The 126,925-nt window shown below is 37.6% G+C and overlaps 11 protein-coding genes and 1 long non-coding RNA gene across 21 annotated transcripts; 9 read left to right on the plus strand and 3 right to left on the minus strand.

Moving 5' to 3' along the window:
• The first annotated feature begins 6,389 nt into the window (after nucleotides 1-6,389).
• Nucleotides 6,390-9,334, plus strand: LOC103429247 (ribose-phosphate pyrophosphokinase 4). The gene is made up of 7 exons (XM_008367395.4): nucleotides 6,390-6,593; nucleotides 7,118-7,433; nucleotides 7,715-7,810; nucleotides 7,952-8,020; nucleotides 8,111-8,239; nucleotides 8,580-8,676; nucleotides 8,767-9,334. The coding sequence occupies exons 1-7, from the start codon at nucleotides 6,478-6,480 to the stop codon at nucleotides 8,898-8,900; spliced, it is 957 nt and encodes a 318-aa protein (XP_008365617.1). The 5' UTR covers nucleotides 6,390-6,477; the 3' UTR covers nucleotides 8,901-9,334.
• A 151-nt stretch (nucleotides 9,335-9,485) lies between these two features.
• Nucleotides 9,486-16,590, minus strand: LOC103429246 (protein MEI2-like 2). Of its 4 annotated transcripts, XM_070804565.1 has the most exons (14): nucleotides 16,129-16,221; nucleotides 16,079-16,097; nucleotides 14,809-14,862; nucleotides 14,580-14,672; nucleotides 14,021-14,490; nucleotides 13,286-13,444; nucleotides 13,074-13,190; nucleotides 12,799-12,950; nucleotides 12,117-12,208; nucleotides 11,048-11,990; nucleotides 10,847-10,931; nucleotides 10,689-10,757; nucleotides 10,340-10,519; nucleotides 9,486-10,198 (listed from the first exon to the last, which is right to left on the minus strand). In XM_070804565.1, the coding sequence occupies exons 3-14, from the start codon at nucleotides 14,849-14,851 to the stop codon at nucleotides 10,082-10,084; spliced, it is 2,520 nt and encodes an 839-aa protein (XP_070660666.1). In that variant the 5' UTR covers nucleotides 14,852-14,862; nucleotides 16,079-16,097; nucleotides 16,129-16,221; the 3' UTR covers nucleotides 9,486-10,081. The 4 variants fall into 4 exon arrangements, with proteins under 4 accessions (XP_070660666.1, XP_028964003.2, XP_028964004.2 ...); XM_029108170.2 differs by having other exon boundaries at nucleotides 16,079-16,590; XM_029108171.2 differs by having other exon boundaries at nucleotides 16,020-16,455.
• A 12,723-nt stretch (nucleotides 16,591-29,313) lies between these two features.
• LOC103411503 (mitogen-activated protein kinase 20) lies at nucleotides 29,314-35,562 on the plus strand. The gene is made up of 10 exons (XM_029108172.2): nucleotides 29,314-30,163; nucleotides 31,277-31,685; nucleotides 31,957-32,084; nucleotides 32,216-32,275; nucleotides 32,597-32,746; nucleotides 33,432-33,587; nucleotides 33,765-33,976; nucleotides 34,081-34,182; nucleotides 34,559-34,725; nucleotides 34,817-35,562. Exons 1-10 carry the CDS (start codon nucleotides 30,140-30,142, stop codon nucleotides 35,263-35,265), a joined length of 1,857 nt encoding a protein of 618 aa, XP_028964005.1. The 5' UTR covers nucleotides 29,314-30,139; the 3' UTR covers nucleotides 35,266-35,562.
• A 7,041-nt stretch (nucleotides 35,563-42,603) lies between these two features.
• Nucleotides 42,604-43,577, plus strand: LOC103411504 (transcription factor PAR2-like). The gene has a single exon (XM_008350137.4). It carries the CDS (start codon nucleotides 42,852-42,854, stop codon nucleotides 43,284-43,286), a length of 435 nt encoding a protein of 144 aa, XP_008348359.2. The 5' UTR covers nucleotides 42,604-42,851; the 3' UTR covers nucleotides 43,287-43,577.
• Nucleotides 43,578-54,411: 10,834 nt separating this feature from the next.
• On the plus strand, nucleotides 54,412-56,106 carry LOC103443192 (peroxisomal and mitochondrial division factor 2). Its single transcript, XM_017334528.3, has 2 exons — nucleotides 54,412-54,604; nucleotides 54,798-56,106. The coding sequence occupies exon 2, from the start codon at nucleotides 54,806-54,808 to the stop codon at nucleotides 55,760-55,762; it is 957 nt and encodes a 318-aa protein (XP_017190017.2). The 5' UTR covers nucleotides 54,412-54,604; nucleotides 54,798-54,805; the 3' UTR covers nucleotides 55,763-56,106.
• Nucleotides 56,107-59,632: 3,526 nt separating this feature from the next.
• LOC103429250 (uncharacterized) lies at nucleotides 59,633-62,461 on the minus strand. Of its 7 annotated transcripts, none has more exons than XM_017330632.3 (4): nucleotides 62,243-62,461; nucleotides 60,976-61,886; nucleotides 60,783-60,884; nucleotides 59,633-59,916 (listed from the first exon to the last, which is right to left on the minus strand). In XM_017330632.3, exons 1-3 carry the CDS (start codon nucleotides 62,376-62,378, stop codon nucleotides 60,789-60,791), a joined length of 1,143 nt encoding a protein of 380 aa, XP_017186121.3. In that variant the 5' UTR covers nucleotides 62,379-62,461; the 3' UTR covers nucleotides 59,633-59,916; nucleotides 60,783-60,788. The 7 variants fall into 7 exon arrangements, with proteins under 7 accessions (XP_017186121.3, XP_008365618.4, XP_070683526.1 ...); XM_008367396.4 differs by having other exon boundaries at nucleotides 60,783-60,887; nucleotides 62,243-62,440; XM_070827425.1 differs by lacking the exon at nucleotides 62,243-62,461 and adding an exon at nucleotides 61,965-62,198.
• Nucleotides 62,462-65,140: 2,679 nt separating this feature from the next.
• LOC103421749 (uncharacterized) lies at nucleotides 65,141-66,929 on the plus strand. Its single transcript, XM_008359792.4, has one exon. The coding sequence runs from the start codon at nucleotides 65,300-65,302 to the stop codon at nucleotides 66,725-66,727; it is 1,428 nt and encodes a 475-aa protein (XP_008358014.3). The 5' UTR covers nucleotides 65,141-65,299; the 3' UTR covers nucleotides 66,728-66,929.
• A 2,361-nt stretch (nucleotides 66,930-69,290) lies between these two features.
• Nucleotides 69,291-71,822, plus strand: LOC103443195 (uncharacterized). Its single transcript, XR_530469.4, has 2 exons — nucleotides 69,291-69,654; nucleotides 71,513-71,822. It is a non-coding gene; the product is annotated as an uncharacterized lncRNA (long non-coding RNA).
• A 3,584-nt stretch (nucleotides 71,823-75,406) lies between these two features.
• LOC103443196 (xyloglucan endotransglucosylase protein 1-like) lies at nucleotides 75,407-77,037 on the minus strand. The gene is made up of 3 exons (XM_008381997.3): nucleotides 76,616-77,037; nucleotides 76,298-76,491; nucleotides 75,407-76,016 (listed from the first exon to the last, which is right to left on the minus strand). The coding sequence occupies exons 1-3, from the start codon at nucleotides 76,892-76,894 to the stop codon at nucleotides 75,611-75,613; spliced, it is 879 nt and encodes a 292-aa protein (XP_008380219.3). The 5' UTR covers nucleotides 76,895-77,037; the 3' UTR covers nucleotides 75,407-75,610.
• A 6,362-nt stretch (nucleotides 77,038-83,399) lies between these two features.
• Nucleotides 83,400-84,494, plus strand: LOC114823329 (uncharacterized mitochondrial protein AtMg00810-like). Its single transcript, XM_029098829.2, has one exon. It carries the CDS (start codon nucleotides 83,400-83,402, stop codon nucleotides 84,492-84,494), a length of 1,095 nt encoding a protein of 364 aa, XP_028954662.2.
• A 2,182-nt stretch (nucleotides 84,495-86,676) lies between these two features.
• Nucleotides 86,677-88,179, plus strand: LOC139188039 (xyloglucan endotransglucosylase protein 7-like). The gene is made up of 3 exons (XM_070805001.1): nucleotides 86,677-87,043; nucleotides 87,244-87,437; nucleotides 87,563-88,179. The coding sequence occupies exons 1-3, from the start codon at nucleotides 86,762-86,764 to the stop codon at nucleotides 87,969-87,971; spliced, it is 885 nt and encodes a 294-aa protein (XP_070661102.1). The 5' UTR covers nucleotides 86,677-86,761; the 3' UTR covers nucleotides 87,972-88,179.
• Nucleotides 88,180-105,078: 16,899 nt separating this feature from the next.
• Nucleotides 105,079-115,216, plus strand: LOC139187771 (uncharacterized). The gene is made up of 2 exons (XM_070804354.1): nucleotides 105,079-105,573; nucleotides 115,199-115,216. Exons 1-2 carry the CDS (start codon nucleotides 105,079-105,081, stop codon nucleotides 115,214-115,216), a joined length of 513 nt encoding a protein of 170 aa, XP_070660455.1.
• The last annotated feature ends 11,709 nt before the right edge of the window (nucleotides 115,217-126,925 follow it).

Raw genomic sequence — 126,925 nt, forward strand, 5'->3', positions numbered from 1 at the left:
TATGAGTCTGAAAACCAAGTAAAGGTAATAACCAAAGAAAATTGGGTTAAAGAAGACAAAACAGTTGTCTCCTCCAGCCACCCTCCACAAGAAACTATTCTTATTAGTACTGCGAATACGCAGGTCTCAGCCTCACCGTTCAAATTTCCAAAGGAAGATGCAGGTGTCAAACCTGTTATTGAACAAAACAATTTTACCAACCAAAGCCTACATATAATAGGAAAACAGTTGGATAAAATTGAAACCAAAGTGGACAACTTGTCCATTAAACCAACTAGTAAAGAAATACCTTTAACTAGTTTTAGAGAGTCACCCTCTTTAAAAACCTCAACATCCATTAAGATAGAACAAATGCTTAATAAGCTAGAAAAGGATAAATCAGTTCGTGTGATTAATAATCCACATGATTCTGAAACACCTTCCTCAATTCCGGATTCAGAAGATGAAAGTATTGATTCCATCCATCAAATGGAACAAGCCTTTCAGAGTCTTGAATTAAAACGTCTTAATGTCAAAAGGACTAATCCTACATCCCTAACCAAAAACTGGTATCCCAGACCAACACCTCCTGATCTTCAATTTGAAGAAATGAATTTTCAATCTCAATTCACTGTTTCATCTGATAAACTCTATGAATGGAATATAGATGGCTTATCAGAACAAGAGTTATTAAACAAACTCCAACATATCTCCATGGTAGCAAATAGCTATATCACCAATCATGACCTTAGTCAAACCCAGATTGTTGATATCCTTGTCTCTGGATTCACGGGAATGCTTCATTCCTGGTGGGAAAAACATCTCACTGATGACTCTAGAAATCTAATAAGAAATGCTGTGAAACAAGATGAAGAAGGAATACCTATCTTCGATGAACATCTAGGACGAGGTGTCCCAGATGCAGTCAATACCTTACTTTATACAATCATACAACATTTCATAGGAATCCCTTCCAACATCACATCTAGAATCCATGACCAACTAAGCAACTTAAGGTGTCCAACCCTAAGTGATTTTAGATGGTATAAAGATGTATTTATGTCAAGAGTTATGCTTAGAGATGATAGTAATCAACCATTTTGGAAAGAAAAATTTATAAATGGATTACCAAACCTTTTTGCCCATAAAATAAGGAATACCTTAATTAACGAAGAAGGAATTATACCATATAATGATCTTACTTATGGACATATCATAAGTACTATCCAAAAAGAAGGTTTGAAAATGTGCATAGATATGAAAATATCTAAACAAGCACAATCTGAAAAGGCTATCGCCAAATATGAATTAGGAACTTTCTGTGAGCAATATGGTTTACCACCTATAGCTCCCTCAAATCTCAAAAAGAAATCGACTGCCTTCCATAGATCAAAGATTTCTAAACCACGGACCAACTACTCCAAATATCATAAAGGCAAGTATGCCAAACCAAACCCATTTTATGATAACCCTAGACAAAAAAGATGGAAAGGAAAGAGAAAATCCTCTGGAAAATTCCATTCTAAAGACAATAGTCATAAGGGAAAATGCTACAAATGTGGCAGAGAAGGGCATTATGCTAATAAGTGTAAAGTCAAGAAAACCATAAGTCAGTTGAAGATTTCTGAGGAAGAAAAGCTTCAACTTATCCAAGCCCTAGAACTCCAAAATACCGACAATAGTCATTCATCTGAAGATGATCTAGGCTCCACCTCATCATCCTCATACCATTCAGCCTCTAGTAAGCACTCTACTCCAAATGTCAAGATCGGATGTCTTGATGCTTGTTGTAAAAATATATCAGTACTAACTAAACAAGAAAAACAAGAAGAATTACTTTTAGAACTAATAAGCAATGTTGAGGATACTGAACTCAAAAGGTTCTACCTCAAAAAGCTTAAAAACTTAGTCTCCCAAGAAGAAGTAGGCACTAGCCAACCTCAAATACAAAAACCCCAAATCTCTCTTAGTTCTACACTAGCAAAGTTTAGTAAGACTAAGAAAGAAATTACGGTCAGTGACCTCCAAAAAGAAATCAATCAGATAAAAGAAGAAATTAAACTTCTAAAATCTGATAATTACGAGATTCATACTCAACTCACTAAAGTTAATAACCCTATAAAAGAAGAACTATTCAGTTCCTCTTCTTCCAGTAGTAACCATGAATCAGATTCTGATACACCTTCAGAACACTTAGTTCTGAATCTTCTTCACAAAATTAGAATCCAAAAATGGTATTCTAAGGTAACAATAATAATTGAAGACTTTCGTTTCGAAACAATTGCATTAATTGATTCAGGAGCAGACTTGAATTGTATTCAAGAAGGCTTAATTCCTACTAGGTATTTCCACAAATCAAAGGAAATCCTTAGTGCTGCTAATGAATCTCCAATGGAAATCAAGTATGAACTTCCTAAGGCGCATGTCTGCCAAAATGAAGTTTGTTTCAAAACACCTTTTGTTCTAATTAAGAACTTATCTGACCCTGTCATACTAGGACTACCCTTCATAGCACTCCTCTATCCTTTTAAGACACATCATAATAGGATTACCTCCAAAGTCTTAGGACAGAGAGTCACTTTTGAGTTCTGCCTGGAAACAGACCTCAAAAAACTTAGGTATCTTCAGAAGGATAGCACTTCGCGATCCTTAAATATAATTTCTAATAAGACTAAACACCTTCAATTCTTGAAAGATGATATTCATCACAAAAGAACTGAAGAACAACTCAAACAAGAGATTATATCTCAAAAAATCCTTAAATTTGAAGAACAACTTATTAAAGAAGTATGTTCTGATATTCCCAATGCCTTTTGGCACCGCAAACAACATATCGTTAAATTACCTTATATCAAGGAATTTAATGAGTCAAAAATCCCTACTAAGGCCAGACCCATTCAAATGAGTCAAGAAGTAATGGATTTCTGTAAGACAGAAATACAAGACCTTCTTAATAAAGGAATTATCCGGAAAAGTAAATCACCTTGGTCGTGTCCTGCATTCTATGTTCAGAAAAGTGCAGAACTTGAAAGGGGATCTCCCCGATTAGTTATTAACTACAAACCTTTAAATGAAGTTTTGGAATGGATTAGATATCCAATTCCCAACAAAAGAGATTTGATCAAAAGGCTTAGTAAAGCAACTATTTTCTCAAAGTTTGATATGAAATCAGGTTTTTGGCAAATTCAAATTCATGAATCTGACAAATACAAAACTGCTTTTGTAACGCCTTTCGGCCACTATGAATGGAATGTTATGCCTTTTGGTTTGAAAAATGCACCATCTGAATTCCAGAATATTATGAATGAGATTTTTAATCAGTATAGTCATTTTACAATTGTTTATATTGATGATGTTCTTGTTTTCTCTAAATCTATAGATGAACATTGGAAACATTTACACTTGTTTGCTAGGATCATTAGATCAAATGGATTGGTCGTGTCAGCCACTAAGATTAAGTTGTTTCAACTTAAGATTAGATTTTTAGGTTATAATATCCATAGGTCTACCATCCAACCAATTGACCGTGTCATCCAATTTGCAGATAAGTTTCCTGATCAGATTACTGAAAAACCCCAGCTTCAAAGATTCTTAGGTTCTTTGAATTATGTTTCTGAATTTTATCCACATTTGCGTCAACAATGTAAACCTTTGTTTGATCGCCTTAAGGAGAATCCTCCTGCCTGGTCTACCATTCATACTTCTATTGTCAAACAAATCAAAAATTATGTTAAGACTTTGCCCTGTCTTGGCATTCCAACTCCCAACTCTTTTAAGATTGTTGAAACTGACGCCTCTGACGTTGGTTATGGAGGTATCCTCAAACAGCAAACTTCCTCCGGATCACCTGAACAAATTGTTCGTTTCCATTCAGGTGTATGGAATCCTGCTCAAACTAATTATAGTACTATTAAAAAAGAAATACTTTCCATAGTTTTATGCATTAGTAAATTTCAAGATGATTTATTAAATCAAAAATTTCTCGTTAGAGTTGATTGCAAATCTGCAAAACATGTTTTACAAAAGGATGTTCAAAATATTGCATCAAAACAGATTTTTGCACGATGGCAAGCCATATTATCAATCTTTGATTTTGAAATCGAATACATTAAAGGCAGCCATAACTGCATTCCAGATTTCCTAACCAGAGAATTTTTGCAGGGGAAGAATGTCTAATAAGAACACAAATTCTCCACAAGGCAGTAGCCAACAAAGGAGGCTTCCCGCCTCACTACCACCACCAAAACAGGAACCTATTCCCGGTTCCTCGGCCTTAGCCATTACCAATAGATTTACTCCATTAGGATCAACTCTAGGAAGTATCCGACCAAATTACCAAACAGCGTTAGTAAACCAGTATGATCCTTTCTCCTCTACTTACAGGCAATCGCCATCTCCCTCAGTAAGTTATACTAAAACATCTCCCTACATTATTAAACCCTCCAAAGAGTATCTCTTCAGTATCCCGTTTAATTTCAAACATCTGAAAACACCTGAGGTCATAACCAAAAAGATGTTTCCAGTCAATTCCCATTTTCAGCCAAGTGAGTTTCACAAAACCCTCAAGTACTATACCACTATTCTCAATGAGACTTCTTCTATCACCATAAAACCTATCTTTGATAAAACCTCTGGCAATCAAAACAGAATCCTGTATCATTCCCTTACCATCAATAAATTCTTATTAGAATCCGAATGGCAAGTACCTCTGTTTCAACCGAAACCTTTCAAAAGCAGTAGCTTTCCCAGCCACTCAAACCACTATACCTATTTTGATTACATTCAAGCTTGGACTAACATCTTTCTGCACCAATCCGAAGATTTTAGTCATTCATGGTTTATAACCTTTGATCGAAGTTTCAGATTGAATTTTCCTGCATGGTTTCCCAGATGGTGGGCAGAACATGGCCTCATCTCTGACCTCATGCCTGACGAATTCAAGCAAGTCTTATCAGGCACTTTCCAGAAGAAGTTCGATAGAACACGTTTTGATGAAGGAATCCCTTTGTTCGCCCTGTTCATGGCAAAATACAAGGTCCCCTGGATCCTTCGTTGGAACTACGAGATTGAATCCAATCAAGTCTTTCGACAGAGAATGATCAAATGGTGGGACAAGTTCAACTACCAGAAGATCATTGAAGTTGTGCTCAAAGACTTCCCCATGGGTTCTAATCCAGTACCTGCAGTAGCAGCTCCTCCAGCTTCAGCCTTACCAGAACCAACCAAGGAAGAAATCGATTCATTATCGGACATTAGTCCTTCTTCCTCTCTCAAGGGCCAAACCAAATCATCCAAGTCTTCGAGCAGTTCGAAGAAAAAGAAATCATCAAAGCTCAAGGCTCTAGCCAAAATCCTCATGAAGGAACTGCAAGAAGAGAATGAAGACAGTTCGGACTCCGACAACTCTTCGGATGCTTCATCACAGTGCGCAGTAGCCACACAAGGAAATATCTTCCCACCTGATTCTCAAGACCCATACGAATTTTAAACTTGTAATAGCATGTATAGGATTTCTAAATTCGTATGTAATCTCAGTAGCATACATTGTATTTAGACTCTGTAGAGTATTCTGTAATAACTGCACCTGAAGACAAAGCCAGCCGCAAGGGAAAACAGCAGTAGCAGACAAGGCACTATTCATGAATAGTAAAATCACTTTTACTATTCATTCACCCTCGTGAAAGCCACAGTCACCGACAGCATCTTCTGCTTTCGGCCTCTTTACAGCAGTAGCTCGTGAAAGCCACAGTCACCGACAGCATCTTCTGCTTTCGGCCTCTTTACAGCGGTAGCACATGCAGAGCGGGAATCCCGCTTCCATCCCTCAATCATTCCGGATCAGCTCTTCCGTCTATAAAAAGACTCTCGAGCCTTCGGGAAAGGGGGAGCCTCTTCTCCGAGGAAAAAACTCTGCGAATTCACATTGAACAGAGTCTACAGCTTCTCAGAAAAAAATATTGTAATATAAATATATTTTAATTTTAAGCAATCAAGGATGCCTGCGAGCTCCCAGATCAGTCTTTAATTTTTCCAAATCGTCAATAGACGAGACTTCTGTAAGTCTTATTTGATTTTCAAATAAACATATTTTCTTTCGAATATCAGCATCATTAATTTAAATCATCATGAATACTAAATCTATTTTAAATTTAGTTTTGTTTATATATGCTCTTGTTATTAATCCTAGAAATTTTATATTGATCTTAATCAAATTCTTTGAATTCCCACATACTTATATCGGATATTTCCGGCTTCATATGTTACCCTACTTCCGCACCCATTTGGTATATATATATATATATGAAAGTGACACGAAAAAAAAGCAAGTGTGGTAAAACTGTGATTTTGGCAAAATCTGGAGACGGTAAAGTGGAAATTACCATTGAGTAGCCAAACAAAGTCTTTGCAACTCTCACAATCTCCCTTAAAACCCTCTGTCTATGTCTCAGTAGAGTTTGTGGGTTCTGTAACTTCTGTTTCTTTTGAAGATAGGCGGCCATGGACAAGTCACAGCAGAAGCAGCTCTACCTCTTCTACTGCGCCGAGTGCGAAGACCTTGCTCGCCAGGTCGCTTCTCAGTCCGACCACATCATCCTCCAGACCATCAAATGGAGGTCCTCTCTCTCTTTCTCTCTAACACGTTTTCTCGTGCTATTTTTTTATTCTGCTTGATAGCTTGCTTGACTACCCATGTTATTAAATCTGATTCATTTTGTTTTTAATGATGAATTTGAGATGGGTACTCGTTATTTCAGCTAATTTAATGAAAACAAAAGTTGGATAATTTTCTTCTGCATCTGTTTAGTTTTCTGAAGGTAGTGGTGGTACAATTAATGTTAACAGAATAAAACCAAAAGAACCAAGCTTTTGTTCTTCTGTAACGCTTCTGCATAGAAGAGTTTGGGAAAGTGGATAACTTGAATGCTGGGTAAATTGGATGGTGAAGGGTATTGAAAATATAGAATCTTTGAAACCAGAATAAGGGGGATAGAGAAAAAATGTGTATCTGGGATGTCGTTTAGTATTTATCAGAAATTGAATTACCCGATTGAGTTATGCTTGTACAGATGGCATGTGTAATACACAAATAAATTGTGTAAGGTGAGTGGGAATACTGATTGTGATCGTATTTATCCAGGAATTTTGATGATGGATTTCCAAACATTTTTATAAACAATGCACAAGATCTTCGAGGCCAACATGTTGCCTTTCTGGCATCCTTCAGCTCCCAAGGAGTTATATTTGAGCAGCTTTCTGTAATATATGCACTGCCCCGGCTGTTTGTTGCGTCCTTCACATTAGTATTGCCTTTCTTTCCTACTGGTTCCTTTGAAAGAATGGAAGAAGAAGGGGACGTAGCAACTGCGTTTACCATGGCGAGAATGTTGTCAAATATTCCCATATCCAGGGGTGGCCCAACCAGTTTAGTCATCTATGACATCCATGCTTTACAGGTTTGTTTGGTTATGCTGGTTGTTTCTTTTTCCCTTGTCCTCATGCACGAGCTTTTTAATTTTTAATATAATTAAACTGGTCACTCTTTTAAAAATTTCTGGCATAAATTCTTCTATCAAGTTACTTTGTACATGTATATTTAATAACTTGTACATATGGTTCAGTCTAATCTCCTTTTCATTAAGGTGTAATGTAGTGAGGTGGAACTGTAAATTATCGCTTGTCATTAATTTTGCGGCTGAATATTTGTGTTAATTACTTCAGTTTAACTGTTATGCAGGAAAGGTTTTATTTTGGTGATCATGTTTTGCCTTTGTTTGAGACTGGAATTCCACTGTTAAAGCAGCGTCTCCACCAGCTTTCTGACTCCGATAAGGTGAGTGTGCTGCATAATCTTCCATGCGTCTCACAACGGTGTCTTGCAGTAACTTTTTTTGGTTTCCATGCGTTGTCTAGGAATGCTGGCTACCTGGCTGTATTTTTTTTTTTTTCCATTTTAATTGTGGTCCCCTTCCAGATAGTTGTTGCATTTCCCGATGATGGAGCATGGAAGCGATTCCACAAGCAGTTGGATCATTTTCCCATGGTTAGTCTGAGCTTTTCTCTGAAGTGAGATTATTTTCTATAATTTTATTTCAAATGTCACCTTTGTGAATCAGATGATGTTTAATTGCAGGTGGTGTGCAATAAGGTTCGTGAAGGTGACAAGAGGATAGTTCGGATAAAAGAGGGAAATCCTGCTGGTTGTCATGTAGTCATCGTCGATGACTTAGTGCAATCTGGCAGCACCCTAATTGAGTGCCAGGTAATTTTTTTCAAGGGGTGACCCCTACTCATAAACATTTTTCTTCCCTGTAGTTTATGTACTTTTGAATATGTTGCTTCCAAATTTTGATAAGTTTAAGTTCTTTCACATTGCAATTCTCAGTTACCAGAATATGGCTAGCTTTACTTTGTCGAGCTTGAACTAGATTGTGTACCTTGCACATTGCTTTGTTATTTCTAAATTATTTGTGATCACATCTTGTACCTTTGTATCTGTTATTGTCATGTAAACATCAGAAACATTTCAAGCGTTTATGTAATGCTTTCGCAACTTCAAATTTGCCTTAATCATTCCCTTTGCGCCTTCTGCATTCTGGCAGAAAGTTTTGGCAGCTCATGGTGCAGCCAAGGTTAGCTCTTATGTAACCCATGGTGTATTTCCTAAACGCTCATGGGAGAGGTTCACTCACAAGGATGGTAAGCACCACCTCCATGCTGTTGTATATGCTGTCTTTGTAATTTCCGCAGTCCTCAATTCCTTATTTGCCATTTTGATTTGATTTTCAGATGGCTTGGAGAAGGCATTTGCGTACTTTTGGATCACGGATTCCTGCCCGCTTACTGTCAAAGCCATAGCTAATAAAGCTCCCTTCGAGGTGTTAAGTCTTGCAGGTTCCATTGCTGATGCTCTACAGACTTGAAGAGAGTAAAATGGTTAGATTACTTGAATAATTTATGACAGCATTGTTCTACCGACCAAGCTCTGCGATATAAGAAGGCGAGTTTACCTTTTATTCTGCTAATGAGTCATGACACATGACCGACATTCAGTGTTTGGTATCTGAGATTTCTGGTATGACATTACAACTTCTCCTGTTGTAATTCTGCCTTAAAATATGTTCACAAACACACCAATTACCTCCCTCTACACGCCCTTGTTTATTTTTGGCCTTCGGATTGAAGCTAGTTAAGTTTGTCTCCCTCGTGTTGGTATGACACAATAAGCATGTCATGTCACACGAATATGATGCATTGTTCGATTTAAATGTATTATTGTGCTCGGGCCACAAAACATGCATTTTCTGCTCCAAATGAATCGTGCTCAGAGTCAGTGCCATGTTTTGTGGCAGTTCAACCTCTTTTACACCTACTTTCACCAGCACTCTCTATGAGAATCACACCCGGCACGGGGTTTCCGGTCAAATATTTAGTCAAGAATCCAACGATCAAGATCTCGATGCATAAAATTAACCGAGTATACCAGAATTTTCGAGCAGGCACATAAATTTGTACAAGCAAATGAGAGATATATAAACATCTGTACAGCCATGAATTTATTTAATCCGATACAAATTTTGTCGGGTACATAACAAGACCAGCACATATGAACAAGATGATTCTGTTTGACCTCCCTCTATACAAATTACACAGCTCCTGAAGCCCTAAACCCAACAAGGCATTTCGCCATATAAACACGTAAATCATATTTGCAAATGGGATTTGAAAGAGTCAGGAGATTACCCCAAAAAAAAAAAAAACAGGGGAAAAACCGAAGGGAGAGATTCTGCACAAACTGGTTGAGTAACGCATGTGGCTGCAGAGCGACTTCACAATTCAGCGATATGCTTCACCTTATTCGACTCCTTGGTTGAATAACAATTTCCACAGCTACAAACTAACAAAATGCTCTCCGCCGCTTTCGCTTCAATAAGTTCCTCAGTAAATTCAGAGGTATCCAGCACTCGAAAGCGGACACTAGCCATAATTTAGTTATCATACGCCCCATAGCTTGACTTCCTTCTCTACACTGTACACTTAACTATGCACAAGTTAGCAGCCCTACCCCCTGCTGCTCAGGCGAGTAAGAAATAACAATAACTGTTTAACTGATCTCTGGCTTCTCATCCAGATCCCCCTTTGGGCTGTCCAATGAGTCGCCTGAGTAAGAGCCATCTGGCTGCCGGATACATATGTTCAAATTTCTGGAAAGGTAATTTTCCTGTAGGATTGACAAACATACAGAAATCATCAGAAAACAATACACGGTATCTGAATGACTTAGCACAGGTCAACGTTAGGGGAGGAAATGGCCAGTAGCATCATAAACGCACGACGGAGACAGATAAATCAAACATATAACCTGGTCAGTAGTCTCTTGGCCCTCTGAGTGGAAGAGAATGGGCCGGCAACGCTTGTCCTCATTCATTAGGCTTGAATTCTGAAAATGAGTCACAAGCGCAGCTTTGCCCTGGATTCGTGCATATGCCAATGAAGCAACTTTTTCACTGTTAAATTTCTCCCACTTCTTCCCATTTAATGCCTGCACCAATTTTAATGGTATAAGTACTCATAAATATTAAATGTGTTCCAAACCGTTTTAACTCTAACTGATGAATTTATAAAGCATTCTTGTATTGCCAGTCAAATATTAGGATAAAGTTCTTGGGATTGACCAGCAACAAACAAACGGATTAAAATGACCAAACTACCTCATAGAAGGCTATAATGTGGGTAGGAGACACCATATTGATGAAGGCATAACCCACATTGCACTTATTCTGCAAAAAGGAGAAGCGTGTTCCATTAGCATTATATCAACTTGCGAAAATTATAGAGAACTCACATCAGCATTTGTGCAAAGAATTACCTTAAAGTCAATTGGCAGGTAGAGAAAGTCGTATGTACCACGGTGGTTTTCATCGATAGCAGCCAGCAGCATTTTGGAAGTGTACCTAATATGAGAAAGACAATATAGAGCAGAATGATAAAGGTATTCAAAACCATAACCCAACAAAAAATAAAAGTTGCACATATCCACTTCCTAGGCTGATTACAATTTTTTTCTTACTTATTCGGGATGTTTTTAATCATTAAAGTAGTCCTAGTATCCTCCCCACTGATAATTTTATCTATATCAAGTTGATACTGCTTTTTACTATCCATCTGATTCCCAGGATTCTCTATTCGCCGACTTCTACCATGATCAGCCAACATCTCACTGATGGTTGCTGCCGGTCCAGTATATGAACCATTCCCAAGGTACACAGGACCATGCTTTGGCATTGACATCATTCTGAAATTAGGTGAGCCATTTTCAGTAACGTTTCCTGGAAGACCAACACCAACACTCAAAGTTGCACGACCACCCATGTTCATCATGTAATTCCCACTGTTGCGACTTAAACCCATGCCCCCAAACACTGGATTCATGAAGGATGTTTCTGGTGACTCTGGGAAAAAGCCAAAATGCCTCTCTAGAGGAACACCACCGGATGGAGCAGATCCCACATGATGGTTGTGTGAACTGAGCAAAGAGCCATGCCGGCTGGTCGATGAAAAGCCTTGCCCCTGTCCACTAGATGAAAATGGATGCCCCGCAGACAAGGTTGGCCAGGCAGAAGAACTAGGATCAGCATAAGGAGATGGAGATGGACTGCCCCAGAGAAACTGAGGACCTGACAATGTTCCAATCCCTGATGAAGTTGAATTTGACTCGCCCAATGAGATGGGACCTGGACTTGCACTTAATTTCTGCTCTGGATAGGAATGAGAATGCTGATACGCTGCTCCTTGTGTTGATGGAGAGTTGCTATACATCGGATTTATATGGTTTGCCCTTCCTTGGTCCTTACCAATAGGTGCAATCTTAGGAGAGTTAGACAAATGAGCTGGGAGAATTGAAGCTAACCCAGGCAAATGGTTGCTGTCTGGACTGAGGCTTCCCAGACCCGGGGATTTACTAAAAGCATACTGGTTATGCTCAATGGGGCTTCCAATATGCGCCCAGGTACCTGTCATGGTAGCCAATGTTTTAGCTCAGAGCAGGATGTTGATTCCCAAAAAGTACCAAACCACCAATACAGGAATCGATGAGCACAAGCACAAGCATAATTGAGTTTCAGATCTGAGAGACCTACCTGGAGGAGAGTTGGTCACAGGTGAACCCACTTGATGTCGGAAACTCCAAGTTTCATCTTGTTCAAGCTCTTGAGTAAGTTGTTGCATCAAGCTTCACAAAAAAAGAAAGTGCAATGAATTAATTATTTACCTAGCTTAACAATTTAACGACAACATCAACATTAAATCTGTAGCATGGATTCAGAAAGGTTAAATGTATAACACGAAGGGAGTCAAAACATATCCAAAGACAAGCCGCATCTAGAGAGTCTACATATAGCACAAGACCTATGTAATAAATAAGCTACATATAGCAAAGGACCTATGTATTGAATAAGTAATCAAAAAGACCTTTGACAGTATATCCCTGGCTATGATTCCCTTAGATGTAAGGAAGTTCTCATAAACACTTCAGATTAAATTTCACCACAAAACTTGTATTCAAAGTGAACCTGATTCCATACAGTAATTGACAGTGCTTGAAGACACGTAAACAGCCATCTACCAAAGAAAACATATATTCCCTTGGATATAATGTTGTCTTTGGAAATAAGAATAGTTAATCACAATTGATCCAAGAAAACCCTTATACCTCACTATTTGCACCTTAGGAAATTACTAAGATGATAAATTCAGGGCAATGCAACTGAGCTCAAATTGTCAAATTGTTGCAGAACCCGCAGTAAGTAAATTCATACTCACTTTCTACGTGCTCCACCAGGGCGGCTGGGTTCGAGCTTTATGCGTTTCCCAGCTATGTCACTCCTATTTAATGCCCTTAAAGCTGCCTCTGCAGCTCTAACATCATAGAACTCTATGAATTTATGGTGTCTCTTGTGTGGGGTTTCCCGGATCTGCATTTTACTCATGGAAATTCAGAATTTATACAACCAATGATGATAGTGAAAAGGTGCACAACTGCACATGCAATTCTAGGACGATAAGAAAAAGTAAACATTTTCACACAAAAGTTTTACCTCTTTGACTTCCCCATAAGCCCCAAATATCTGTCGAAGGTCATCATTTGACACTGATGCATCCAAGTTGAACACCACAAGAGTTCCTTGGTTGATATCCTTTTCTGACGGGTTGTCCTGAATTTCAGCACGGAAAAGGACTGATGCATTATGAATATTATGATTGAATCACTAGTGCCTGAACAAATATAAGAGAAGATATTTATTCAAACCTTGGGAATAGAAAAATGAATGTCGAGTTTCCTCCGTCTCAAGGGCTTGTTCTGTAACGCACGCATTGCAGTGCGAGCGGCTCGGATGTCGTAGTAAGATATCATCACAAAGCCCCTGTGCTTGCATGCAGTGTATAAAGTTCTGATATCCCCAAATTGCTAGGGAAAAAATGAGAGTTCTTTGAATGAGTGAAAAGTTGTATATACATTTACAAGAACTTTTATTTTTAAAGGGCAAAAAAATATCTGAAAAACACTACCAATACCAAATTAGAGACCTTCTGTTTCCCATACACCAAGAGCAAACTCTCCAAAAGAAAAAAGATAAATGATTGCAAGGGCAGGATGACTAGTGTACCAAATTCATAATCTAACAAAAGACTGCAGCGAAGAACTTCCCACCGACAAGAACAATGTTGACACAGGCTTAAAATTATCTCTAATGAATAATGGGAGTACATTACTCCGAATTGTAGCAGAATGAGGTCACTAACATTAACAAGATTGTTGTTAATCACTAAACCCGAAACCTATATTAGTCGGTGAGTTTGTCAGTGCAAGTTACAACAATATAGACTAGACAAAGAGAGCCAAAATGAAACTCCAATGCAACCCGTAACTCAACCACCCAAAAGAAAACTAGTCAATGTTGAACCAACACATAGAAAACCAGGATATAAAACAAAATATACCAGGCAAAGATCCCATAGAAAACTGACTACCACAGTAGCATACCTCAAATAGAGTTCTCAATTCAGAGTCCTCGACGTTACTGTTGATATTTCTAACAAACAAGGTTCTAGATGGATGCTCTCCATACGGGTGCTCCCCAGCCACAGCTCCAACACCATTTGGAAGAGCATAATGACCAATCCCATTTGGAACAACCCCATCAGATATGCCTAGTTTTGACATGCCAATACCGAGGCTATCCTGGGATTCAAAATCCAACTCCATACCACCTCCACTTCCAAACAGATCATACTCTTCCATCTCCTCCAGCTGATTAGGCAATCGACTTAGATCAAAATCATCTGTTATGCCTGCTAAGAGATCATCTTCATCATCAGGAAGCATGACCCCGAATGCCTTTGATTCATCGCTTTCAAGTGAATCCTTAGTCTCATTTTCTTGTTCAACATTGTTTAATTTGGGTAAACTATCATCAACAGACTGAACAAAATGCTCCGAAACAGGAAATTTCACTGCATATTCAGAAAATCAAGACTCAACTCTCAACAGCCATTCTACAGATAGGGATAACATTTTCATCACAAAAATAACTTGCACGTACACTTTCCATGTGGAAGGACAGGTAATGAGCTCAAAAACAAGCTAGTATCACTTGATGCATGGTGATTATTAGCAGATGGAATCTTGAAGGCCCCTACACAATTGGTTATAAATGACTATCAAGAGAAACATCAAACATACATAAGGAAATATATGTAATATGTATATAGCATATGTACGTGGCTATGTGCCTGCACAATGCTTCCATCAGTAAAGAAAAGAGAGGGAACCTTCAGAACGACCAAATAGTATATCCCCTAAATGTTTCTCCATTGAATCGCTTTCTGCAAAACAAGGAGAGTAAATATATAACGTTCAGTTATCAACAAACTGTCAAAATGTATTTTGCTAGTTCAGAAAACATGCGTGTGTACATGCAGATGCATCACATGCATCCAAAAATATTAACAAACAAATAATACATACAGAAGTCCATATGGTGCAAAAAAATAAAAACAAAGAAACCAGTGAAGTTTATCCTGAGTTCAAGTGCGTGGTTAAAATAGTCGTTTGGGTGACTAAAACAAGGTAAAGGTAGTCCTGAATCCCAATCATGTTGCTCCGTATATTTCATTGACGTTCTCTGTATGTTCATTAGGATTTTAACATAATTTATTGCTGACTTCACAACTCCAAAAGCAAAGACTTCAGCTAAGTTCCACAGCGTTTCTCTATTTGTTGAATCAACAGAGCAATCAACATAATGTGACTCAGCACAACAGAAATTGGAAAGCATCAATAATTAATCTTCATTTTAACCAAGAAAAACCAGAAGAACATCAAAATATAAACACATATATGTCAGAACTATCAAACTGGAAGAGGTAAATAATACATTTGCTCTCTTTAGTACACTTACAAATTGATGAATAAAAAATCTACGAAAAAATATACCGACAAATTTAGATACAAGCAGAGAAGAATATAATCAAAGGACTAAGTATCCAGCAGCACTAAAATCAAACATCCACCGGAATTACCGACGATCAGATTGACCGATATAACTACAGATTTCTCCACCAATATCAAAAGGGTCTATCAAAAACCATGCAAGTTTTCGAATTGATGGGGTAAAAATATTACCAGCTTGACAGATTACCCCAAAAACAAAATGATAAGTCAAACATGATCAGATTGTTTGCAAATTAAGACGAAGAAACTGCTGAAGTAGTTCAAAAATCCAACTGGGTAACAAGTAAACGAAGTCCCAAACTCAAATCTAGCATGCAAATTCAACAAATGGACTTAAATGTTGAAATTTTTTCTACACCTACCTACTTCAGAACCCCCAAAATTAGCTTCAAATTAACCAACTATCCCTCAATAGCAAAATTAATTTGACAAAAATAGAAAAACCCACATGCAATATCATCAACCAATCACATCAAAGATCCCAAAACTTCAAAAATCGCAAGAAAAAAAAACCCCAAACTTGAATTACCTCAATCAATTCACGAAACGGTAAAGTAGAGAAATAGAAAGAGCCTAGAGAGAGAGTACCTTATACAGAGAGAGAGAGAGAGAGAGAGAGAGAGAGAGAGAGAGAGAGTAGAGTAGAGACAAAAGCAGCAGTTAGAGAGAGTCCATTGGAGTTGGGTTATCTGGCAATACTGATTTCAGAGCTCTTTGTCATGATCACCATGGAATTCTAGAGAAAGAAAGAGAGTATGTGTGTACGTGCGCGTGAGAGTTTCGTAGAAGCAGAGATATATGTTTCTTCTACTCCTCCACTTCCTCCTCGCTCGCCGAGAAACCAGACAGAAAATGTAAGAAAATTGCCCCTCAGCACAATCGCAAAATTGTAATAACAGGAACTCCAAAATTATAAAAACATTAAAATTGGGGGAAAAAATAGAGTCAAATGATTGGAGGCAAGCACCAGTGGCTTCAGCAGTATTACGAAAAAATATTTTTTTTTATTTTTTCAAACACTCACTCACAAACCTTCACAAAACACGGAAACCTCTCTCATCTCTCTCTCTCTCCATAAATCATTGATATAGCATGAATATACCGTTATCGTAACATTTCGTGTCTATACAACAACCATATTGTACATTTTTGTTAATATTTCGTTGTTTTATTATCATCCACATAGTAATCTACATGTGACATGTAAGTAGTCTTTAAAATTTTTTCAATACAGTCGATAATAAATAAAAATATTAAAAAAATCAAAAAAATTATAGAAATGGGAGGTGAAACTTCACCGCATATCGAAGAAACTCTTATGTTTAGGCTGAAATCGACATGTATCGTCGATATTTCTGACATATCTGTTAGATATCGAATAAACTCTTAAATTTCGTCTAAATCAATGTTTGACAATCCTTAAAGTTTCGATTTAAATTTTCATTATTTTCATCCAAAGCAACATAATTGATATCTATATTCGATATATCTGAATATATTCCATAAATTTACATATCGATACTCTCATCAATACCAATATTTTAATAACTACAAGTAAGTTATCCCCCTCTTTCTCTCTCTTGAGCTAGAAATTCGGCTGCATTTGAATCTCATTTGGCGTCCGTTGACACAAAGCATACGTTTAACACACCACAGTCCAAACTCTATACAAATTTCAGATAATTTCGCGGGGGTCTTTGACCCCAGTGCTTGCAAAATTTACGCAACTGCCATGCTTCCTTCGCTTTCGCTGCTACGTGGGAGCTTCTGATTCGATGAAGCAAGGGATTGGACCAATGGGGTGGGGACTAAAGGGAGGTTCCGTTGGGAGTGGGTGCAGGAGATTATTGTATTACTTTATGGTGGTGGGGCAGCTGACGCGTTGTTGCGTCGATGACAGGGTTGGGTTCCACTACTTTTCTACGATATGACATGAGGAATTTACTGACCCAATAAACAGGGGCCACGTGTTTTTGTAGTTGGGCCGACTTTGACCGAGCCTTTTAGGTTTGGGCCCAATGGGTTGCAGTTAGGGGCTGGACCTTTTCCGGGGTACAAATTGGGGCTGGGCTTTAAGTAGCTTTAGTTCATTTGAGTAATATAAATATATATGCAACAACAAAAAATATGGAAGTGTGTTTATGTTGTTCTTTTTTGTGTTGCATTGCATATATATACTCATTAGACATTTTTCAATTGATTTTTTATATTGGAAGAAATATAAATACTAGACAAACAGATGTACTCGAAGTCTTAAGTTCAATTTTCTTTGCTGATATCGCTTGTATAAAAATTTGATAAACTATGACCTTATTTTTCATAATGATTGAGAAACGAAAGGGTCGAGTGTGCCAAAGTTGTGTCAGCAAAACAAATGATATACAACAAAGTTCGTGTGGGCTAGGATGGTTATGTAGTTATTTGTTTCTTACTATTAAACAAATTAGAGGATTAAAATTTAAAAACTTTTTTTTTTTACCCACGTAATAGCCGAAAGGAACAATCTAACTCTGAACCTTAAGTGCAAAGATAAATGATCTTTAAAACTTTAGCAGGGAAGATAAAAAGCAAGGGGTGTTGGAAACAGGAATGGATACATAGCATATCAGGGTGGGTGATTCAATCCTATCCATCTTCTTTGTCCAAAAGGTGTGGGTATTGGGCAAAGAGTTCAAATAGGAATCAGTTCAAAATTAGCCCACAATAGCTATAAGGAGAAAAGGGGCTTTGCATGAAGGGTAATGCTAGGAAGATTAAGTTTGTATATAAAATTTGCAAACTAAATAATGTGTTACCAATAAGAATGAGCATGTTTATCAATGTTTAGGTAATAATCTGATCATCAACTTTCATGTTATTTAGTTTATTAAATTTTGTTTATAAATTTAGTATCCCTAAGATTATTCTGGCACGAAATATCAAATAAGGAAACGTGTTGACAACTAATCCATGTTTTACTTGGAATCTTCTGAAAATATGTAAGAGAAATGCTAAGAAGAGTATCGTAATGTGTAACTCTTTATGGACTTTCTGTCACCTTACAGTTTAACGTCAATTCTCATGCTAACTTTATAAAACATTATGCAAAAAACATGATATAACAGAAAGTCATAAAAAATCTCATTTTTCAAATAGTGTCCTTAGTATTTCTTAATATGTAATTCATTCACACATGCAAAATGAGTTATGCAAATATTTATTAATTATCAGCTTTCTGTTCCTACTTGTGTTGACTTCAACAACAGTCCGATACACAGGTGTCTGAATTGGTTCAACAGCAAGGTCAAAGCAGTTTATGATCAAGGTTTGACAATGCTTCCTCCCAAACCAACTCGATCGCACCGAGTAGGTCGGTCGTCTTTACAATTCTTAGGCTTCTGTTCGTTACATGTTTACTAGGTGGGATTGTCTTGAGGGAGACAACAGTCTCATGTTTAGTGCAAGTAGGAATAATGAAAATAAGACTAGTTCGGACTAGCTTGGAACTCGAGTCATCACTAGTGAATATCATCATACACGACAACAACTTACAATCAAGATTCAATTCACCCTATTTTACAATTTTTGACTTTATAGCTAGAATACATGGTTGTCCATCTTTTGTGTGTAACTATGGAAATTTTACGAAGGAATATTCTATGTTGTTATTAGTCGTGTGTTGATATAGTCAATTATGCTTATAGGACATAAATCCATGCACACGTGCAAGATGATGATCTTAAGTGTCATGTCCTGATCCCAATATAAGCCAAAGATCGACACGTGACGGCAAAAATAGCTATAAAAATGCATAGAGTAAGTTAGGAATTATATATAATACATATCATATAACCAGCAGAAATGAAATTACAATATAAGTAACCAACTCTACTCTCAAGTGCACTACACACACTAGCTACACTGTAGGAATATGGCGCACCAGTCAATGCAAAAACCTGGATAAGCAATGAAGCTCATTTGAGTTACAGTAATACGACATATACAATATATATACACACACACGTAAGGCAAAAACCTTTTTTTTTTTAAATGGTCTCTTTTTTTTTTAATGGAGATTAGTCGTGGGGCACACACCATATCGAATTTCAATGACCCGAACCGTCTGTTTTTAAGTTGCACCTCAGATCATCCTTGCAAAATATTAGTCAAATTAGAAATATTTGAGATATCTAATTGAGTTCAAAGAAATTGATGAATACTTTGTTCTATAAGAAACAATAAAATTTTGTCGTGATAATTAAATAGGCAAATGATTTCGAATTGAATTGAATTTTTTTAAATGATGATCTATGAATCGAGACTTACAAAATAGATGGTTCGGATCGTTGAAGTTCGATATGGAGTTGGCCTCACAACTAATCCATATTTTTTGTACAATGGAGATCCCTTCCCGTAAAGGGCATGTGTGTGTATATATAATAGATACAATATCTACCTCAAGCATACTCATGGCTGGCAGTAATAATAAAAATAATATTTGTCTCATTTATACTCATGCTTGCAGTAACCAAGGTCTAAAATATCGATATTATCGGCGATATTTTGCCGATAATATCTTTTTTTTAGAGGACGATATTTTCACACTTATCCACTTAATTATCGTCAATATATCAATATTTTTGTCGATATTATCGCGATAATATCAAAAACGATATTTTCAGCATTTTAATGCATTATTTGGGCAATATATCGCGAAATTATCGATAATATCGCAAGATGAAACCCAAAAATACTTGAAAATTGCTGAAAAGTCTCAATCTTGCGCATAGAGGGATTTGAACTCCTCCCTTTGTCAACCACGCACCTGGGGTAGGAAAACTAAAATCAAATAAGTTACTCAATGCAACAACAAATATAGTAAATCTAATTATCCATGAGTTCCAAAAAAACTGAAGCCTATAATAATGTTGAAAACCATACTATCTATTTAATCAGATCACAAACAATCCCATGATATCTCACAATATCATGAGGGCATAAACACATACAATTATCAAGAAGAACACATAACTATTAACCCATTCCTCCACCGCTTAACCCCTTTGATCAGCAAAACCAAACAAAAAATTTCAACCAAAAAGAACTAATTTAACAAAGCAAATACATTATACAAAAACAGATATTCAATTTAGCTTCATTTAGATTACAGGAAGTCCACTCAAACAACCAAAAGGATTTAAATAAAAATATTCAAGAACCAACCTTCTTCAAAGATCACTGGTTCCGGCATTCAAACCCAAAAACTGAAGACGGTTACCTGATTTAAATGAAAATGAAATATAATTAATTTACTCTAAACCATGGTTTTTTTCAAGAATCAGAAAAATCTAAAAATATCCCAAATTTTGGAACTTCTTTAAGCCAACGTACCATGAAATTACAGTCGCTTGAGAAATCTTCTTCAAATCAGGTCGGATCAGGCATCGTAGACTACGTTTCTTGGAAATCACTAAAAAATTGGAATCAGCGCAAAAGCTCTAGGGATTACGGTGGTGGTTCTCAGTTTTACCGAGAGGGAGAAAGAGAGTTGCAGATGGGGTACAGATGGGGTACAGATGGGAGAGGCAGAGAGTAGTGAGGAATGAGAGAGAGTGACAATGTTGAGAGTTGGGGGAGTCTGAGTGGGGGTAGAGAGAAGTGAAGAGAGGGTTGAGTGAATTAGTGAGGGTGTACTGGTGGGAAGAGTCAGATGGATTGGATGTGTGATAGAAACCAAAGGAAAATTCTAAAGATCCAGTTGGAGGGCATGCAAGACCGAAGCAAAAGGAAAGCCGGATAAAGGGTGGGTCAATGTTTGACACGTGGAAATGTTAAGTAAAAACGATGCGGTCGAGGCAGAGAAAGAAACGATGAAAGGCCCGTGTCTGGGAAGAGCAAAATAGACTTTTAACTGTAGAAAACGTAAAACAGTATCTTATCCAAAGAAGAAATTGAGGGCATTTCGGTCAAACCGCTGTTAATGAACAGTGTTTTTATGTTGGGTTTTAGTATATGTATAATTTCTATATTTAAAAAAACACCAAGAATTGGTGTCATAGGGAAAGACTATACTCGTAGAGAAAGAGGCAAGGGGACTTTGTCAAGTCAAGAAGATGACTCGTTATCTATAACTTCAGACTCTGTTGGAGTGGGAAGTAGTAACTATGGTTATATTCATAACCAACCATTTCCCTGCCCTTCATATCTCATTCCTGCTGGGATGGAATCGAGCGACTTATGGAAAGAATCCGAGACTCAATCTTCAAATGATTTTGCTTATGGACAAGGTCAACCAATCTCGGATCCATATGGGTGGCATGTTAACAATTATATGCAAAACTATTTTGGGGATTTATCATTTGATGACTACTCTTCACAATACACTTACTATATGATGAAGATCGTGAAAATTTTGAACCTCATATGAACTCTATATGGTACTAAGTTACTCATGTATCTTACCATGCAATGTATAAACTGTAAAATATTGTACTAATTCATTATATATAAATGATTATTGTGTGTTTAAACTTCTTTCATTAATTACTACATATTTTATACACTCACAATGTTTGCCAGCTCGCTATATAATCAACTTAAATTAGTTAAATCCATCATGCAATGCATTTCCTTCCAATTTTTTTGTGATGAACTAATAGATAATTGACTGAATAAACATCCTGCAAAGTTTCAATAAAAATTTCCAAGTTTTTCTTACAATTTCCGGGGTTTTTATTCAATTTTTATCGATATCGATAATATCCCGATATTTCCATCGAAATTTCCATGTTTTTGGACTACCGATATTTCCGATATCATCGATATTTTAGAACTTGACAGTAATGATAAAAGAATATCTGCCTCATAAATACTCATAATTTAACTCACCCTATTTTGTTGTTCTAATTATACTAATAGTGAAAAAGTTAATATTACTTTTACAATAAACAAAGGGAATTGTTATTGACACTCCAAAAATCTCATTTTGTACTCCAAATTTTCTATAATTAAAAAAATAAAAATACACTTGTAAGGAGTATAGAATTAAATTTTTGAAGTGCTAACAATTTCCTAAACAAAATAGTTTCGATTATTCATCGTGTTTTTACTAATTCAACACTTTCTCTTCCGACTAACACCAGTAATCCCTAAAATCAATAAATGAGCATTATTTGATGGCTATTGCTTTTTCTTCTACTATTTAGTGTACACATACAAAAATCTAATTGAGAGATCAGATTATTCAAGCTTGAAAGACTCATAAATTATGAACCACAAGATAAATTCATGCACGCTTGCAAGAAGAGACGATCACTCACACAAATCTCACAATTGTATCAAAAGCATTTTATAATCGGACACCTAAACCCCAACTCCCCCAACAAAGGAGATCAAATCTTCTGCACTGATTTTTTTCGTAGTTTCTGTGTAATATCTATCATTGGTTGACACATATTAATAAACTTAACTCTTCTTAATTTTGTTGTCATAACTTATCTCGAATTATTTAATGATAAAGACCACAAAAAGACTACATACAAAATAAGTGCAGAAAATTTGATCTTTCGGCAAAATAATTAGAAAGAGTAATGCATATTGCATGCTGAGCTTGTGTCTCTTTTTCTCAAAAGACAGACAAAACTTAGAAGTGAAAACGGAAGTGGAAGGGTCACAAGTGTGGAACTCCAAGCACCCACATATAAGTGCTTTTGGCTTTTCCGGTGCTTGAGTTGGAAGCACTTTGGCATCAAGCATTTGTCCTTGAGCGTTGATCAACAGTAGTTGAACTTGAGGCCCTCATCAACTGTCGTTGTCTGGCTTGATGAACATGTCAATCATGCGCAGCGCTATGCAATTTGCGGACCGACGGTTGTGGGATCCACTCATCACACCACATGAAGAAGGTTGCGGGGTCCACCTACTTTCTCCCAGACGGTCACAGCTTGCTCAGGGAAAGTTCACGTGGCCAGGTGGGGCACTTGCAGGACAACGACACGACAGGATATACTTGCGATGGAGGTTAAGCATATCATTTTCATTTTTCTTTTCCTTCTTCCCCAACTACGTATACAAACAATAAAAATTATACAAATACGTATGTACAGAGATGTATTCTGTACGTATCTGTATGAGTTTTTAATGGTACGTATTTGGTGCACGTCCGTTTTGATTTTTTTTTGGGACTTCGGATCCGTACAAACAAGATTGCTCAGATTACTCAGATTAGGGTTTGGTTTGCTGAGTGTGGGTTGACGTGTTGGATTTTTATTGGTGGGCATTTGCTTTGATATTGGACTTGGCTTGCTGGAAAGGGAATCCAATCATTCTTATCAAACAATCCGGACTCTTGAAATTTGATCCAACAACTAAAAACACGGGCTTACTTTAAAAGTTATAATAATTTTAGCCGTTGGATCAATTTTCAAGGGTCTAGATTATTTGATGAGGAGGATTAGATGTAAGGGATCCAGAGAGGATCCCTTTCCTGGTTTGCTTTGCCTGCATTGTATGAGCAATGCTACACATATATCATTTCTTTAATAAAGGTAGGTCCTGTAAACTCATGAGTCTCATCTCTATTAAAAATATAATCTAAATAATGATACAAAAGGTGGCAAAAATAGTATATGATAGCCAAATTAAAGAGATGGTCTTAATATTGCATTGCATATGGGTTGGATGCCAAGTCCACTTCGTCCATCAAATGTGGCTCATAATTTAAAATTTAGCTAAAACCACTTAAATATATTTATTATAATTTTCATATTATATGATAGCCAAATTGGTGTGATACAAATTAGAAATGCATGCTATATTCAATAGTAAAAGTAACATATTATGGAGATATTATCGACATTATTAATACAAATATTGGCATTATCAATACATAAACCTATTGAGTTAGTAAGTAGTTAAGTTGATGATTAACGTTTTCTGCCTACGTTGGCCTTATCTAAGATCAATAATCTTTTCTATACCTTTGATTTTAGTATGACTGAAGACAAACTATTGTCTATATATTGGATATTTTATTTTATTTTATGTTTTCATTGAACAAGTTTAAAATATGTATAAATATGTAAATATATGAGTTAGAATTTAGGAACAAACGTTTTCACACACATTTTGACATATGTTTTTGTAAGGTTCATTATGTAATGTATTTCAACGATTCAACTATTTATCTTTTATGTCTTATCTCAAAGATCATGTCTACTAAAAAACACCAAAATTCGAAAACCATATGAATGTTTTAATGAGTTTGGATTTGTTTAAGTTTTTGCAAGGATAATCTATTAATGATGTAGAAAAATACAGATGGTTAATTGTCACATCCCCGCTCGGGCCCCCACCACATCCTGGGCTCGATTCCGTCGTAGAACAATATTGTCCGCTTTGGGCCCCGACCACGCCCTCACGGTTTTGTTTCTGGGAACTCACACGAGAACTTCTCAGTGGGTCATCCATCATGAGATTGCTCTCGTGCAAACTCACTTAACTTCGGAGTTCCGATGGAAACCGAAGCTAGTGAGCTTCCAAAAGGCCTCGTGCTAGGTAGATGTGAGAATATACATACAAGGCTTACAAGATCCACACCCCTGGACGATGTGGGATCTTAGAGTTTATATCATTGAACTACATTACAAAATGAACCCCACAAAACATGTCTCAAAAATATGTATTAAAAACGTGTATTTCTAAATTCTAACCCTACATATACAGCTGGGAATGCATCCGACCATGCTGTCCACTAGTCCAGATACGCACAAGTATGACCTATTCTTCGTAAATACATATAAGATTATAAGAGGAAGCTTATCGGCAAATATTGTAATCAACAACCAATTACTAGCTAGCTTTTGTAGGCTTGGACCATAAACAAAATGATTGAATGAAATGGACATTATTTTGGTGAGCAAGATTCGGCCCTCCATCGACTTCCTCTTTTTCATGCGTGATTGTGAAAGCAAAGCAATTAGTAAATCTACTTCCTAATTAATCCTTAATTTAACATTCATGGCAAATCATCTTCATTCTAATCAGTATCCCCTGGAGTTTCAGGGCAAGATATTGGAGAAAGTGATATCTTCTACATATATAATTTTTAGCACATATATCATAATATATGTTTGTCTTTTGCTATGACGCACAGGGTAATATATAATTGAATGTTGATAGGTACAACCAAACACCCGTGAAAAGAAAGGAAAAACAAATATAAAGTGTCTTGTTTATTTTTGTTACGCATCTGTGTGATAGAAAAATGTATTCAGTTGTCTTATTTGTATTTATAAATAAAAATTCTCATAAGTAACGTTCTTTTATATCATATTGATTATTTAAATTTTTTACAGAAGATATAATAATTTCTATTCCTTCATAATAAAAAATTTATTTTCTTTAAAGTGGTTAATATTTTTTTCAAGGAATGATTAGACAAAAAACTTTTCTTTTTCTTTTACAAAGATAAAAAAAGTTTAAATTCGATAATTAATATGATTAGTGGATGCTTACATGTCCCACATCCACACGTTAATAAAAAAGGTATGCAGCTATTGTGCCCCCCAACTTTTGTGGTCGGCCTCCACTTCTCCAAACTTCAAACTTCAAATTTCAAACTGATTCGAAATGATCGAGATCGTTTTGGATCGCGCAGTAGTTCTCCATATATTTTTCTGTGTAAGCTTTTTCTTTGAAAATTTGAGTCTGAGATCACATTTTTGTCCTCTTTTTCTACAATTTTAATCTCTTCTTCTGTGCCTTTTTTTGTACACATGTGGATGATATAACTCTCTCCTCAATTTTAATGCATTTTTATAAAACCGTCATGCAATGTAATGTTATTTTTCCTAACAAACTAAATAAAATACTTATATATGTTATTTTTTATAATATCTTAAAAGTGTGACAAACTATGTCACTCACTTATATTATAACATGTAAAATGCATGATACACTAGGTATTAATGTTTTGTGTACATAAAAAATTTGCTGACTGATTGAATTCTACATAGTTATGTAACAAGCATGTACACTTAAAATCTAGCTAATATGTATGTAACTTGAAATAATGCAATATCTATACTTAAAACCTAGTGTATATTTACATAGATCTGCCCGTAAAATGTCTTATCAATAGACAAGAGATATACGATCAAATTTGATAATTTGAGAGTTAATTTCTTCCTTGAGATACAAGATAAAGTCAAAGGCTTTAAAGAGATATCTATAGTATATAGGAAATCTTAAGTTCAGTTTTGATAAATGGATTATGTTGTTTAGTTTTTTGGTTTTTTAGCCGAAACAGTTTTTTAGATTGACATAACTCTTCCATTTGCTCCCTGACAATGAAAATTCATTGAACTGATCCTAAGTTTGTGCACATGAAAAATCTTATCTCATTAACCATTTTTGCTAAAAAGATTTACTTTTTTTTTTATTTTTAAATTCTTTCTTTTCTCTCCTTTTGGTTTTGTTTTTTCTAATGCTTTCATAAGTGAAAAACAAATGTGGCTCACCAATAAGAAGAAAAACTCAGGATTCAAGTTTTAGTCAGTTCCAAAATCGTTGTCTCTGGTTTAATTTGTTAGCCTGTATATGGGAACACAATATTTTATAACAAGTCAATATACCGATTTTTATATTCATACATGTAATTGTTTATTTATATAAATAAAAATATACAATATCAACCCAAAAAATAAAAAACAATATACTTGAGATTTGGCACTTTTCTTCCAAAGTCTATTGAGGTTGGATAAAACGTCCATGTTGGAAGGTGTGGTGCATCCTTTCAAGTTTCCAAGTTAACCAGAAAACAAAAACAATTCAGTACCAAACGGATAAAATAATATCTCAAGTTCTTGTCTTCTATACGTGTATAATACAATGATGTATTGGACTGTAAGTCAAATTACTTGTCTTTCGATAAATTTCAACCAAATACTTGCATATACATTGTTTCCAGAAGCGGATGCACATTGGAACCTAGATGGTTTTAGGATCACCCGGAGTTCAAAAAATATAGGAATGAAGATCTTCCGAGGACCATCCAATTGTTTTGTATAGGTTCTTTTGTACCTACTAAGTGTTTGATGTGATTCCTTCTAGGTGTATCTTGACAGGTGCGAGACAACACTCGATACTCTCGATATCATTCATCAAGTGTTCGACAAAATGCCTCAGTGAAAAATGAAATTTTTGTGCACGCTCCACATCATGTTCCTATCTAAAAAAACTTAGACATTTTAACAATGAGACCACCCAAAATTCGAATTTGGATCCACCAGTGATTGTATCCAAAGAAAAACAAATATACTTACTTAAAAAAGGTATATATTATATATTATCACATTCGCATGCATATTCTTAAAAATAGTTACATGCATATATATATATGTGTGTATGTATAAAATGAAGGTAACAAATACATGTATGTAAATCTGATGTTGGAATTGAAACAAGTAAACATGATAAATACCACAAGAGCAGTACGAATACCTTAGATTTGGTTGCTTATATATATATGCTACGTACGTATGTATGAGCATGATCAACTCTTTTGTTTTTTAAGACTTAAAAAGTCATTAATCATTTAAGACGAAGAAAATCATAGATAAAGAATACAATTCAACGATCACAAACGTAATTGAAGGAAAATATAAAATTCAGCCACATAATCAAAACCGAGAAGATAACGCTCAACTATTTTTTTGTGGTTGCTTCTATCAAAATACATGAAATTTACTGGTTTAGTATATTTTTCTTCACTTGTAAGTGAAAAGTTTTAAATTCAATTATCGCTAAAATGAATTCGAACCAAATTTACTGTCTAGCTTATTGTGAGGTTTAACTCATTCTCTCACTCCTTAGTGTATTTAAAATCATGTATATTAAAAAATAAATTATATAAAACCTTCGACCATTCATGTATTGCCATGTGAAACTATATTTAATGTTAAGTCACTGATTGATACAGACTAATTCATCAATAAGGTAGATACCTAATTAAAGGTTGAAAACTACCCATCTTTAAAGCATTGCGTCTTGATTAACATGTGTGATGCATGATTAAATTTGTCATGAGGTATCATTATTTGATTGCTAAACTACATATTATGACATGTTCTGATTTGTTTTGAGGTATGTTTGATTTTCAGTTTCCAATTAGTGATCATAGGTTAGCTTTCACTCAGCCGATGTAGTAACAATGTAATGCGACTTGTAGATTAGCTAATTTTGTTGATGAGAAGCAAATTAGCCAAATGTTTTATATCAAATATTTATTAATTATATTGAGTGGTTTCACGTCTATCTAATTTAACTTGGGCAATTTTAATTCATTACAGTCACGTTTTACATATTACAACAATCACATTTAAGTTTTGTACCTTGTTTTATTTTATAAAAAATTTAATATTATTTCTAATATTTGTTTGGGGAGACTAATTTAGTAGGAGACGTTCACGTTAATTGAAGACGAAATATACAAAATCTCTGTATTTGGTTTTCCAAACTTCCTTATGTGGTGGCTTGAAGGTTTTGTTTGACTGTAATGTTGCAGGAATCCCAAGGAGATTCAAGCCGTACTTTATTTCGTTTCATAAAAATAATATTTGTCAAATTTTTGTTCATCAAAAAATCAAATATTTATCAAATCATGATTAGTGGCGTCTCATGATAATTATCATAAACCAAACCACCTCCTCATGTGGCACCCTTTTTTGACCTCCTACCAATTCCCACCAACCTCCCTTTAACCCAATTAAAATTCGCCACGTGTCCAGCACCCCTCGCCACCTAACTCTGTAAGTATGGCTTGTTTACGCGGTGCTCTACGTGTTATATACAAGTGAAAAAAACGATACATTTTTTTTGCGTCTTCTTATTTATTTTACGCTGTCGTTGAGTATTCGCTTGAATACCGACAATTTAGAAATTTTCTTATTACTCACCCTCAAAAACCACATTAGCCGAAACAACCTTTACATTTCCTCGCAGTTGCATATCCACCGCCTGTCTGTACATCTCCATTTATATATCTTTTATTTCCGTATCCATACGTTCTGCATACGATCACGATAGCATACCACATTACCGCCCCATCTACTTGCCCGCCCCCCCCCCCTAGATTTTCTCCTTATATCTCGCTCTGTGAGTCCTCTCACCCCTTTTGTCGGTGTCATCAGATCTTGCAAAATACAAGCTCTGTGGCGCTCCAACTGTTGCTCTTTCTTCATCTTTCTTTCCATTCTCCTTCGAAACCGAGTTAAAATACAAAAGGGTATAATTTATTTTGCGGGTTTTGCATTTGAATTGGAAAATGTTAAAGCTTTATGTGTTTGGTGCTTTATGGTGGTAGTTGGTGGGCTGCCTTGTTGGTATTGTTGTTCAGTGAGTAAGGTTTTGGGAGGATTGCAATCGGAATTGGAGGAGTGCATGAGGGATTTGGTCTTGTGGGTTCTATGCTGGGTGAAGTTGGGATTGAGAATAAGGTGGGATTGTGGGCTTGTGATAAGGAGCAGGGGAAGGTGGGGCAAATGTGGCTGAGTCCTTGTGGGATTTGAGGGCCTGGGTTCTTTCTATTTTTGCTTGATCTCAGCGGGATAAGAGCTTTTTGGCTCACTTTTTCGAGTTTTCGAGATTTCGAGTTCAGGGTTTGACACAGAAATGCAGCAGGATCACACCAAGAAGGTGACTTTCAATTGGTTTCTGTTACTTAATCTCTTAATTTCCAATTCTTTGATTTGTTAAAGTAATTGTGCATCCATAATTGCAATTGTGTTTTAATTATTGAAACTTGATTTGATTCATCATGTTTGTGCTATTTGATGCAATCATATTGTATTTTCTTATTGGTTTATCATGAAAGTTGAGATCTTTGTGCAAATTGAGATTTGAAATGGAGTTTTGTTTCAAATGTCTGCTGATTGAGTGGGACATGTGTTAGCTAAAATTGCAACATAATTATTGGTTTAGATCTTACTGATCTATAATTAACAGCTGTTAGATTTTGTTTTTGTTTTTTAACAGTCATATTGGATAACGGCATTAGTTAATGCGAATAATCTTTGATAAATATGTTTCCATTCTTATTCTGGTACTTTACCAATTCAATTTAATGCTTATGCTTCTCTTTTGAGATCATTATATGCCAATTTCATGGCTCCCTGCCTCTCTTTTTCTGGACTAGATTCCTCTCGAATAAAATTATATTTCTCTCCGCGGGGCATTTTATATATCTCGTCTCGTTTGCCCGCATCAGTTTTTATATCTGTCAATTTTCGTTGCCGCATCCTTTACTTCTAAAACTGCTGGAATAGTTACAGGAGTTTGAGGTATTGGTTGTGCTTCTTTTTGGTTTTTGGCCTTTTTTTTTTAAGTTTGATTGGAGTTGACAGTTAGGACTTTTAGATGTTGTCCATAAAAAGTATGTGATTGGAAAATGTTCAGAAACCACAAGGGGGATTAGTAAGTTCTTTCATCATGGTTACTGTAAATTATCATATAATCTGGAAGTTGGAACACATTAGAAATATTGTAGTGATTGCATGGTATGTTATGATCTTTTTATAACTTTATTATTAAGAATGACGATGTATTATGTAGATATATATGTATGTATATCAATATTTCTGTACTGTTCTTGTACCTTTCTGATGTCTTTGTGCTCAGACTTGTTATATAGTCGTACATAAAACACCTATGCTCATTTTCATTTAGATTTGTATGCTCATTTTCATTTAGATTTCTGTACTATTCTTGTACCTTTCTGTATTCTGATCTGAACTGGATTCAATGCAACAGAATCAAACTGAGATGGACTTTTTCTCGGATTATGGTGATGCCAATCGGTACAAAATTCAGGAAGTTATTGGGAAGGGAAGCTATGGTGTTGTTTGCTCAGCAATAGACACACATACAGGTGAAAAAGTGGCAATAAAAAAAATACACGACATTTTTGAGCATATATCTGATGCCGCTCGTATTCTTCGTGAGATAAAGCTTCTCAGACTTCTACGACATCCCGACATTGTTGAAATTAAGCACATTATGCTGCCACCGTCTCGAAGAGACTTTAAAGATATCTATGTTGTTTTTGAGCTCATGGAATCAGATCTTCATCAAGTTATCAAAGCCAATGATGACCTGACACGAGAACACTATCAGTTCTTTCTTTACCAGCTGCTTCGCGCATTGAAGTATATTCACACAGGTACTTCTTGCTCTTTAATCGATTTGTGCGTGTCTGCACATACTTTCATGTGTTCCATGGTGTTTCTAGTGGTTGATTGTCCTGTTCTGTTTTCAGTTTTGTTTTGATTGCTCTTATGATCGGGATTCTCTTTTATTGTCTTGTTTTCTCTCTCCCTCCCCTCCTCCTTCATGTCCTTTTCCTTTTGGTTGGGGGAGGAGGGTTGGGGGGGGGGGGTGGTGGAGGATGTTGGGATATTGTGGACATATCTGATACTCTAATTTGACTGCAGCAAACGTCTACCATCGAGATTTAAAACCGAAGAACATATTGGCAAATGCGAATTGTAAGCTTAAAATTTGCGATTTTGGGTTAGCGAGAGTTGCATTCAATGATACACCTACGACAATATTTTGGACAGTACGTAATTTTGTGATATGTAGTTTATCAATGCTAGAGTGATTTTCAGAGCATATGATAATGTTTCCAATTCCAACATTATGTTTTAAATATAGCACTAATACTTCATATTTATTGGGGGACATCTGCAGGACTATGTTGCAACGAGATGGTATAGAGCTCCAGAGCTTTGCGGATCCTTTTTCTCTAAGGTAGAGCTTCTCATAGGTTTTCATAAACAGTTTAAATTCAGTACAGTTTAATCAGGCGAGTTTACAAATCGGTTGATCTGAGTTTAGTAACTCAGTGCAGCTTCTATACTGTCGTTTGGCTAAGATAGTGCATCTAAATGCAACACATATATCATTCCCCTCTGTGTATTTCAGCTGCATTCTTATGATCATTATTTCGAACTTAGAGGAGATGTGGCATGCCTGTCGTTCGTGTAAATTATTCTCTACTAAGATTCTAGTTCTTGAGCAGGTACTTTTTTAATTTCCTACCTATTAATTTGTGAAAACATGTGAATGCAGTATACCCCTGCGATTGATATATGGAGTATAGGCTGTATCTTTGCTGAGGTATTAACAGGGAAGCCACTTTTTCCTGGAAAGAATGTTGTTCACCAGCTGGATTTGATGACTGATCTTCTTGGGACACCATCATTAGATACCATATCCCGGGTAACCCGTCTTTTCTGATGCAATGCATTCTGTTACTTATTTATTATTATTATTATTCTTATTATTTATTGAGTAATGTGCCGATTCGGTTCCTAAATTATTACTTGAGTGAAAATTAAGTCCATAGACTATTTTTTCAGAAAAATAAGTCCTTAATAAGACTTGCCAATTCCATTCCTGCTGTAGGATTCAAAGCTATTCTATTGAATCTTCTGTCAATTTAAATCACGCAACTTGCATGTGATACGGTTTGGAGAGTAGATTAGCAGGTTTTAATGAGTTTAACGACTTATTATTATGAAAAAATAGTATATGGAGCTAACTTTGGACGATAAATTGGCAGTTAGATTTGCAACCTATATGCAACGTTAAGGGCTTACGGGTGAGAAAATTATGGGTTTACCTTCTCTAGTTTCATGTGCAAGTCATGTGACTAATCAACAGAAAATTGGATATAAGCTTCGAATCTAATAGTAGGGATGAAATTGGCAATTGCAATGACTTTAACTCCTTTTTTTTTCCAAAAAAAAAAAAAAAAAAAGTTTATAGACTTGATTTTCACTAGGATAATAATTTAGGGACCAAATCGGCAGTTTACTCTTTATGTATTTAAGCTTGTGCCTCTTCCACAATAAGCTTGTGGCTATGCTCGCTTAAAATAATAACCTTGTACGTTTGAATGCAGGTTCGAAATGAAAAGGCAAGGAGATACTTAACCAGTATGAGGAAAAAACAACCCGTGTGCTTTGCACAAAAATTTCCAAATGCTGATCCTTTAGCACTACGACTTCTGGAAAGATTGCTTGCCTTTGATCCCAAGGACCGGCCAACTGCCGAACAGGTTTGTCATATCATATTAGGCCATCTGCTTTCTTTGTATTCCTCTGTGTGTGTGCCAGTGCATATATCCAGCTCTTTTTCTGCAACTAGAACATCGCATCTGAAAAATTTAGCTAGTGCATATGTCCAGCTACTTTATGGAAAATGTGTTAAACTCGGCCTCTTATGTTTTCACCAGGCACTTGCTGATCCTTATTTTAAGGGACTGTCGAGAATTGAGAGGGAACCTTTGTGCCAACCAATTACAAAGATGGAATTTGAATTTGAAAGGCGAAGAGTCACAAAGGAAGACATACGGGAGCTAATTTTTCGGGAGATATTGGAGTACCATCCCCAGTTGCTAAAAGACTACATAAATGGAACTGAGAGAACTAATTTTCTCTATCCAAGGTTCAAACAGCTATAGTTGCTTTCCGTATTCACATATTGTTGCATAGATTGGTCAAGGTCCTTTATGTTATTAGCCATAATTTTTTGTTTGTATGTGTATGCAGTGCTGTGGATCAATTTAGAAAGCAGTTTGCGCACCTTGAGGAGAATGGCGGTAAAAGTGGTCCAGTTATTCCACTTGAACGAAAGCACACGTCGCTTCCTAGGTAAAATGTAATTTCCTTCTGTTTATTTTTTACAAGCTGCTATAGAAATGATGCATGCCAAGTGCTGATGCACTGTCATCACCTTGATAGGACGAGGTTGGATCTACTGTTAGGCAAGTTGGTCATCTTCTAAGTGCTCTACTATGAAATGTCCTGCTACTTCCCGGCCTATGAAGCGGTCCCTTTTTAGGACATTTCCTTGTTATTAGGGCCATTGATCACTCAGTTGAGCCTATTGTTCTATTCCTTTTTATAGTGCTAGGATACCTTCAGCTTATGACCTGCACTGTTCTTCTATTCCTGGCAAAGCTTCGGGTATGATTTTTATCTGATTGTCCATGGTTATGATAATGGTGAATGTGTTAAATATTTACAGGTCCACAATTGTACATTCAAATACGGTCCCTCCCAAAGAGCAACAAAATTATGCATTTTTGAAAGATCAGAAAAATGCCGAAGAGGCATACAGGAATTCAAGGGATTCGGAAGCAATTCACGTAAATCTATCAAGAACCATGCAAACACCACAAAGAATTTCTTTGGGTACTCTCGATAACTTTGTAGAATTTGTAGCATTTCCATTCATTTCTTATTTTTCCATTTAGTTTTAACTGGCTTTTGGGCACTTATCCAGCCAAACCAGGAAGAGTTGTTGGACCTGTTGCACAATACGATAATAGAAACATGATGAAAGATGCCTATGACCGGAGGACACTAGTTGGAGGTTCGGTACTTCTCCCTCAGGCTGCCCCTCCTGCTTATTGTTACCGCAAGCCCAGTGCTGGAAATCAGGAAAGATCTGTGGTGGAAGTTGATAGGGACATGTCCTCACAAGCCAAGCAAGCTGCACATTGTGGCATGGCAGCGAAAGTAGCACCAGATGTAGCTATCACCATTGACTCGAACCCATTTTTTATGACTCGGGTTGGAGTCCCTAAAGTGGAAAGTGATGATCGAATTGCTATCGACACCAACTACCTGCAGACAAAGGCTCCATATGGTGGGATCGGCGCTGCTGCTGCCACTGCGGCAGCCCACCGTAAGGTTGGAACTGTTCAGTTTGGCATGTCAAGGATGTATTAGGTAAGCATAATTACGATACTTGGGTCGTGGAAGTGATGCCGGATGGAGAAAGAAGTTCATACAGAAGAGGAAGACGGAGCAGAGTTCATGCGTGGGAGGAAGGCTCCGTCTTCAAAGGGATCGAATAGAACTCCAAGGGAGGTTGTGAGGAAAGCCACTAAGCGAGGCGGGTGCTTTCCTTAAAAGATCCAGCTTTCTCTGGTTATGTTTAGAGACGAGTACATTTATCTTTCGTTGAAGAAACTATGTCAGCAAAAATTATACAATCAAATTCAAAAACGAAACTTTCTTTGCCCATTTACCTGATGCTGAATGAAACAATTGTACATGTAGTTTTTATTTGACTACTCATGATACATGGGCATGGCTCGTAACGCGCTATGGAGAAACTTACATGCAATTAGGACGTCATGATAGCAGTATGTCGAGTACGCTGCCCCCATCCCTTAGTGTTGCGCCTAAGTTCTTTCTCCAAGTTTTGGGAGCCCTTGTGGAGTGCTGGCGGTAAAGGATGGCCAGTTCTCTTGTACTGGTTGCAGAAAAGCTGCAATAGCACAAAAGGAGTCGAGTAATCAAGTTGTGGGAATCTGTTCACGATTCTCATTTCTCATAGAAGCTATAGTGTTTACGACTACGCAAGATTCTTTCATCATACTTGGGCAATATAAATTCTTGTCCAAGGCTTTTTTGGGTTTAGTCTACCGGATTAACTTGGACTGGACTGTTCCAATAGAGTTGGACAAGAGTCTTGCTCGGTGTTTGGTTGGCCTAAATGCGTTTCGGATTAGGTCACGAATCTTTGACAGAAGCCAAAAACAGGAGAGAGAGAGAGAGAGAGAGACTAACAAGCTTAGACGCGGAGAACGGACATTTCTTGAAATTCAATCCTACCCTAGTCGGCCAGTTTGATACCAAAGCTCACTCTCAAAGTCGTCTAAGACTAAACAAGACTAGTCCCGACCGGTGTTTGAGGGGCCCTAAATGCACTTCGAATTGGAACATGAATCTTAAACCCAACCTTAGAATCTACTCACAACGGAAATTTGTCAACATTTCATCGTATCCTGGTTGACCAATTCGATACCAAAGCTCAACCTCAATGGCATCTAACCCAACCCCCCTCCAAATGAGAGATTGGGCCACAAGAGTTAGGCCCAAATTGAAAGAACAGTCAAAAGTGAGTGGGTATGGTTATTAAATAACTACTATTGTTAAAAAGTGGTTGATCAAACTCGTTTGAAAATGTTTTTAAAATGACTGAAAGTGCTTTTAATAAATTGATTTTGGATTCCAAAAACATTTTAAGAACTTTTTAAAAGAAGCATAAGATATGTACTTTTTGCAAGAAACACTTAAAGTGTTTTTCTATAATCTACTTGAATTTTTACTAATGACTGATTTTAAAAATGCTTTAGTTATTTTAAAAGCATTTCCACACGAAAGTTGGCAGCCATGGCCATCCAGTAACAAACAAGAAGGCATCAGTCAGTTTCTGACTCAGATAACACAATACAAATGCACATATCACATGCATCAAATGATGCATCAAATGCACACCTTCTCTCTCTCCCTACTTTTATGCTGCTGCAGCTGCTGCGCCATATGGATTATGGACCCCCTTTGCACGTATGCCTTGTCCCCATGAGCACCATCACATGGACCCAGCCTTTACCCTTGCACATGCATCCTTCATCCTCCTCCCCTTCTTGCTTACCTACTTATTAGGACTTGTAGGATAAATTGCAAACAACTTTAACGAAAAGTTCTCAATATTATTCATTTTAACGAAAAATCATAATTTTATACTTAAAAATTAATCATGGTATTATTCATTTTACCCTTTATTTTGTCATTTTCATTAAACTCAAAGTTTTCTAGCTCTTTTCATTAGTTTTTTCATTAATTGTGATTTCATTTGAATTCAATCTTAATTCCTCGTGTCATTCAGTGGTACCGATTTTCTGTAAGATTGAATCGTTGTAAAGATTCATTAATTGTTGCACAGAAAAAGAACGAGAAACATGAACTTACATGTGAGAGACATTCGAGTTTAGGTAAGTTTTTCTCTGCAGTAATGAATGAGTCACTGACTCTAACAAGATGATTACCAACCTGATCACCTGAGGAAGTACGTACTTGATTTGAGTACGGAATAAAGAAATGGACGATTCGGATTATGTGATTTGATTCTGATTGTGATCCAAGAAATATTATTTATTTGGGTAGAATAATAAAGTATAATATAATCACAAGAGGATGCAGTGTGGGAATGTGACAGCAACAATCGAAGGAAGTGAGGAAGGGCCATATGCCCAACACTACCAAATCTCTATCACAATCCCAATGAACCAAACCACCCGCTGGTTTCCTCCTCGGAAACACCGCCACTCCTTCGGCATAACACCTTACTCACTCACCAATAAAACCGTCCCGTTTAACGGGTTTGGTTTAGGTGATCTTTAGCTTAACAGATCCAGCCAAAATCAATACTCACTCACCAATAAAATTGTACCGTTTAACGAGTTGGGTTTAGGTGATTATTAGCTTAACGGGTCTAGTCGTAATCAACTCAAATTAGATAAAATCGATGCTTTTATAGGTTTACATAGCACCTTACTCACTTACGATTTTATAAAAAAATATTAGAAATCTTATTTTTTTTCGAAGTATTCTATATTTTTAATTAATAAATTTTGATTTTATATTTTTGGCCAATAGCCAAGTAGCTAAAAAGATACCCATGTATCACCACATAAAATCTCTAGAAGTATTGGATGGTGTTGAAGTACTGTCATGTGATATAATCAACATGTATATTGCAATATAAATGAACGATATTAATAAATGAAAGTTATTGACATTTCTAAAAAGTTATTCTGCACTTTTTACTAATATTATTTTTCTCTTAAATTTCTTCATGAGAAGAGTACACGTGGACTAGCGTGGAGTATCAATAACAACACCCATACTCATATTACAACATCAATATATCAACAACTTATAACAAGTAATCGTAGTCCAGTATCATAGAGCAACTACTTCCAGTTCACCACCTCTGGTCTTTGAACTATTTGGCCGCTGCAAATTCAGTAGCAGCTCCTGCTTTACCTAATTATAAGTAAACACGTGTCTAATTTATGTTTAAAATTTTAATTATTTGAATACATGTCCATCTGTGAGTGAATAGAAGTAGAAGTTGTTGCTAAATTTACAGCAGTCAAATAGTGTTATTATACTAAAGGATAATTAAATTAATTGAAGCTTTAAGATAAGGGATTTTTGTGGGGCTCAAGAGTGGGTCCGGAGAGAAATGCCACTTGGCAACCATGCCAAGCTAGTGATGTAGATTACAGGAGGGAAGGAGAGAGGAGGTGTGGGGAGGAGGTACTGAGGCACATGGGTGGTGTTAGGTTCAAGAACATCATGTGATCACATGTGATATCTTTTTCCTTTGGTTTTGTACAGTGGGACCTCCACCCCCCCTCTACTCTGTGCTACTGTGAACCCATCCGCACCTGATTGCGTGGTAGTTTTCATGAACTCTCCTAATCCTCCCTCCGGCGCGTTTGGGTCTCTAGTCTTCTCTATGTAATTTTTTTTTTTGATGAACTTGATTGCAAGACCTTTTTTTTTGTTCAAGAATGAATTTTCTATTGATGATGCTAATAATAGATCCATAACATGTCGAAATGTTTTGTTATTGACATATCATTAACTAATAGCATCGATACCTTATTGATACTATATCAAACTTTCTAAACAATTGACGTTTTGTTTAAGGAAAGAGCAGTAGCATACCAATTTGGTAACTAAAACATTGTTTGATATCTACGATTGAATTTGAATGGATAAGCTTCTAAATTCAAAGTATATTGAAGGTACAATAGAATAATTGTTCATTTCAACAAAATTAGAGGGACATTAGACATTAAAGTACTTCTTCTTTCAAATTTAAGCATTTTTTAGAGGATTAAAATGGATAAACTTTCAGCTAAAAAATATTTAGGGAATTGTTATTGGCGTTCCAAAAATCTCATGTTGCACTCTAAAGTTTTTATAATTAAAAAAAATACACTTGTGATATTGTAGAATGCGATTTTTTGAGTGCTAGTAATAATTCCTAATATTTATTGTTCATAATTTTCTAGTCATTGAACCTAGCCATTTTATGTATTCCTTTTCTAGCCATTGTACCTAGCCCATTGTATGTTCCTTTGTAGTTTCCAATGAGTCTTTATACGAAGAATATATTGTACTTTTTACACACAAATAAAAGCAAGAAATTTCTTTTCTACATGGTATTAGCTTTCTTAGATCCTAGAGTTTCGGTGTTCTTACATGTGATTGCGTCATTCTTCTTCTTCTTCTTCTTCTTCTTGTTCTGTCTATCTTCTGTTTGTCATGGTCTCTTCCTCCTTGTCCTCCATTCCGAATCTCAGCATTACAAACTTTGTTAAATTATCTTATTCTAACTATATCATATGACTCCGTCAAATTATCTCTTTTCTTTATGAAGATTAGAAGAAATTAGACATTTAAGTAACTTCTTCTTTCTAATTTTACCATTTTTTGAGAGGATTAAAATGGATAAACATTATGTTAAATTATATTTACTGTTCATAATTTTCTAGTCATTGACCCTAGCCATTTTATATATTTCTTTTCTAACCATTGTACCTAGCCCATTGTATATTCATTTGTAGTTTCCAATGAGTCTTTATCCATACAAAGACTATATTGTACTCTTTACACACAAATGAAATCAAGGAAATTCATTTCTACATGGTATCAGCTTTCTTAGATCCTAGAGTTTCAGTTTTCTTACCTGTGATGTGTCATTCTTCTTCTTCTTCTTTTGTCTATCTTCAGTCTCTTCCTCCTTGTCCTCCATTCCGAATCCTAGTATTACAAATTTCGTTAAATTATCTTATTCTAACTATCCCATATGGCTTCGTCAAATTATCTCTTTTCTTCATGAAGATTAGAAGAAATTAGACATTTAAGTAACTTCTTCTTTCTAATTTTACCATTTTTTTTAGGAATAAAATGGATAAACATTATGTTAAATAATATTTGATGCTCATAATTTTCTAGTCATTGAACCTAGCCATTTTATATATTCCTTTTCTAACCATTGTACTTAGTTGTTGACCCTAAAACTACCAAGAATACGTGGCACGCAGGCCGAGCAACGAATAAGCTAACTACGTCATTCGGTTGTGTACGGGGCGTGCCAACTCGTTGACCGAGTTTGGCCGGGGAGTCAAGTATGTTGATGTCACGTTGGGCGCACTGCTGACTTCTTGATCTTCCGATTGCGGCCGAGGAAGGAACACGCCTCGACCTTTGAGTTCTAGAGCTTGAAGACAAAGCTACTAGTTTCTTCGAAGTTCACGAATCGTTGGCGCCGGGTTCGGTCTCGGTAATTATATTCGTGAGAGTATAAGTACGCTGAACTGGTACCAAACTGTATGAACACAAATACTCGAAAGAAATAAATGTCTTGATTGTAAATGTGGTTAGGCCATCGGAATGCCGAACTCTAAAATGTACTTGCAAATATCCAATCATAAAAAAATACTCGACTTTCAATGTGCCGAGCCTAGTAACCTGTAACACCTCACTTCACCAAGAAGGCTGATGAGATGACCTCTACTAACAAAGAATCGAAAATCCTTGTTGACCGAGACTTGGATATATAACCAGTCGGTCTCGAAGCAGATTAGCAATGCTGTTTATCCAAACTAAAGATGCTCCTTAGTTGGCTGATTTTACTGCTCTAATGCTGTTTATTCAAACTGAAGATGTCGTCGGTTGCCTTCACAATGCTGTTTATCCAAACTAAAGATGTGTTGGCGAGAAAAAAGGGGGAGAGAAAAAAATCTCAAGGTTGTTGAGAAGCTTTGTGTAGAACAATTTGTGTGTTGATTTGAAGGGGCATTGAATGATACACTCCCTTCTCTATTTATAACAGCAAACTTCCTTCATGGTCGAACTAGAAATGTACTCGAATTAGAACTCCTCAACCCAATCTGATCAGGTTTCAACCAATCCTAACCCTTATAGGATTTTGAACCAAGCTCCTTAACAAACCAGATTCATCCCCTAATTCTAAGCATCTTCAGCTTTAAGACTCCTTGTTGCACTAGGGTTCGACTACCTCACATTTATCTAAACCAATCCTTCTAGCAACATAATTTGGCCGATTTTGACTAGACAACCCATGACAAGATTCTAGATGAATGTTATTGGGCCGAGAACAACTCTACACTCGGCCCAAAATATTATTTTGGGCCCAAACACTAGCCCATTGTATATTCCTTTGTAGTTTCCAATGAGTCTCTATCCATACGAAAAATATATTGTACTCTTTGCACACAAATGAAATCAAGGGAATTCATTTCTACATGGTATCAGCTTTCTTAGATCCTAGAGTTTCGGTTTTCTTACTTGTGATTGTGTCATTATTCTTCTTCTTCTTTTGCCTATCTTCTGTTTGTCATGGCCTTTTCCTCATTGTCCTCCATTCTGAATCCCAGCATTACAAACTTCGTTAAATTATCTTATTCTAACTATCTCATATGGCTCCGTCAAATTATCTCTTTTCTTCATGAAGATTAGAAGAAATTAGACATTTAAGTAACTTCTTCTTTCTAATTTTACCATTTTTTTAGAGGATTAAAATGGATAAACATTATGTTAAATAATATTAAATGTTCATAAGTTTCTAGTCATTGAACCTAGCCATTGTATATATTCCTTTTCTAACCATTCTACCTAGCCCTATTGTATATTCCTTTGTAGTTTCCAATGAATCTCTATCCATACGAAGAATATATTGTACTCTTTACACACAAATGACATCAAGGAAATTCATTTGTACATACTATTAGCTTTTTTAGACTCTAGGGTTTCGGTTTTCTTACCTGTGATCATGTCATTCTTCTTCATATGTCCATCTTCTGTTTGTCATGGCCTCTTTCTCCTCGTCCTCTATTCCAAATCCCACCATCACAAACTTCGTCAAACTATCTCATTCTAACTATCTCAAATGGCTCCGTCAAATTACCTCTTTTCTTCATGGACATGATTTGTGGTCTCATATTGATGGTCCGTCTTCCCCACCATCCATCCCCACACCCAATGCTAGCCCCACAACCTTCAAGTAAGTAATTTATTCATTTCTTCCTTCAGCTTATCTTGAAAATAGTAATCCATTTCAATCCAATCCATTGTATCAAACATTGCCTAAAAGTCAATAAAAGAGTTAAAAAATTTGACCCTAGTACCATGAACTTATATAAATTACATAGCATTTGTCTTGATACCTTAATAACCAAGCCAACGCGCTCGTTAGAGTCGTGAAGAGTGAAGCACTAGACTCCAATGTCCAAAACAAGAGCTAGGGCTTGGGAAGCCAAAAACTCTGTGGGCCTAAAGCTTCGTTGGCTTTGACATTTCTAGCAGCTCAACAATAATTTAACGCCAACTCCTCCTTCACAAAGTCATCAGTTAAACACACACCCCCCCCCCCCCTCTCTCTCTCTCTCTCTCTCTCTAAAACTCTTCTCTGTGTTTCTTCATCAATGGAGGAAGCTCAAACTCAAACCCGAACACAAACCCAGCCACCCAAATCCACATTCAAGAGGAAACACAGAAAAAACCAGCTAAAACCCCGCATGGGAAATGCGGTGCATGAATCTTTATCCAGCATAAACTTCCTGCAGAGAGCTGTGGAGTCGACTCACGGAAGAAGCAGAAAACAGAGCATGAAGAGTGATATGGTCAACGATGTAAAGACTGCAAGTCGAGAGGAGGAGGACGGTGAGAAGGAGGAGGTGGAGAGGAAGATTGAGGCATTGCAGAGGATTGTTCCCGGCTGTGAGTCGCGCGGGGTGGACGAGCTTTTTGAAGAGACTGCTGGGTACATAATGGCGTTGCAGGGTCAGCTCAAAGCCATGAAAGAACTTGCCAGCTTTGTTGAAGGTTTGGAGAAGGAGAAGAGGAAGTTTGGTGGTTGATTTGATTAATTAGTTTTTAATTAATTAAATTATGGGATCTCTTTGCTGATTGGGAGTTTGGAAGGTTATTAATTTGGTTCCATGACAGACCAATGAAATCCTTTTTTTTCCTTAAAATTTTCGGTTTTATTTGCTGGGTTACTTGGGTAGCTTTTTTTTTTTTTTCTACTTGTTCTTTTTAACCTTTTCTTTCTTCTTTATAATGTTAATTTTTTGATATTTTTGTAATGGATAGGAAAAGATCAAGGTTCTCTAGTACTAAAGAAATGATATATAATGCCCCTTTCTACATGAATGTTGGAATTTTATTTTTGCGGAGCGATCAAGCGCTAACCAGTTGGTAATGCAATATGACTCGATCATACTTTGCAGGAATTTCATGTGTGCTGCAACTGCAGAAACGTGAGTGTATTTGGGAGGGCAAGGAGTTTGTGATTAGATAATGATATAATTTTGTATCTGGTATGCTTGCATGTCCCTTGGTGTCTCATATTTGCTTGGTCTCTTTTGTTTTATTTGGTTTGTTTGTTTACTGAGAAAACTAGTGGCAATTAGTGTCCTAAATATAGTAATTAGAAGATGGTTAGCATGTGGTTAGTGAGCTACTCCAAATGACTAAACTTTAAGGCTACATATGGATTTTGGCATCTCCTCGTATACATATGAAACATTAATAAAATGAGGTCCAAATGGTGTTTTGACTTTAATTAATTTGAACTAATGTTAATCAATTATTGTAACTAGCCTCCTTAAAATATATATCAAGTGCAACGCACAGGACAATGATTTAAGTTTTGAAATTAAAGTAATCTAGGTCATGATAAGTAATCTCTTCATGTTGTATTACCACATGAGTTATAGTAGAAAGTGAGAAAGTGAATATTTTGCAATAAATACATAACTAATTATGGAATGTCATGTATTTTGCAACGAAAGAGTCAAATTAGAGAACAACGATCGACAAGAGTGAATTAATAATGAGATTGTACACCTCATCCGAAAAGAGCCAAATTAGAGAGGAATCTAATGAGAAGAGACAATTTATAATGAGATTGTTACCTTAGTCGAAAAGAGCCAAATTAGAGAAGCGTAAACCTAAATTGTATAGAGAGCCAAGTTATAATGAAGAGCATCAAAAACCTATGCTTGAATGGTATTTCTTGAGGTGACATACAATCATGTTTATATTTATATTATTAGAAATTAAGTCACTATGCAAAACTCTAATATGCGTGCGAGTACAACTAATTTGATTTATTTTTTGGAGCAGTGTCTCCAATTTTACTCATTAATAACATTATCAAGTTAGTGATTTGGATTAATTTTGAGATTTTTCGGTGACAAGATCATGCATGTCACCCACGACGTCGACTAATCTGATTCTTCTTTGAATTAATTTTGAGATTTTTCGGTGATAAGTTAGTGATTTGGATTAATTTTGGATTAATACAACTTGGTGATGTCATTGCTTGTGACTTTGTGCACCTTTCAAGTTTCAAATGTTGACTTTGGACTTCATAAATCTAATTAGACTTGTTGTCAAACCACGTAAGTGGATTTGCCACTTTTTTTACATTCGATTATTGGCAACTTACGATCAAAATTAAACAGTTAGTTCTCATTAGTTTTTTAGTATGTGATTGATATTTGATCGTCCTGGATATTTAATTTTAATCAGTTTAGTAATTAAAAATTTAATATTTGATCATTTTAGTCAATTTTTTAACTAAGCCACTCTATGGAAAGAGAGGTTATAAGCTTGATTATGATATAAGTAATATGTATGGGAAGTTCTACTTATTGTGTATAACTTGGAAATTTTTCCTCACGACGCCACAAGAATCATTTATGAGTATCCTGAACGCACTTTTAAACTATTTTAGAAGTATTATTAAAGAAAGTGAGATAATCACGTACGCGTTGAAATACGAGTCAAATATTGGAGACATATATACAGATCCATTGGACGTAGATCGAACACATCATCTACATATGGTGGCCATGGTTTTCCAATTTCGTATTGCGCCAAACAAGCAAAAGCAAAGTTGAGACTTTGAGACGCAAAACTTTATGGGTGCAGTTGGAAACCGCCATCCATTTGCAAGGGGTGCATGCATGTGTACATGCAGAGTTATGGAGCGTTAGTTTGCTTGCACTAAGAGTGATAAATTAAGAAAGATAAGAAGAAACAAAGGAAAAGTGGTAGTGGAGGTGTTTGTCTTATAAGATATAAGGAAAAACGAAAGAGCTCTCTCTCTCTCTGTCTGCAAATTGCAGGTGGTCCTCTCGTGGAACATTCATGGTTTATTAAACAACCTGCATGCGAAAGGAACAGCCCGCCCAGACATATATGTTGGACTTTGGACAACCTGTATCGATCTCTGTCTGTATCGCTGTAAATTTAACTTGTTTGTTGCCATTATTTTTCTTTAGGTTTACGGCAAACCAAATAAATACTGCAGGCTTTGCCCATTCTCTTGTGTTCGTCTTCTGCCTCCCGTCTCCACGCTCTGTTTGATTCCAAAGTTGCCAACCAACACATGATTGGGCTTGGTTTTGGTGGTTTTGTGTTTCAGCATGAATTACAATGGGCCTCTACGAAATGTAAGCCCTATTTAGATTGTAATGAATAGAGTTGTTTTACACGAAAATGATTTGCATACCCAATTCTCTCATCCCACACACATTTCTTTATTTTCTAGCCGTTAGACTGAACAATGTGCGTTTATGAAATGTTAGCTCTTATTACTCTATTAGAGCATGTCCACCAGTTCAGAGCTGTTCACTAGCTCTCTCACTTCCCCACCCACGTGGCTCGTTGTGAGCCTTTGATTTCAATTTTTTTTTTAATTCAACAACTAAGATTGAGACCTCTAAACATTTAAAAATCATAAAAAAAATACCCAAAAAAAAAACTTACAAAGTTCGCACTTTAAAAATCTTTTAAAGTTCAACAGACTTGCAAATTAAACGTTACAATTACCCGAAAATCTACGATGATAATGATTTGTGAGGATAAGACGAAGAAAACATAAAAAAGAAAAAAGTTTTGTGAATAGTAATCACCTTCGTCCTTCCCCTTGCCCTTCCTCCTTCCAAACTAGTGGACTTGCACAAAGTAATTACTGTTTAAAGTGAAAATTAAGGGCAATTTTATAGCCTTTGCCCTCGAATTGCCATTGCCCTCCACCACTCCACCAGCCCTCCACCAACTGGTGGAGATGCTCTTAGTAGAAACATTGGTAGGTAGGGGATTGCCTTAACATTTCCCCTCCGACTAGCCCGTTGTGCACCTCCACCAAGAAAAAACACATTCCCACAACCACTGTTGACCCATTGCATTGTTAATTTTTACGTATACAAGTCATTTAACACTACGTTTTAGTAATAAAATATTTAGGCCTATTTTTTTGTGTGGTCTCTGTGGTGACACACCACTTTCAATGTCACCTTTATGGTGAAAAAGCTATTAATTAAACTCCCTTGGTGAACCTTGTTAGTAATTGAGGTTCAAATCCAAACTTCTGTTAGTCTTTCGTTAAATAAACTCATGCGACTATCACATGAATCGATCAAATACATCATTTCAATCCCAATTACATCCTATTCCATGGACATCTAGTATGACTTAGGTATACGTTTGTTCTTTCTGGATGAGTTATGACATACACTTGTTTTTCTTGTGAGTTAAAAAGTTGGTATATGATTCCAGTGCACAAAGCAAATTGAAACAAGTGAAAATGAGAGATAATTTACAAGAATAACTTAAAGAATTAAAGACAACGGGTGAACGACATTGCAGTTTATGCATTCAGACGAGTGAAAGGCATTGCAAAATTAAAGAATTAAAGACAATGGGTGAAAGGCAGTGCAGAAAATTCAATTTTCACGTCTGCCCTCTGCATATGAACTTTAAGAGCATAAGAAACTTAAATAATTAAAATTCAAAGAAGATTAAGAAAAAAATTGAAGGGTTGTGTACTGGCCAACTACGACGTGCATCAAACTACACTAGCAATTAAAGACAAAATTGAAAGGCATATATGCATTCTAACTGGTACAAATTGATACAACAACAACAACAACAACAACAACAACAAAGCCTTTTCCCACTAAGTGGGGTCGGCTATATGAATCCTAGAACGCCATTGCGCTCGGTTTTGTGTCATGTCCTCCGTTAGATCCAAGTAATCAAGTCTTTTCTTAGGGTCTCTTCCAAAGTTTTCCTAGGTCTTCCTCTACCCCTTCGGCCCTGAACTTCTGTCCCGTAGTCACATTTTCGAACCGGAGCGTCAGTAGGCCTTCTTTGCACATGTCCAAACCACCGGAACCGATTTTCTCTCATATTTCCTTCAATTTTGGCTACTCCTACTTTACCTTGGATATCCTCATTCCCAATCTTATCCTTTCTCGTGTGCCCATACATCCCACGAAGCATCCTCATCTCCGCTACACCCATTTTGTGTACGTGTTGATGCTTCACCGCCCAACATTCTGTGTCATACAACATCGTTGGCCTTATTGCCGTCCTATAAAATTTTCCCTTGAGCTTCAGTGGCCTACGACGATCACACAACACGCCGGATACACTCTTACACTTCATCCATCCAGCTTGTATTCTATGGTTGAGATCTCCATCTAATTCTCTGTTCTCTTGCAAGATAGATCCTAGGTAGCGAAAACGGTCACTTTTTGTGATCTTCGCTAGATTGCTCCGGTCATTAGTGTGGATAAGTATATAAATGGATAGAGATAGGAAAGCAAACACAAGATGTACGTGATTCACCCAGATTGGCTACGTCCACGGAATAGAGGAGTTCTCATTAATTGTGAAGGGTTTACACAAGTACATAGGTTCAAGCTCTCCTTTAGGGAGTACAAGTGAATGATTTAGTACAAATGACATTAGGAAATATTGTGGGAGAATAATCTCGTAACCACGAAACTTCTAAGTCCCGGAGTGTGGTATCGGCTTGACTTTCCTTATCTGTCTCATAGGTAGAGGTGGAATCTTCTCTGGAAGTACTCTTCCTCCATCCAGGGGTGGTATCTGTAACTGGTGGAGATGCACAAGGTAATGTATCAATGTCACTTGAAGCTTACTTGTAGTTTCAGGCTTGGTCAAGCGCGATACAAACCATGTAGTAGGAGTCCCCCAAGTCGCCGAGCTAGGGGATCTGCTGAAAGAGGTAACAGACAAGGTAAGCAATCAGAGCTCCGGCTGATTGTTCACATTCTCCCTATCTTGCAGGCAGCATGAAGGATAAAGAGAAGAAAAATGAGAAGAGATGATATGGGATACTTTTGCTTTTGAAGAAGTAACTTTCCACAGGCTTATTCTTGAACTGGGCTGGAGGGTTTTCTGGTTTCCTCCAAAGTATAAGGCCGACTGAAGAATTTGAGGGTCAAAACAAGTCCATCAAATCTAGAGTACGTTCGACCCTGCTGATATGGGATACTTTTGCTTTTGACAGAGTAGTGGATGTATCGGCACGTGTGCTGTTACGCTTGTCTCCACATGCTTCCTTGTATCCTTCTCACTTGCCCTATCTGTTCCTCAGGCAGATGCGGTATCTTCCCTGGAAGCATAAGATGTTGAAGATGAGTACTCGAGAGCAATGCCAGGGTAAGGGGTTCCAGGCAGTCAGTTCCTGGCTGGAAGCTTGATTCCAAGTGCTGACTGATTGCTCTCTTTCTCCTTGTCTTGCAGGTAAGAACAAGGCCAAAGGAAAAGACAGGGAAAAAGCATGATATGGGATACTCTTGCTTTTAACCCTAATGATATGAGATATTCTTGCTCTAGTATAGCTTGTTTACAGAGGTATTATCGGGGCGAAAGAAAGCTGAATATTTCGAAAGGCTTCGTTGGGAGTGCCCTCTCAGATAAGAGGAAGGGTTGAGCATTTTTGCAGGTCTGCCTGTCCGTTGGGGATGGAGGTCGACATATATAGGAGTCTCCCTAACATCAAGTAATAATGCTATTCCTTTACCCTGCTTGGTCATAGCACGGTAGTGGGAGCTGCCAGCTTCACAAGTTTTAACTCTGTCAGAGCACTTTGAAAAAGTGGTCTGTGGTATCTGGAAAGCTGATGTTGCGTGTGAAGATTACAGACAAGCTTTATCCAAGGAGATCCGGCTCTTGAAGTTGGGAAAGTGGTGCCTCTTCGGTTTTCGAACAAGCAATCCTGTCGGGGATCTGGCTCTCGAGATTCGGAGAACGATGCCTCTTCGATTTTTGAGAAAGCAATCATGCTGGGGGTCTGGCTCTCGAGATTCGGAGAGCGGTGTCTTCGATTTTTGAGAAAGTAATCATGTTGGGAGTTGGGAGTGTTTTCTCGAATATGAGTAAAGGTTGGGCATGTTTGCTAGTCTACCTTGCCACGAAGCACAGAGGTTGACACACAGGGACTTTCCAATTATCCAGCAGTGGTACTGTTCCTTTACCCTCTCTTCGATTTTTGAGAAAGTAATCATGTTAGGAGTCTGGCTCTCGAGATTCGGAGGGCGGTGCCTCTTCGATTTTGGAGCAAGCAATCTTGTTGGGGGTGTTTTCTCGAATGTGAGTAAAGGTTGGGCATGTTTGCTAGTCTACCTTGCCACGAAGCACAGAGGATGACACACAGGGACTTTCAAACTATCCAGCAGTGGTACTGTTCCTTTACCCTCTCTTCGATTTTTGAGAAAGTAATCATGTTGGAAGTCTGGCTCTCGAGATTCGGAGGGCGATGCCTCTTCGATTTTGGGGCAAGCAATCTTGTTGGGAGTGTTTTCTCGAATGTGAGTAAAGGTTGGGCATGTTTGCTAGTCTACCTTGCCATGAAGCACAGAGGTTGACACACCGGGACTTTCCAATTATCCAGCAGTGGTACTGTTCCTTTACCCTTGTGGGTAATAATATGGTAGCTAGGCCGTCAAAATTTATGTGTCTAAACTTTGTTAGTGTTGTTTCTTTGCTATTCTTTTACCCTTCTTGATCAGAGCGATGTAGTGAGAGTTGCAAGCTTCACGTGTCTCGACTTTGTCAGAGAACTTTGGCAAAGTTATATGTGGTACCCATGAGCTACTGTTGCGTGTGGGAAGTGGGTGATTGAACAGTACGATTCATGTGCTTTCTACTTCGCCAGAAATCTTCGACAGAATGCCCATAATTTCCGCAAAGCTGAGTGTGCGTGTGACAGGTGCTGACAAGGCTGGAAAAGTAGTCTCAACTTTGTCAGAGAACTTTGACAAAGTTATATGTGGTACCCATGAGCTACTGTTGCGTGTGGGAAGTGGGTGATTGAACAGTATGATTCATGTGCTTTCTACTTCGCCAGAAATCTTCGACAGAATGCCCATAATTTCCGCAAAGCTGAGTGTGCGTGTGACAGGTGCTGACAAGGCTGGAAAAGTAGGTGCCTCTTCGATTTCTGAGATCGACCCTCGTGGTCTCTGAACAGCCCAGCTTTTGAGAAAGCAAACCTCTTCGATTTCTGAGATCGGCCCTCGTGGTCTCTGAGCAGCCCAGCTTTTGAGAAAGCAAACCTCTTCGATTTCTGAGATCGGCCCTCGTGGTCTCTGAGCAGTCCAGCTTTTGAGAAAGCAAACCTCTTCGATTTCTGAGATCGGCCATCGTGGTCTTTGAGCAGCCCAGCTTTTGAGAAAGCAAACGCCTCTTCGATTTCTGAGATCGACCCTCGTGGTCTCTGAGCAGCCCAGCTTTTGAGAAAGCAAACGCCTCTTCGATTTCTGAAGCTTCGTCAAGTGCAGATTTTTATAGAGGCTGACATTAAGTTCCAAAGCACACTTGAATATCCACCAGTAGAAGCTCCATTCTTGCACTTCTAAGATCTTGATTTGTCTGACCTCTTCTCTCTTCTACACCTTTGAAAATGTCTGGCCCCTCCGACCGTCGTTTTGACTTGAACCTTGTTGAAGAGGCAGCCCCGCCTTCTCCAGACAACATATGGCGCCCATCCTTCGTCTCCCCTACTGGTCCTCTTACCGTTGGGGATTCCGTGATGAAGAATGATATGACCGCTGCGGTAGTGGCCAGGAACCTTCTCACTCCCAAAGATAACAGACTACTTTCCAAACGGTCTGATGAGTTGGCTGTTAAGGATTCTCTGGCTCTTAGTGTTCAGTGTGCAGGTTCTGTGTCTAATATGGCCCAACGCCTATTTGCTCGAACCCGCCAAGTTGAATCATTGGCGGCTGAAGTGATGAGTCTCAAACAGGAGATTAGAGGGCTCAAGCATGAGAATAAACAGTTGCACCGGCTCGCACATGACTATGCTACAAACATGAAGAGGAAGCTTGACCAGATGAAGGAATCTGATGGTCAGGTTTTACTTGATCATCAGAGATTTGTAGGTTTGTTCCAAAGGCATTTATTGCCTTCGTCTTCTGGGGCTGTACCGCGTAATGAAGCTCCAAATGATCAACCTCTGATGCCTCCTCCTTCTAGGGTTCTGTCCAGTACTGAGGCTCCGAATGATCCCCCTCCGGTGCCTTCTCTTTCTGGGGCTCTACCGACTGCCGAGACTTCTCCTAAGCAACCTTTGTGAAGGCTCCCTCTTATTTGTTTATTTTGACTCAAGTATATGTACATATTTGTAATTTATCGGGGATATCAATAAATAAGCTTTCCTTCATTTCAACGTATTGTGTTAAATCACCAAAGCCTTCTTCGCTAAGTTCTTTGAATTTTCTTTTGTTGAAGCTTGTATGTTGGAGCTTTGTGAGTGGAGCATGTAGGTTGAGGTAGTGTTCCCTTAATTTCCCGAGCGAGGACAACTTCTCGGTTGGAGACTTGGAAAATCCAAGTCACTGAGTGGGATCGGCTATATGAATCTTAGAACGCCATTGTGTTCTGTCCTGTGTCATGTCCTCCGTTAGATCCAAGTACTCTAAGTCTTTTCTTAGGGTCTCTCTCAAAGTTTTCCTGGGTCTTCCTCTACCCCTTCGGCCCTGAACCTCTGTCCCATAGTCGCATCTTCTAATCGGAACGTCAGTAGGCCTTCTTTGCACATGTCCAAACCACTGTAACTGGTACAAATTGATACAAGAATGAAAATTCAAGTAAGATTAAGACTCTAACTCATGATCAAAGAAATGTTGGCATTGAAAAAACAATGGTTTATTAGAAGTATTATGATTTCAATACGAAATTAAATCATACCTAAGAAATTATACATGACTTCACTTTCACCTCTTCTCCTAGCCATTGACTTGGTTTTACAGGTTTAGTTTCACTCTTTACATTCAAGTTTTTTTTTCTGTGAAATCTAATTTATGTTAAACCCTAACTCATACTAGATGTCCATAGAATATGATGTAATTTGAATTGAAATGATGAATTTGACCCTCTATGTGATAGTCATGTGATTTTATTTAACGGAAGACTAACGAAAATTTGGATTTGGACCTTAATTGCTAATAAAGCTCATCACAAGAGTTTAATTAAAAGCCTTTTCACTACAAAAATTGCATTGAAAATGCCGTGTCACCACAAGAATCACGAAAAACATTTAGCCAAACATGTAATATACGTTGCAACTTGCAAGTTAGAAAGTGGAAATTGTGAAGCATCCACAGATTTAAATATCGATATTATCGGCAAAATATCGTCGATAATATCGATTTTTCCGGTCGGCGATATTTTAACTGGTTTCCGTGGGGTTTTCGGCCAAATATCGCGATATTTGGAAATTATCGGCGAAATATCCATGGACGGTGGAATCGGAATCCGAGGCGACGTCGGAGAAGAACGCCGGAGACGGTGGGGCGATTCCCGGGCCGGTTTCGTCCCAAAAACCTTGCAAAAACACGAATCTTAACATTAATTTCACAAATATACATCAGATTTCACAAATATACAAACGATTCAAGGCAGGGTGAAGTCGGAGAGATTAGGGTTTAGGGTTTCATGGAATCTCACCTGACGAAGCGGAATACGAACGATCCTTGCTCCGCGGCGCACCTCTGACTTCGCCTGAGCCACGATCAACGGCGATCTTTGTGTGTGTGTGTGTTTGGGAGAAGAGAGATCAGAGATCTCTCTTTGTATGTGGGTGTTTGGGAGAATAGAGATCGGAGAAGGGAGAAGAGAGATCGGAGAATGGAGATGAGAGATCGAGAGATCTCTGTGTGCATGTGTGTGTTTGGCAGAAGAGAGATCGGAGATCTCTGTGAGTCCGATCTCTGTGTGTGCGTGTGTTGGACTTGGATCCGATGTCAACCTGTGGAGCTCTCTGTGTGAGTGTGTGTGTGGGAGAAGAGAAGGGAGAAGAGAAGGGAGAAGAGAGATGGAGAAGGATGATCGAGAGAGAGAGAGACTGATGAGCTCTCTGTGTGTGTGTGTGTTTGGAAGAAGAGAAGGGAGAAGAGAAAACGAGAAGGATCGAGAGAGAGAGACTGAGGTGTGGTCTGCGTGCGTGCGTTGTGTGTGCGTGCGATGTGTTTTTGACAGTGATGATGTGTGTGGGTTCCTCCTGTCAGGAGGATAAACTCACTCAATATTTTTACAATTATTTAGACAATTTCATGCAGCTTTTACAATTATCAATTGTATTCTTTTCAGACCATGAATGGTGGTCATTTGTGTGTGTGTGTGGGTTCCTCCTGTCAGGAGGACACATGACTCACTCATTCTACACATAGAGATGATGAAGATAGTGACAAATTTGAACCTCATAGGAACTCTATGTGGTTCTAAAGTGTAAAATATTGTACTAATTCATTATATATAAATGATTATGGTGTGTTTAGACTTCTTTCATTAATTACTACATATTTTCTACACTCATAATGTTTATCAGATCGCTATATAATCAACTTGATAATGTTAAATCCATCATGCAATGCATTTCCTTCCAATTTTTTGTGATAAACTAATAGATAATTGACTAAATAAACATCCTACAAAGTTTCAATAAAAATTTCCAAGTTTTTCTTACAATTTCCGTGGTTTCCATGTAATTTTTATCGATATCGATATTTTACCGATATTTCCATCGATATTTCCGTGTTTTCGGACTACCGATATTTCCGATATCACCGATATTTTCTTCCTTGGAAGCATCATATTTTGCCCCCACGCCTTTTAACACGTGCACCGAACCATCGACGACTCTCAGCCGTCCGTTTCGTCATCAGAGATAATTAGATTCGATGCCTAATTAGTTGTACAGAAAAAGAAGTAATGGAAAGTTGTCAGCAGCAGAAGAAGAAACCCTAAAACTCTATCGCCCCCTGTTTACTTGGAACATTCTCATCCCACGCAGACGCGCACGCACGCAGATCACTCAACCGCCATTGCTGATTGCTTTCGGTTTTGGGTTTGTTTTCTCTTCTCTCTCTCTCACTGTCACTCTCGCTTTCGTTTTCTGAGAATATCAAAAACTGCAAGAAAATTGATTGGAGAAACTTGGTTGTGATTTTCTCGGTAGCCAAACAGGTATTCTGAAAGTTTGTAGTTACGATTTCCAGATTGTGATTGGTTTTTGTTGTTTGTTTGTTTGTGTGTTTTAGGGTTAGAAATGGCAGAGAAGACGGTTGAAATCGTGGACGATCAGGCTGAGAATTTCTTCGATGCCGATCAGGCGGCGGAGTTGGGCCGCAAGGTCGAGGGTTTTGAGCGGGAGAAGCTCGAGCTCCAGCGCGAGAACAAGGAGACGAAAGAGAAAATTCAGGAACTGACGGCGGAGATCGAGAAATTAAAGAGCAGCGAGAAGGAGACGAAGGAAAGGCTCAGGGAGATGGAGTTAGAGATTGAACGGACCGAGGAGGGGAAAGATGTGCTGGAATCGGTTGCGAATAGAGCGATGGAGCTTGAGACTGAGGTAGCGAGGCTCCAACACGATCTGATCTCTGCCATGGCAGAAGGGGAGGATGCAAATAACGAAGTGGCGGAGCTGAAGCGTGTGTTGGGCGAGAGGGGGGAGAAAATTGATAGCTTGGAGAAGGAGCTCGAGAGCCTGAAGAAGGCGAAGGCTGATAGTGAGAAGAGGATTAGGGAATTGGAGAGGAAGATTGGGGTTTTGGAAGTGAAGGAGACTGAGGAGAAGAGCAAGAAAATTAGGGTTGAGGAGGAGATGAGAGAGAGACTTGATGAGAAAGAGAGTGAGCTTAGCTTGTTCAAGAAGAAAGTGGAGGATTTGGAGTCGGTGATTGTGAAGAACAATGCTGAATTGGGGAAGAGAGTGAGTGAGAAGCTCAATGTCGAGGCGGCGCTGAGGGAATCAGAGGATAAGTGCAGAGGCATGGAAATGAAGTTGGGAAAATTGCAGAAGGACGTGCTGGATGCTGAAAAGGTTATTAATGGATTGAAGGAGAGGACTGTTGGGGAAATTAATGGGACTGTGAATGAAGTGAAGGAGATTTCTAGAGAGACAGAGTCGAAAGGATTGAGCTTGCCAGTTGTGGCAGGGTCCACTGGAGTCGTTGTTGCCACAGCAGCTGCTGTTGTCTATGTGTTGTATGTAAGGCAGAGGTGATTGGAACGCAATGCGGCATAGAGGAAAAAAATCCAGGCAGGCTTAAAACTAGAGGTTAGGGTTTATTTGGTTAAGAGCATATGTCGCAGTTTTGATAGAATTACTGAATGCTTTTTTGTTGGCTTTTGGTTTTTTGCGAGCCTATCTTGCTAGCTCTATCAGTTTGGGATGCTGTTTTGTTTAGCTTTTGCTTGCTTGGTTGGAAAAAATAAAAAACTCCATATATGTAGTTTCGAAGGATTTATCATACTTTGGCTATAACTATTTTGTATTCGTACCCTGTGTGCTCCAAGCCATATTTAATTGCTGGAATAAACAAATACTGCATGACGGTTTTTTGCTAATTATTTGATGGTTTGTAAGCACATTGTTAATCTGATATCTCGAACACGTAGCACTTTCACTGAATTTGTTCAATTGCCTTGTTGGTGCTTTCCTTAAAGTTCCATTTAGTAGTTTTTGAAGAAAAGCTGTCGTTTAATTAGAGTTGAATTAGTCATAAACCTTGTAGGTTGGGTTGGGTTGTGCTAGGGCTACTGAATTCTACTATTTATGTTTGCATTCAATTTTGGTTAATTGTAGTATACTCTCTTTCGAGGATCAGTAAATAGGCGAACATTCATGAAATCTTGTTTGTTCATGCTCATATTTTTATGCAAATTCGAACCCTTTTTCTGAGAAGTTAGTCTTCTGTTTAGGTATAGACTCAAAGCTGAGCAGTAATTCTTTGATTTTAATCGCTTATCAAGTCGTATCCATCTTAGTGCCTCATATTGTTTTGTTCTTTATGGTGGTTAAATACGAAATGCGCATCTTTGTTAGCCTTTGATGGTTTTCTTGAATATCCACCTCCCCCGTGCAGACTTCTCCCACGAATTTAAATGGTTTCTGTGTACATATATATATATGATCCTCCTTGCCTGTTCCTGGACTTGCTATTGCTATCAAATCGTTGATTCTTCTGTTCTAGTAATCTATGAAATTCTAGACTTTTAGTTAGAGTTTTTGATTGCCATCGTGATTTTGGATACGGTGCATCTGAAACAGCTCTCGATCTTACAGTTATGATCTGGTCCTTTGTAAGATTGGCTTCAGTCCTCTGATCCAAGTTTCTCTCTTCCTTCAGTCCTTCAGTCCTTCAGTCCTTCAGTCCTTCAGTCCTTACTAACCAACTCATAAACTTGTGCAGAAAGCAAGTAGAACTTTATTATCCTTCGTTTTGTGTCGCTTGCAGTTTGTTTCAAGCGTTTCATTCACTTCAATATAGCAAAGGAAACGCGTTTGAACACTCTATTTTTTGCCTCGTTCTAACGGTTTTTTTAAGGCTTATTTTTTTAATGTCCCCTGCAACTCAGACTTCAATTTCATTTTGTCCCTTTAAACAAAAATTTCTCCATTCGCACATAGGAACTCAATATTTGCTTCACTTTGCCATCAATTCGGTTAAATTGGCGTGTCGAATGTGCTGACGTGCAAGGGTAATATAGTAATTACAGCTTAGTTGGCACTGTTGGACCTTTAAATTATCCAGGGCAGCCAATCAGAAACTGATTTGTAGTTTTCTTTCCACGTCATTAATACCCACGCGTCTCTGGGCGACTCTGAAATCCGGCGAAGTGGGGTAAGCTCTTCCTCTCGCCGTTGTTAGTCCTCTTTCGGTGCTCGACCAACCAAACGATCGATTTGGCGATCGGCGCGGATGAAATAAACCCAAATTTCGATGCGGTGAAATGGCGCGGCGGAGCTCAACTCAGGGAGAATATGATGGAGGCGGCGTCCGATAAGTTTGTGGTGGTGGGGATAAGACGTAACTGGTTGCTGGTCTCGGAGGAAGCGGTGCCGTGCTCAAGATCCCATGTCTACAGGCTGCAGCTAAGAAGGCAAGCGGCCCAGTTATCTCCGCTGTCAGACATTCAAACAATCAGGTTTGTAAAATTCTTAACTATTTAAAATTTCGTTTGGATTTGCTTTTAAAATAACTAAAAAACGCTTTTAGTGAAAATATTTTTGAAACCAATTCTTAATAAAAATGTAAGTAAATTATGAAAAAACACTTAAAATTGTTTCATGGAAAAAACACATAATTGGTGCTTCTTGCAAAAAACATATCAAATGCTTTTGAAATCCAAAAACATTTTCTCTAAAAAACCTTTCAATCATTTTAAAAGCACATTCAAACGAGCCCAGTCTTTGTTTCTTAATCTTAATTTCCTTCATTGATGATTGCTTTTGATTTGTTTAATTTGCGTAATGTTTTGATCAGAAGAACATGAAGATCTGAATCCAATCACAAAAACCCTGAATTTCAAATATTTTTGGTGCAGATTCCGGCACCGAAGAGAGGTGCGATTGCTATGGAAAGCCTTCACTTGACAATTTGACCAAATGACCCATTTCTCAAACTGCCACTTGGAGGCCACCTATGCACTTTTCAAGCCACGTCATCAATTTTGACGGAATTGACAGAATTATCCAAAGCGGAGCTAATATTGAGTTTCATGGTGTAGTTGTGAAATTTTAATTTCAAGGAGAAAAGTGAGATTGAAGTTGAGGGCATTACAAATATAAGCCTTTTTATTTATTTATTTATTTTTTTAATCAAGACCTGATGGTGTAACCTTGGGTGATTGAGGGTCGGTTTACATGCACCACCATCCGGCGGACTTTGTGAATCTGTTGTGACTAATCTCGTGATGAGTAAGAAAGTGTACAACCTGTTGCAAGTAAGTTATTGTCGGATCATGGGCATTAACAATTAAAAATTAACACTCAAGCATAAACCTTTCTTTAGCATTAACCATCAATGTATGCAGGGCCGGTCCTGAGATTTTAGAGGCCCTGTGCGAGACTCAAACGGAGGCCCTTACAAGATTTAAATTTTGGTTGCTATATTTTCTTTTATATATATATATATATATTTCTTGTGTATAAATTGATATAAACGCAAAAGAAAATAAATAAAAAAGAAGCATGGTTTGGTGGCTATGTATCTACATTCTTTATGTTTTTGGGTTTGAACTTACTTTTTAAATACAAAAAGCATGGTGTGGTGGATATGTACATATCATATCACCGTACATATATTATAATCAGAACAACTCATGCTCTTTATTATGAACTAGTTAAACAAATCACTGGTTATGATATTTGTAGCATCTTATAATGAGCTGTAAGTTTTTTTAATGCATTTTTCCTCACTCCCTAAAGTGAGGATGATTCTAACCCTCACTCGGTTGATTGTTGTTGGATTAGTTAGAATTTGAGATTCGTGTCTTAAATCAATTAAACCAAATTAATTTAACGGTAATCAATAGGGGGATGAGCATCACCTACTCACCTCCACTTTAGTGTTGTGAGCAAAGTTTTATTATATATGGATGACTAAATGGTCTTCAAATAGGATGAAAATTTGATGATCCTTAAAAGCTGACCAAAAGAATAAACGAACGATATGTATTTGATTAAATGATGTCATATATGAAAATGGGGTTTTAAAGATTATATCTTCAAACTTTTTAAGGATTTTAATTAATTATGATATTCCTAATCATAGATTTATCATCAAAAGTTCTCTTTTATACTGATAGAAATTAAACTACAAATATTAAAGAGAAAAGAAAAAAATTAATGTAGTTCAAAAAAAGCCCAAAATGGTTCTACTGGGAGTCGAACCCGTGCAATCACAAACGCAAGTATCAGCGCTTGATGATTCCCCTAAGGAAACAATGTGAATTGTGTTCACAATTTTTTTTATATGTAGTACATTACAAAGGTTATTAAAATTCAGGGGCCCCTAAAAATCGGGGGCCCTGTGCGGTCGCACGACTGGCACCCCCTCAGGGCCGGCCCTGAATGTATGGATGATATACGTTCGGTAACAAATTCTTTAGTTCTACATTTACCAAATCAAAAATTAAAAAATGAAATCCTTAGTACATACAAGTCACTGAAAGGAATATAAAAGAACCGTTCTTCAGTAAATACGAAAAATACACCACATAATGAAATTCACTACACACAAAATCACGAATAACCAATCTCAAATCATCAGCTGCTAACACAAAGTGAAGCTCTAAATCTGAAAACACTATATAGATTTAGGTATAGCTGTGCGATCTTCATGGCTCAGTTGCACCAGCTGTAATGTTGTGTTTCTGAAGAATAGAGATCGAAAAAGAAGATACAGTTAGCCCAGAGTTTTTTGACAAATGATATAATATTCTAGTCTAAAATCATCTAAATTACGGGAATGAGGATTTAAACTTGGGGTGCAGAAGGAGAGATACATTGTTATAGTCAACTTGACTAAGCTCAGATCCGTAGTCAACCCAGAGTTTAAGAAACATAGAGTTTAGCACGAGAAATGCAATTGGCAATCAAGAAGATGTGTGTGGATGACTATCAGCCGTTGGTGGGTAAAACCGCTTCTATCAACGGCTGACAGTTGCTCCCACGCATGGCCGACTATCTCTAAGACAACTCATGTGTGCGTATGCGTGACCTTCTGATAGACCCATGCATTATAGGCCACCCACTAACTGTAAAGCCATGTTTATGATGCAACATTCCAATATACAAAAGTTTATATGCCAACACATGACAGCATATCCCAAAGCTTTATTAGGTCAGTTCACCTAAAAATACATAAAACACTTTAAAGCAAAAAATAGCAGGAAAATTGATCAATTTCTTGATCCGTATAGATTTTGGTTCCTGCAGATCGAGAAAAATGTACAACCTTGTATAACATATAGCAGCAGGACAAGTTTTGTTTTGTTTTGTTTTGTTTTTTTTTTGGAAGACCAGCAGGACAAGTTTTGACTGAAGAAAAAAAGCAGCAGGCCAACTAACTGGAAACCGAACAGGTAGAACAACAAAGTACAGATAAACCCTAGCGAGTAGTAACTTAGCTACGAAGTATCCTCGGATCGAAACAAAACGAAACAAATCAAGAGCGTAGTTTGAACTTGTAATGCAACAACTAACTATTTTCGGAAGAGTATTATCTTCGATTAATTACCTTAAATTATCTGTCAGATCTTGGGTGCAGAATTTCGAAAAGTCCACAGCAACTCCTCCATGAAGTCGGATGCAGGGGGCGTCCGGCACCGGAGACAGTAAACTGCTAACAGATAAACAAAGAAGTAGTCATTGATTTGAAAAGAATTTTATGTAAGCTACACGAGTTAGAACAACTTAAGCAAATCGGTTACCGGATTTCCTGAGCTTTCGGGGATCACGGCCTTGCCATAATCTTGTCCGGCATCAGCTGATTCGACTACTGGAACCTCTTCCTTGTAAGCAGTACCTGATGACTCCCCAGTTTGCTCTTCGGAAACTGGTTTTTTTATTTCCTCGGTTCCCTTTGACACAACATCTGCAACAGCAGCAGGAACCGGTTTCGACTCCACATATGCTTCTTCAGTTCCTTTCGACTCCACATATGTTATGACTGGAGCACAATCCTCTTTCTTGCCCAACGGCAATGTTGATTCTTCAACCTCCTCTGACACCAAACCGGTTTCGACTGGAGAAAGCCCATTACTCTCTTCCACATATGACAATATTTTTTCCTCAACCTGCTTCGACACCTCCTCCGTGATGGCCGGAGAAGATTCATCAGTCTCATCCAAAGACGCCACCACCTTCTCCTCCTCCACCACCTCCTCCGCTTTGGTTTCCTCAACAACACCACCTTGATCCAAATGATTGGACACAGATTTAACCGTCTCAGCAACCGAGATATCAACTTCTTCGGTCTTCTCCTCTACCACTTTCCCTGAATCATCCGCCACTTGAGCACTTTCCGCCTCTTCATCCGAACTACTACTACTGAAACTCGAACTCGAACCCGAACCATCAGCATCATCTTCACGGGTTTCCTTTGCCTGCTCGGAACCATCATCGATAGCGACATCCCGCACGGATTCAACCACAGGTTTTGAGTCCCCAACATCGCCTGGTTGAACATTTTCATCCCCCTCAAGCTTCCCATTTGCAGAATCCGCCATTTCGTTAAGATTTGCAGAAACTTTTTGCCTCTCCTCCTTCTTCGAATATTGATCACCGGCAGAATGATTTTGACAAGTTGCAGAAGCAGTATGGCAACTCCTTAATTCTTTGTCTACCACAAAATATAGTCAGGTCAGAAACATTTCATATGTATTAGTTTAACAAAGTAGAAAGAGACAGAAAAAATTACAGAGGTGTGAACGGGAAACAATTAGTCAACCTATGTGGAAACCAATAGCCAATTAAACAAATAATGATAAAAGGGTGTGCTATCTAACAACTCATTTTTACTTCTTACACATCTGTTGTTAATTTATATAATTTGATCTTCTTTCTTTCATTAGATCCGATGATAGAAAATTGAGAGAGTGTGTGGGAAATAAAGAAGGGCGTGTAGGTAGCATACCCCATAATAAAATGGAACCAGAGAGAGAGAGAGAGAGAGAGAGAGAGAGAGAGAGAGAGAACCTTGGAGTGGGGGTTGTTGGGGTTGAAGGGTGGGTGGAGATTGACGGATTCTGTTTTTGGTTTTCTTCTTGGCAAGTAGTTTTGGTTTGATTTTCTTAGGACGTGGAGGTTTGATTTTCTTAGGACGTGGAGGCATGGTTTAGTGTTGTTGACTGGTTGCTAAGAATTTAGAAAGAGAGAGAGAGAGAGAGAGAGAGAGAGAGAGAAGATATAGAATGTCGGGTACGTAAGTTAAAGATGGTGGAAGGGTCAAGGAGGGAACTACGACGTTGATGGTGCCCTTCCCTTTGAAACTTTGCTGGCAGAGAATGGGGCCATTGAGATGATATGACCAAGACTCATGCCACCCAGCACCACCGGTGTAACATTACTTTGGCATTAAGAGTGCTTTGTGTAGCTATTTAATATTACAATTTAGTGATATTTTTCTTTACTTGTAAGTGAGAGATCTTAGATTCGATTCTTGTCAAAAATGAATTTGAACCACATTATTATGCCTAGTCCTGTGTGAGGTTTAGATCACTTCCTCATCTTCTTAGTATAAATAATATAGTTTGTTAAAAGAAAAAAGAGAAGAGTGCTTTGTCTTTGTGCAATGTTCGCGTGAGATAAATAAAGTATAAATAATTCTTTGGAATAAATAATTGCTAGCTTTGAGTCAGCGGTTTGCTCCTTTGTGGTGATTTTAATATTATTCTGGATGCTGCTTTTTAATTTAAATGAGGATTGTAATGGGGTTCATGAAGCATCGTTGTTTTGTGGATTTTTTTTACACTGTTTTGAAATATCTGAGATTCTAAGTTTTTAATTATTATTTTGGTCAAAAATTCAAAGACGAGGATTGTAATGGGGTTCATGCAGCATCGTTGTTTTGTGAAATTTTTACGATGTTCTGAAATATCTGATATTATAAGTTTTTAACTATTATTTTGATCAAAAACACAAATATTTAACTATTAAAAAATTGAAAGTATTTTTTATTCCAAAGTAACATAAAATTTGCTATGCATAGGTCATGTTTTAAGTTTGGGGGTATGATATTCACATACTCATTTTTACTTTTTACACACCATTTTAATTTTCGGTCGTCGGATCGGATAAATTGAAGAAGATCAAAGGACAAAAATCAACAAAGAGTGTGTGAGAAGTAAAAATGAGTGTGTGAGAAGTAAAAATAAGTTTATTGTTTTCTTTCTTGGTAACAAAGGAACAATAGCCAAGCGCCGTGTCTCGCTTTGATTGAACGATGACCGAGTAGAATTGCAGTACTGCGGTCCTCACAAAGATGTACAAGATATTTCAAGCGGAGATTTTGAAATAAGGTCTCACTAAATTAAGTTTTTCTGATACATAAGTAATTTTATTTATTTTTTATTTTTATTTTGCAAAAAAAAAAAAAATTAATTGTTTCATATGTCCACGTGGGGCCTCAATGCTACGTTTTTTTGCATAGTTATCGTTCAGTTAAGCGCAACGTCATACTTTAACAGAGCTCTTGACGCCAGTCTAACAGAAGTATGAATCTATGAGCAAAATATAATTTTAGTTATGAAAGTAATACGAAAAAAGTTAAGGGTAGCAAAGTGTGAATTTCATGATACATGAGAGTAGTAAAATGAGAATTAGTGAGCCGGGATCCTGCCACATCATCAGTTAACGGTTAGGCTAACATGAGTATCAAAATGGTAGAAAAATCACACTTTACGTATAAAAGTGAGACAAAAAAGTTTGTGCAATAAAATCAGATTTTGACGAAACTTGAGAGTAGTAAAGTTAGAATTATCCCTTTTTTAATTTATGAAGAGTGAAATTTAAACTTATGTGCGAGGGAGTAAGCACACTATCTTAATCAACTAATCAAACAAGTTTTTCTTTCCTTTTCTAATGGAAACTTGTATTAATTTTATTTTTCTTTTCAAATATTACCGAACGAAAAAGGAGAATTGAATTTGAGAACTCAGTGTGAGTGTTCGATTGACATACAAAGATATTATGAGAGTAATCAACTTGTAAACATTGAGGGGGGTTGGCGGTTATAACTTGTATGTCAAAACAATCGACATTGAGGGGTGGGTTGGTGGTTATAACTTGTATGTCAAAACAATCGACATTGAGGGTGTCAAAACAATCGACATTGAGGGGTCATCTCAAGATAGATACTTGTGTCAATTACGAGGGACCAAGTCCCAAATGTTAATGGAAACCTACCACCTCCAAAGCTTTTTTTTTTTAATTTAATTTTTTTATTTTTATACAATGATATATATGTGATCGAAATGTCACATGTTTGAATTGTGGAAACAATCTCCTTGAAAAAGTAAGAATAAAGCTGCATACGATAGACATTCCTACCGATTCTCGCAAAAGTGGGAGTTTTGTTGGCTTAAGGTTGCCTTTTATACAATGATATATTTACACTAACTCACTAAGGAGTGGAGAAAATAATTATAAACAAATTTGTCACTCCAAACTTAAGATGTCTCCAACTAGTAGAGATGAATATCACTAAACCGTATTATTAAGTGATGCTCCAAAACTGTCTTAGCTTCTTTTACTCCAGAACCCAACAGGATCATCTCCAGATACTCTTTGTGAGGATTTCGTGGATATGTGAATTGTGTTCGTTCATCGTTTATCGTGCAGTCAATTTTCGACAGATACTATTTGTGTTCAATTAAAAAAAAATTAAATAACTTATGACCGCACAATATACGATGAATGGACACGATTCATGCATCAAAGAGAATCCGAATTCGTCCGGAACTATCATGATTGCTTTCTGTGTTGAAGCCAAACAAGGCCTAAACTTAACCACTTATTTTCCCAGTCCAATTACAATGTGAGCCCAAGAATAACAGTCAAAACTAAAACCCTATCGAGCCCAATTTTTGAGCCCAAATCATCACTACAATTCTCAATCCCTCCTCTCTCCAAAAACCCTAAACCCCCAAAAGGTCGTATCTTTCCTGAATTTTGATTCCCTCGCCTTAAAACCCTAGCAAAACATCGTTACTTCCTCTCTTCCTTCTCCTCTGCTCATTCTCTTCCTCCGCCTCCATGGCCGCCACCACTCCAGCGCCTCCACCTTCCACCACAAAACCCACCAAATCGATCACCAAGACGGTGAGGAAAGCCGTAAACGCCCTCATCAAATGGCGGAACGACAAGCTGCAGACCCAGAACCCCGATCTCTTGGAATCCGACGAGTTCGCCTACCTGGTTCTCACCCTCAAGAAAACCCCCCCAAAGGGTCGCGTCAACGCCTACAAAATCCCCCTCCCAAATCCCCTGCATTCCCAACTCTCCGAGCTCTGCCTCATATACGACGACGGACCCAAGTCCAACCTCACGAAGGACTTCATCGAGAAGAAAATCAAGGCCGAAAACATAACCGTGTCGAAAATCTTGAAGCTTTCGAAGCTCAAGAGCGATTACGTGCCCTTTGAGGCCAAGAGGAAACTGATGTATTCGTATGATATGTTTCTGGCTGATAAGCGGATTGTGCCGTTGCTGCCAAAGTTTTTGGGGAAGCATTTCTTTAAGAAGAAGAAGATTCCGGTGCCGGTGGACCTGGAGCACAAGAATTGGAAGGAGCAGGTGGATAAGATTTGTGGGTCGGCTTTGTTGTACTTGAGTACAGGGACGTGTAGCGTGGTGAGGGTAGCGAAGGTTTCGATGAGCGTTGATGAGATTGTGGCGAATGTGGTTGCGGCGATTGATGGGATTGTGGAGATGGTGCCTAAGAACTGGGGAGGTGTGAGGTCTTTTCATTTGAAGTTGTTGGAATCGCTTGCATTGCCAGTTTATCAGGCGGTTCCGGATGTGACATTGAAGATTGAGGAAGAGAAGGTGGTTGAGGAAGGTGCAGAGGAGGTGAAGGAGGTTGTTAAGAATGAGCGCAAGGATTTGAAGAGTGAGAAGAAGAGTAAGAAGAAGGGTAGGATTCATGAAGTGAGGTATTTGGATAGCAATGTCGGCGAGGTGCTTGATGATGATGAATTGGGTATTCTTGGTGATGTGGATATTGGGGAAGGGAAGCAAAGCGAGAATGATGAACCGGGTAGTGGCGAATTGGGGAAGAAGAAGAGGAAGAAGGAAAAGGTTGGTGGTGAGTCTAAGGGTGAGAAAAGGTTGAAGAAGTCGGCTAAGGCGAAAGATGATGCTGAGTTAAATGGGGAAAAGGTTCTTGGTGAGAAAAACAGTGAGAAGAAGTTGAAAGGGTCGGCAAAGGCAGAAGAAGAGGACGGTGCCATTGTCAAGAATGAGAAGGATGGGTTGTCTTCGAAAGAGAAGAAAAAAGATGCTACAAAGAAGAAAGCAGATGATTTGTCGGCCAAAGGCGAAGAGTCTGTTGGAAAGAAGGAGAAGAGGAAGAGTGAAGAGTCTGCTGGAAAGAAGGAGAAGGGGAAGAGTGAAGATGAAAAGTTGAAGGGCACAGAAGCAAAGCTGAAGAAGTCTAAGAGAAGTAAGAAAGCAGCAGAGTAATTCGGGATAGCAAGCTGCAGGCGAATGACAGGCTTTGCGGTGGGATTCAATACATCCAGGAGTATGCCTGTCCATATGGAGTCGTCTAGCAGAATTTTTGCTTGTTTTGTATTTTACTCTGGTATTGAAGTTATGATCATTTTTGTTAGTTTTTGAATTGACATTGCCTATTGAGTTTATATAGAAAATGTTTAGTATTCCATCGTGGTTTTGCTGTATTCGATTAACTCTGAATTTGAACTGAGATTGCGTCACTGAATGCATGACTTAAAACTTGCATCGCCATCTCCGATTATAAATGACCAGCCACCTTGCAACTTCAAGCAGGAGGGAACAGCCACCTTGTCCGGTTTCAGCATTTCAGGGATTCTCTGTCTTGGTTATGGACGCGTTGAACTGACGCTTTCATTTTTGTCAAAAATCAGCACGGATTGTTTTCCATTGAAATGCCTGGATTGAATTCCAAAGAAACTGCATGATGAGTGAGATGTATGCATCTAGATTGAACTATATTCTACAGCTTCCAAAGATCCACATGTTTCCCGAATTGAAGTAATAACTAAGGTTATCTCTAACCGAGGGCTGGCCAGATGGCTCGTTTTAGCCCTCTGGCCCTCCAAGATTCTTCAAGATATTAATATTTTAATGAACAATACAATGCCATATTTGACTCCATCTCCAACCGAGGGCCAAAGGGCCAGAGGGCTCGTTTTAGCCAACCGAGGGCCAAAGGGCCAAACATAATTTATTATTTAAAAACTACAACTAAAATGTTATTTAAGTTTCATGTTGTATAATTTTTATGTTGATTAATGTTATTTAATGTTGTTTCATATTGTTTAATGTTGTTTCATGTTACTTAATTTAATTTAATGTTGTATAATGGCTTAGGAAGTTATAGGAAAAAAATAGAATTTAAAAAAAATATGAAACAAATTTTGTCAAATAAAGTTATAGGAAAAAAAATGGAATTTAAAAAAAAAATGATATAAATTTTGTGAAATAGAAGTTATAGGAAAAAAATGGAATTTAAAAAAAATATGAAATAAATTTTGTGAAATAGAAGTTATAGGAAAAAAAAAATATGTAACAAATTTTGTGAAATAGAAGTTATAGGGAAAAAATGGAATTTAAAAAAAATATGAACCAAATTTTGTGAAATAGAAGTTATAGGAAAAAAATGGAATTTAAAAAAAAATATGAACCAAATTTTGTGAAATAGAAATTATAGGAAAAAATAGAAGTTATATGAAAATTTTTGTAAATAAAAAAAAAATAATGTAAAAAAATAAAAAATAAAATAAAATGCAACGGCTAGTAGCCGTTTCATTTGAATTTTTTTTAAAAAAAATCCTGTCCGTTATAACCCACAGGAATACACCATTATTTAGTATATTAAATAATAGTATGTATTCCTGTCGGTTATAACCGACAGTAATAACAAAACTATAAAAAAAAAAATAGCCAACCCGGAGCTGGCTGGCTGGCAGAAAGCAGCTAGCCCTTTGGCCCTTTCAAATTCCGTGGGGCCCTCCCAGATTCTCGAGCCCTCTGGCCTAGCCCTCGGTTGGAGACGGTTTTAGGGCTATTTTCGGCCCTCTGGCCCTCTGGACCCTTCGGTTGGAGATGGCCTAACACAGATCGTAGGAACCTGCAATTTGATCTCCAATTATGTTCTATCGATGGCAAATACAAAGTTCCAAGACTTAATCGAATGAAAGAGGAGTGCCTCATCCTACGGGGAATTTGGTTATTCTCAGTTTTTGAAGGGAAGGAAATTTCCGTAGAGGTGGAAGACCTTAATAGCTCAGCCAACAAGAAACAGTAAGGATTCTCAGATAACTGAAAGTGGAGTGCCTCATCCAACAGGGACCCAGAAAGTCCGATTCAGATGCATAAACCAAATTTCAAATTGCATATGCTAGGGCATATGGATAGAAAGCATATTAGTGCTCTATTCACTAATCGAACTAGATTTCCATACCCCAAACAAAATAGGTGTCAAATTTCAATTACAAATTCCGGTGGTTCCAGTGCAAGATTCCAATTCCAATGATAGCATAGAACTTCCAACAAACTAACAGAAAATCCAAAGTTCTCTAATAGCTCGAGTGGTTATCAGTCCAAGCACTTGAGTGATCGTCACATAAAACTCCAAAACAGGCAAACAATCCATGTGGCTTAAAAAACTCCAAACCATTGCAAATATCATCCCTAACTTATTCACTTATTATGTGTGGAGTTGTATAGTGAAATTATGCGTCGAATCTTCCATTAAGTTGTATATCATTTTGTTATATTTTCGATATAAAACTCTGTTATCTAACACTCACCGTCAGCCTGATATATAGAGGTCATGCTGACGTCAGTCATATTGCCTCTGGGCTGAAGCTCGTGCAAGATGAGGCTGGGCTCCTGCCTCGGGCCCAATGATCCTCTTTGTAATGTTAGTACAGTTTATTGATGTAAAAATTATTTTAATTTAAAAAAAACAAAAGAAGCGAATGGGTTGGAGTGAAGTAAGTGTAGATTGGACTGGACTAGTCCGAAGACCATCCGACAAGAAAATTTGGCGGGAGGGGGAGGCAGGCAAAGTTAAGAGAGGGAGAGAGGCACAGTTAAAGTTTAGGGTCTCATCGTGATTCGTGCAAATCCTAAAACCCTCCTTAAACCCCCGGAACACACCACTCACATCGCACAAACACAAAACACCTTGGTCCAATAAAAATACTCTCTCTCTCTCTCTCTCTCTCTCTCTCTCAAATACTTTAGAGGGAGAGAGAGGAATCAAATCAAGGGAAAAAAAGACAAAAGGACGCAATGATGGTAGTTGCTGCTGCAGCTCCAACCCAAGCGGCTCCTCATGGCTCTTGTCCCTCGTGCCGGAGGCACATCTCATCGGAGATTCGTTTCCACTCCTTAACGAGGTAAACTGTTTTTTGGGTTTCTGTTTTTTGGGTTTCTGTTTTTGAGTTATTGCATATGTATATATATATGTATGTATGTACGTATATTCCGCCGTTTTGGGTTGCATTGAATCACCCGAGAGGCAAAGTTTCAAACTTTAATTCGGCGACATTGGTGCTGGTGGGTTGAATTGAGTATAGGGTTTTACTATCTGGTCCCAAATGATGATTTGTTTTGTTTCCCTTTTTCTTATCGAATCTTCTCATTTTATGAAAGAAAAGAATGAAAGATTGGATCTTTTGCTATTAGAAATTTTCATTTCAAGAAAGCTTCTCTCTTGTTCCATGTGTTGATTTGGGTGCTTAGGCGGAAAATGATTTCCGCACTCCCTTTTCCTCCCGTTGGATTGAAATCAAATGAAAATTAAGGGACAAAAGCAAGTGCAGAAGGAGAAAACGGGAGTGCGGAGGTTATTTCCAAATCCTTGAATGCTGAGTAAGTGTTGCATTTTCTGAAATTCTTGGTGTTTGATACTTTTATTTGCAGCACCATTCCAAGTATTACAAATCGTTGTTGTATGAGTTGGGGGTTTATTTGGCGTTACGGTTGTTAATTTTCGTTTCATCTCTATTAACGTAAGAGTCGATCCTTCATTGTTGGTCTCTGAATGGTTTGAGAGAGATAAGTTATACAGTTTGTAAGGTACAAAAACATGTATTGTTTAGGGAAGATAGAACCCTTTGCTTTCAATTCAAAACTCTACGACAACTATACTTACGAAGAACTTTAGGAAACAGAGAAACTTTGCCTCTAGTGAGTGTCCGAGTGATTTTCAAACACGGCGGGAAGGAGCAATGGAAATTAGTATTTGCACCGAGGACATTTGATGATACAAATAGTTCTGAAACATTAGGGAAGAGAAAATCACTTGTAAGACTAGAATTAATTGCCTTGGTAAATGCGTCCTTGCAAACAGTCTTGAATTTTATGTGATGGACTGTGGTGTGGTAGATAAATAATTGCAAGAAGTGCTGTTGTTTAGTCTGTTTCCCGGACGCGGTTCTTGGTACTGGGAAAATGGCACAGGATCAGAAATTTAATCTTGGACTAAAAGGTCTGTCAGGGTTCAAGAGAAACAGAAGGTTGTGGCTGGCAATAAAGGATCGTTTCTGTGATGAGGTCTTTGATCAATCTTGACAAAGTTTGTCAGGCTTCAGTAATTGCTTCTCTGTTGGGACTACTATTTTACTATTCCGGATGCCCCAACACAGAAGCAGTTTTGCTCCATTTATGTTTTTGAAGTTATCCATAGGCTGATAGAAATGAAGGAAAGGAAGATGAGGTTAAGTTTACAAGGGCCACACTTGAATTTCGAAAAGTTGGAGTGGGAATTTTAAAGTCTTTGTTCTTTTGCCAGTCTCACTTCCTCTGTTCTCATTGCGTGATTATGTAGTTTGTAGGGGAATGTGAAATGTTAGGCCTTAAGTCACGACTATTGAAACTTACGAAGAATTAAAAACAATGTTCCTCCAAGGTTACTTTTGAATACTGAGTTGTGAGTAAGAAACTAGACCGCCACAAATCTGAGATATGGATGTTTCAAACCTTAGAGTAATTTCGTGAAACATGTGGTAGTTATGTTTTAAGGGAATAGTGCTTTGTGACCCTCTGTGCTTTTGGTTTAGAATTTCAAATTATCTGCAAGGGATCATCGTTCCCCTCTTAAGTCTAGATGAAAAATTGGTTTTAAGGCATTTGCATATTCAACCGTTGAAGGGGCTGCAGATTGTGGTTTTGTTAAATTTGAGTAGTTACTACTATTTTGTTGATGGTAACTGAAATTTTCCTCTTATTGAATCCTTTTGTCTTCAATGGCAGAGGGAGCAGTGATGCTTGCTTGAGGGACTTCGCACTGTTCAAGTTTCACGCAGGAGTGAAATCGCTGTTCTGCACATTGCTGCTGGAGTACATTAACCGTTAAGCAGTGTGTGGAGTAGGGAATGAAGCTGTTGGTCCGTTGAGCATTTAAAAAAAATGTTACAACTTGATATCTCTTGCTCAAGAATTCGCAGATCTTGACATGTATTTTGGATTGTCGTCATTGTACTAGAACTCCATGGTCATTCTTTATGCTGATTCTGCAATTGCATCTGCTACGATTAATCTAATCTTTAATTTAATTTTCTCATTCAGAGTTGTCATTTGCTAAGTTGGAACGTACCAACCTGTTAATTTCAGTGATGGCCAAGAAAGTTTTGCTTTGATTTCGTTTTGCGATGAGATGTCTTGTAAATCATGAAATAGGATTGTTGAACCCGGTTTATTTATTTTTACCGGAAATGAAAAACCTGGGAGATGCCAAATCTAAAGTCGAAGACATGAGAAAGTCTAGCAGATTAAGATGAAACAGATGGGTAGAAGCAGGAGAAAGCAGAAAATATAGACTGGTAACTGGCATTTATGTTAATGCTTATGTAAAGTCTGGTAGTGGAACAGTTAATCCTCTGAATGCAGAAGCAAAAGCACATATATGGTCAAAGGATGACATGTTTTTGTTTTCGTTACATAAATGAGCTTACAGACAGATTGAGTGTAGAAGTTGAAGTTTGGAGCCTTTTTATGCAAAAGCAGAAGCCCCTTGGGAAATTTAGTCGTTGACTGTGCAGGTTTGCTGCTGGTGTATGTGGTCCTCTCTCTGCTGCTTGCACTGGAAACTCGTGAGTTTACTCAGAACTAGCCTGGTTTGGTCCTTAGGTATCAGACTCCCCACAAATAGGTATCGGGTATTGCACTCCTTACAAATATGCATTGCACTCGTGGATCAGTGAGTCGAATCTAAGACCCCCAATCACGTGGATACATCTAACCACATCGTTTGTGGATCATAAATGTCATTGAATGCATGGAAAAGATACTGTGAAGTTTCAATGTCTATTTCTAAATTTTCACTAAAGTTTCAAATAAAGAATAGAAAAACAATGGAGAAGGAAGAAAATAAGAATTAATTTGATGTTAGAGAGATTACATAGTAAGCAAGCTGACATGAATTCATGATTATACCCATTTAGGTATGAAGAAGTTGGCTATTTGTCCAACATCATGCCTGCTTATGTTCGAGTTCGAAGCAGGTTGAATTCTTTTCAAGTGAGAATCTGATGTAAGACAAGATGGGGTAAAATATGGGGGAGAAAATTTAGAAAATAAATAAATAAAGATTTGTTCGTTAACGTTTTGCAAAACAGTTTTTGGTTTTGCAGATACAAAAATGGTGAAAAATAGATTACTGTTTTGTGAAAATAGATTACTATTTGTGAAAATAAACTAATAAAACGAAAAATGTAGAAACCAATATTTAGCTTAAATTCTGTAGAACATTGCCACTGTCACCACCATCGCCACATTCTCCACCCTATAACCCTCACAATCGCCACCGCAACCACCATCATCCCCACCTCCCACCATCCCCACCACCATTTTACAGAGGTAGAATTTTGTGATATACTAGTATGATTACCCAATTTAATATATAGAAATATGTTTAATATAAAAACAATGAACAAAATATATCCAAAACTAGCAACAAAATATAAAAGTTGATAACAAATTACATAATTTGAGTAAATAAATTGGAAGTTTTTTTATTTTTATTCAGAATAAGTTCGGAACACTTGGAAAAAATTTGGATTGAAAATTTGGAACTGCTAAATGCATTCCAATTTCTGTTCAAATTATTCGAAAAATATTTGGAACTATTATTAGCATTTCAAAAATTTCATTTTTACCTCCCTCATGACCACGCCAGCCTTCGCTACATCACCATCGTCTTCCATGTCCATTTCTACGGGACTCCCTCATCAGCGTTTATTATCTATCAAGCCTTCAATCTTTCTCTCAGCAACTACCATCTTCCTCCCTGATCACTTATATACTCATTCCCATATCCAATCCGAACCCTAGGCAGGGGATGTGTTTTGGAGTTTGGGAATTTGCCCACTGTAGAAATTAACTCACCTGTAGCAGATTACGTTGCATGTGCCACCATAACGAATAGGGCCGGCTACAACGATCTAGGTATTGAACTCATCACAATATGTATATATCTTACTTACGTTCTTGTTTGTCTCCACCCATTGGAGACAAACTTGCCACCTCATTTGTGGATAATACTTTTGAAATATCTCACATCGACCGTATCAATAAGAAAAGAAGAGTTTAATATCATAACCCTACTCCAACTAAAACCGAGGCCTTTTGTGATAAAACTCCACACTTGACGGATTTGTAAGTGGTAATTACCAAGTTGATGACAATATAGATGTTGTTGGAAGTGGGCCCTTAGCCCGTCTCTCTGCCAATATTTAGAAGAAGATAAATTTCTTCTGCCATGAAGATGAGAAAAAAGGAGGAAAAAAAGAGATATTTGGTGGTTGGGGCTTTCGAAAAGAGATGTTAGTTTCAGTTGGGCTTTTGAAAAGAGACGTTAGTTTCAGTTGGGCTTTCAAAAAGATTAGCGTTTGTTCCAACTGAATTTTCGAAAAGAGGTGTTGGTTCCAACATATCAAAAGATTTATTTATCGGGCTTTCGAAAAAAGATGTTAGTTCTAATTGGGCTTTCGAGAAGGGGATGTTGGAAAATAGAAAGGAAAGTATTTTAGGATTTGATTTAAGAGTAAATTGTAGCAATGGTCCCTCAACTTTAATCAAATTGGAGCAATGGTCCCTCAACTAAAAATCCATTACCATTGGTTCCTCAACTCATCAAAATGTGTAGCTATGGTCATTTTCGTCAATTTCGTCAGAATTTTGTCAAAATAAGTTATGTTGGAATAACCATTGCTACAATTGGGGTCCCTCAACTAATCAAGACGTTTAGCTATGGTCATTGTCGTCAACTTCATCAAAATGTTGTCAAAATGAGTTATATTGGAAGAACCATTGCTACAATTGGGTTAAAGTTTGAGGGACCATTGCTCCAATTGAACTAAAGTTGAGGGATCATTTCTCCAGTTAGATTAAAGTTGAGAGACCAATGGTAATGGATTTTTAGTTAAGGGACCATAGATGCACGTTTTGATGAGTTGAGGGACCAACGGTAATGGATTTTTAGTTGAGGGACCATTGCTCCAATTGAGTTAAAAGTTAAGAGACCATTGCTACAATTTACTCTTGATTTAATTAGTGATTTTATATGATTTAATTAGGGTTTTGATATGATTTAATTTGTTCTAGGTTTCCTTGTCTTGTAGACAAAGGATTGTTTTGATTTATTTCCTAGTATTGCTCCTTTGTAATCTTATAAATACCTCCTTATGGAGAAGAATAAATCATTGAAGTAGTATTTTGAGAAAAAAATTGGTATTAAAGCCAGGGAGCGGGCTTGTACTGTACTGCCACGTGATGGGTGGGTCCCCTTGGCCCCGCGTGATGATGGTGGGTCCCTTGGTCCCGCGTGTAGGGTGAGTCCCCTTGACTCCACTTGGTTGTCGATGTGTAGATCTCCCACGTATAACCCACTAATTGGGTCCCACGTGAGGAGGCGTGTTGAAATGTCCCACATCGACCGTATCAATGAGAAAAGAAGAGTTTAAATATCTTAATCCCACACTAACACTGAAGCCTTTTGTGATAAAACCCTACACCTGACGGATTGTGCATGTGATAATTATCAAGTTGAGAACAATATCGGTGTTGTTGGAAGTGGGCCTTTGGCCCGTCTCTTTGATAATTCTACAAATACATGTCAATGAATGCATGAGATAGCTATTTTCAAACTTCAAAGGCCAAAGCTTTCTTCATGCAACATTGTTACTGTTTTGTCCTGACTATATTTTTGTAATCCCATGGGAAGAATTAATTAGATGTTAGAGAGTTTTGTTTTTGTGGTCAAGTAGATATATTAGAGAGATTAGATAAGTTGCACAAAGAAAGAAAGAACACGGAATGTGGGATCATTTGGCACTGCTTTCCCTAGAAGCCTTAGATTCTTGAATGCTTGCATTCGCGAGGGAGATCTTTGTTGAACTTAATACGGTCAGTGCAGTAGTCATAGACCATGAACTTGCTCTGCACCCATCGAAGCCTGTTTCGCTCTGCAGCATTGAGCCCTTGGTTCTTCCATGAAGAGCCGACTGCTGATCTTTCCGTAGATGTGGACGCACAAGATGGTCCTTGTGACCCAGGGCAAGCGTTGATGTTGAAGTTTCTGTAAGAGGCAGTGAAAGGAGCTAGGCTCCAGTCAGTCTTCACACGCCCACCTTGTGTTGCCCAGTCATCGGCATTCCAAAAGGTTGCATAAATCCCCATGGATTGGTTTTTAGGGAATGGAAGACCAATTGATTCCAAGTTGTTGAACACTCTAATTGGACTGTCATCTACCAAGAATCTGCATGACAGTTGCATATGAGTTCAAGGTGAGTGCAATAAAATTATGGGTAAAGACCAATAACGAGTACCAACCTACAATACTTGGTAATTAGTCGATATTCGGTTAATATTTTGTATATAACCTCAAGTTTATAAACTATTGTAGACTGGTATTTGGTACCACCAATTAAATTTTTTCTAAATTCTAGTAGAGATGGACTAATTCGGGCCGACCTTTGTTAGAGACGTGGTTTACAAATGTGGTCAGGATTATGATATGTGTCGTTGAGTGGTACTTACATAATGCGCTTGGTGTTCCAAACAATGGAGTAGGTGTGGAAGTCCTGAGTGGGATCGAACCACAGATGGAATTGTTGTTCCTTGAGCCCTTGTCCTTGGGCGTAGACATTAGTATGGATAGTGTAGGGTTCCCCAGTTGAGTTCCCCAGAAACTCAAAGTCAATCTCATCATGATTTGCACCTGAAGAAGATAACTGCATATGCATGCATGCATATGTTTCAACAATTAGCAATGCACAAGCAATATTTATGAAAATACCTATCAAATAAAACTAGGACCAAATTTTTTTTTTAGGGCTAGGGATTGAGAGTTGTTACGTAAAATGTTGTCACGGTACCAGCTGAGTTCCCAGGTTGCAACTTGATTTGCATATCAAACTTTCCAAATAAGTACGCATTCTTTGATTTGAAACCTGCTCCAGAAGATTTGTCAAGTGCGAGTGTGATAATTTGTCCATTTTCGAGAACCTTAGCGTGTTGATCGCCGAACATAACCTCATAGTCTTGATAGAAATTACCGGCTGAGGCAACGACGGCCACCAGAGAAATTGTGATCGAACAAAGAAAAAACAACATCGAGACCTTAGAAGAAGACATTTTTATTTGAAGAATTTTGTATAGGACTCAAAACTCAAATTGACGTTGGTTAGGATAATTTGGAAAAACAAGACTTTGAAAACTACTCAGAAACAGAAATTATCAGAAAATGAGGAAATAATGTTGTTACAAAGTTTCTCTTCAATGGACAACAATTCCCTATCAGAGAAGAAGCAATTTTTAAAGGTAATCTAGATTTTCATTTAAAAAGTAAAACTAAGAATACAATCTAAATTAATCTTCAGATTGTATCTCAGTTCGTAAAAATTGTTTCCGAAACACAAAATGTTGCTTATAAATTGTAGGCAGAGTGGTATGCTGCGTTTGAATAGATCATGCTGTATTTAGAATATTGAGATTGAATGTCCAAATTAACGAGGTTTCCCATTGCAAATTGGGATTGTGGCCATGCGACAAACTAGCTACATATTTTTTGGATGATGCTGTTGTTATTAGTCTATCTGAATGAATGGGATTGTTATATCAAAAACTAAGACTTCCCCTGATCATCATAAATTTTGCCCTTATGACTATATTTAGGATACTAATTAGTAACTGTTGGGATCTTGACGAGATAATGCAAACACTGTTGACCGATTAATCAAAGAGGTCGATATAGAGTCAAGGAGTTCTCGTAAAAAATTGGAATGACATGACACAACTGAATTACAACTCGTAAACCTAACCATGGCACATGATAGGAGGGTTGTTGCATGTGCTTATAAGTAGTTGAGTTATTTCTTATATTGTCAATTGATTTTATAATGGAACCTCAACTTTCATCATGATACAACCTCTCCACACACCATCAACTCTCAACACGTCCCTGCACATGTAGCTGATTTTCCAACCTACACATGGACAACAAGTGGGTGACGCATGGAACACTTGTGGCCTTTTGGGTTTTCACACAAGGGACAACTTGCTATGATATTATGATGAAATTGAGGTTCCATCATAAAATTAATTGATAATATGAAAAGTAGTCCAAGATTATATAAACCCTTAGCTGGAGTTTATAAGGAGTTGAGTTACTACCTCATATTGCCAATAATTCTAGGGTAATGTTAGAGAAATTAAAATTTTTAAACCAAATTTGCAAATCAAATGATGTGGTTGTAGATGATTGAATTATTAACTAAGTGTCAATTAATGTACTTATTTCTTATTGGTGACACATAATTTGGTTTAAAATTTTGGTCCCAACTTTCTTTAGAAAGAATATATATTACATGAATTGGCAATGCAAGCAGTGGCGGATGCATTGAGGGGCAGGGGGTCAGATGACCCCCCAAACTTCGGTGAACATCCATGGATACTTGGGTGTTGACCCTCCGAATTTCGGTAAATGTCCATGGATACCTTGGGTGCTGCCCTTTTGAAGATTAGAGTTGGCTTCATACATGCCCTCCAACTGTTTGATAAAATGTCTAAAAGAAGAGTGAATGAAATGGTGATCTCAGTGAATAACAAAGCATCGTCATTTTTGGACAAACATATTAATGAGATGCAATGATATCAAACATTGTTAGTGTGTTCAAGATAAGTGTGTTTCTTTGTTAAACATTCATATGGGAGCAGCCTTGGAACATATTAGTTACCCTCATAAATGAGGCATTAACAGGTGTGCAGTACGCCATTCCAAATGACTTCAGACCTACCAAGATTCGATGAAATGACGATATACATGCTATTTTTGGTAAAAAAAAAATTGCGCGCTGCGCGTGCTATTCTTATTGACCCTTATAATATTATTTCATGGATCCGCCACTAAATACAAGAAAACGAATTCTCTACATGAGAGCATGGGATATGATCATCGGGGTTCTGGTCTCGCTTTCAAACTAGAACCTTGGTTGCTTGCTTCCAGTTAGTCTTGACAAGGCCGCCTCTTGTTGCCCAGTCATCTGCATTCCCCAAACTGGAGTAAATCCTCAAGGGTTGGTTTTTAGGGAATGGGACTTCAGCTGATTCCAAATTGCGGAACACTCTGATTGGAATCTTGTCCACCAAGAATCTACGTAACATTTGCACAGTTATTAAAAAGTTGTTTATCCATACGTAACTGTCCAACATATTAACCATATAGATTTGGATTAGATTGAGTGTGTTAAATTTGGATTAGATTGAGTTTGTTGAAAAACAGTTAGAGTTAGAGTTTGTTGAAAGGGTAAAAGTGTAAATCTGCTCATTATAGTTTCTATATAAGCCTTGTTTAGAGACTTAGAGCAGTATCATGTAATCATAAAGCTTTCTACTATTCATTGAAAACAGAAACGTCTATCTCTCTCTTTCTTACTACTTGTTCTTCATTTTCTTTAGTCTCAAGATTTCATTGATTCTTTAGAGTTAATATGGTATCATCGCCGGAATTGGCTCACTGTCGTTGTCGATCCTAGGTCTTCCGCTGTTGCAATTCATAATCGAAGAGTCGCTGAGGATTTCGCCGTGAGTGAAGTTCTGGAGATTTGGGGTGTTCTTCATCACAAGCATCAATTCAGGTGATATTGTGTTTGTTTTTCTACTGGGTAATTGGGTTTCAGTCCTGATTAGCTGTTCAAAGATTTCCAAATGTTGTGTGTTTGATTCCGAATTCTTGTGTTTGCTTACTATGGGAGTTTCAGTCTCTCTTGATTCATAAGAAAGTTTCAGTCTTTCTTGATTACTACGGGAGTTTCATTCTCTCTTGATTTCTAAGAAAGTTTCAGTCTTTCTTGATTACTGCGGGAGTTTCAGTCTCTCATTTTCTTTCTTTCTGTAGAACAGTTGGGTGTGTTTGTAGTTTCTTGAACGGTTCTGTTTTGTTGCATTGAGAAGTCATGACTAATTCTAGTGTGAAAGTTGAAAATCTGCTGGGCATGATTACTATCAAATTGAAGGAAGATAATTTTGCAAAGTGGGCATTTCAGTTTAAGTCTGTGTTGAAAGGGTATAAATTGTTTGGGCATTTTGATGGGACTCTTGTGTGTCCACCCAAATTTGTCATTCATCCTGAGAGAGGTGTTACTTCTGCACTTACTGATGCATATGTTGACTGGGAATCCACAGATATGGCATTGTTGAGTCTTTTATTAGCCACTTTGTCTGATGAGGCTATTGAATATGTTCTTGGGTGTGTAACTGCGTGTGAGGCTTGGTCAAATCTTGTGGATCGATTTGCTTCAGTGTCTAAATCTAGAGTTAATCATCTAAAGACTGAATTGCATACAATTCAGAAAGGCGGCGATTCGATTGATAGATATCTGTTAAGGTTGAAAAATATAAGGGAACAGTTAACTGCTGCTGGAGAACTCATTTCTGATAATGATGTGATAATTGCTGGGTTAGCTGGGTTACCAAAAGAATTTGCCATCATTCGAACAGTCATATTAGCCAGAGAGTCTTCTATTTCTTTGAAAGAATTTAGGGCTTTGTTGCTTGGGGCAGAAAAAGAGATTGAAGGTGAATCCAGTGGTGTGTCTAATAATCTTTCTGCATTATATGTTCAAGGGTCTCAATCTACTCCGGGTGATTCATCAGCTTCGGGTTCTAATCCTGCAGGGCATAGCCATTTACCAGTAACAACTGGAGGTGTTCTTACCTCTTGTCCATACCCTTATTCTGCTGATCCTTATATGCACCAATATTCATCCCCATTTGTCATCCCACAACAATTTCCACAGCCATTAATCCCTCAACAGTTTCCTCCTCCAGTTCATTCTTCTATTCCTTATGGTTTTGGTTATATGGGTAATGCTCCAAATTCTGGTCCCAAACCTCCATTTATGCAGAAGCCAAATTATAAGGGTAATTCTGGTTATAAGTCTAACACTGGTTTTAAAGGTAAGGGTTACAATACCAGTTCTTCTTTTGGATATTCTTCTGGTACTTCCAGACAATATGGTTCAAGTGGGTGGCATGGGAATACTGAGAACAGGTCTACTACAGTGATTGAATGTCAGATTTGTAACAAAAGAGGACATACTGCGGTTAATTGTTTTCACAGAAATGGTCAGGGTCCAAGTACTGGGTTTCACATGGAGTGTCAGATTTGTGGAGACGTGGTCACTCGGCACTTGACTGTTATCACAGGGGGAACTATGTTTTCCAAGGTCAACAACCCTCTTCCACTTTAACAGCAATGGCAGCACAGCAAACTGAACAAACTATTCCTCAGGATGCTTGGATTGTGGATACTGGTGCATCTCACCATATCACTGTTGATGTCAACACACTGAGTAAAGTCACACCATTCCAAGGTTCTGATACAATTACAATTGGCAATGGGACAGGTTTATCTATTGCAAATACTGGTGCAACTACAATTAAAACCAACTCTCATAATCTTGTTCTTAACAATGTCTTACATGTGCCAAAAATAGCTCGAAGTTTGCTCTCTGTTCAACAATTATGTGCTGACAATCATAGTTGGTTTATCTGTGATGAGACTCAATTTTTTGTGCAGGACAAGAAGACAAGGGCCATCCTGTACAGAGGAAAGAGTAGAGCCGGCCGATTGTTTCAAATTCCTGTTGTCAAGCATTCAAGAGGAGCACAATCTGTGGTTCAGGAACCTTCTGTTTTTCTTGGGCAATTAGTCAAATCCACCTTGTGGCATCAACGGTTTGGTCATCCGACTAATGAAATAATGTCTATCATGTTAAGACAGTCAAACATACCAGTCGATTTAGATGCAAGTCATAGTATATGTACTCATTGTATTCAAGGAAAGATGTGTATACTTCCTTTTTCTCCTAGCAGTGATCGGTATTGTTTTCCATTTGAAAAGGTGCATTCAGATGTATGGGGTCCTGCTCCAGTCAAAACAGTAGAGGGGTATAGATACTATGTAACTTTTGTTGATCAATATACCAAATATACTTGGATTTTCCCAATGTATAACAAATCAGATGTGTATAGCATTTTTCTGAAATTTTATAATCTTGTTCATACACAGTTTGGTGTTGTCATTAAGTGTCTACAAACTGATAGGGGGGGAGAGTACACAGGTCATTCTTTTAAAGCCTTTCTTGATGCAAAAGGTGTTGAACACTTGATTTCCTGTCCATACACTCCTCAACATAATGGAGTTGTTGAAAGAAAACATAGACATATAGTAGAAACTGCCATAACTCTTCTTGTTCAGGCTGCATTGCCAATTGAGTTTTGGTACTATGCTTGTGCACATGCTGTATTCTTGATTAATAGAATGCCATGTAAAGGGTTGTCTATGGAGTCACCTTATACGAAATTGTTTGCCAAGATTCCAGAGTTAAAAAGTTTGAAAGTGTTTGGGTCAGCAGTATACCCTTGGTTAAGACCTTACTCTGTTCACAAGTTACAACCTCGATCTGCCCAATGTGTGTTCTTAGGATATTCTATCGGCTATAAAGGTGTGATTTGTTATCATGTTCAGACTAAGAAATGTTTCATCTCCAGACATGTTGTTTTTGATGAACGTGTCTTTCCTTATGCATTGTTAAAATCCTCAGTTCAAGAAGATGTTCCAGTTCATTCTCGGTTTAGCAGTGTAGTGGTCTCAATTCCAGTGGTCCAGAGATCTTCAGATCATGGGAATTCAGGTTCTCAACATGGTCAGGAAGCATCTTCTTCATCTTCTACTGCAGTTCATCATGATATACAGACATCCATTTCTTCTTCAAACACAGGTAGTTCTACCACACGGGGATTTGAAACACAGGCATTTCCACAAACTTTTTCCTCATCTCCACATGCAGGTCCCTTGCTTCCTGTCCTTGATCCTGCTCAGCTTCAGGTAATTCTTTCTTTGCCTCCATCACATACACACTCTCAATCACCGTCCCAGGACAATGTTATTCAAACTAGACTTAAGACTGGTGCTATTGTGCGGAGAGATTACACATCATTTCTGGCTTCATTACCTCAACTAGACTCTCTTCAGTTTCTGGATAGTGATACTGGGGAGTCCAATTGCTCTTTATCATGTGGTTTTTCATTCTTGGCTGACATACATGAAGTAGAGGAACCAAGGACTTTTAAAGCTGCATCAACAGTTCCTCAATGGCAAAAGGCTATGCAGGAGGAGTATGATGCCCTCAAGTCTCAGGGTACATGGAACCTTGTTCTCCCTCCAAGTGATAGAACAGTGATAGGGTGTAAGTGGGTCTATAAGGTAAAAAGGAATCCTGATGGGACAGTGTCAAGATACAAAGCTCGATTGGTGGCTCAAGGTTTTAGTCAAGAGCACGGGGTAGATTATTCAGAAACCTTTAGCCCTGTGGTTCGACATTCAACTGTACGACTTATCTTGGCATTGGCAGCACAATTTCACTGGAGTTTAAGACAGTTAGATATTAAAAATACCTTTTTACATGGCGAACTTGAAGAAGAAGTGTATATGAAACAACCCTAAGGGTTTGTGGATCCAAACCATCCAACTCATGTGTGCAGATTAGTAAAGTCTTTATATGGCTTGAAACAAGCTCCAAGAGCTTGGAATTCCAAGTTTACTAGTTTTTTACCTGCTCTCGGGTTTAAAACTTCGATGTCTGATACAAGTTTGTTTGTGAAAGCTGATGGGAGTGATGTTATTTTGCTTCTGTTATATGTTGATGACATCATTCTGACCGGATCCAATCCTGTGAAGATTCAAGCTGTGATTAACAATCTTGCAGATGTGTTTGATTTAAAAGATATGGGTCAGTTGACATATTTTCTGGGTCTTCAAATTCACTATAATGCAGATGGTTCTTTGTTTGTGAATCAGTCAAAGTATACGAAGGAATTAGTGAAAAAGGATGGAATGGAGCATTGTAAGCCAACCTCAACACCTTCAAAACCATATTCTCAATTACTTACAATGGAAGGAATCCCATTGTCTGATCCTACACACTATAGAAGCCTGGTTGGAGCCCTGCAATATCTTACTTTTACTAGGCCTGATATAGCACACTCTGTCAATGTCGTATGCCAATATATGACCAATCCTACTGAGTTACATATGCATCTGGTCAAACGAATCATACGGTATCTGCAGGGTACAGCAACCTGTGGTATCCGATACACTCACTCTTCTGATTTTCAGATAAATGCATACTCTGATTCTGACTGGGCAGCAGATATTAATACAAGACGGTCCATTACAGGCTATGTGGTTTACTTAGGTTCTAATCCGGTTTCATGGCAGTCAAAGAAACAGGCAACGGTCTCTCGAAGTTCCACAGAGGCAGAGTACAAAGCCTTGGCCCATTGTGCTGCTGATGTATTCTGGATTCGTTCTCTTCTTAAGGATGTCCATCAAGTTCTTACACTACCTCCTACTCTACATTGTGATAATCTTTCTGCTCTAGCTTTATGTTCTAATCCAGTGTTTCATTCGAAGATTAAACATCTTGATACGGACTATCACTTTGTCCGAGAGAAAGTTCAAAAAGGAGATCTTGCTGTTCAGTACATATCCACAAATGAGCAGGTCGCCGATGTGTTCACTAAAGGTTTGCATAGTCCAGTGTTCATTCACCACTGTGCCAATCTTCATGTTGGAGTGCCTGAGGATAATCCACAATGTTCTCAAACATTGCAAGTGCCGACAGTAGCAGATCAAGATCCTATCCATATCAACTCCTCCTCATTGTCATGATCATCTATTTCTTTAGTGCTGCAAACACAATTCGGGAGATCCCAATTCTGTTTGAGGGGGGAGTATTAACCATATAGATTTGGATTAGATTGAGTTTGTTAAATTTGGATTAGATTGAGTTTGTTGAAAAACAGTTAGAGTTAGAGTTTGTTGAAAGGGTAAAAGTGTAAATCTGCTCATTATAGTTTCTATATAAGCCTTGTTTAGAGACTTAGAGCAGTATCATGTAATCATAAAGCTTTCTACTATTCATTGAAAACAGAAACGTCTATCTCTCTCTTTCTTACTACTTGTTCTTCATTTTCTTTAGTCTCAAGATTTCATTGATTCTTTAGAGTTAATACAATACCCCCCTTCACGCATGGCATCTGACTTAAAAGAAATTAATTAAAGGTTAGTGCATGTAGTACTAATTACATAATGCGTTGACTGTTCCAGACAATCGAATAGGTGTGGAAGGCTTTTGTGGGATCGAACCAAAGGTGGAACTGGGGAGGTGAGTGACCACCCCTAATGCCAAACAATATGTAATAACATAAACTAGGTATATATACATGAAATTTAAGTAAAGGGATATTCATTTTTTGAAAAAAAAAAGAGGATTAATTGTGGGACTCATTTCACATTAAATTTTAATAATCTGAACCGTCTATTAGGTAAGTCACGATTTATAGATCATCATTGCAAAAATTCAATAAAATATGAAACCCTTTGCTCCTTAAATTATCACGATGAAATTCCAATGCTTCTTAGAATATAGTGTTCATCAATTTCTTTGAACTCAATTAAATGCCTCAAGTATTTCTAATTTGGCTAAATTTTGCGAGGATGATTTATGAAGTGTAACTTGAAAATAGACGGTTTGGATCGTTGAAGTTTGATAGGTTGTGAAATCCCCCTTTTTTTCAATCCCCTTTCTTAAAGAGTAGTATACATATAAATATTGTGGCTAGCTGGAGACAGATTTGGAATTTAATAGAAGCTTAAAAGAGAAGCAGGAAGTAGCATAGGAAGGCAGATACTACGTACTTTAAGTATGGCATATTGTGAAGGAAGAGTTGATCAGCTTGTTAATAATTTGCTGATTTTGGAACTAATACAATTTGGCTGGTGCAGTTGACATGCATTATTATATAATTTAGTTGACATTCAGAGTAAAAACACAATATAAATCTTTACATGCAGTTTCCCTTCTGCTCGCAGAGTGCAACGCGACATGTAGCTATAAAACCTGAACCGTTTTAGCAGGGTTGACCAAAAAACCAAGATTTTGGATGGAGTTTTCTACTGTACATATCTACACGGGTTGCAGTACTCGAAACTGATCCCGAATTACTTAGGAAATGTTTGGTATTGTATTAAAAAAAAAATTTCATAATGAGAGAGAAAGAGGAGAGAGAAAGAGAGATGACATGTGACTAGTCCTTCCGAGTTGATCTCAAACTATGTTCTCCATTCATATGCCATGCATGGGACATGTAGATCATTGCCCTACGTTCTTTATACTTCCTTTATCATTTTTTATTTAAACTTATTCTTTTATATATTCTAGACTACTATTAGCAGTTTAGCAAATATTTATCATATTCACTTATACTTGTATGGGACAATCATATGAAAAGCAAAAAAAAAATGAAAATAATTATCAAAAGTAGCTTTCTATCTTTTCTTTTCAATTTTCAAAAAAACTGAACAGAAACTGCAAATTGAAAAAGAAAAAAAAAATTATCAAACGACCTTAATTAACAAGTAAAAGTATCCATGTTAAGCGCCACAACCAAAATGTACGTGTTGTAGCTCCAAAATCACGACATTGCAAAAACTAATTAAAAATGATTCACAAGCCGATCAACTCTTCCTTCACATGTCATAACCAGCATCTGGCCATGGCTTCTTGTGCTGCTTCCTGCTTCTCTTTTAAGCCTCTATTCTCAAATTGCAAATCTGTCTCCAGCCAGCCAGCGATCTAGTTTGTATTATATTGTACAATATAATACAGTATTGCATCAACTTTGGCAGTGCAAGTAAGTCAAAACCCCAGGCACACCTCCCCCAGTTCTGCAAAGGGAGCTTAAGATTAGGGTTTTAATTTTTTAAATACTGCCAGCTCTATTCAACGCGGCATACTAGTTATATAAAGGGCTTCACAACTCAAATTATAGCATCAAAACCCAAACAGCCTTACCACTCCTCATCATATTTCCCTTCAAAGCAGCTGCTTAAACTTCTCTTGCTACCTCTCTCGGTCTTTTGTTCTACTACTAGAAATGTTTTATTCGTCTAAGGTTTTGATGATACTTTTTCTTTCTTTGTTCATAAATTCTTTGATGGCCATGGCTGCCCAAGCTGGAAATTTCTATCAAGACTTTGACGTTACATTTGGCGATGGACGCGCTAAGATACTCGACGGAGGAAAGCTTCTCACACTCAACCTTGATCAGGTTTCTGGGTCTGGTTTCAAATCTAAGAATGAGTACTTATTTGGAAGAATTGATATGCAAATCAAGTTGGTGCCTGGGAACTCAGCTGGAACTGTCACTACCTACTATGTAAGTACTCTCAATCCTTACTAGTTACTATGAAGATTTTAGAGAGACGGACTAATTGGCCACTGCTAACCAATGCAGATATTGGCCCTAACTTAAACTCTTCCATTATTGATGTAGTCTCAATTTTGTTGTTCCATTTTTGTTATATATGCAATTGCATTGCTAATTTTTGAAACAAAAATGTATATATATATATGCAGTTATCTTCTGAAGGTTTGACTCATGACGAGATTGACTTTGAGTTTTTGGGTAATTCAACTGGTGAACCCTACACTCTCCATACAAATGTGTTCAGCCAAGGAAAAGGGGGCAGAGAACAACAGTTCCATCTTTGGTTTGATCCCACAAAGACCTTCCACACCTACTCAATTGTTTGGAACAGACAAAACATTATGTAAGGGCATACACCCACAACTAACCAGTTTTTTTAGGTCAGATGTCACACGTGAGCGGACGTGTTGACAGTGTCACAAATTATATAATCCACTTTCTAATGCATTCATATGAAATGTTATGCAGATTCTTGGTGGACAGCATTCCAATCAGAGTGTTCAACAATTTGGAATCAGCTGGAGTCCCATTCCCTAAAACCCAGCCCATGAGGGTTTACTCAAGTCTTTGGAATGCCGATGAATGGGCAACAAGAGGTGGCCTTGTCAAGACTAATTGGACTCTAGCTCCTTTCACTGCCACTTACAGAAATTTTAAGGCCGATGCTTGTATTGCTGGATCATCATCCTCATGTGCCTCAACCATACCTACTAATCCATTGACAGAGAAGAGTGCATGGGAAACTCAAGGGATTGATGCCGCAGGTCGAAAAAGACTTCGTTGGGTGCAACAAAAGTTCATGATCTACAACTACTGCTCTGATTTTAAACGCTTCCCTGAAGGCCTTCCAGCTGAATGCAAGCAATCCAGGTTATAATTTGAAAGCGAGACCAGAAAACCAGATGATCATATATCCTCTCTTCTCATGTGCAGCATTCATTTTCTTGTATCACCAATTCCTTTATTATATATATGTATTCTTTTATTCCTTTTTTTATTCCCCCATGGTCTGTGTATTCTTGAACTGAATTGGGTTTTAGAATCAAAGCCTTATGATTATCAAATGATTAGTCCATTTTGTTCAACATTATCAGCACTCCAAATGTTTGAAAACAGCATCAATGTGGAAAACTTGTGCTTGTTTAGCTTTCTGATTCACAGCTAATTTTGATACGACTTGCACTCCAAGATTTTGATATCAATAGACTCTAATGGACACATAAACAACAGCCACAAAGAAAACAATCAAACATAAAGCAAATGAAAGTTTTGATCTGGGTTACAATAAATAAGCAGGAGCAACTCAGAAGATAGCATGTTGAAGAAAATAGAACCCTTGTGTAGTTCTCAGACACTTGCAGGGCTATTGTTGAATTTATATTTAAGTTTATAGGAAGATAAGGTTGGTCTAAATCAGTTGACTAGTCCTTCCTAGTTAATCCTAGGCTGTGTACTTCATCACGGTGTCAAATGACATACGCCGTGTGAAATGTAAAAGAATTGCTGTTCTCCGCATTTTCTCATATTTATTATTTAAAACTCTCCTTATCTTATTCTTGACTACTATTAGCAAGAACAACTTCAAAAATTATTATATTTTAATTCGACCATACATGTACGTAAAAATTTAAATGAAAAAAATATTCGATAGAAAGAAAGGTTTGTTGACTTGTGAGGAAAGATAGCTAATGGTTAGTGTTTAAGTGTTTTAGCTGAAATAAATCAATCCATTTTACTTGTTTTAATTAGAGCCTTTGGATTACATTCCAAATGGATGCTCTAGATTTAAGTGAGAGTTAATGATATAGAGTGACAACTGTAGCTATCTCATAGGATAGATGAAATGAATGGTTGTGACGTATTCTTTCTGTTATGAGAGAGAGTGTGTAATGATGTTTTTGTATGAGTGCTATCGGTAACATTTTCCGATTGAGCAGAGAAGAAAAAATGGAAGTTGTTGTTCACTCATCTCTGTGAATATTCCCAGCAACCTTTCGTTTTCCTTTCCTCCAGAAATCTCAATAAAACACATTGAATCACAGCATAAAATACACAATCTAACATGGCCTCAGAGCCAGGTTGCATCATCTGCAACTGGGCGTGAATCTGTGAAGCTCACAGTGAAAAGCTCGAACTGACCGTTGAGCTTTCTCACTGAAGAAAACTCGGAGAAGAAAGTGTAGTGATCTTAGATCTCGTCTCATATGGCTGGATCGAGTGGAGCTGATCTTCGTGCGCCGGTATTCAATGGTGATAACTTTGATTTCTGGCAGATTCGGATGAAGACAATATTCCGATCACACGAGCTCTGGGATATAGTCGAAAATGGTGTCGAAACTTCGGCGAAAAAGGATGAAGAACTCACTGTAGCTGAAAGCAAGCTATTGAAGGAGAATATAGTCAGAGATGCGAAGGCACTTGGAATCATTCAAGGAGCCGTTTCTGATCTGATCTTTCCGAGAATCGCCATCCAAGAGACTGCAAATGCTGCTTGGAATGTGCTGAAACAAGAATTTGTGGGAGATAAACGGGTAAGGGCTGTGAAACTCCAAGGCTTACGCCGTGATTTTGAATATACTAGAATGGGTGAAAATGAAGCTTTCTCTGCATATCTAGTTAGATTGTTTGATTTGATTAGTTAAATGAGAAGCTATGGTGAGGAGATAAGTAATCAGAGAATCGTTCAAAAGTTGCTGATAAGTTTACCTAGGTCCTATGATAGTATTGCTTATGTGATTGAAAATACTAAGGATCTAGATACTATTGATGTTCAAGATGTGGTAGCTATTCTCAAAGGTTATGAGTAAAGAATTGACACGCATGATGAATCTCACACTGAGAAAGCATTTGTTAGTCTCAGTATTGCTCCAAAACAGAATAAGTACAATGGGAATCAAGGGTTCAAACCACAGAAGAATTGGAAGTCCAAATGGAAGAAAGGAGATAATAGACCTGCAAATCAAACTGGAAAAGTTGCAGGTACTTCTGAAGGAGCTAAGAATCCTTGTATACATTGTGATAAACTGCATTTTGGTGAATGTTGGTTCAAAGATAAACCAAGGTGTCATAGTTGTCATAAGTTGGGGCATATTGCAAGAGATTGCCAAGTCAAGAAGGAGAAGGCTAATCAACATGTGAATTTTGTTAATCAAGTCAATGATACTCCTACCATGTTCTATGTCTGCAATAATGTCACTGTGAAGAAAAGTGAAGATATATGGTATGTAAACAGTGGTTGCAGTAACCATATGACTGGAAGGGAGGATTTGCTAATCGACATTGATAGAAATATAATTGCTAAGGTTGAAATGGGTACTGGACAGCTCATTGAAGTCACAGGGAAAGGAAGTTTAGTAGTTGATACCAAAATGGGAAGGAGATATATCAAGGAAGTGATGTTAATTCCAGGTTTAAAAGAAAATTTGCTCAGTGTAGGGAAAATGATGGAACACGGTTACTTTCTTGTGTTTGGAGGTGCAACTGCAGAAATATATGATGATAGTTCAATCTCTAATCTGATAGCTAGAGTACCAATGAAGGGTAATAGAAGTTTTCCCTTGAGACTTAAACCTGAGATGCAGGTTGCTCTAAAGGCTAGTGTGTATCAGTTTTCTAAAATCTGGCATAAGAGGTTATGACATTTGAATTTGGGCAGTTTGAAGCCAACTCAAAGAGCATGATATGGTGTTGGGTTTGCTTGATCTTGAAATGACAAATGAGATATGTGAAGGGTGTGCTTTTGGGAAGCATTGCAGAGATGCATTTCCAAAGGAGGCATCATGGAGGGCCTCACTACCTCTTGAACTCATTCATTCTGACATTTGTGGACTTGTGCAGATTTCTACAAAGGCTGGAAATAGGTATTTTCTTACCTTTATAGATGACTGCACGCGGATGTGTTGGGTTTACTTCTTAAGGAACAAGTCAGAGGTGTTTAGTATATTCAAGAAATTTAAGCTCACAATTGAATTGCAAAGTGGATGAAGTTGAGAAGTGACAGAGGAGGAGAATATGTATCTGTTGAATTCAGGGAATTTTGTGAAGAAATGGGCATGGAAAGACAACTTACAGTGGGATACACACCTCAGCAGAATGGAGTAGCTGAGAGGAAGAATAGAACCATAGTTGAGATGGCAAAGTGTATGATGATTGAAAAGAGTGTTCCATTTGAATTCTGGGCAGAAGCTGTTAATACATCAGTATATATTTTGAACAGAAGTCCTACCAAGTCTCTTGATAAGAAGACTTCTTTCGAGGCATATAGTGGAAGAAAACCAGGGATCAAACACTTGAAGATTTTTGGTTCTGTGTGTTATGCATACATCCCAAGACAAGTGATAAAAGTGATGTAAATGATGAATTCTTAGCATTTTCATCTGAAACAAATGAGTTAATTGAAAATGGTTCAAGGCTGGTGCAAATGCAGAGTAACACAGGTCCTCAAGACTATGATCATACTCCTTTGAAGTTCAAAAGTTTGACAGAAATATATGCAAAATACAATCTGTGCATTATTGAGCCTGAGAACTTTGAGGAAGCAGCAAAAGATGAATCATGGCAGAAGGCAATGGAAGCAGAAATAGGCATGATAGAGAAGAATTGCACCTGGGAACTTGTTGATAGACCATTTGATAAGCCGGTTGTGGGTGTCAAGTGGATCTATAAAACAAAATTGAACCTAAATGGGTCTATACAGAAGAATAAGGCAAGGTTAATGGCTAAGGGATACTTTCAAAAGCCTGGAATCGATTTCAATGAGACATTTGCTCCTGTGGCAAGGCTTGATACTATTAGAACCTTAATTGGTCTTGCTGCACATAAAGGATGGAAGCTTTTTCAACTTGATGTAAAGTCTGCATTTCTGAATGGAGTTCTAAATGAGGAAGTATATGTAGATCAACCACTTGGTTTTATGATTGAAGGCAAGGAGGACAAGGTTTACAAGCTTAAGAAGGCCTTGTATGGGTTGAAACAGGCACCAAGGGCCTGGTACAAGGAGATTGACTCTCATTTCTGCAGCTCTGGTTTTCACAGAAGTCCAAGTGAAGCAACTCTCTACATCAAAGCAATTGAGGCAGGAATTCTCATTGTTTCTTTGTATGTTGATGACATTATATACACAGGGAGTTTTAGTGCATTAATGAATGAGTTTAAAGCTGAAATGATGGGAAAGTATGAAATGTCTGATTTGGGACTATTGCACCATTTCTTGGGACTTGGTGTCATTCATACAGAAGGTAGTATCTTTCTGCATCAAAAGAAATATGCAAGAACTTTGTTGGAGAAATTTGGATTGAAGGAGTGCAAACCTGTTGCAAATCCACTTGTAACAAATGAAAGATTAATCAAAGAAGATGGAAGTGAATTAGCTGATGAGAGTCTTTACAGGCAGATTGTTGGTAGCTTGTTATATTTAACAGCTACAAGACCTGATATCATGTTTGCTGCAAGTTTACTTGCTCGGTTCATGCATAATCCAACCAGGAAACATATGGGAACTGCAAAGAGAGTGCTAAGGTATATTCAAGGCACACTGGACTATGGAATTGCATATGAAAAGGGCAAAGATGCTGTGCTTATTGGATACTGTGATAATGACTAGGCAGGAAGTGAAGATGACATGAAGAGCACCTCCGGATATGCTTTTAGCTTTGGTTCTAGAGCATTTTCTTGGGCCTCAATCAAACAAAGCAGTGTAGCTTTGTCCACTGCAGAGGCAGAGTATGTTAGTGCTGCAGAAGCAACTGCTCAAGCCATCTGATTAAGGTTTGTCTTATCAGATTTTGGAGAAGAACAAGTGGAACCTACTCAAATTCTATGTGATAACACTTTGGTTATTGCAATTTCTAAGAATCCAGTGGCACATCATAAGACAAGACACATAAACAGAACGTTTCATTTCATCAGAGATGCACTGCAGAATGGTGAAGTTGATCTGATTTACTGCAAAACTAAAGAACAAGTTGCTGATATCTTTACAAAAGCATTGGCAATGGATAAATTTGAGTATTTGAGGAAGGCTTTGGGAGTGATTTCAGCTAAACACTTAGAAGGGAGTGTTAATGTTTAAGTGTTTTAGCTGAAATAAATCAATCCATTTTACTTGTTTTAAGTAGAGCCTTTGGATTACATTCCAAATGGATGCTCTAGATTTAAGTGAGAGTTAATGATATTGAGTGACAACTGTAGCTATCTCATAGGATAGATGAAATGAATGGTTGTGATGTATTCTTTCTGTTATGAGAGAGAGTGTGTAATGATGTTTTTATATGAGTGCTATCGGTAACATTTTCCGATTGAGCAGAGAAGAAAAAATGGAAGTTGTTGTTCACTCATCTCTGTGAATATTCCCAGCAACCTTTCATTTTCTTTTCCTCCAGAAATCTCAATAAAACACATTGAATCACAGCATAAAATACACAATCTAACACTAATAAGCAAACAAACAAGAGTTCGGAGCTCCTAAGTAAGAACTCCAATAAGAAAATGGGACTCTTTCAGAAATCGCTCCCCAGTCATGAGCAGCCTGTGCATGGTTGAAATCCCGCTCGAGTGACTCCTAAAGTGCACGAGCAGACGCGCGATGATAAATTTAGATTCCTTATGCAGAAAGTAAAACGGGTTTTGGATGGTTTTCAAGGTTTTCTTAGGCTATCTCCAACCGAATGAGGGCAAGATGACTCATTTTAGCCCTATAGCTTTCCAAGAAATTAATATTTTAATGAATAGTGCCAGACATATTTCTTACCATCTCCAACCGAGGGGCCAAATGGCCATATAGGCTAGACATAGCCATGTGACAAAAAATCATCTCCAACCGAGGGGGTCAAAGGGCGATAGGCCAAACACAATTTATTATTTTAATTGAATTAATATGGTTACTTAAATTAAACTACCTCAATCATTTTTCGAGATGGAATGCCAATAATTTTTCGAGATGAAATCTCAATAATTTTACGTCTTAGATTTCGAGTACCACGTGTCGATATGTAAGTAACTTTGCAGATTTATTGTTGATAAGGAATCTCAATAATTTTATGTATTAGATTTCGAGTGCCATGTGTCAATATGTGAGTAACTTTGCAGATTTCTTGTCGATATGGAATCTTAATAATTTTTCGGATAGGATTTCGAGTGCCACGTGTTGAGCTGTAATTGGTTGTGGGAATTTTAGATAGGATTCTTATCTGCATGAATAAGGTGTGTAACAACCCAACCTGAAATTTACAGAATGGAAGGGTGTTTTCGTATTTTCACTTTGGTTGGGTTTCATTTGTTTAAAATATTGTTTTTGGTGTTAAATGGTGTGCTCAAGAGGTCCACCCCTGATTTTGGTCCCCTGGTTCTCCCTCCCTTTTTTTTTTGATTTTGTAACTCTCTCTCTCAAACTCTCACCCTCACTCTCGGCCCTCTCATTCCTCTCTAAAAAACCAACCCTCTTAGAGGGTTTTCACTCAAACAACAACACACAACAACCACTTAGACTACACCACAACCATCCCTCATAGTCCCTACAAGTTCTTGAACCATTCGAAAACTCACCCCCGAGCTGCACTATTCAAGGAACTTCTTCGGCGATTTCTCGCCATTTCCAATGAAGGTAAGCCTCAAAATTGGTCCCTATTGTTGTAGGTCATGTCTAGGTTCATGATTAGTAAGTTTTTGGGTGGTTTTGTTGGTGTAGGAACTCTGAAAAACTCAAGGAAAGTCACTGTGCAAATCTGGAAACTTCAAAATTGTGGTCTTTTGGCCATCTTTCAGGCCATTTTACGGCCACCTACGGCCACCACTTGGTCCCCACTTGATATGAATCTTTTCTCCACATTCCTAACTAAATTTTGGTTAAGAAACGAAGAAGTTACGAAGCATTGAAAATTGCCCAAACTTTCGGCCAAAGACAATGAAGTTTTATAGCACCCTTGGGTTTAAACCCATGATCTCTCAACAATTTTTTCAACCACAACAACTTACATACACCATGAGACATACCACGAAACTTAGATTATGCACTTGACTTAGCCACCACTTTTTGTTTCTTGCTTCTCTAAGTAACTAAATTACCACCCACAAATGTTAAGTATCCAGATGTAGATCATTGATCAGTGATAGAACTTGCCCAATCTGCATTTGTATACCATTCGACATTCAAATTACCATTCTTGGAGAAAACCAAGCCTCTTTCAGGAGCCATTTTCAAGTACCTCAAAATACGAGTTACTGCATCCATATGAGCTTCACTAGGTGAGTGCATAAACTGACTTACCACACTAACTGTATAAGCAATGTCAGGACGAGTGTGAGACAAATAAATTAATCTCCCCACAACCCTCTGATATCGTTCCTTATGAGTAGGAACTTGATCTGGAAATAAGCCCAGACGATGATTCAGCTCAATCGGAGTGTCAATAGGTTTGCAATCTAACATACCTATTTCAGCTAACAAATCAAGAACATACTTCCGTTGAGACAGAAAAATACCATGCTTGGATCGTGCAACCTCGATTCCAAGAAAATACTTTAATTCACCCAATTCTTTCATTTCAAATTTAGTAGCTAGATACTTTTGAAGACGTTGTATCTCCTTCTGATCATCACCAGTCACTATCTTACCATCAACATAAATAATCAATGTAGTTAGCTTACCATTTTGTCGTTTTAGAAACAAAGTATAACCTGAATGACTCTGAATATACCCAAACTTCTTCATTGAACTTGTAAACCTCCCAAACCATGCTCTAGGAGATTGTTTCAAACCATACAAAGCCTTTTGTAACCTGCATACAACACCTTTTCCAGGAGATGTTTCGATACCAGGTGGGAGATCCATATAAACTTCCTTCTTAAGATCACCATGAAGGAAAACATTCTTAACATCAAACTGCAACAGAGGCCAATCCTGGTTTACTGCTATGGACAAAAGAACATGCATAGTATTAAGTTTGGCAACAGGAGCAAAAGTCTCCTGATAGTCCACCCCATAGGTTTGAGTATAACCCTTAGCAACTAATTTGGCTTTATACCGGTCAATAGAACCATCTGCTTTGTGCTTAATAGTGAACACCAATCTACATCCAATAACTTTCTTCCCGTTTGGTAAAGGAACCAAATCCCAAGTAGAATTCTTTTCCAAAGCTTCCATCTCAACTTTCATGGCATTAACCTACTTAGGGTCAGACAAAGCATCTTGCAATTTTGTTGGAATTGATTCACTAGATAACTAACATATGTAAGATGCATATGGTTTGGACAAACGATGAGTAGACACATAATTGTTGATAAGATATTTGGCTTTGGCATGCATATCAGGCTCATATTGTACTTTAGGTTTTCCATGATTAGCTCATGGAGGCAACTGATAAGTAGAAGAATTATCAGAATTTACCTCATGTATGCCACCATCTTGTACTAAACTGTTAGAAGAATCATCATTGGACGAACCATCATCAGGCAACTCGTTAGACATACCAACAGCAGGCAACCGATCATCAGAAGGTAATTCGTCAGACATATTAACAGGCAACTCTCTGGGCACATCTGATCTGTCGTCAGTAGAAATAGTTCCGGGAATGATAGGTGACCGATCACTACCTGTAGCCGATTGATCAGTATCACGCAACATAATAGGTTTTGTTCCCAACTCTGCCTGTAACACATCATCCATACCATCTTTTCGAATCTGCACTTCACTCATCCTCTCCCCTTGAAGTGGAGAGTCGGAAGAGGGCTTCACTCATCCATGGTAAAATAAGTTTTTTGAGTTGGAGGATGATAACACTTATAGCCTTTTTTATTGTTAGCATACCCAATAAAGACACATCGGAGAGCACATGCATTAAGTTTACTCCACTGATGAGAGTAGACATGCACATACGCAATACAGCCAAACACTTTCGGAGGAAGCTTTGATACATAAACAAGATAAACATGTTTTTGTAGCACATCAAACGGTGTCTGAAAATTAAGAACCCTACTTAGAACACGATTAATCAAATACACAGCAGCCAAAACAACATGACCCCACAAATGACTAAGAACATATTTATCCAACATCAAGGAGTGAGCAACCTCCATTATTTGACGATTCTTCCGTTCGAACACACCATTTTGTTGGGGTGTAAATGGAGTAGTTGTCTGGTGAATAATACCATGATCATGAAAAAAGCATGCCAAAGTGTGATTCACATATTCTCTTCCGTTATCGGACCTGAAGACCTTAACTTTGGTCTGAAACTGAGTAGACACCATTGTACAAAATTCTTGAAGAAGCAACATAACATCACTCTTATTCTTCATCAAGAACACCTAAGTTAACCGAGTACAATCATTAATAAAAGTAACAAACCAACATAATCTATTAGAATTAACTTTCGCTGGACCCTACACATCAGAATGTATCAAATCAAATGGCAGAGTAGCTTTAGAATCACTTACGGGAAAGGAGGCACAATGACTCTTAGCCATGACACATGTTTCACAATTGAACTCTGAATCACTACAAGTGCGAAACAAAGAAGGAAATAGATGCTTCATGTAACTGAATGATGGATGTCCCAATCGTCGATGCCATGACCAAATTTGATGTCTGTCATCCATTTTAGCACTTAAAACTTGATGATTATTTGAACCGAAAACAACAATATCTTCCATAGTCAAGATGTACAAACCCCCTATTCTTTTACCACGACCAATTATCTTCTGAGTTGGAATGTCTTGAAAATAACAATACGTAGGGTAGAAGTGAACAGAACAATATAATGTATCAAGAAGTTTTCCTACTGATAAAGGATTTCACTTAACATCAGGAACAAGTAAAGCACATACCAGTGATAAGGTCGGAGTAAGAGAGACAGTGCCTTCACCCTTCATAAGGGAATGTGCTCTATTTGCACTAGTAATATACGGATCACAAACATAGTCATATAATTCATCAAACACTCTAGGGTCACCAGTCACATGATCAGTGGCCCCAGTATCAATTATCCATTTATTTGTTCCACCAAGATGCATAACAATACTATGATTATATTGAGCCATTGAACTAAATCACGAACAATAAAGGCACAAAAGATACGCAGCAGAATGAAAACAATTTACTAGAACACTGCAGTAAATCACTGTTCACGACACTATAGCAGCAGAGTATTCACGGACTGTAGCAATCACTGTTACGGCACTGTAGAGGATCACTATTGTTCACAACGCAGACCACTGTTCACGCAATGTAGCAAATCGATGTACTGTAGCGCGACACTATTCATTATTTTTTTTTCAACGAAGGAAATCACGACAAAGGTGGGTACAAAATTAAAGCACACAGGTCACCAAGAGCGAACTGCTCTGATGCCATATCAAACTAAACATGGTAAATACCAAAAATATATATGACAATATTTGAGAATTTCTTATATATTCATTAATCTCGAAAGTGAAGTATCTACAGGAGTTACAATTGGCATTACATATGTACTTCACCAATGTGGGACAATAAACTACTATTTACACTTTAACTAATATATAACTCGCAACAATTTGAAGAATGAGATTTATTTTGTGCGCTCGGGATACTATGTAGCGATGGAGATGATGGAGAATGGTGAGTTTGGTCGTAAAAGGGGGGGAATGTTAACTTCGTCTCGTTTGATGGTGGGGATGTGGAAGATAACGTGGTCTCTTTTGGTGCCAAATAAAATTAGATTTATTTGGAAGGCGTGTCGAAAGGCGTTGCAAGTGAGGCATAATTTGGAGTAACGGCAGACACGGGTTGTGAATAAGTGTGAACTATGTGGTGTACCTGACAAAACTGAGGCTCACCTGTTCTTTGGGTGTGAATTTAGTTGTGCTTTCTGGTTTAGGACGTCTTTGCAAATTGATATGGCGTCTATGGGGGCGAATGATTTTATGGAGGGTTGGTAGAGGTTAGTAGAGCGATTGGATAGAGAGGTGGCCTCAGAGTTGGTACTGCAGCAGGTGGCATTTGGTTTAGGGTGAATTTGGAAGTGTAGGAATGAAGCTATATTCAATGGAAATAGAATCCTACCCCATGTTGCAATTGATTTATGGTAGCAACAGGTTAGCGAATTCAAAGAGGCTATGGTAGTGGCGGTGGGGGAGAGGCAAAAAAGTAGGGACCTAAAGGTGGGTAGTAGTGAGACGGATGGGGTTGGGGGTGATGCATTCACATGGACGATTTGGCACTCTAAAGCTCAACTGTGATGCTGCATGGTGGAAAGCTACAAAGGTGGGTGGTGTGGGTTAGGTGCTTCGGGATTTTGCCCGGATAACAAACCTTGCAGGTGGGGTAGGTGGGGAGCGTTTTGCTACTGCGATTATGGCGAAGGTTGAGACGATTGGGAAAGGGATGGAGATGATTATTGCTAGTGATGTTATAGAGCCTGGGATTAGGTTGGTGGTGGAATCAGACTCAAATGGGTTGATCCAAATGATTAACGAGGAGGTCATGGCTGATGTGGCACTCGGTGTTTATCTCCAAGATATTTGGAGGATGGCGAGCTTGTTCCAATTGGTGAAGTTTTGCTTTACCCCTCGGTAATGCAATCGTGCAGTTCACTTGGTGGCGGCACACGTAGTTAAGCATGACGGGAGATTTGGCTGGGATGAGTTAGGTCCGGAGTTTCTTTTTAATATTTTAGCAGAATATGCAAATGTAACCATTCGTATTAAGTTCAATAAATTTCTATCTTTCGACAAAAAAAAAAAATTTACTCTATGTAATTTGATCAATTTAATTCAAGTAGAGAAGAAACGCACCTAATTCAGTTTGGGTACGAAAAAGAAAATTGTTCATATATTAATGACACTAGATTTTTTTTTATTTTTTATGAAGAGACTGCAAAATGTAAAGAGGGAAGCCAATGAAGTGGCGCATCGACTCACACAGTATGGGTTAATATCAATCTCTAATTTTTGGTGTGTAGTTCTCGTTTTCGTCGAATGAAAAGCCTTGATAAGATTTTCATGAGGCCATATTTTTTACACCCTACCCTCTGTCGACATATTCTTCTAACCATTAATGAATATACTGCTCAAGAAAAAAATAACAAAGAGAAGACGGTCATGTTGCAGTCTAAGATAGAACCTTAAAGAATCAAACATACATCATGTTTACTGTTTGTACCGTACTTGACCAATCCCGAAACTACTGAGCACCGGTCAACGTTATACCGTCAAAGACCCAGAAGAGTTTCCCTCCAACCAGGAGGCCAATCACAGCACGACACGTGACATTAGAAGCCAATCATAGCACGACACATGTCAACATCAGAAGCCAATCACAACAGGACATGTGTCAATGTCAGAATGAAACTAGAAACTTTCTTCTATAAATAGAGATCATTCTCTCACAATATTTCCTAATGTCATTTGTACTAAATCATTCACTAGTACTCATTAAAGGAGAGCTTGAACCTATGTACTTGTGTAAACCTTTCACAATTAATAAGAATTCCTCTACTCCGTGGACGTAGCCAATCTGGGTGAACCATGTACATCTTGTGTTTGCTTCCCTGTCCCTATCTATTTACATACTTATTCACACTAGTGATTGGAACAATCTAGTGAAGGTCACAAACTTAACATTTTCTGTTGTACCAAAGTCCCCGCTGATTTTGTGCATCAACATTTGGCGCCGTCTGTGGGAACGACACATATTCCCACTCTCTTCAGCTTTGTCAAGCTGGTTTCTACCATTCGTACACTCTTTTTTGACCAGGCATCCCTCTCCAACATGGGGAGCGAAGGAAGCCACATCACACAGAATGACACCCCTCTTGCACCTAGTGCGAAGCAACGAAAGAAGGAAGAAAAAAGGGTTGCTCTTTAAGCTAAAGTCGATGAGCTAGAAGCTCTGAACAACAAGATAGCAATGAAGAATGAGGTCTTCCAAGAGTAGTATGAGAAGCTATTTGAGACGCTGCACGAAACTAGGCATACTCAAACACGCGAGCTCGTTGCCCTTGTGGACATCAACCATTATTTGGGTGCCCTCTAACATGGAGGGTCACCTTCCTTTGACATGGGTATCCCTGATGAAGAGCGAGCTAATCATCAAAACATTGATCAACATGAGACATCTCTCAACCCAGCTGCTTCGACCTGAAGTAGGAGAAGTGGAGGAAGACACTTTCTTGCAGAAGGGTTAAAAGGATCGAAAATCGTTTATTGTGATTACCGAGACTTCCTAAAGCAACGTCGAGAGAATCCTTTCCACATATGCTCGAAGATCAATGACCCAAGGGTTTCTGAAAGACTCGGTCCCCTCCCATAGCCCAGGCGAGCTGCTAATCTGGGGAAGGAATGACAGGTCCCAGAGGAACATGAAGGTACATGGGACTCTGAGGTATTCCGACAGACTCGTCCTAGAAGTCAGTACGGCGAGTCTAAGGAAAAATCACACGCATTTGCTCAAACTTTCCTACTTCCAAGAGGCGATGGAGACTTACGAAAGAAAATCCCAGTGGTACATGACTCCACTCAAAACCCTCTTGTCCTACAGCTTCTTGAGGAAGTAAACAAGTTGAAGGCCGAACGTCAGGTCGAGATACCTGACTGGAACCAATCCAGGCCTGGCTCTCTCATAAGGAGGATCCTTGACACCCCCTTCAAGCGAAGACAAAACAAAAGCTTGGTTTACAACTCTATACTGGAAGGGAGGACTCAATTGAACACCTTAACCTCTTTGAGTCCACCATGGCATATCAGATGCACACTGACGAAGAACGATGTCTTCTCTTCCCCTCTACCCTCTTTGGCGGAGCTCTAAACTGGTATTGCCGTCTTCCACCTGAGACAGTAGACTCATTTGAGGAACTGAGGAAACTGTTTGTCTCTCAACACATCTTCCAGACCGATCGCTTGCATTCTGCAGATGACTTGTACACTATTCGCCAGAAGCCGAACGAGTCACTACGAGAGTATGCTGGTTGTTTCAGCCATGAGTATTCTCGCTGTGCTGAGGCAGATGACAAGACCGCCCTCAAAGCCTTCACGGCATGCATACGTGATTGTTTCTTCAAGCACATGATCAATGCCAACACTTGCAAGACTTGCTCTGAGGTGATGGCACATGCTTACAACTATGCCTCCGCCGAGGCAACGACATATCAAGGGAAACCCCCCACAACCACACCTTATCAGCAAGTAGGGAGTGGAAGCCAAATCCAACCAAATGAGAAGACCTCGACTTTCCAAACGTGCCTCCCCTGCCTTACTTAATACTTTGCCAAGTTAACAGACATATCAATCTCAAGACAAAAGGAAAGATTTCTATCCTCACCAGTCTCATTTTAGTAAAAGGAGTAAGGGACACTACCGCGATAACCAAGGGTATCGCCATGATAATCCCCGACCCCAGACAATCAACATAGTGGGTCAAACACATGTCAGGACAGCCCCTATCCCGAGGTATGAGGCATACATACCTTTGAACGCCACATGCGTGGCAATTTACCCCAGCATAGCACATTTGATACCGAAGCCAAAGCCGAGGCACCCGGATTACAAGCCCACGAAGAACACAGACACGTTTTGCTGCTACCACGAACATAACGGTTATGACGGCGAGAAGTGTATCACTCTCGTGATCATATTGAAGCTTTGGCACGTGAAGGAAAAATTGATCAATTCCTTATTCACCCTTCAAGGGGTAACCATAACCAACGCCAGGTAAATGTGATATATTCCATAAGTGGTGGCACACCCATATCTAAATCTTCCAACAGGGCCATGAAAAATAGTGAACGAGCTTTAAGGTCTGGCCACCAAGTGTTTCACGTGGAAGACATCAGGGGAGGTAAGTATCAAAAGCCTAACTGGGATCCAATATGTTTCTACCCTGAGGAAGAAAGAGGTGTCATCTACCCTGACAACGACCCACTGATTGTGGAAGCTCACATAGCTAACTTTGAAGTACCACGAATCCTGGTAGACACGGGGGCTTCGGTCAATATCATGTTTGTTGAAGCTTCCAGGGCACTTAATGTAGTTGAACACTTGCTCGACCGCTCGATTTCCCCTCTAATAAGCTTCTCCGGTGATATCGTGCAACCTTTGGGGAGCATACACTTACCTTTCACCATTGGTACATACCCTTACACAGTTACCATTACCACTAACTTCCTGGTGGTTGAGTGCCCAACGGCATACAATGTCATCTTCGGACGCACAGGCATCAATGATCTCAAGGCCATGGTATCTACACATATGTTGTTGATGTATTTCCAACCCCTATGGCAATGGTTACATCAGAGGAGATCAACTTAGTGCACGATCATGTTACAACACTTCGGTCAAGCAACAACACCTGCCTGTGCCCAAGGAAACCCTTTCTATACATGACCAAGTCATAAAGACCAGCCCAGACAAAGCCAACTTGGATTTTCACGGTGGCACTAGTCAACCCGACGATCCTCGAGATGACTCTTTCACCCAGCAAGCACAACCCGTTGAAGAGTTGGAGAAGGTTTCTATCTCAAAAGATTATCCGGATCGCATGGTGAAGATTGGCACCACTTTGTCACACCGCCCATTCGGTTGGCATTGATCTCTTTTTTGCAAGAGAACACTGAGGTCTTCGCTTGGTCATACGGGGACATGCCAGGCATCTCTCCCGATATCATCTGTTATCGCTTAAGTATTGACCCCAAGACCAAGCCAGTGAGACAGAAGCGAAGATCTTATGACGCTGAACGGTACGAGGCAATGAAGGCAGAAGTTGAAAAACTCAAAGGCATAGGCTTCGTCCGCGAAGTCAATTATCTAACGTGGGTAGCAAATGTTGTCCTTGTTAAGAAGAATCCGACCAAGGAAAGTCTCCTGCTCTAAAAGGTCTTGTAGAGAATGTGTGTCGATTACACCGACCTAAACAAAGGATGCCTGAAAGATAGCTTTCCTCTTCCTCTCATAGATAGACTTATAGACTTTACGACAGGGTGTGAACTCCTGAGCTTTATGAATGCTTACTCAGGATACAACCAAATCCTCATGAACCCTCCGGACCAAGAACACACAACCTTCACTACTGACAGGGGACTATATTGCTATAAAGTCATGCTCTTCGGCCTAAAGAATGTAGGAGCGACTTATCAGAGACTGGTCAATTCAATATTCGCCGAACAGATTGGAAAGAGCATGGAAGTTTACGTTGATGATATGCTAGTCAAGAGCAAACATGCTGACCAACACATCACCAACCTATTTGAAACTTTCACCATTTTGAAGAGGTATCGAATGAGGTTGAACCCCAACAAATATGCCTTCGGCGTAGGCTCTGGCAAATTCTTAGGCTTCATGATAAGCCAACGAGGCATTGAGGCTAATCCCGAGAAGATCAAAGCAATCCTCGACATGAAGGAACTAGTAACTTCAAAAGACATCTAGAGCCTTATTGGCAAGGTGGCAGCCTTAACTAGGTTCATCTCTAAGGCCACAGACAGATGTGCTTTTTTCTTTAAAGCACTTAAGGGAAGTAAGAAGTACATTACATGGACTGATGAATGTGTTGAGGCATTCAAGAACCTCAAATACTACATGAGTAAAGCCCATTTGCTCTCCAAACCTGAGGTTGGTGACACTCTCATTATCTATCTTCGGTATCGGCTTCAGCAGTAAGTTCCATTCTCATTCCAAAGGATGGTAATGTCGAACGGCCTATCTACTACGCTAGTAAGGCCTTACAAGATGCGGAGACACGATACTCCAACATTGAGAAATTGGCTTTAGCATTGGTCATGTCTGCTCGAAAACTTCGCCATTACTTCCAAGCACACTCCATCATCGTGCTTACCAATCATCATCTTCGACAGATCCTCCAAAGTCTTGACACTTCTGGGTGAATGATCAAATGGGCAATAGCATTGGGTGAGTTTGACATCTTCTACCAACCAAAGCCAGCTGAGAAGGGCTAAGCAGTAGCAGACTTTATCGCCGACTTCATATATCCTGTTGACATTGTTTCTACGCCTAAAGAAATGGTTTCATTACCCTTAGAAGCTCAGAAAATAGAACCAACAACCCCAGTATGGAGTCTATATGTTGATGACTCGTCCAACCAACAGGGTTGTGGAGCAGGACTAGTCTTTACGACGCCTGACAAAGTGGCAATGGAGTATGCTTTTCGTTTCAAATTCAAGGCATCGAACAATGAGGCCGAATATGAAGCCCTCATAGTAGGCTTACGTTTGGCTAAAAATATTGGGGTTAAACTAATTGATATCTTCAGTGACTCCCAATTGGTGGTTAACCAGGTCACCAACAACTTTGACGTTAAGGATAGCTCCATAGCAACATATCTGGCACAAACACAATTGTTGCTCAAGCATTTCCACTATCAGATCACCCAAATTCCTCTAGCGGTGAAAAGTCATGCAGATGCTTTGGTTCACCTAGCCTCAGCGATGGAAGACAAGATTGGGAGAAAAATTCAGGTCGGATTGTTGGCAGCACCAAGCACCATGGCTGCGGAAGTGTGTAACTTACAACAAGGGGATAGTTGGATTACCCCGATTTATAGATTCCTTGCTCATGGCACCTTTCCAAATGACAAAGTCCAAGCTAAGCAGATTCGATACAAGGCTACCCGTTACTTGATCATTAATGACTAACTCTACAAGAGGGGTTTTAACCTACCATACCTAAGACACCTTACGCCCGCAGAGGCGGAAACTGTCCTTCAGGAAATACATGAAGGAGTCTGCGGAGATCATGCTGGATCTCGATCCCTAGCACATAAGGCTTTTCGCCAAGGATATTACTGGCTAACACTCCACCAAGATGCCATGAGAATATCCCGCTCATGTGATAAGAGTCAATGCTACGTAACTATTCCTCACTCCCCTCCTGAGCCGCTTGCTCCTATGATCAGCCCTTGGCCCTTGGCCCAATGAGGACTTGATTTGATCGGCCCAATGCCTGCAGGGAAGGGCAAGGTTCGCTATGCAATCGTTGTAGTTGACTACTTCACAAAGTGGTCCGAAGTAGAACCCTTGGCAACCATTACTGAGGCAAAAATAGAAGACTTCATATGAAAGAACATCCTTTGTAGATTTGGCATTCTCAATGCGATAGTCACTGACAACGGGCGACAGTTCGACAACAATAAGTTCAGGATGTTCTGCTCTAAGTTCAACATCAACTTATGTTTTTCCTCCCCAGCTCATCTCCAGTCTAATGGACAAGTTGAAGCCATCAACAAAATAATCAAGCGAACTTTGAAAACTAGCTTGGACAAGGCTAAAGGTTGTTGGCCAGAATTTGTACCCCAAGTTCTTTGGTCATACCGCACTTCGTATCGGACATCAATAGGAGAAACCCCAATCTCACTTGCCTTTGGTACAGAGGCAGTTGTCCCAGTTGAGCTTGAGCAAGCAATGTTCCGATTTTAGAACTACGTGCAAAGCGAAAATGACAAACAACTTACCCTTAACTTAGATCTATTCGAGAAACACAGAAACCATGCTCACTTGAGGAATGTCGCCTATAAGCAGCGCATCTCCAACTACTATGACTCAAAGGTCAAATCTCGTTCTTTCAAAGTAGGGGACTGGGTATTGAAGAAAAGATTACTCTGCGACAGAGTCCTAAGTGAAGGAACACTTAGTCCAAACTGGGATGGACCGTTTGAAGTTGTTGGCATCAGTTGCCCTGGCTCCTACAAGCTTAGAAGCTCCGATGGCAAGACCCTTGGCCATCCATGGAACGCTGATCACTTGAAGTACTATTACAAGTAAACTCACATTGTACAAGTGTTAGGCTTCAGCCGTTCGGCATCCTATGTGACGAAGACTATTTGGCATGAATTCAATAAAGAGGTGATTTACACAACTCAGTCCTAATCCTCTTACATTCCTAGCAATGAAACACTCGGGTTCAAAGCTTCAACATGAATGCTTCCAACATGAAACAAAGTCTAAGTATATGTCAACAAGACTATACAAATAAACGAACAGTTTCACAGTATATTCGTTTAATCATACATTCCAACACATTCATACATAAGTCAACTGTGCTTTGAAAAGGTTCAACATACTTTGTGTCATTCGACACTTGCTACAATGTGCCTAAACACCTTGCCCTTATTCTCACCAACCAGGTGATAAAATGTACAACCCGTACTCTCCTTCATGCCACCAACCAGGTGATGAAATGTACAACCCGTACTCTAATATCATTTGGCAACTTGCCATTCATGCCACCAACCAGGTGATGAAATGTAAAACCTGTACTCTCCTTCATGCCAACAACCAGGTGACTAATATCATTTGGCAACTTGCCATTCATGCCACTAACCAGGAGGAGAAGGAACTCACATTCGTACCACAAACCAAGTGATGAAAGCAACTCACCATTCATTCCACCTACCAGAAGACGAGTAGTACAACTTATATATGTGAACTCCTAGCATTCACAAATAATCAAAAACCCTTAAGCTTGACAACTCAACTAGGGGAGCACTTATGCCCAACAAGAGTTATAGTCACCAACAAAGTCTTATTACAAGCCAACAACAACTTCAGTGCATGGCATACGAAGATCAAGCTATTTAGCCCTCTTGCATATGCTTCAAACATTTCCCCTCTGTAACAATGTAAACACTACAACTCGTAAAAAGCTTCACACACTCTTGATCAAGACAGTGTGAAGCAAAACCAATTTATGGTGCCAACAAGAGCTTCATCAATGAAGGGCAACCACAATTCTCAAAAGCTTCACACACTCTTGATCAAGACAGTGTGAAGCAAAACCAATTTATGGTGCCAACAAGAGCTTCATCAAAGGAGTTCAACCACAATTCTCAAAAGCTTCACACACTTTTGATCAAGACAGTGTGAAGCAAAACCAATTAATGGTGCCAACAAGAGCTTCATCAATAGAGGGCAACCACAATTCTCAAAAGCTTCACACACTCTTGATCAAGATAGTGTGAAGCAAAACCAATTTATGGTGCCAACAAGAGCTTCATCAAAGGAGTTCAACCACAATTCTCAAAAGCTTCACACACTCTTGATCAAGACAGTGTGAAGCAAAACCAATTTATGGTTCCAACAAGAGCTTCATCAATAGAGGGCAACCACGATCCTCAAAAGCTTCACACACTCTTGATCAAGACAGTGTGAAGCAAAACCAATTTATGGTTCCAACAAGAGCTTCATCAATAGAGGGCAACCACAATCCTCAAAAGCTTCACACACTCTTGATCAAGACAGTGTGAAGCAAAACCAATTTATGGTGCCAATAAGAGCTTCATCAATGGAAGGCAACCACAATTCTCAAAAGCTTCACACACTCTTGATCAAGACAATGTAAAGCAAAACCAATTTATGGTGCAACATGAGCTTCATTAAAGGAGTTCAACCACAATTCTCAAAAGCTTCATATACTCTTGATCAAGATAGTGTGAAGCAAAACCAATTTATGGTGCCAACAAAAGCTTCATCAATGGAGGACAACTACAATTCTCATACCTTCGAAGCAAATTCAATTTATATGGTTCATCCAAACCTTCGACTACTACAAGGTATGGCTTGCATCACAATCTCTTGCTCAACAGTGTGGAAGAAAAATTTGTATATGTTGTTTCTCCCACATTTTCAAATTTCTAGTTTCCTAAAAAAAAAAAAAATTGGGAAATTCAACAAAGCTTCATCAATGGAGGACAACTACAAATTCTCAAAAGCTTCACACTATCTTGATCAAAATAGTGTGAAGCAAAATCAATTCATGGTACCCAACAAAAGCTTCAACTCCAAAGCTTCACCTACAAAGCTTCAACACAAAAGCTTCATCAATGGAGGACAACTACAAATTCTCAAAAGCTTCACACTATCTTGATCAAGATAGTGTGAAGCAAATCAATTCATGGTACCCAACAAAAGCTTCACACTACATTAATTACCAATTTCTATATATTTCCAGCTGCAAACTAAAGGTCATAGGACAACAGAACATATCTTATGATGTTTATCTTCTACCACAGAATTTCATTACTTTGTTGCTTGATCATACAAAATATTTAAGTTCCTTCCATTTCTGAAAAAAAATACACACATCATCGGGTGGATGAAACAAGAAACCCATAAATTGGTAACATGTTTTAAGAAATTTCATGGATCCTCATTCAGAAAATGTGGTATGTATGGGTATATTTGTTGCACTGTTTAGAAGTAGTGAGCTCAATCAACAGTTACTCGTAAAATTTTAAAATCTCAAGCGCAGGAACCAGTTAAATTTTGATGAATGAAGAAAAAAGATTGTGCGTTATAATCACATCATATTTACAAAATAGTTAGTAAAGAACTATATAGTAAATTTGTACATAATGGTAATGTGTTGAAGATCATTATCTCTTGTGTTTCAGAAGAATTATTCTAATTTAAGACCAGCTCACCTGACAATCATTTTATATGAGTTCGATGATGAAGCATACATCCTCACGCCTGCTTGTTATCCAATGGCAGATATTTAACAATTTTTTGTATTCGTCGTTTCAACGCAGACAGAGCACAACAAGTGAGCAATGACACAAAGGGTAAATGTGTTGGACAAGGCCAATTGATCCTGGGAAAAAATTAAGATAACTAGAGAACAATGGGGATTATCAAATAGGATTCAAAGATATGGAATACATAATGAAAATCTTAAGAACCAGCTAGCTCTTTTGTACACACACCAATCCGAAAAATAATAACATTTGATTTGCAAATTGTTCAAATTGCTTTAAACCAGTTACTCGTATACATGTTCAAATATGGCATTACTTGGTCACCAACAATAACCTAGTTCTTGTCTAGAGTTATCTCTCTTTTGGCGACTTAGTTACTTCAATACGAGATCGAGTTGACATATAAACATTGTCAATAAGAATCAACAAGTTCTTAGTTTGGAGTCATTGCTCTTCCAAAAATATCGCTGGTTCAGAAACAATGAAACTCAATAGTTTTTCGCTACATGTGTTGTATTGAATTCAATATTTGCCAAATTCATGTAATAGTCATTGATGCGGGTAAAAAAAAAAAGAAAGTTGAACTTGACTGTATTTAGAAACAATTATGAATTAAATAGTTATGAATAAAAGGATTTTTACGATTACATCATACTAATCTCACAATGAGATTAGATAACGAACAATATATATATAGTGTGTGTGTATATATATATATATATATATATAAGAATGGACACCCAGCCTGTTCAGTTGAACATGGTAGACTTTTGGTAATGGCTTGAAGTTTCATCAATCTCTTGTGGTTGTGAAGATTTATTTTAATTTACGACCACCTCGGCACCTCTCCTCCGTCTCACAACTTCTACCATAAGGACTAGATGGTGGTGGCAGACAACGTGATTCTCTACAATGAATCGGCTGGTCATGCCTTATGACTGGATAACCAATGGATTTTGCACTCACTGTTTCGATGCACACCGAGCACACCAAGGCAACAACGATGCAAAGTGTAAACGTCTTGGACATGGCCATTTCTTCAGAACAAATTTTAAATGTTTCAACTTGGTATATATAGAGACTAGTCAGATAATGATGATTATGGGAGATCAGATAGGATTTGGAGGAGGTGATGATGGCATGGATTTGAGAAGTTCCCCATTTAATGTGATGGCATTTGGCAATTTTAGGCAACATTTGTTGTAATTTTGTTATTTATTGTTGGTTTAATGTATTTGTGACATCTTGTTTTGTAACTCAAAATTTCTATATATGGTTTTCAACAACAAACAACAGGATAGCTCTGGATTGAAGGGTGAAGCTAGAAATTTGTTTCGCTTTTGAACCGGGGTCTTGATTTTGTAGAAAATATACAGTTGTCGAAATGTTTTTTTATTTGTTTTTTTTAAATTGAAAAAAATTTAAAACAAAAATAAACAAATGGGCAACCAAAGTGAAATTAAAGAAATATTAAAGAAACAACGTTTCCATGACACTACATTAATTACCAACTTTCCATATCTTTGCAGCTGCAAAATGAAGGTCATAGTACACCAGAATATATCTTATGATGTTTATCTTCTACCACAGAATTTCATTACTTCGTAACTTGATCATAAAAAATATTTAAGCTAGTATTAGTGAAGCCCAATTAAGGGTTAGGAAAATCCACTATGTTCAATGCTTCCTCCGTTATCACTATCCTTCCATTTCTGAAAAAAAAAAATACACACATAAATACACACATCATCAGGTCGATGAAACAAGAAACCCGCAAATTGGTAACATATTTTAAGAAATGTCATGGATCCTCATTTAGAAAATGTGGTATGTATGGGTATATTTGTTGCACTGTTTAGAAGTAGTGATCTCAATCAACAGGTACTCGTAAAATTTTAAAATCTCAAGCACGGGAATTAAATTTTGATTAATGAAGAAAAAAGATTGTACGTTATAATCACATCATATTTACAAAATAGTTAGCAAAGAACTATATAGTAAATTTGTAAATAATGGTAATGTCTTGAAGATCATTATCTCTTGTGTTTTAGAAGAATTATTCTAATTTAAGACCAGCTCACCTAACAATTATTGTATATGAGTTCGATGATGAAGCATGCGTCTTCACCCCTTGCAACGAAACGCCTGCTCGTTATCCAAGGGCAGATATTTAACAATTTTTTGTATTCGTCATTTCAATGCAGACAGAACATAACAAGTGAGCAGTGACATAAAGGGTAAATGTGTTGGACAAGGCCAATTGATCTTGGGAACAATTAAGATAACTAGAGGACAATGGGGATTATCAAACAGGATTCGAAGATATGGAATACTTATATTCGGATTAAAAAATGATAAATGAAATGAAAATCTTAAGAACTTGCTACCTCTTTTGTACACACACCAATCCGAAAAATAATAACATTTGATTTGCAAATTATTCAAATTGCTCTAAACCAGTTACTTGTATACATGGTCAAATATGGCGTTACTTGGTCACCAACAATAACCTAGTTCTTGTCTAGAGTTATCTCTCTTCTGGCGACCTAGTTACTTCAATACGTGATCGAGTTGACATATAAACTTTGTTAATAAGAATCAACTTGTTCTTAGTCTGGAGTCATTGCTCTTCCAAATATATCGCCTGTTGAGAAACGACGAAACTCAATAGTTTTTCGCTATACGTGTTGTATTGAATTCAATATTTGCTAGATTCGTGTAATAGTCATTGATGCAGATAATAAAAAAAAAGAGCTAAACTTGATTGTATTTAGAAACAATTATGAATTAAATAGTTATGAATAAGAGGATTTTCACGATTACATCATACTAATCTCACAATGAGATTAGATAAAGAACAATATATATAGTATATATATATATATAAAAGAATGGACACTCGGCCTGTTCAGCTGAAAATGGTATACTTTTTGGTAATGGCTTGAAGTTTCATCAATCTCTTGTGGTTATGAAGATTCATTTTAATTTACGACCACCTCGGCACCTCTCATTCGTCTCACAACCTCCGCTATAAGGACTAGATGGTGGTGGCAGACAACATGACTCCCTACAATGAATCGGCTGGTCGTGCCTTAAAACTGGATAACCAATGGATTTTGCACTCGTTGTTTCGATGCAAACTGAGCACTCCAAGACAACAACAATGCAAAGTGTAAACGCCTTGTTCATGGCCATTTCTTCAGAACAAGAACGTGGCGGAGCATTCAAGATAATCTAGGGCATTCCGGAACATTCCACACAAGTGTACATATTTAAGCCTCACCTAGAATAATCTAGATTAGGCAAGTTGTATCTAGAACTATGCTAGATATTTTTGGATGTAAGTAGGGGATTCTAGAACCCTCCATTGAGGAGGTGACTTAGGCCTATAAATAGGAGGTAAGGCCATTTGGCCAAACCATCCAAGAATTGTAAGCAATTGTAAAGTTCTCAATACAAAGCTTCTTTCTCCCATCTTCTAAGTGATTTTAGCATTCTCCAAGCTATCTTAGCTTTCTTTGTGATTCGATCCGACACAAAAATTAACAAGTGTAGAAATGATTTTTTTTTAATTTAAAAAAAATTAACACAAAAATGAACAAGTGGGCAACCAAAGTGAAATTAAGGGATGGCAAGAAGATATTAAAGAAACAACGTTTCCATGACACTACATTAATTACCAACTTTTCATATCTTTACAACTGCAAACTTAAGGTCATAGTACACCAGAACATATATTATGATGTTTATCTTTTACCACAGAATTTCAGTACTTCGTAGCTTGATCATACAAAGTACTTAAGCTTGTATTAGTGAAGCATAATTAAGGGTTAGGAATATCCACTATGTTCAATACTTCCTTCGTTGCCACTGTCCTTCCATTATGAAAAGAAAAATAAACACATCATTACGTGGATGAAACAGGAAACCTGCAAATAGGTAACATGTTTTAAGAAATGCCATGGATCCTCGTTCAAACAATGTGGTATGTGTGGGTATATTTGTTGCACTGTTTAGAAGTAATGATCTCAATCAACAGTTACTCGTAACATTTGAAAATCTCAAGTGTGGGAACCAGTTAAATTTTGCCCTTCAGCTTAAAAGTGTAATTGTTCTAAAACGAGAACATTGAACTAAACCTTAGAAGTTTGTGTGTTTTTTCCCTCAAAGTTCTACTAGTGTCATAAAGTTGTGTGGATAAGTAGCTAAACTGGTTAAACTGCATGTCGCATATATATTGTTGGTCGATATCTAGTTGATCATTTCAGCACCGTTAAAACCTTAAATGGCGACAAACTAACGAGGACATTGATTTGCTAGTTTTCCAACATCGTAGCAGATGACCACATATTTCCATTTTGCTAGTTTCAAAAGGAGAGGTCTGTCTCCACTGATGTAGCAAAGTTACAAGTTAAAAAGGCAATGTTAAAATTTTCTATTTTGAACTGTTTGCAATCAATTTCTATGCTCATGTATAAACCAGTTAGCTCGTTATTGTAAAAGACAAGTTCTGATGGTAGCTATGTTAGCGTATATTTGTAGCTTTCACATATCTACCGATTACAAAGATCAATCCGTCCCTTGAATTTATGATAAGAGTATGTGTTCATGATCATTTGTCACATCCTGGCCCGGGGTCCACCACATCCCGGGCCCGTTACACCACCGTAGCACGATATTGTCCACTTTAGGCCCCGACTACGCCCTCACAGTTTTGTTTCTAGGAGCTCACGAGAAAATTCCCAGTGGGTCACCCATCATGGGAGTGCTCTGGCCACCTTCTCGCTTAACTTCGAAGTTCTGACGGAACCCAAATCTAGTGAGCTCCCAAAAGGCCTCGTGCTAGGTAGGGATGGGAATATATATATAAGGATCACTCCTCTGGGCGATGTGGGATCTTACAATCCACCCTCCTTAAGGGGCTCGACGACCTCGTCGGCACACCACGACCAGGGTTAGGCTTTGATACCAATTTCTCACATCCCGGCTCGGGGTCCACCACATCGCGAGCTCGCTCCACCACCGTAGCGTGATATTATTCGCTTTGGGCCCCAACTACGCCCTTACGATTTTGTTTTTGGGAACTCACGAGCAACTTCCCAGTGGGTCACCCATCATGGGAGTGCTCTGGCCACCTTCTCGCTTAACTTCGGAGTTCCGACGGAACCCAAATCCAGTGAGCTCTCAAAAGGCCTCGTGCTAGGTAGGGATGGGAATATACATATAAGGATCACTCCCCTGGGTGATGTGGGATCTTACATCATTTTTTACAAATTAGAGTAATGTGTTTACCGCATTGTTTACAAAATCGTTGGCCACTTGGTAAACGAATAATTAGTTTCCAAAGAACTATCGTCATTTGATGAATGAAGAAAAAAAATTGTGAGTTATAATCACATCATATTTACAAAATAGTTAGATGAAGAACTATATAGTACATTTGTACATAATGGTAATGTCTTGAAGATCATTATCTCTTGTGTTTCGGAAGAAATATTCTAATTTAAGACCAACTCACTTGTTCTCCCCCTCACAATCATTGTATATGGGTTCGATGTTGAATCATGCATTGTCACCCCTTGCAACGAAATGCCTGGTCGTGATCCATGGGTAGATATTTATGAATTTTTGTATTCATTGTTTCAATGCAGATAGAGCACAACAAGTGAGCAACAACACAAAGGGTAAATGTGTTGGACAAGGCCAATTGATCTTTGGAACAATTAAGATAACTAGAGGACAATAGGGACTATAAAACAGGATTCGAAGATATGAAATACATATCTTTGGATTAAGAAATGATAAATGAAATAAAAATCATAAGAACCTGCTAGCTTTTTGGTACACACACCAATCCGAAAAATAATAACATTTAATTTGCAAATTGTTCAAATTTCTCTAAACCAATTACTCGTATACATGGTCAAATATGGCATGACTTGGTCACCAACAATAACTTAGTTCTTGTCTAGAGTTATCTCTCTTCTGGCGACCTAGGTACCTGAATACGAGATCGAGTTGACATATAAACTTGGTTAATAAGAATCAACTAGTTCTTAGTCTAGAGTCATTGCTCTTCCAAATATATCGCCGGTTCAGAAACAACCAAACTCAATAGTTTTTCGCTACACGCATTGCATTGAATTCAATATTTGCCAGATTCGTGTAATAGGCATTGATGCAGATAATAAAAAAAGAAAACTAAACTTGATTGTATTTAGCAACAATTATGAATTAAATAGTCATGAATAAGATGATTTTTATCAATACAACGTGATGGGCAACCAGCCCTACTAACATGTCTATATTTATCAATATATATACACGATTATATTGTTTTGAGTACAATGATATATTTTACATTAGGAGGAGGCGGGAGTTCGGCTAAGCCACACAATGGGCAACCTAATTTGGTATCGAATTTACCATCCATGAGATTCGAACGTAAGACCTCTTACTTACAAGTGAAGAGGTATATTACCAGACCGTAGTATTGAATGACTATACATGACTATATTTCTTTATACTGCTTTTTATACTCACAACGTTTTAAATATATATATTTATCAAACGCTTAGTTACTTTATTTTATAGTTAATTTTTCTTAAAGCATATTTTAAGCTTTTTCTTTTTAAATCACATCAATCTTAAATTGGCTCTTAAAGCAATGTTTCTTTGCAACATCATCATAGGGTAGTGCAGTCTTTTTCTTGTGGTACTTATATAATAGTTCTATGTTTAACAAGGTTTAAGGCCCTACGACTATCATATTTCATGTTGGTTGGGTGTGCCTCCTTTGTGGATGAAGAACTGTATTATATCCGTGATAAGTTTATGGGTAAATCGCCAAAACGGTCCATGAGATTTGCATAACTCATCACTTTGGTCCCTGAGATTCCAAATCGATAAAAGTGGTCCTGAGATTGTCCGCCATCCACCATTTTGGTCCTTCCATTAAAATCTCTGTTAAGCGTTCCGGAGCTCTTGGCCAGAAGTTTGGGTTTTTCAAAGCTTCATAACTCAATCGTTTCTTAACCAAATTTGACCCATTATATATCAAAATGAAGATAGGAAAATGTAGAATAAGATTATACCTATTTCAAAGCCCAATAGTTGCAGAGATAGTAGGAAAATAGCTTCAAAGTTGATTGGTCGGAGTGAAAACTTGAAAACTCATCGGAAATTTGGTTAAACTTTAAACGTTCATAACTTCTTCAATACTCAACGAAATCAAGTGATTCAAAAACAAAAATCATACTTCTCAATGAGACAAAGAGAATAGTATTTTTTTTTTACCACTAAATCGCTGTTGTTTGGCTAGAAAATGGCTCAAATGTGGCTATCTTAGTCTTGAGTTAGCCATTTTGAGCCGTTTTTCGGACAAAACACGGTGAGTTAGCCATTGAAAAAGGTATCATTCTCTTTATCTCATCGAGAAGTATGATTTTTTTTTTAATCACTTGATTTTGTTGAGTATTGAAGAAGTTATGAATGTTTAAAGTTTACCCAGTTTCCGGCGAATTTTCAAGTTTTCACTCGGACCAGTCAACTTTGAGGCTATTTTCCTACTATCTCCACAACCATTAGGCTTTAAAATAGGTATAATCTTATTCTACACTTTCCTATCTTCATTTTGATAAATTATGGGTCGAATTTGGTTAAGAAACGATTGAGTTACGAAGCTTTGAAAATTGCCCAAACTTCCGACCAAGAGCTCTGGGACACTTAATGAAGTTTTTAACGAAAGTACCAAAATGATGGATGGTGGACAATCTTAGGGACCACTTTTATCAATTTGGAATCTTAGGGACCAAAGTGACGAGTTATGAAAATCTCAGGGACCATTTTGGCGATTTACCCTAAGTTTATAAAACTGAAATTGTGTTGTTTCTTTTAATGTGTGTGACTGTTTGATTTGTGCACTAAAAATAAAATTTATAATGAGAATTATCCCCACAGTAATTTTTTTTCTTTCCAAATATAGAAAGTTTGGGTGTACATTTGGGTTTTGAAGTGCGAATAACAATTCATTTTATTGTGTTTAATAGAGATATTGGGGTTAAGTGATGATTTGGATTTTGAAGTGCTAATAACAATTTATTCAATCACCAACGTTAGTGATGGCGTTACCAGTGATGAAGTTATTGGTTTTAAGCACAAAGTGTAAACGTCTTGGACATGGCCATTTCTTCAGAACAAATTTTAAATGGTTCAACTTGGTCTCTATAAAGACTAGTTAGATAATGATGAATGTGGGAGATCATATGAGATTTGGAGGAGGTGATGATGTCATGGATCTGAGAAATTCCTCATTTAATGTGATGGCATTTGGCAATTTTAGGCAACATTTGTTGTAATTTTGTTTATTCATTGTTGGTTTAATGTCTTTGTGACATCTTGTTTTGTAACTCAAAATTTCTATACATGGTTTTCAACAACTGGACAGCTCTGGATTGAAGGGTGAAGCTACAAATTTGTTTCGCTTTTGAATCGGGGTCTTGGTTTTGTAGAAAATATACAGTTGTCGAAATGCTTTTTTTTTCTTTTTTTTTTTAAATTTAAAAAATGGGCAACCAAAGTGAAATTAAGGGATGGTAAGAAAATATTAAAGAAACAACGTTTCCATGACACTACATTAATTACCAACTTTCCATATCTTTGCAAATTCAAACTTAAGGTCATAGTACACCAGAACATATCTTATGATGTTTATCTTCTACCACAGAATTTCATTACTTCGTAGCTTGATCATACAAAATATTTAAGCTAGTATTAGGGAAGCACAATTAAGGGTTAGGAAAATCCACTGTGTTCAATGGTTCCTCTGTTATCACTGTCCTTCCATTTCTGGAAGAAAAAAAAATACACACTTCAATACACACATCATCAGGTGGATAAAATAAGAAACCCTCAAACTGGTAACATGTTTTAAGAAATGTCATGGATCCTCATTCAGAAAATGTGATATGTATGGGTAGCATATATATATTGTTAGCTGTAGCAAAATTGGTTAAGGTTAAGGTTAAGCTGCTTGTAGCATATATATTGTTGGCCGACATCCAGTTGATCATTTCAGCACTGTTAAAACCTTAAATGGTGAGAAACTAATGAGGACACTGATTTTCTGGTTTTCCAAGATTGTAGCAAATGACCGCATATTTCCATTCTGCTAGTTTCATATGGAGAGGTCTATCGCCATTGATGTAGCAAAGTTACACGATAAAAAAATAATGTTAAGATTTTCTATTTGAACTGTTTGCAACCGATTTCTCTGCTCATGTATAAACCAGTTAGCCTGTTATTGTAATAGACAAGTTCTGATGGTAGCTATGTTAGTGATATTTGTAGTTTTCACATGTCTACTGGTTACAAAGATCAATCCGTCCCTTGAATTTTTGATACGAATATGTATTCATGATCATTTTTTTTTCCGAATTAGAGTGATGTGTTTACCGCATTTGTTTACAAAGTCGCTAACCACTTTGTCAACGAAGAATTAGTTTTCAAAGAACTATCGTGCTTTGATGAATGAAGAAAATAGATTGTGCGTTATAATCCCATCATATTTACAAAACAGTTAGATGAAGAACTATGTAGTAAATTTGTACATAATGGTAATGTCTCGAAGATCATTATCTCTTGTGTTTCAAAAGAATTATTCTAATTTAAGACCACCTTACCTATTCTCCCCCTCACAATCATTGTATATGAGTTCGATGATGAAGCATACATCATCACCCCTTGCAACGTAATGCCTGGTCGTTATCCATGGGCAAATATTTATGAAATTTTTGTATTCGTCGTTTCAATGCAGACAGAGCACAACAAGTAAGCAACAACACAAAGGTTAAATGTGCTGGACAAGGCCAATTGATCTTTGGAACAATTACGATAACTAGAGGACAATGGGGATTCTCAAACAGTATTTGAAGATAGGGAATACTTATCTACAGATTAAGAAATGATAAATGAAATGAAAATCCTAAGAACCTGCTACCACTTTTGTACACACACCAATCCAAAAAATAATAACATTTGATTTGCAAATTGTTCGAATTGCTCTAAACCAGTTACTTGTATACATGGTCAAATATGGCATTACTTGGTCAACAACAATAACCTAGTTCTTGTTTAGAGTCATCTCTCTTTTGGCAACCTTGACATATAAACTTTGTTAATAAGAATCAACTTGTTCTTAGTCTATAGTCATTGCTCTTCCAAATATATCGCTTGTTCAGAAACAACGGAACTCAATAGTTTTTCGCTACACCTGTTGTATTGAATTCAATATTTGCCAGATTCGTGTAATAGTCATTGATGCAAATAATAAAAAAAAAGAGCTAAACTTGATTGTATTTAGAAATAATTATGAATTAAATAGTTATGAATAAGAGGATTTTCACGATTACATCATACTAATCTCACAATGAGATTAGATAAAGAACAATATATATAGTATATATATAAAAGAATGGACACTCGGCCTGCTCAGCTGAAAAGGGTAGACTTTTGGTAATGGCCTGAAGTTTCATCAATCTCTTGTGGTTGTGAAGATTTATTTTAATTTACGACCACCTCGGCACCTCTCCTATGTCTCACAACCTCTGCTGTAAGGACTAGATGGCGGCGGCAAGCAATGTGACTCCCTACAATGAATCGGCTGGTCGTGCCTTATAACTGGATAACCAATGGATTTTGCACTCGCTGTTTCGATGCAAACCGAGCACACCAAGACAACAACAATGCAAAGTGTAAATGGCTTGGACATGGCCATTTCTTCAGAACAAATTTTAAATGGTTCAATTTGGTCTCTATAAGGACTAGTCAGATAATGACGATGGTAGGAGATCAGATGGGATTTGGAGGAGGTAATGATGTCATGGATTTGAGAAATTCCCTATTTAATGTGATGGCATTTGGCAATTTTAGGCAATATGTGTTGTAATTTTGTCTATTCATCTTGTTTTATAACTCAAAATTTCTATATATGGTTTTCAACGACACGACAGCTCTGGATTGAAGGGTGAAGCTAGAAATTTGTTTCGCCTTTGAACCGGAGTCTTGGTTTTGTGTAAAATATACAGTTGTAGAAATGATTTTTTTTTCTAATTTAAAAAATTTAAAACAAAACTGAACAAATGGGCAACCAAAGTGAAATTAAGTGATGGCAAAAAGATATTAAAGAAACAACGTTTCCATGACACTACATTAATTACCAACTTTCCATATCTTTGCAAATTCAAACTTAAGGTCATAGTACACCAGAACATATCTTATGATGTTTATCTTCTACCACAGAATTTCATTACTTTGTAGCTTGATCATACAAAATATTTAAGCTAGTATTAGTGAACCACAATGAAGGGTTAGGAAAATCCACTGTGTTCAATGGTTCCTCCATTATCACTGTCCTTCCATTTCTGGAAAACAAAAAAATACACACATCATCAGGTGGATAAAACAAGAAACCCGCAAATTGGTAACATGTTTTAAGAAATGTCATGGATCCTCATTTAGAAAATGTGGTATGTATGGATAACATATATATAATGTTGGCTGTAGCAAAACTGGTTAATGATAAGTTTAAGCTGCCTGTAGCATATATATTGTTGGCCGAATCCAGTTGATCATTTCAGCATTGTTAAAACCTTAAATGGTGAGGAACTAATGAGGACACTGATTTTCTGGTTTTCCAAGATTGTAGCAGATGACCACATATTTCCATTCTGCTAGTTTCATATGAAGAGGTCTATCTCCATTGATGTAGCAAAGTTACACAATAAAAAAACACTGTTAAGATTTTCTATTTGAAAAGTTTGGAACCTATTTCTCTGCTCATGTATAAACCAGTTAGCTCGTTACTGTAAAAGACAAGTTCTGATGGTAGCTATGTTAGTGATATTTGTAGCTTTCACATGTCTACCGGTTACAAAGATCAATCCATCCCTTGAATTTCTGATATGAGTATGTATTCCTGATCATTTTTTTACGAATTAGAGTGATGTGTTTACCGCATTTGTTTACAAAGTCGCTGACCACTTGGTCAACAAAGAATTAGTTTTCAAAGAACTATCGTACTTTGATGAATGAAGACAATAGATTGTGCGTTATAATCACATCATATTTACAAAACAGTTAGATGAAGAACTATGTAGTAAATTTGTACATTATGGTAATGTCTTGAAGATCATTATCTCTTGTGTTTCGGAAGAATTATTCTAATTTAAGACCACCTCACCTATTCTCCCCCTCACAATCATTGTATATGAGTTCGATGATGAAGCATGCATCGTCACCCCTTGCAACGTAATGCCTGGTCGTTATCCATGGGCAGATATTTAAGAAATTTTTGTATTCGTCGTTTCAATACAGAAAGATAACAACAAGTGAGCAACGACACAAAGGGTAAATGTGTTGGACAAGGCCAATTGATCTTTGGAACAATTAAGATAACTAGAGGACAATGGGGATTATCAAACAGGATTTGAAGATAGGGAATACTTATCTTCAGATTAAGAAATGATAAATAAAATGAAAATCCTAAGAACTTGCTACCACTTTTGTACACACACCAATCCGAAAAATAATAACATTTGATTTGTAAATTGTTCGAATTGCTCTAAACTAGTTACTCGTATACATGGTCAAATATGGCATTACTTGGTCACCAACAATAACCTAGTTCTTGTTTAGAGTTATCTCTCTTCTGGCAACCTAGTTACCTGAATACGAGATCGAGTTGACATATAACCTTTGTCAATAAGAATCAACTTGTTCTTAGTCTATAGTCATTGCTCTTCCAAATATATCGCCTATTCAGAAACAATGAAATTCAATAGTTTTTCGCTACACGTGTTGTATTGAATTCAATATTTACTAGATTCGTGTAATAGTCATTGATGCAGATAATAAAAAAAAAGAGCTAAACTTGATTGTATTTAGAAATAATTATGAATTAAATAGTTATGAATAAGAGGATTTTCACGATTACATCATACTAATCTCACAATGAGATTAGATAAAGAAATATATATAGTATATAGTATATATATAAAAGAATGGACACCCGGCATGTTCAGCTAAAAAGAGTAGACTTTTGGTAATGGCTTGAAGTTTCATCAATCTCTTATGGTTGTGAAGATTTATTTTAATTTACGACCTCCTCGGCACCTCTCCTCCGTCTCACAACCTCTGCTGTAAGGACTAGATGGTGGCGGCAGGCAACGTGGCTCCCTACAATGAATCGGCTGGTCGTGCCTTATAATTGGATAACCAATGGATTTTGCACTCACTGTTTTGATGCAAACCGAGCACACCAAGACAACAACAATGCAAAGTGTAAACGTCTTGGATATGAACATTTCTTCAAAACAAATTTTAAATGGTTCAACTTGGTCTCTATAAAGACTAGTCAGATAATGACGATGGTGGGAAATCAGATGGGATTTGGAGGAGGTGATGATGTCATGGATTTGAGAAATTCCCTATTTAATGTGATGGCATTTGGCAATTTTAGGCAATATTTGTTGTAATTTTGTCTATTCATCTTGTTTTATAACTCAAAATTTCTATATATGGTTTTCAACGACACGACAGCTCTAGATTGAAGGGTGAAGCTAGAAATTTGTTTCGCCTTTGAACCGGGGTCTTGGTTTTGTAGAAATATACAGTTGTATAAATGATTTTTTTTTTTCTAATGTAAAAAAATTTAAAACAAAAAATGAACAAATGGGCAACCAAAGTGAAATTAAGGGATGGCAAGAATATATTAAAGAAACAATGTTTCCATGACACTACATTAATTACCAACTTTCCATATCTTTGCAGTTGCAAACTTAAGGTCATAGTGCACCAGAACATATATTATGATGTTTATTTTCTACCACAGAATTTCATTACTTCGTAGCTTGAACATACAAACTATTTAAGCTAGTATTAGTGAAGCATAATTAAGGGTTTGGAATATCCACCATGTTCAATGTTTTCTCCGTTGCCACTGTCCTTCCATTTCTGAAAAGAAAAATAGACACATCATTAAGTGGATGAAATAGGAAACCTGCAAATTGGTAACATATTTTAAGAAATGCCATGGATCCTCGTTCAGACAATGTGGTATGTATGGGTATATTTGTTACATTGTTTAGAAGTAGTGATCTCAATCAACAGTTACTCGTAACATTTAAAAATCTCAAACGCGGGAACCAATCAAAATTTGACCTTCAGCTTAGAAGTTTGTGTGTTTTTTCCGCAAAGTTCTACTAGTGTCATAAAGTTGGGTGGATAAGCAGCCAAACTGGTTAAGGTTAAGTTGCCTGTCGCATATATATTGTCTGCTGATATCCAGTTGATCATTTCAACACTGTTGAAACCTTAAATGGCGACAAACTAAAGAGGACACTGATTTGCTAGTTTTCCAACATCGTAGCAGATGACCGCGTATTTCCATTATGCTAGTTTCAGAAGGAGAGGTCTGTCTCCACTGATGTAGCAAAGTTACATGTTAAAAAGGCAATGTTAAGATTTTCTGTTTTGAACTATTTGCAATCAATTTCTATGCTCATGTATAAACCAGTTAGCTAGTTATTGTAAAAGACCAGTTCTGATGGTAGTTATATTGTAAAAGACCAGTTCTGATGGTAGTTATGTAAGCATATATTTGTTGCTTTCACATATCTACCGGTTACAAAGATCAATCCGTCCCTTGAATTTCTGATAAGAGTATGTGTTCATGATCGTTTTTTACAAATTAGAGTCATGTGTTTACCGCATCTGTTTACAAAATCGCTGGCCACTTGGTAAACGAAGAATTAGTTTTCAAAGAACTATCGTCATTTGATGAATGAAGAAAAAATATTGTGCGTTATAATCACATCATATTTACAAAATAGTTAGATGAAGAACCATATAGTACATTTGTACATAATGGTAATGTCTTGAAGATCATTATCTCTTGTGTTTCGGAATAAATATTCTAATTTAAGACCAACTCACTTGTTCTCCCCATCACAATCATTGTATATGGGTTCGATGATAAAGCATGCATCATCACCCCTTGCGAAATGCCTGGCCATGATCCATGGGTAGATATTTAAGAATTTTTGTATTCGTTGTTTCAATGCAGACATAGCACAACAAGTGAGCAACGACACAAAGGGTAAATGTGTTGGACAAGGCCAATTGATCTTTGGAACAATTAAGATAACTAGAGGACAATGGGGACTATCAAACAGGATTCGAGGATATGGAATACGTATATTTGATTTAAGAAATGATAAATGAAATAAAAATCATAAGAACCTGATAGCTCTTTGGTACACACACCAATCCGAAAAATAATAACATTTGATTTGCAAATTGTTCAAATTTCTCTAAACCAATTACTCGTATACATGGTCAAATATGGCATTACTTGGTCACCAACAATAACCTAGTTCTTGTCTAGAGTTATCTCTCTTCTAGCGACCTAGGTACCTGAATACAAGATCAAGTTGACATATAAACTTGGTTAATAAGAATCAACTAGTTCTTAATCTAGAGTCATTGCTTTTCCAAATATATCACCGGTTCTGAAACAACCAAACTCAATAGTTTTTCGCTACACACATTGTATTGAATTCAATATTTGCCAGAGTCGTGTAATAGGCATTGATGCAAATAATAAAAAAAGAAAACCGAACTTGATTGTATTTAGCAACAATTATGAATTAAATAGTCATGAATAAGATGATTTTTATCAATACAACGCAATGGGCAACCAGCCCTACTACCATGTCTATATTTATCAATATATATACATGATTATATTTTTTGAGTACAACGATATATTTTACATTAGGGGGAGGCGAGAGTTCGGGTAAGCCACATAATGAGCAACCTAATTTGGTATCGAATTCACCATTCATGAGATTCGAACGTAAGACCTCTTACTTACAAGTGAAGAGGAATATTACCAAACCGTAGTACTAAATGACTATACATGACTATATTACTTTATACTACTTTTTATACTCACAACGTTTTAAATATATATACTTATCAAATGCTCAGTTACTTTATTTTATAGTTAATTTTTCTTAAAGCATAGCATAAGCTTTTTCTTTTTAAATCACATCAATCTTAAATTGGCTCTTAAAGCAATGTTTCTTTGCAACATCATCATACGGTAGTGCGGTCTTTTTCTTGAGGTACTTATATAATAGTTTTATGTTTAACAAGGTTTAAGTCCCCACGACTATCATATTTCATGTTGGTTGGGTGTGCCTCCTTTGTGGATGAAAAACTGTATTATATCCGTGATAAGTTTATAAAACTGAAATTGTGTCGTTTCTTTCAATGTGTGTGGCTGTTTTTTTGAAGTGATAATAACAATTCTTTTTATTGTATTTAATAGAGATATTGGGCTTAAGTGATGATTTGGAGTTTGAAGTGCTAATAACAATTTCTTCAATCACCAACGTTAGTGATGGCGTTACCAGTGATGAAGTTATTGGTTTTAAGTGATGATGTAAACAAACAGGAATATGGTTTTCCTCAATCGTCATCTTTGAGCTCTGAATTCCTAAATCAACATCTTTTAGCCTAACTTGCATGGCTAAAAATATTCTATTTAAGGATATTCAAAGCTCCATAAATAACTCGAGAGTTAAAACTCCCTTCAAAATGCCAAGTAATAATTTGGAATATTTTAATTAATTAATAAAAGTATAAGTTTGTAATTATAAGAAACGGATTAGGATTAGGTTAATCGGCTAGAAAGTTTAGAAATATTTATAGGAAAAGGACTAAGATTTAATGGGTTAGAGTCAGATAAAAATAGGTAATTATCTGTAGTATCTCCGTGTCCATATTTTTAGCCTGCATTTTAGAGATTACCTACCCATTCACATCTCTTAATAGGTGTTGGAGATATGACAACAATCTGTGATAAATTTATATATGTTAATAAATAATAAAATGCAAACAGAGTATGAACAATGAAATAATATTTAACAGAAATATTGAAGATCGAGGTTTGCGTATCGCAATGTCCTTGAAACAGAAATTTCACCCCTACTCAGTGCTTGTAGCTCTACGAACGTCTGCTTCACCAGGATTCAACGATCAAGTCAGAATTCTAGCACCAGAAAACTTGACTTCTGGCGAATTTCTATGTGGTTTTCTCAGAAAATATATTTGTGATTGTAGAAGAAGAATGTTGATTTTATGTGTTCTAAATGTCATGCAGATGGATATATATATATATATATATATATATATATAGTGGGATTATGCCTGTTCGCAACATGTATGAGAATAAGATGTGACTTTTGGGAAGGCCCATCTTGTGATAATTAATTATAATGAATTATATATTAATTACCAATTAATTAGTACACCCC

The sequence above is a fragment of the Malus domestica genome, chromosome 09 (assembly GCF_042453785.1).
Source record: "Malus domestica chromosome 09, GDT2T_hap1".
Lineage (NCBI taxonomy): Eukaryota > Viridiplantae > Streptophyta > Magnoliopsida > Rosales > Rosaceae > Malus > Malus domestica.

Excerpts from the sequence above, each read along its gene's own strand:
- LOC139188039 (XM_070805001.1), top strand. The coding sequence starts at position 86,762 with ATGTTTTATTCGTCTAAGGTTTTGATGATACTTTTTCTTTCTTTGTTC. Across the intron at positions 87,044-87,243 it reads GAACTGTCACTACCTACTAT|TTATCTTCTGAAGGTTTGAC; the intron begins GTAAGTACTCTC and ends ATATATATGCAG. Across the intron at positions 87,438-87,562 it reads TGGAACAGACAAAACATTAT|ATTCTTGGTGGACAGCATTC; the intron begins GTAAGGGCATAC and ends AATGTTATGCAG.
- LOC103443196 (XM_008381997.3), bottom strand. The coding sequence starts at position 76,894 with ATGTCTTCTTCTAAGGTCTCGATGTTGTTTTTTCTTTGTTCGATCACA. Across the intron at positions 76,492-76,615 it reads GTACCGTGACAACATTTTAC|TTATCTTCTTCAGGTGCAAA; the intron begins GTAACAACTCTC and ends ATGCATATGCAG. Across the intron at positions 76,017-76,297 it reads TGGAACACCAAGCGCATTAT|ATTCTTGGTAGATGACAGTC; the intron begins GTAAGTACCACT and ends ACTGTCATGCAG.
- LOC103429246 (XM_029108170.2), bottom strand. The coding sequence starts at position 14,851 with ATGGAGAAACATTTAGGGGATATACTATTTGGTCGTTCTGAAG. Across the intron at positions 13,445-14,020 it reads AATTGAGAACTCTATTTGAG|CAATTTGGGGATATCAGAAC; the intron begins GTATGCTACTGT and ends TTTTTTCCCTAG. Across the intron at positions 10,199-10,339 it reads GCCAAGAGACTACTGACCAG|GAAAATTACCTTTCCAGAAA; the intron begins GTTATATGTTTG and ends TCAATCCTACAG.
- LOC103411503 (XM_029108172.2), top strand. The coding sequence starts at position 30,140 with ATGCAGCAGGATCACACCAAGAAG. Across the intron at positions 33,588-33,764 it reads ACCGGCCAACTGCCGAACAG|GCACTTGCTGATCCTTATTT; the intron begins GTTTGTCATATC and ends TGTTTTCACCAG. Across the intron at positions 33,977-34,080 it reads ACTAATTTTCTCTATCCAAG|TGCTGTGGATCAATTTAGAA; the intron begins GTTCAAACAGCT and ends ATGTGTATGCAG.
- LOC114823329 (XM_029098829.2), top strand. The coding sequence starts at position 83,400 with ATGTCTGATACAAGTTTGTTTGTGAAAGCTGATGGGAGTGATGTTATT.
- LOC103411504 (XM_008350137.4), top strand. The coding sequence starts at position 42,852 with ATGGAGGAAGCTCAAACTCAAACCCGAACACAAACCCAGCCACCCAAA.
- LOC103421749 (XM_008359792.4), top strand. The coding sequence starts at position 65,300 with ATGGCCGCCACCACTCCAGCGCCTCCACCTTCCACCACAAAACCCACC.
- LOC139187771 (XM_070804354.1), top strand. The coding sequence starts at position 105,079 with ATGGTTTCATTACCCTTAGAAGCTCAGAAAATAGAACCAACAACCCCA.
- LOC103443192 (XM_017334528.3), top strand. The coding sequence starts at position 54,806 with ATGGCAGAGAAGACGGTTGAAATCGTGGACGATCAGGCTGAGAATTTC.
- LOC103429247 (XM_008367395.4), top strand. The coding sequence starts at position 6,478 with ATGGACAAGTCACAGCAGAAGCAGCTCTACCTCTTCTACTGCGCCGAG. Across the intron at positions 6,594-7,117 it reads CTCCAGACCATCAAATGGAG|GAATTTTGATGATGGATTTC; the intron begins GTCCTCTCTCTC and ends GTATTTATCCAG. Across the intron at positions 8,021-8,110 it reads AGTTGGATCATTTTCCCATG|GTGGTGTGCAATAAGGTTCG; the intron begins GTTAGTCTGAGC and ends GTTTAATTGCAG.
- LOC103429250 (XM_008367396.4), bottom strand. The coding sequence starts at position 62,378 with ATGCCTCCACGTCCTAAGAAAATCAAACCTCCACGTCCTAAGAAAATC. Across the intron at positions 61,887-62,242 it reads CCAACAACCCCCACTCCAAG|ACAAAGAATTAAGGAGTTGC; the intron begins GTTCTCTCTCTC and ends ATTTTGTGGTAG. Across the intron at positions 60,888-60,975 it reads CCGAAAGCTCAGGAAATCCG|CAGTTTACTGTCTCCGGTGC; the intron begins GTAACCGATTTG and ends TTTATCTGTTAG.